Here is a 144,179-nt window from a genome sequence, read left to right as displayed (position 1 = left end):
GCGCATGAGCCGTGGCGCGGCCCTCAGCCGTGCTGCGATAAGGCTTTCGCCAGCGGGGAGAGGGGCTACCGCGAGCGGGATCGCTGCGCTCATCAGGGAGAGGGGCTACCGCGAGCGGGATCGCTGCGCTCATCAACAACCCTCCGTGCAGTGATGGGCAGTAGCTAGCTACAAGTAGCGACGCTACATAGCTTAACTACATTTCTCAGTAGCGTGATGGTAGCGTCGCTACTTTTGAATCATGTAGCGTTTTCTGTAGCGCAGCTATTTATAGAACGAAGTAGTGAGTAGCGACGATGAAACGCTACAACGGCGACAACGCTACTATATCCAATAGTCTGGAAGCATCTCACTATATCGGGAAAAACAGTCTAGACTATAAGGAGAAAAAAAAACTCCCCGTAGAAAACCCACTATGATTGGTTGGTTTGTTTAGATATGAGTATGACGACTCACGATTGGGTATGGTTAGGCAAAAACATTACGGGTAGGCCAATCAGAGGCAGGATAGGGCGGGACTCCAACCGCAAATCAGGAAGTGAAAATCAAAACAGACCACTGATGAATGAACAAGTCCGCGTGAAATGGCAGAGGGATTCGATGTTTCCAGGGCTTGTGATGGCATTGATGAAGATGATGTCAATAACAACAATGTCTCTCCATGGAATGAATGAATGGAAAAGATGAAGTTGTGGGATGCAGGCGCGGCGTATCTAAGGTAAGGGATAATAATGTTGTTAAACTGCCTCCGTGCACTGCAGCATTGGGCTGTGTTGGTTGATTGATTGATTGATTGATTGAAAACTTTATTAACAGATTGCAGAATGGGTACAGTACAGTACAGCTCAATACATACAATTGTTAAGGGGATGCAGACCAGAGAAAGACTTTCGTCTTGTTTACATCAGGGTCCCCCATTTTCAATTCATCGTAACATATATGACATACATGACATACAGATAGACAGTACTGCTACATCTATACATTTATGACATACCAGATTTGCAAATACAGTACTGTTTGTGATACAAAAAGAGTCCAGAAAAAAGAGTATATACATTTGACGTAGAAACTGTACATTGGATTGGGTAGGTGGGGGGGGACTGTACATTGGAGGTGGTTGGGTGGGTGGGGGGGGGGGGGGGTTGGGTAGGAGTGGGGGGGAGGTTGGGTAGGAGGGGTGGGTGGGGGACACTGTACAACTGTACAAACAAAACTGTACATTGGATTCTTAATAGAACTAGTTGTTAAAGATCCCTAAATATTCAGCACAACAATTGAATGAGGTTGGAGTGGGGTGGAATTTAGCAATGATCACGTGATGATCACCAGTACGACACATCTTCAGTTGTGTTCCCCGACCTCATTGGGTGTTTCGGCCATTTATCACAATACACCCTCTGCCGAGGTTGGCTCACCACAGGCTGATCAGGCCTGGGTGTGTGTCGCACGGTGGCACCACGTGTTCATTTAGCAGCCCATGATGCATCTCTACGTTTCAGCCACAACCAGTGACTGCTCCGTTCTGCTGCAGTGGCAAGTTCTTTGATTGCCTTTCGTTGGGCCTGTCCTCTGATCCCTACTTCCTTCAGGAGCCTTGTGGTGGAACTGGCTACAAAGCCTCTGCAGCCCACCTCCACTGGCCACACCTTCACGTTCCAGCCCCGCCCCTCTGCTTCAGCTGCTAAGTTGGCATATCGCAGCCTCTTCCGTTCAAATGCCTCATCGATGGCTTCCTCCCATGGGACCATCAGCTCAACGATGAAGACACGCCGGCAAGATTTGGACCAGAGGACCAGGTCTGGGCGCAGGTTGGTCGCTGCAATTTCAGATGGGAAGGTAAGCCTCTGGCTGAGGTCTACCCGCATTTCCCAATCCCGGGCTGCGTTCAGTGGGCCTGAGTTCGGAGGTGACGGCTTGGTCCGCCGTTTCTCCCCTTCCCGGATGAAGGTTGTTTTCCGTGGGAAGGTAGTTTGGGCATTTAGAGGCATGGCGTTGGTGGTTACTCTCTTGTTCTCAAGTTCGGCAGCCAAGCACTTCAGTACCTGGTTATGGCGCCAGGTGTATCTTCCTTGAGTTAGACTGGTCTTGCAACCCACTAAGATGTGTTTGAGGGTTGCTGGGGCTGCACACTGGAGACAGGCTGGGTCCTCTCCATACCAGAGATGTAGGTTGGTTGGTGAGGGCAGGACATCATATGTGGCTCTGATGATGAAGCTTAGCCTATTAGACTCCATGCTCCACAGTTCGTTCCACGTGATTTTCCTCCTCTCCACGCCCTCCCACTTCATCCACCGGCCTTGCTGGGCTTGAGAGACTGCCTTGGCACACCTGGCTGCTTCCTCCTGGTGGCGCACTTCCTCCACCACCATGTGCCACCGTTCGGTTGGAGTAGCCTTTTGCCATGTGGGTGTAGTTGCTTCCAATCCAAGGCCCCCTCTGCCATGTTGGACATGCCCCACTATATCCCGGTGTCTGAGGGCGGTCTTTGCCACTGCAACTGCTGCAGATGGCTTCCATTTCCTCCCCGTTCCTAGGGTTGGAGCAGCACCTCTGACGAATGGATCCCGGGATTCTGTGAGAGTCATTTCCAGCCTTGATTTGGCACATTTGTACTCCTCCACCAGGCTTGAGATTGGTAGGGAGAGGGCTCCGTTGCCATACAGGCCTATGCTGCTAAGGCCTCTCGGCAGTCCAAGCCACTTCCTCACATGTGCATTCACCAGTCTCTCCAGCCGATTGGCATGGGATAGAGTGACCTCATAGATGGCAATTGGTCACATGAGACGGGGCAGCAGTCCAAACTGAAAGCACCACAGCTTCAGCTTCCCAGGGAGAGCAGTGTTGTTGATCTGCTTGAGGCCACTGATTGTATCCTGCCTGAGTTGTTCCACCTGCTTCGAGTCTTTGAGTTCTGCGCTATACCAGCGGCCAAGGCTTTTGATAGGCTTTTCCAGAACAGTTGGTATTGGCTCGTTGTTAACATGGAACCTCTCATTGGCGAGCTTGCCTTTGACAATGGAGATACTGCGGGATTTGCTTGGTTTAATCTCTATTCGTGCCCATTTGATGTTTTCCTGGAGTTTATCCAGCAGGCGTTTGATGCATGCCTTTGTTGTTGTTATTGTCGTCATGTCATCCATGTACGCCCTGATTGGAGGAAGACGCAGCCCGCTCTTCAACCGTTCCCCTCCAACCACCCATCGGGATGCTCGAATAATGAGCTCCATTGCCATGGTAAACGCCAGTGGAGAGATGGTGCAGCCCGCCATTATGCCTATCTCGAGGTGCTGCCAGGCAGTTGTACTGGCCTGTGCTGTAACACAAAACTGGAGGTCTTGGAAGTAGGCTTTGACCAGCCTTGTGATGCCCTCTGGGACTTGGAAGAAGTTGAACGCTGTCCACAAAATCTCATGAGGCACTGATCCGAAGGCATTGGCAAGATCTAAGAAAACCACATGCAGGTCTTTCTTCTCCTTCTTGGCCGTCTGCACCTGGTGCCAGATGACACTTGTGTGTTCCAGGCATCCTGAGAAACCACTTATCCCTGCCTTCTGCACTGAGGTGTCGACAAAATATTGACAAGACCATACTTGGTAATTTACTGTACATTGGAGGGGGTTGTGTTCGGACATTTACAGGGGCCAGTTTCGAGTTGCAGTCTCCCTTAGGTGTTTTTGAAAGTGGCACTTTCTTCGTCTGTTAACTTACCATGGTGATTGATCTGATCTGTGGTCTGGGGTCCCCACATGATTTTGGGGCCATGGAATGTTTTGTGAGTTACATATTTAAATACATTTGGTCATTTAGCTGACGCTTTCATTCAAAGCAACTTACAAATTGTGTACAACAAGTCAGCATGAGTGGTACATATCTAGCAGACAAGGATAAATAGTATTGTTTGTCTAGCAGTGTCAAGCTTGAGTGTTATACTCTGAGTACATACTATACTGTAGTAGTATAGACATATTAGCATAGTTGGTGGTAGTATAGACATGGTAGCATAATAGTAAAATGCAGTAAGACAGTTATTATTAGTTAAAATTCAGATATTGAAGAAGTGTGTTTTTGGTTGATAAAGTGGGCAGGTTTCAGCTAGGAGAGGGTATCAGGCAGCCAGAAGATGCAGAGTTTAGGGATAAATAATACATAAAGATAGAATAGAAAAGAAACTGAGATTTTTTTTGCCTGTTTGGTGGAAACTTGATAATGAAGTAAAAAAAATTAAAATAAAAAGTAGTGCAGATGTAGCTAGCTATTTTTGCCATGTTCTTGTAGTGTAGCTTGCTACATTTATCTGGGGATCGCTTCCATTGTAGTTGAGCTATATTTAATCGAGAGTAACTTGTAGTGTAGCTTGCTACATTTTCTAAGTAGCTTGCCCATCACTGCCTCCGTGCTCCGGCTTTCAACAGCGGGGAGAGTATTATGGGGCTTATGCCGCGAAGCAGTAACACACATAGTTGCAATGCATCTGTCAGTCGTACTTAACTATGTGTTCACTGTTGTGTTACTGCTTCGCGGCATAAGCCCCATAATACTCTCCCCGCTGTCGAAAGCCGGAGCACGGAGGGTCGTTGATGAGCGCAGCGATGCCGCTCACGGCGCCCCTCTCCCCGCTGGCGAAAGCCTTATCGCAGCACGGCTGAGGGGCGGCGATGAAGCCCGAGTCGCACGATTTTTTATTGGTTTGTCATGACAAACCAATTACATAATCCAACATATGTGTAAAGAAACAACATATTCCAGTTAACGGTATATTTTTTTAATGATTGACTCGGGGTTCATCGCCGCCCCTCAGCCGTGCTGCGATAAGGCTTTCGCCAGTGGGGAGAGGGGCGCCGTGAGCGGCTTCGCTGCGCTCATCAACGACCCTCCGTGCTCCGGCTTTCGACAGCGGGGAGAGTATTATGGGGCTTATGCCGCAAAGCAGTAACACAACAGTGAACACATAGTTAAGTACGACTGACAGATGCATTGCAACTATGTGTGTTACTGCTTCGCGGCATAAGCCCCATAATACTCTCCCCGCTGTTGAAAGCCGGAGCACGGAGGGTCGTTGATGAGCGCAGCGATCCCACTCGCGGTAGCCCCTCTCCCCGCTGGCGAAAGCCTTATCGCAGCACGGCTGAGGGCATACGTGCATACGCGCGCTCTGCCAATCAGAGTGCAACACGGAAACCGAACAGCGTTGTAGAAGGCATATACGCGTCCCGGAGTGTTGACCAGAGTGTCGGACGTCCCGTGATGAAGACCGGGAGGATGTGACCCTCTCTGCGTGCCCTCCTGTCTCCCTGTCTCCGACTGTCTCGCAGTGATGACCGGAGTGCTGGACGTCCCACGATGATGTCGGGGAGGTCCCGTGATTAAGACGGGGCGGACGCGACCCTCTTTGCACCGCCCCTGTGCCTCAAATAGATTCGCTATCAGCTCTATCTTTAATCTTTCAAAATGTTCAGTTGCCATCGCTATCAGCTCTATCTTTAATTTTTCAAAATGTTCAGTTGCTATTGCATGCACTCATCTGTGTTTCACTACACACATGAGTGCATGCTTACCAACTGTCAGTCTGCAACCAGGGCCGCCTGGGAGAAATGCGAGGCCCTGTGCGAGATTTAAACGCGAGGCCCCCCCCCCCCCCTAAAAGGTAAAAAAAAAAAATATCTTTTTTCATACAGTCAACATATTCTTAAATAATAGCGCTGCCCGAGGCTAGGCATGATACAGTCAACATATAGCACGAGAGAGAGCGAGAGAGAGCTCCCGTTCTACAGTCAATATACAGTGTTATCGCTGCACAGACCCGGCAATGCCCCTGACCCTCCACCAGAGCAAGGCCAGAGAGAGAGAGAGAGAGAGAGACACATTGGAAAGAAACAACCCAAAACAAATTGAAATGCTATTTGGCCCTAAACAGAGAGTACACAGTGGCAGAATACCTGAGCACTGTGACTGACCCAATACTAAGAAGATCCTTGACTAGGTACAGACTCAGCGAGCACAGCCTAGCCATCGAGAAAGGCCGCCATAGGCAGACCTGGCTCCCAAGCGAAGACAAACCCACTGCACACAAGATGAGGTGGAAACCGAACTCCACTTCTTAACAACCTGCCCACTATACCAAGACATACTTCCCACAAATTGCAAACACCCAAAGAGACTTTGAAAACATCGACAATAACTCAAAACTCCCATACCTACTGGGAGAAATACAAGAATGTGAAATAAAGCCCATTTGAATTGAAGAGAGAGAGATAGATAGAGCATGTCTGTGTGTGTTAGAAAGAGAGAGATAGAGAGAGAGCATGTCTGTTTGTGTGTGTGTTAGAGAGAGAGCATGTATATGTGTGTTAGAAAGAGAGAGAAATATATAGAGAGAGAACATGTCATTGTGTGTGTTAGAGAGAGATATAGAGCATGTCTGTGTGTGTTAGAAAGAGAGAGATAGAGAGAGAGCATGTCTGTTTGTGTGTGTTAGAGAGAGAGCATGTATATGTGTGTTAGAAAGAGAGAGAAATATATAGAGAGAGAGCATGTGTGTTTGTGTGTTAGAGAGAGAGAGCATGTCTGTGTGTGTGTGTTAGAGAGAGAGCATGTATGAGAAAGATAAGCAAAGATGAGCCCCTAAAGGATATTCAACTTTTAATGGAAGAACAAAACAGAAGGAAAAGATAACTTCACAAAGGCAACATGAATATACATAGATCCAAAAGGACAAAGATCAACACTTAAATCCAAAGAGAAGAGGGTCTATATCAGAGAAAACAAAGTAGCAAGGAGTCAATGGCCGACATCAGCTAAATAGGCTAACTGCAAATAGAGTAGCCAGGTACTGACATCAGGCCACACACCGTTAGCTACTACAACAGCTAGCCGGCCCGTTTGCCTAAATATTAAAGGCAACCAACTTGTGTCTAACCACGCCCAACTTGCGTCTAGCCACGCCCCCGCGGCGACGCGGCAGCAGCAGAGCGTAGCGGCTGAGCGGAGCTCGGCCGCGGAGCTCCGTCGCGGCAGCATTATATGCCAGTAACCGCCCCTTATTCAGTATCCAGAAATAGCTCAATTGGCAACGCTGCATGGCTGTGGATCCTACGGCTCGTTGCTGGCTAGTTCGATTCCCTTCAATTTTTTTATTTTTTTTTAACGTGCATTCGCATTCTTTCGCCGTTAAGTTTAGGCATAACTTTAAGCATTGTTTCGGAGTTGGTTAAGGTTAGGCATTGTTTCGGAGTTGCTTAATGTTAGAAGGGTTAAGTTTAGGCGCTGTTAAGGAGCTGGTTAAGGTTAGAGTTTGACTTAGAGAATGGCAATATTTTTTAACGTGCATTCATTTCGCCGGTTAAGTTTAGGCATTGTTTCGGAGTTGGTTAAGGTTAGGCATTGTTTCGGAGTTGCTTAAGGTTAGAAGGGTTAAGTTTAGGCGCTGTTAAGGAGCTGGTTAAGGTTAGAGTTTGACTTAGAGAATGGCAATAGACAGCCTATTTCCGCGCTGCAGCGCGAGGCAATAGACAGTCTATTTCCGCGCTGCCGCTCTCTCGCGCTGCCGTGGTCACATGGGCGTATTGGCCAATCAGAGAAACGCTAAACACAAGTTGGTTGCCTAAAATATTCACGCGGCTCGTTTGGCTCAATATAACGTTAGCTAGCCGGCCCGCTTTGGCTCAATATAACATTAGCTACAACAGCTAGCCGGCCCGTTTGGCTCCCGAGAGAGAGAGAGAGAGAGAGAGAGAGAGATATATCCACGGCGGGAATAGAATAGAGTGCATTAAAAACTCACCAAACGTCCAAGAGGATGGAGACAAGCGCGTGGAGTTGACGAAGTTCATCTGCCGAATGACCGTCCTCTTCTTCTTGGCATAACAATGCTGCACACGCTCTCTCTAGGTTAGCTAACGCTAGTTAGCCTTTAGCTAAGCTAGCTACTAGCCGACATCATCATGGCTATCCCGACTGAACCACTCATTAGCACTCGATATTATAACGTAGCTAAAGCTAACTAGCTGTCCCTGCCTTTAGCTAAGCCGACATGGCTAGCTCGACTGAACTGTCTAACATGCAACAACTTTCATCTTCAGTCCATCTGCCGAATGACTGTCCTCTTCCTCTTGGCTGGCATAACTAAGCATAACCTCCAAAGCTGCACGCGCAAAATAGTCAAACGCAGCTGACGCACGCCGGTGTACACATGATGTAACCCCTCCCTTCGTTGAAACCAATAGTATGTCTGCTGCAGAGCCCCAGAGCTCCAATAGTGAGTATGTCTGCTGCAGAGCCGCAGAGCCAGGAACAAGTCACACACATTCTACAAACGTGTCTAATGTGAAATATATAAGCATATAAGCAAAACTAGATTTTAGGTCTGTGATGAAAAAGGGCCTCGCGGGAGGGGGGGCATCGGGGAAAAAAAATTGTGCGAGGCCCCCCTTCCCGCAAGGCCCTGTGCGACCGCACTGCTCGCACACCCCCTGAGGCGGCCCTGTCTGCAACACTACTATCACCGACATCTAAGAAGGGAGATCCCCCCTTGATTGGTTTCTCTCCTCCACACTGCCAGTGGTTCATTTTTTTCCTATTGTTAGGTTTTAGTGAGTTTTTCCTTACCTTCGCGTGGGGTATGTCTGGGAGTGTTTGCATTCATTCATTTATTTTGCATTTATTTTAAATTTGTTGGACCTTATGGTGTTCTTGTTTTGTTCTTGACTTATTGTTAAGTTTCTTCTTGACTTGTTTATAGAAGACGTGTCCGGCCCATGGGGACATTAACGTGTGTTGTCAGGCCTTACAAATAAATTTGATTTGATTGGATTTGATTACTATAGTATGGAACTTCGCTGACTTTCAACTGTAATCCTATCATTCTCCTGTGAGGAGGACATCTGCTAATCATGTAAATCACCAATGTGTTCTGTGTCAAGAGCTCAGACCTCTAGAGACCTACGGACAAAAGAAATGCTATCTATTTTCGACTGGGGTAGAGCCCAACTCGAGGAAAATTGAAGAAACGGTTGAGGAAACAGTGTCTGCGGGTCACTGGAGGCTCTCCTCCTCCGGGAGTTTCTCAGGACGCCGGTGCAGTGGAGCTCGCGAGACACAGAACATGGTGATGAACTCCATGTCTGACTATCACATCATCACATCATCACATCATCACAACATCACATCATCACATCATCACATCATCACATCATCACAACATCAAAACAGCACAACATCACATCATCACATCATCACATCATCACATCATCACAACATCAAAACATCACAACATCACATCATCACATCATCACATCATCACATCATCACCACACCATCACATCCTCACATCATCACATCATCACATCATCACATCATCACATCATCACAACATCACATCATCACATCATCACATCATCACATCATCACAACATCAAAACAGCACAACATCACATAATCACATCATCACATCATCACAACATCAAAACATCACAACATCACATCATCACAGCATCACATCATCACATCATCACCACACCATCACATCCTCACATCCTCACATCATCACATCATCACATCATCACAACATCACATCATCACATCATCACAACTCACATCATCACATCCTTTCTAGAAACAGAAGGAAAATTCCTCACCAAACCAGTTGAGATTGCTAATCATATTAACAATTATTTTATTGGAAAAGTAGATAATTTAAGGAATAATATGCAAACAATAGATAATGAAAAATCTTATTTATTAATAAAGAATAAAATAATGAAAGATAAAAATTGTCAATTTAATTTTGATAGCGTGACTATAAGTAATGTAGAACATATGTTAAGTACCACTAAAAACAAACCACCAGGTGTTGACGGTCTTGACGGGAAACTTCTGAAATTGGTCCCTGATTTAATTGCCCCTGCTATCTGTCATATTATAAATCAATCCTTTAGTGAATGTTTGTATCCGCAACAGTGGAAAACTGCCAAAGTAATACCACTGCCAAAAAATTTGAAATTGCCATTCTCAGGATCTAATAGTCGTCCCATAAGTTTACTGCCAGTTTTGAGTAAACTGATGGAAAGAATAGTAAGTGAACAGATTAAAAGCTACTTTTCTTTTAACACATTGACCACTGATTTTCAACATGCATATCGTGAAGGACATTCAACAGCGACTGCTTTAACCCAAATGACGGATGATTGGCTGAAAGAGATAGATAAAAAGAAAATGGTTGGAGCTGTCTTGCTTGATTTTACTGCAGCATTCGACATCATAGATCACAAATTCTTACTTAAAAAACTTGAATGTTACGGTTTCTCCTCATCTGCACTATCTTGGATGCAAACTTATTTAGCAAACCGGAAACAAAGTTTTTTTTAATGGGAGTTACTCAGAAGTTAAAACGGTAAGGTGTGGAGTACCCCAAGGAAGTTGCCTTGGGCCTTTGCTCTACACCATATTTACAAATGACATGCCTCTTGTCCTAAATAAGTCCTATATTTCTATGTATGCGGATGATTCAACGATTTACACATCAGCCTCAACAGCCAATGAATTAAATACGGTCCTAAAGGCAGAGTTGCAATCAGTGATGGAATGGATAAAGAATAACAAACTAGTTCTAAACATATCAAAGACAAGTAGCATCATTTTCGGTTCAAACCATACTCTAAGAACGAACCCAGTCTTGAAACTTTTGATAAGTGATGTGGTAATTAATCAAGTCCAGGAGACTAAACTCCTAGGGGTAACATTAGACAGTAAATTGTCATGGTCACACCATATAAACAATATAGTAGTGAAAATGGGAAGAGGGATTTCTGTTGTTAAAAGATGTGCTCATTTGTTACCACTAAATTCTATCAAACAGGTCATTCAAGCTCTGGTTTTGTCAAATATTGACTATTGTCCTGCAGTATGGTCGAATGTAACGACGAGTAAACTGAAAAAATTACAAATGGTACAAAACAAAGCAGCACGTATAGCGCTTCGCTGTGAGTACAGAACTAATGTTGCAGCGATGCACAGTTGTTTAACTTGGTCAAACATAAATTACTCTGCTCACTCCTTGTATTCACTAGGAATATTTTTGTTACAAAGATCCCCTCAATTTTATATAACAATTTATCAATAAGTCTTGACAGACACAACCATTCCACCAGACATGCTTCTGCACGAGGTTTTACACTTCCAAAAGTGAGGTCGAATGCAATGAAGCGAACTGTCATGTTCCGTGGTATGCAGGAATGGAACTCTCTTCCCAGACATGTTAAGCAGGAGAATAGTAAATGCCGTTTCAAAATCGTGGTAAAACAACATTTTCAACCAAAGAAATTGACATTCCCTAATAGATAGTGTGTACGTAAATTAAAATGTATGTGTCTGATAAAGAGATAGGTATATATGGATGAAAAGGCATGTGTCTGATAGGGATATATTATTAAAATATTGTATAATTTTGTATTTTTATATTGTATTATGAATTTGATTAGGGTTTTTATTGTTGTTTTAATGGTCTGTATGTCATGTAAATGTTATGAGTGTATAAGGGTTTTTATTGTTGTTTTAATTGTCTGTATGACATGTAAATGTTGTGAGTCTATAAGGGTTTTTATTGTTGTTTTAATGGTCTGTATGTCATGTAAATGTTATGAGTGTATAAGGGTTTTTATTGTTGTTTTAATTGTCTGTATGACATGTAAATGTTGTGAGTGTATACGTCTGTAACTGTATTTTATGTGTTATGGACCCCAGGAAGAATAGCCCCAGCACTGCTGTGGCTAATGGGGATCCAAATAAACTTAAACTTAAACATCATCACATCATCACATCATCACATCATTACAACTCACAACATCACATAATCACATCAGCACAGCATCACAACTCACATCATCACATCATCACATCAGCACATCATCACATCATCACAACTCACAACATCACATCCTCACATCATCACATCATCACATCATCATATCATCACAACTCACAGCATCACATCATCACATCATCACAACTCACAACATCACATCATCACATCATCACATCATCATATCATCACAACTCACATCATCACATCATCACATCATCACATCATCATATCATCACATCCTCACATCATCACATCATCACATCATCACATCATCACATCACCACATCATCACAACATCACAACATCACATCCTCACATCATAACATCCGCACATCATCACATCATCACATCATCACAACGCACATCATCACAACATCACATCATCGCATCATCACATCATCACATCATCACATCATCACATCCTCACATCCTCACATCATCACAGCAGCACATCATCACATCATCCCAACTCACATCATCACATCATCACAACTCACATCATCACATCCTCACAGCATCACATCATCATATCATCACAACTCACATCATCACATCAGCACATCATCACATCATCACATCATCACATCATCATATCATCACAACTCACATCATCACATCATCACATCATCACAACTCACAACATCACATCATCACATCATCATATCATCATAACTCACATCATCATATCATCACATCCTCACATCATCACATCATCACATCCTCACATCATCACATCATCATATCATCACAACTCACAACATCACATCATCACATCATCACATCACCACATCACCACATCATCACAACATCACAACATCACATCCTCACATCATCACATCCTCACAGCATCACATCATCACAGCATCACATCATCACAACGCACATCATCACAACATCACATCCTCACATCATCACATCCTCACAGCATCACATCATCACAGCATCACATCATCACAACTCACATCAGCACATCATCACATCATCACATCATCACATCACCACAGCATCACATCCTCACATCATCACAACGCACATCATCACATCATCACATCATCACATCACCACATCATCACAGCCTCACATCATCACATCATCACATCATCACATCATCACAACTCAGATCATCACAACATCACATCATCACATCATCATATCATCACATCCTCACATCATCACATCATCATATCATCACAACGCACATCATCACATCATCACATCATCACAACTCACAACATCACATCCTCACATCATCACATCACCACATCATCACATCATCACATCATCATATCATCACAACTCACATCATCACATCATCACAACTCACAACATCACATCATCACATCATCACATCATCATATCATCATAAGTCACATCATCATATCATCACATCCTCACATCATCACATCAGCACATCATCACATCATCACAACTCACAACATCACATCATCACATCATCACATCATCACATCATCACAACATCACATCATCACATCATCACATCATCACATCATCACAACTCACATCATCACATCATCACAACTCACATCATCACATCATCACATCATCACAACTCACAACAGAACAAGAGGATTCAGGTGAACCCTTTCACTACCACACTACCAAAGCGTTAACCCTTTCACTACCAAACTACCAAAGGGTTAACCCTTTCACTGTGACAATACAGAAGGTTAACCCTTTCACTGCCTCATGACAAAGGGTTAACCCTTCCACAAGCACACTACAGAAGGTTAACCCTTTCACTACCACACTACAGATGGTTAAAAAAGGTTAACCTTCTGCAGTGTTTTATTTATTTTTTGTCTAGCAGCAGCATGCAATTTTTGGCTACAAGCCATCCAAATGTTTTATTGTGATTCTGGACTCTTTTAAATACTTTTTTCAAAGCATACAAAGCTATTTTTATCATATTTTATATATATACATATATATATATATACATATATAGAGAAGAGTTGCTGAAGTGTGGATGACTAACACCGAAAGAGATTTTTGATGGATTAATAATCCGGGCCTACTGTTCTACCACCATCCAACCTACCTGACTGTCTTCTATCCATTGTCAAAATCCACATACCAACTTCTACAGAGGGTAAGCATGTCCCCTCGCAAGATCAAAACAAGACAAAACATCTCTATTCAAGATGAGGACTATGTCTCTATGGAAAATGTGAAAGAAATTATGGATCAACAGAAATTATTCTATGTGGAAATGCTTAACAGGCAAGAGTCAAACTTCATGTCCTTTACCAAGCTGATCATGGAATCTACAACCACTAGAATTGATGGCATTATGAAAGAGGTACATGAGGTCAGGTCCAGCCTTCAGTTCTCTCAAGCCCAAATTGATGACTTGAGAGTGATGGAGAAGAAACTTGGCTCATTTGAATCACAGCTCCAGTCATTCCAGTCCCTGCCCACTCAGGGTATGACCCCGGAAAGCAAAGACATCATATCCAAAATGGACTATCTGGAAAATCAGAGTCGAAGAAACAATGTAATTATTGATGGTCTGACTCATGAAAATGTGTATGAGTCCTGGTCAGATACTGAGCAGATGGTCAGAGAATTCCTAAAAAACAAACTGAAAATTGATCCAAAGTCCATCGAAATCGAAAGAGCCCACCGCACTGGGAGTGTGAAACAGAACACTGATAAAGCAAGACCAATTGTTGTGAAACTCCTGAGGTTCAAGGATAAAGACCTCATACTTGCCAAGGCGAGAGCTCACCTCAAGAACACCTTCATTTATGTAAATGAGGACTTCTCTGACTTGTTAAGGAAGAAGAGAGCTGACCTCATTCCAGCAATGAAACAGGCAAGGGATGAAGGAAAGTATGCCGTCATTAACTATGACAGACTGGTGATCAAACCACGAGAGCCTCAGGGGGTGATTCCAACCACACAACACGAGTGAAAGTCAGTGGGAACCTACCATGCTATGATGACCCCTTTTAATGATCTTTTCTCCACCTATCTATCATGTCATCTTCCTCACACAACCAACTTGGCGCTCATCTCCAAACCTTCCCTACATCTGTCTCTGGTTCATTACATGTAAACTCCAACTCCAACCCATATGATCAAGTAAATTAACTTTTGAAGGACCCGCCCACTACGTTGCTTCAGTCAGAAAGTGAATCTCGGGACTCATCAACATCAAACCTTTTATTCAATAATGACCCTGACACACATTGTTTTGCTCAAATGAAAAAAGTCTCTGGAATATCTGATTACTTCAGTGTGAACTAATTCAATTCCACTGTTGACCCTCAAAATACTAGGAGTGACTTTTCCCTCATGCATATCGATGTCCGCAGCCTGCCAAAAAACGATGATACTTTATGCCTTTGTTTGACTAACCTTGACGTCTCTTTTAGTGTAATAGGGCTTACTGAAACATGGCTGTCTAAAGACAATGCTGATTTGTATGAATTCAATAACTATAAGCATATTCATAGATGCAGAGAAGGCCAAAAGGGTGGGGGTGTTTCTCTATATCTCAATCCGAACATGGTGTATAAAGAAAGGCATGCCATTGAAAAGTATTTAACCCTTTCTGCTGAGGCTGTGTTTGTTGAAACCCACCAGGCCATTATTGCATGTATTTATAGACCTCCCAGCTTTAGCTTGTCTGCATTCAATGCTGATCTAACAAATGTTCTGGATGTCATTTCCAAAGAAGGGAAAAAATGCTATTTAATGGGTGACCTAAATATCAATTTTATAAACCATAAGAATGATAACTCAACTAAGGAGTTTATTGACACAATGTATTCCTACTACTTTCATCCTATGATTGCAGTACCAACCAGAGTGACAGAGACATCTGCCACTCTGATTGACAATATCTTTACTAATGTGTTTGATAAGCGCATGAAATCAGGAGTTCTGTGCATGGATATTGCTGATCATTGCCCAATCTTTCTCATATTATATAGGGAACAGGATAAGTCTCCATCTATGCTATATCCTAAATATAAGAGAAGCTTTAATGAAGCTAGTTTGACCAGGTTTGGACTAGTGGTCGGCGAGTATCCATGGACAGATATCCTCCACTCTGTTGATGCAAAAAAGTATTTTACTTTGTTTTCTGAACGTATCTCCCAGGCCTATGACCTATGTTTTCCCCTTGTACAGACATCTCCCAAGCCTCATCATAAACTGATCAAACCATGGATAACCCCAGCTATTATCAAATCCCTAAATACTAAACGTAGATTGTATAAAAAATATCTTCTCAATCCCACTCCATTTTATCTTGCTCAATTTAGGAACTATAGAAATAAATTAAACCACATTATCAGAGGAGCTAAAAAGCATTACTACAATATGGAATTATCTAAAAACAAAAATAACATGACTCTCTTATGGAGAACAATTAACTCAAAAAAAATAAACGTAATCAGTTGCCTAATGAATTTAAGGTTGATGGGGATATTATCACTGACCCGCAATTAATTGCCAATAACTTTAATAACTTTTTCTCAGAAGTTGGTCCAACACTGGCTGCAAAGATTCCATTTAGTAACCATAGTCCCCTTCAGTTTATGAATCCTCCAATCAATGACAGTTTTAATTTCTTGCCGGTTACAGAGGATGAGGTTCGGGAGATCTTGATCAACCTGGGGGACTCTTCTCCGGGTTATGATGGTATTGGAGGCAGATTACTGATATCCATTCAAGAATCCATTGTGAAGCCATTATTTCATATTTTTAATACATCACTGGAGAAGGGAATCGTCCCACTGGAACTTAAAATAGCTAAGATCATCCCTATTTATAAAGATGATGACCCAGCCGTCTTCAACCATTACAGACCTATATCCATCCTTCCTACCTTGTCAAAAATACTTGAAAAGCTTGTCTATAAAAGATTAATTGAACATCTTAATAAGCACAATTATATTTACACTCACCAGTACGGGTTCAGAAAGAAACATGCAACATATATGGCAATAACACATCTAATTAATGAAATATACAAAGCTAAAGACAGAAAGGAAAACACTATAGGTATTTTTTTAGACTTATCAAAGGCATTTGATACAGTCAATCACAATATCCTCCTGCAGAAGCTCTCACATCTTGGAATAAAAAACAATGCACTGCTATGGTTCACCAGTTACCTTAAAGATAGACATCAGTCTGTATCCTATAATGGGATAAATTCTCCTTTTCTTCCTTTACTTTGCGGTCTGCCCCAAGGTTCAATTATTGGGCCTTTGTTATTTTTGTTATATATCAATGACCTCCCTAACGTCTCAGACAGGCTGTCGAAAATTGTATTTGCAGATGACACGAGTGTATTCTATTCACATAAAGATCCTGATACCATCATTAGGGTCATAAATGAAGAACTTAACAAACTATCAATTTGGTTTAAATGCAACAAATTATCACTAAACATTAAAAAAACTAATTTCATTTATTTTTTGGTCTCAAATCTGTGATTTTTAACTCCTCATCTAAAGTAGTGATCAATGACATCCCGATAGCTAGAGTGTGTTCTACACGATTCCTTGGTGTTCTGCTTGATGAATCCCTATCATGGAAACCTCATATCACAGCCATAACTACAAAAATGGCCAAGAGTATTGGTATTCTTGGAAAAACACGTCACTTGCTGAGCACCGAGGTTGCCACAATGTTATATTACTCTATGGTTTACCCATATATCAATTACTGTAATTTAGTTTGGGGTAGTAGTAGTACTCATCAGACCAAACTTGAGCCCATATACCGTCTGCAGAAACGAGCTCTAAAAATAATCAGCTGTGTTCAACGAAGTCATTCTTCTCAGCCTCTATTCCATAAGTTAGGTATACTCAGTGTTTATCAAGTGAATCATCTTCAGACTGGTTTATTTGTGCATAGTTCTTTAAACGGAGCCCTTCCCCCTTTTTTTCATGACATGTTTGCCCACAATCACCAAATTCATAATTACCCCACACGTAGTTCCTGTTTGCTTAGACCACCCTTTTCCCGCAATTCCCAATCTCAGTTTTGTTTGCTCTACTGAGGGTCAAAGTTGTGGAACTCTTTGCCTCCACATATTTTGGAATTATCTTAAATTCAAAAGAGCACTGAAATCTCATCTCCTAGATCACCAATACTTCCCATATGGACTTCCTTTACAAACTGTGGTCTGATGGCTTGTTGTATTTTGTTATTGCATTTTCGTTTTATTATATATTCTTCCTGTCATTAATTGTTTTCTCTACCAGAAATCGTATGGCATGGGTGCCTGCTTCGGTGTCTATGTAGGCCTGCTTGTGTGTGTTTGTTTGTTTGGGGGGGGGGGGGGGGGGTATATTTTATCTTGATATAATGTAATTTTGCTTCCTGGTGAATGCCACATGCAAGCCCCTTGAGGGTTTTTAGGCAATTCTCCTACACATCCCTTGTGGATTATATTGTATTATATATGTAATTGTTTTTATATGTGTAAATAAACAAACAAACAAACAAACAAACATCATCACATCATCACAACTCACATCATCACATCATCACATCATCACAACTCACAACAGAACAAGAGGATTCAGGTGAACCCTTTCACTACCACACTACCAAAGCGTTAACCCTTTCACTACCAAACTACCAAAGGGTTAACCCTTTCACTGTGACAATACAGAAGGTTAACCCTTTCACTGCCTCATGACAAAGGGTTAACCCTTCCACAAGCACACTACAGAAGGTTAACCCTTTCACTACCACACTACAGATGGTTAAAAAAGGTTAACCTTCTGCAGTGTTTTAATTTTTTTTTTAAGATGAATTTTTTGCATTTTTACAGCTTATCATGGTCACAGGACCGACAGAGGAGAGGGAGAACGGGAGAAGATGTGGGGGAGGACATGCGATAAATCCGTCCGGGAGCTGGAGGAGAATCCGGGTAGACTGCGTAGGTCTGCATTGCCACTGGGCCGCCCCTTCTGCAGTGTTTTTAACCCTTTCACTGCCACACTACAGAAGGTTAACCCTTTCACTACCACACTACAGAAGGGTAACCCTTTCACTGCCACACTACAGACGGTTAACGGTTAAGAAAGGTTAACCTTCTGTAGTGTTTTGAACCCTTTCACTACCGCACTACAGAAGGTTAACCCTTTCACTACCACACTACCAAAGGGTTATATTATCGTACTTGACCATCGCGTCCCGCTCTTAAGCCTATCGAGATATACCTCATCTCATGTACCTATTGTACTCCATAAACGAAAAAAACAAGTACACCTACACCTGCCGGGTCCCGCCCCTATGGAGGCGTAGCCTATAAGACAGTAGGCATGGTCACCAAACACTCTTCCTCTATTTTCGTTTCCATCATAACGGTTGCAGTGCACCTTATGTAAACTAGTTTTTATGAAAAGATTATGATAAATTGCGTAATGTTGAAAGTTACCGGAGGTGTGCTTACCCCTGGAATCTTCGGGGCATGTTTCAGCGACACGTCGGGCCTATTCTGATGTTTCCTCGTCTGGTGACAGCAGATCCAGGAGCAGCGTGCAAGGTTGGCTATCGAGCCGGCTTGTACACAGGTAGGCCCTGTGTCATCAGGCATGGGTATTAGTGTTAGTAATGCTGGGTTGTTTTGTTACACAACCATGTTGTGTGTCGGCGCCAGGGGCGGGATGGTTTGGTGGACGTTTCACTGCAGTGAACGGGTTCCAAACGGTCCTGGAAGCGTGCTGTTAAACAACTAATGAAGCTACATGCTAATGCTACATGCTAACACTACTGCTACGCTGTTCTAATGTCTCCGCCGTGGGATGTTGTCGCTTTTCTCTCCTCTTGCCCGGTTCATCAATGAAGGTCAGTCGGTAGCTGATGTGGGGGTTTTGCTTTGTGGGTAAATGGGTTGACAACAGGGTAGGCCGTGGCTAGGTAGCCTAGCCAGGTAGCGTTACTCCTGTGTCCCGGCGGGGTTTGTTAAACGGTGTTCCCACCTGGGAGCCGATGCTTGAGGCTCGGCGGGTAGCAGTAGAGCTATACTAATGCAGGATGGGACTTAACGGCGGCCCGTGTTGTGGCTCAGCTGACTGTTTCTGTCCATAGTAGCGTTGAACGCTATGCTATAGTAGTGTAGTGGGCTACTGTTTTGTTCTGTCTCTCTGCTATGAGAAGGTCTGTCTATGCTACAGCTTTCTCTTCTCTCAACCATTCATGCTGACGGTCAATCGGTGTCTATTGGGGGAGTAGTGCGGGGGGGCTTTGTTTACCTTTTTGGTAAAATTAATGGGCTAAGCTAGGGCTGGTGTGCTGTTGTGAATATTTTGAATGAATGCGGGACTGGTTCTCTCTGGTCCGCCTCCCCTTAACGTTGTGTATATGGGCTTGCTCATTCTACAGTATTTTGTGGTGTTAGTTCTTTTATTCATTTAACCCCTTCATGGTGCACACCACAGTGGAGGTTGCTGTTTGCAACCAGCAATGGTGCTCCGTGGTAACATCAATCCTTTGCTTTTGACATATTGAAACAGTGCCCCGCCCGGCCGACGCCATGGGTGGGTCGGCCTGGCGAGTGGCTGGTGGGCTGCTAAAGCCTGTACCGCCACGGTATGGAATTGGCAGCAATTAGAACTGTGTTCAAATTGCTGTTTTTTCTATCAAAAAAATGGTGTCTGGTGGCGGGGCCTTGAGGGCCAGCCGACGTCGACACCTCGCGCGAGGTTGTTGACGTTATTAGCTTTGACCTAGCCGCAAGCTATAACCGCTCAGGGTTCCCCTCTCCGCAGGGGATTTTGGTCTTCTGCTGGAGCGCGGGCGGTATTGTCCTAGGCCCCACACCGCCTCACACCGCGCTGCCAGAAGAAGAGAGAGCACGGCCAGGCGATGACGAGGCCCTCGACAGGCGGCCATGTTTTCCCCCCGCCAGAGGTATACTGGGCGTTGAATCGACAGGTGTCCACAAGGCCGACAGCCTTGGCGGCCGAGGGATCGGCCATGTTGGATGGGCTCGGCTTGAACAACAAGCCGTCACCATCCTGCCGCGAGCAGCCCGCTCTCCGATCACTCCCTCCCCCAACACCAGCGGAAAAAGGGGGCTCTGATTGTTTCCTTTGGCTGCGGGCCGCGTGCCTTCGTTGAAGCGCGGGCGGCCCCACTTTTCGCTTCTCATGGGGACAGGGGCTGACACCCAGTTGATGGCTGAGCCTGGGTCTGTCCGTGAGAATGTTGTGCTGTCAAGCGGCTCCCACACCGTAGCTGTGTTGGTTGAGTCTGGTGTTACGTCTGTCAACTATAAGTGTTGTCAGCAGGGGGGCTCGAAACCTTTTAAGGCACACAGTGCAGGCCAGGTATCATGTTGGTACCTCCCACTCCCGCGAGATCGGCAGTGGTCTGAAATGAAGAGTTGCGCGTGATTTAGGTGGTACACAACCCCGTCCGTTACAGACCCTATTGTCAGGGTCACCAGCAGTGACAGCTCTGGTCAACGAGATCCAATCTCTGTGGATGAAGCAAGCCATCGTCGTGGCGTTCTCCTCCCGGTGTTCTCTGGTGCCTGAGAAATCGGGAGGGGGAGGGGTGTCAGACCCATGCTGGACCTGTCCCATGGGAAGGTTCAGCATTTTTTGGATCATCTCCTACCTGTTGAACACTGTCAGGTGGGGGTCTGGTTCTCCTCCATAGACCTGTAGGATGCATATTCGCATCTCCGATCTTCCATCCTAGGGCTTACCTACGCTTCCTTTGCAGGGTTAGCGTATGAGTACCAGAGGCTGCCGTTCGGTTTTTTCTCTGGCTCCCCGCATCTTCACCAAGTGCGTGGAGGCCGCACTGGGGCCTCTGCGTCGTCAGGGGTTACGAAGTGTATTCTGCCCTGACGACGTTCTGGTCCTTCGCGGTCAATGTGGATCGTCGGATCTCGTACCAGGCAGGTCCCTACCAGCCTGGGGTTTGCTGTAGACTGGAAGTAGAGTACTCCTCTTCCCAGTCAACGGTTGGAGGGCTATGGGCATCCCTCTCAGAGCGTGTTGTCGACACGCTCAGGAGGTTCCGTCCTGGGACGGTTACGGCGCTGTCTCACGTCACGTTTTTCACAGACGCCTCCCTCGCTGTTGACGCGTCGGGCCAACGCAGTAGGGGGCAGCTGGCAAACCATGCTGCCCGGTCTGCGCTACGTTCAATGTGTTGGTATTGAAAGCGGTCCTTCTGGTCCTTAATCGGTGTTGATCAGGACGGACAATACGACGTCAGTGTCGTATATCGACAGACAGACAGGAGTACGCTCCCCCCGTCTGCACCAGGCGGCGGGCGGCTGGCTATGGGCGTCATCCATCTGCGCGGCCTGAGGGCTCCTCACATCCCCGGCAGGGTAAATGTGGGTACAGGTGTACTGTCGCGGGGCGGTCCTCATCCTGACGGGTGGGGATTACGTCCGGACATAGCCAGGCAGGTCTGGGACCGATGCCGTGCCGCCTGGGATTCTTTCCCCCATACATCTGTTAGGCAGTTGTTGGGGCGGGTACGCCACTGTCGCACTTACGCGGGCAGATGGCGTATGTTCCAAGAGTGGTGTAAGCCGGGGGGCCGGGACCCAGTCTCCTGCCCCCTGGATGCTGTCCTTAGTTACCTCCAGTCTCTCCTTGATAGACTGTCGGCTTCGACGGTGAGGGTATATGCAGCAGCTATATTCTCCTATCATGAGGGATTTGAGGGGGATGTCTTGTTCAGCCACCCTCTTGTGAAGCGTTTCCTGCTTGGCGCTCGACGTGTTAAGCCGGTGCAACGCTCTTTGGCTCCGAGTTGGGATCTTCAATTGGTCCTCGTCGGTTGTCCTTGGCCCCGTTTGAGCCTCTTGAGCAAGCGCCGTTGGAACAGCTGTCGTTCAAGACCGCGTTCTTGCTGGCCGTCACCTCCGCTGAACGCGTGGGTGTGCTTTGTGCTCTCTCGGTACGACCAGAGTGCCTGTCTTTCGTTCCGATTGCGGTGCCACTCTGCGGCCTAATCCTGCCTTCGTGTCTGTAAATATCCGGAGTTCTTCCGCTCCAGGGATATTGTGGTTCAGGCGTTTCATCCGCCTCCTTCACCTGTCATGTCCGGTCCGTGCTTTGGGAATGACCTCAGCCGTACTCAGGACCTCGGGGTCACCGATCAGCTTTTTGTCTGTCACGGTGGTTCTCATGCCGGTAAGGCACTATCGAACAACGCCTGTCCCATTGGTTGTGCGAGGGCATTGCCCTCTGCTACACGTTGGCCGGGCTGGATCCCCCTGGGGGCGTCAGGGCGCACTCCACTCGTGGGGTGGCTGCCTCTGCCGCTCTGCTGGGTGGGGCCTCGGTGGAGGACATCTGTGCTGCAGCTTCATGATCCTCCCCGGGCCCCTTTGTAAGGTTTTACCTCATGGACATGACCGGGGGTTCTGTCTCCCAGGCGGTTCTGGGGTCTGTGGCCTTTCCTGCTTCCCGTCCTTTGGTAGGGTAGCAGGAGTGTGTGGGTATGGGCCACAGTGTGTTAGGTCACACGTGGTTCCGCCTGTGCTGTGTGTTCAAGGGGTTCTAGTTCCCTCTTGCTCGCACTCAGGTGGAGTTGACTGCGCCCCCCCTTCATTAGGAAGGATGGGGTGACGGGGCTCCCCAAACCCCTTGATGTGGGCTTACGGGTCCTCAGGGGGTGCATCTGTCGGGCCTCACGTCCGCTCTAACCCATATCTCGATAGGCTTAAGAGCGGGACGCGATGGCCAAGTACGATAATATAACGTAAGGTTATGTATATAACCTAGTTATATGAGTACTGGCTAAGCGTCCCGCACTTAAGCGGCCCTGAGTTCCCTTTTGAGGGATCTTTTACTGGAAACGGGATTTTTGGCGAGGAAGAATGTTTGGTGACCATGCCTACTGTCTTATAGGCTACGCCTCCATAGGGGCGGGACCCGGCAGGTGTAGGTGTACTTGTTTTTTTCATTGATGGAGTACAATAGTTACATGAGATGAGGTATATCTCGATAGGCTTAAGAGCGGGACGCTTAGCCAGTACTCATATAACTTATGCGTTAACCTTTTCACTAACACACTACAGACGGTTAATGGTTAAGAAAGGTTAACCTTCTGTAGTGTTTTGAACCCTTTCACTATCACACTACAGAAGGTTAACCATTTCACCGTTAACCTTCTGTAGTGTGGTAGTGAAAAGTTAACCTTCTGTAGTGTGGTAGTGAAAGGATTAACCTTCTGTAGTGTGGTAGTGAAAGGGTTCAAAATCGACCAAATGTCCCTAAAGGTGTGTTGTCCCTGCCGACGGACACGTCTGCCAGTCATCCTCCTCATGCCCACGCAGCAGCACAGTAACCCAGTAACCTGTTGGCCAGCTGACTGATAGATGAGAATATACACAGCTCCACGATGATCTTCCAGGGGAACATCACAAGGCATGAAGCCTCTCTCTCTCTCTCGCTCTCTCTCTCTCTCTCTCTCTCTCTCTCTCTCTCTCTCTCTCTCTCTCTCTCTCTCTCTCTCTCTCTCCTCCTATTCAATGTTAAAACAAAAACCTCTCCTTTAAGATGCAAATAAAGTCACTGTGAAATACTGTAGCCCCCCTTTTATGATGCTCTCTCATTGGGTCCCCTGGGGGGCTCCGTTTACATAGTGTGTGCGTGTGTGTGTGTGTGTGTGTGTGTGTGTGTGTGTGTGTGTGTGTGTGTGCGTGCGTGTGTGCGTGCGTGCGTGCGTGCGTGCGTGCGTGCGTGTGTTATCCCTTCCACGCCGTCTTCTTCGTGTGTTTGCATTTTAATAGTCCTCCTGGCGCCACTCCATTATTGAATGCTTTTCCCCCCCGTTTTCTTTTCTTTTTTAAACATATTTTCCGATCACTCACACAATCCGGAGCCCTCCTCCGAGGCTGACGTAACAAGTTGTGATTCAAAATAATAAAATAAAAAGGAGGGTATTTTTCATGCCTTGTTGTTGGATGCATTGTGTAGCCTGTGTGAGATATAGCACTACGGGCCTAAGGACCGAGTGGGTCGGAGGGGCGAGAAAGAAGCGAACTCATTTGTATTTCGGTTATCGCCTCCTTATTATCGCATGCTTAAAGACTCTGCTGCCTTTGTAGACACATCCGCAGGAGCCGCGCACTCTACTATATAGCTCAGCACCGCCGCCGCACAGCCCCCCCCCCCCCCCCCCCCCGCCCCGCCACCCCGGGGGATGGCGAGGACAATCAAAGCGTGTCACAGAGTTAACACAACCGCTGTCTCTGGGGCTGTCGAGTACAAAGCGCGACACCCAGGGAATCCAAATCTGTGAGTGAAGATTGAGAAGGGGTGTGGGGGGCGGGGGGGGGGGGGGGGGGGGGGTTGGGGGGGCGTTTTACTTTAGAAGATTTTTTTTTGTTGAGCACCAGCACCGTACAGTTTGGCTTTTCCAAATAGGTGCACTGTTGTGGCAGAATTATTGCATATTGCATGTGGCAGTGATAACGACTCACTGCATATTGGGATTATATTGCCGTATGAAGTCTGTTGCCACCCGCATATTAAATATGCATGAATATTTGAAAAGATTCAAATATTGTGTGTGTGTAGGGGGGGGGGGGTATCGCCGCTCTCTCTCTCTCTTTTCCATTCCCTCTCGTTGTCAAACTATATAACCATATTCCTGTCAATTAAAATACGGATGAATAATTTAAACGTATGACAACAGCGTGCTGAGAGGGGTTATTTTCGAGGGGGCTGGCAGACAAGGTCGCTGTTTTGATGAGAGCGTGGCACCATCATGCTAAATTGACACCGCTGTAGAAACAACCCTTGAAAAGATTCCCTTTGTGAAGTCGCATTGCCACACTTCAACATTGTGACACAAAAACATGATGGCAGACATTAAAGATTCAACAAGGTTACTGTAGGGCCACAGCATGGTGTAGAAACCATCTGGAGTTTAGGCCTGTACTGTACCCCTGCTTAACCCGCTCTGTACACTATCTGTTCCAAACTAGAGGGAGCTGGTATAAAATAAAATAAAGTGTCTTCAATATGACAAAGGCAAGGACAAACATAAAAAGTAGATGTATATCTGTTAACACTTTGGTTGCCTTGGGTTAAATTAATGATATACCATAGATTGCCAGCGCTATTTGTCTATGGAGAAAGTCCCCTTCTTTGCAGGGCTATAACTTTTTTAATTCTATTGCTACATTGCCATTATTAGGGCCCATTCAAAGTCCTATATGTATTGTTCATTGTGTAGCAACGTTAAACTTTTTCATTCACATATTCATAGTAAAGTATGGTCTAATGTATAAGTATGTTTTCATCTCTTTCTGCAACTTTCTCCAGAACGTGATATATAGCCCCAAATGCATTATATTGATGATGAAATACAGTTTGATGGCAATCAGCGCGATATAAAAAATTCCAACTAGACGTACTTCTAGAAGTTACTACACGTCATCTGATGTTGACCGGATGGGCGAGGGGGCGTTTATAATTCCGTGGGCAGCGTTATACCAATCATCTAATGTGGGTCAAATGTTGATAAAAGCAGTTAGTATCGAAGATGGTAACGTTACACGCTGAAACTCACCCCAGTCTCCGCGCGCCGTTGGGCGATCATCGTCGAGTAGAAATTTTATCATTATGGGATATATTATTACCCGGTCCATCTCCAGCTTGTATAATGGTATATACGTCCAAATCATGTTGTTTATCGAGTTATTGGCAATCGATCGCTATGTAGAGTGACGAGCTAGAATGCCGGAACCAATACCGAGTGCCCGGAAGTAATAGGGCCGACCAGCAAAACCTCTACTGCGCTTCCTGTTAAGCGGTTGCGCCGATCGGCCACCAGATGGCGCTCCTGAACCGCCAGAGAGCTCAGTGGGTCCTGCTGGTGGACCTCAGGCCAGCGGAGGGGGAATATGAATCCGATTCCAGATTTTTGAAATATTGATATAAGGACGCTGTACAGCGTCCCCCGGCAACTTTAGCATGGCCAGCAATGACGCTGTAAAGCATTTTTAGGCAGTCAAAGTGTTAAAAAGGTAAAACTATGGAATAACGGTGACAACGAATAAAACATTTGTAGTTCGATGCATACATTTAAGAAATTATTCAAATATAACGTGATACATAAATATAAAACCTTATTATGGAAATTTGAAGAAGAGAATAGGAGTTACGATGAAGGAGCTACATTGACATTATATCTTTGTTTTCTCTCTCACTATTTTTTGAGGAAATACAGCGATAATGTCTTCGCCACTGGGGTGTCTAGAAGATGATGATCATTCTGACCTCCACCGTTTTTTTCGTATTAGGGGCTCGCGTCGCTGGCCTAATCCCCACCTGCATTCCTCCAAAGCTGCAGCTGGACAGGTATTACCTCCGCTGCTGCAGTTGGACTTTGTTGAGAGGCTCGGCTGTTGTGAGAGCTAGCTGCCTCTCTAGGTGAGTGATGGTTTTGATATGCGAGCGCCAGTTGTGTTGTTATGAGGGGAATAGCTACACAATTTACGAAAGCCAGCCCCAGGCTGGTACCCTTTTTTCTGCCTCTTAAACGGCGGGGAGAGGGGTTCTGGTTTGATGCCCACACTATATGAGCTCCTCTTCGGGAGCTCTACTTGCTGGGCACTGTGACCAAATCTGCGGTTCAAACCCCCGGATCTTTTGGACGAACGGATTTCTCTCTGTCACCGTGCATGGCCCCATCTTTCAAGATGAAAGTTACCCAGCGTGAGGGAAGTGGGTTTGGTGTTTCGTTATCGAAATTTCTCCACGCCCAAGTCGGCTGCAGCCCATGGGGAATTGTGCCGGCACCGCTGTATATCTGTTAATCACCGTTCTGAAAACTGTGTTAACTTCTTTTTCTCTTCTCTCTTAGGATGAGGAGGGGGACAGACGGCGGCTGTCTGAAGTGTTGGCCTATATTGTGTTCTCTCGTTGTGCAGTTCGGGCTGACTGTATTGTCGCATCCCTAGTACCCTTTACATATACTTCTTTCTTTTACTTGGGTTGTTATGGCAGCCTTGGTGACAGAGGAAGGATGATAACACTGGGATGAATGATCAAAGTTGATTTGTCCACTGACCACCCACGGCTATCGTAGATGGCAGCTCCACTGTCTGCATTTATTCAAACTCTCACTGGTTGTCACTCTCTAGCTGGGTGAGCTACCTGTTAGCCAGTTAGCCTCGCTAGGCTAGGAACATTAGCTTGATGCTACCAGTTGGCCTGGAGTTGGCTGTTAGCTTACGCTACACTGTTGAACATTAGCCATGAGAATAGCAGGCCATAACACTTTGACTACGACGTCATCTTTGACAGAGGATGTAGTCGACCCTGTACTATGATCGGCTGTTGGAGGGGGGCGTTTCGCCGGCCTTGAAGAGCTTCTTTGCCCCGCCAGCAAGGGCCTTCGTCAATGTAAGGAGGCCAGCCTGTTGCGGTCCTCTCAGCCTGCGTTCATTGGTGCAGGTAAGGGTCCGTTGGACACTTAACGCCTCTTCCTTCCTTTCCCTTCTAAATGTTTTGTAATAACGATGTTTTTTTCCAAAACGTATGTTGCTTCACTACATTGGGGATGCGACATGTGTTGTGTGTGAATTGTCTTGTCGCTGGTATAGCTTTCTCTCTACCTAGAAAATCTGCGTTGTTTTTTACGTGAGTAAAAATGAACTGGTTTGTTGTATGATGAGAAATTGTGTGTTCATGTAACGTTAGGCAACGTAGTTGAGCTCACAACTAGCTGGGTTAATAACCCTGCAAAGCTATGCATAGTGACATGTGATCGAGGGGTGAGTCCTTCTTTCAGCCTGTGATGACAATAAACAGGTGGCGTATTCACATATTAACAGGGCTGTACCTGTCCAACCGAGTCGTATCAGGGGTAAGGTGGTGAGGGGTGGTCCCCCCGGTTTTTCCCCTGGGCCCCCCCCCCCCCCCCCCCCCCTCCCCTCAAACATGATTTTGTTTACAATATATTGTTTCACTGTGTTTGTGAGGATACGGTGTAACCCTCAGCTTCTGCTGGGGTTGTGCTCCTGCTTGGAGAAGCAATTTATTTTTTTCTAGAAAAAATGTGTTTGGTCGCTGTCATGTGGACTTAGCAAGGCCTGTGGCCAGTACTTAATCGAGGACTTGTGTCTTCTCTCGTTATGAAAAACGGCGTTCCTCTTACGGTAGTGAGAGTGTACTTTTGCCTTTTTTGTTGTGATGGAGGGTTGTGTGTGTCGTTAAGATCCACAACTGGGTTAGGTGTTGGCCTACAGAAGTCACATGTGTAAGCTCTTGTACCGGGGCCCTTAAAGGGGCCCTCTCTTGGTCTGTGTTTTTCTTCCTTTGAAAAATTCAGATGGCAGGTTCACACATGAGTCTATGTGAAGCTGTTAACGCTTCATGTAGCATGCTATGACTGGTGTCATGGCTCTGCTTTGTCATTACATCGTATCAGGGGTGAGGGGTCATGGTAACTGGTAAAACCTTCCTCCCCTTTTTCTGATTGGTCAGGGGTTAAAACCCCCTGTCCTCCGGGCTTCCTGTCACATTGCTGGATCAGCGCATCACAGGGTAGGGGGGGGGGGGTTTCCTGGTCCCACGCCATATTGGGCGGTGGACCACGGAAATCCCTCCGCCATAGAGTACGTCACTGGGCGTGTTTCTATTGGTTAGACTTCCGTGAGTTATTCAGGCTCCATGTTATGGACCTCTGTTACAGGGAGTTTCAGAGCCTCCTGCTCAGGGAGTTTCGAGCCTCCTGTGAGTTCAGACTAGGGCTGGGCGATATGACCAAAAACGTTATCGCGATAAAATTATAAAATTATTTTCATATAATTCGATATCGATAATTATCGTCGATATAATGTCCGTCAAGTTTAATTAACTTCTTATGCTGCTGCGAATGTCTCAAGTCGAGTTGATGTCGTCATCAGTCCGCGCACGGTAGTAGTTAGCCGACAAGCGGAGTATCTCATGACAATAAATATGACACTAAAATACTCTCTTCCGCCACAATATATTGAAACGAACTGTATACCCCACACTACTATAAACGTGGCCTCAGAATTCAAAACACACACATACTCGGCACGTAAATATATAAAACATCGCCGTGCAAGCTAATTAGCCTAGCAAGCCTGTAGTATCTAAGCGGTGTATTCCATGACAATGTGCTAAATATTACACTAAAATACTCTCTTCCGCCACAATATATTGAAACGACGTCCACTGTATATCCCCACTACTATAAACGTGGCCTCAGAATTCACGTCACACACATACTCGGCACGTAAATATATAAAACATCGCCGTGCAAGCTAATTAGCCTAGCAAGCCTTGTTGTTGAGTGAGTCCTACCTCCTTCCGGGTATATTTCGCTCTCGGCCATCTCCTTCACTGATTGGTTGTTAGCTGTTGTGCGTAAACACGTCATCACGTAACGTTGGTTGTTGTTAGTGAGTGAGCTGAGCCGAGGCTGAACGGAGCCAAGCTTGGAAAATCGATATATCGAAACTTTGCGACCACGTTTCATGTTTATTTCGAGGAAATAATTTATCGCGATAGTTATCGTTATCGTTTTATCGCCCAGCCCTAGTTCAGACCCTCCCCCTCAGTGAGGTAGCCTCCTCAGAGTTTCACAGCCTCCTCCTCGGAGAGTCCTAGTCCAATTATTACATAGCTCAATGTTGCAATATGTCTTTTCAACCTATTGCTCACGTGGGAAGTCTCTCTGGGGGTTCCCCGTCCCCTCCTTTATGGAGCAGGTTGATGGGGTATTGTTTAGGGAGTTCCCTGACTCCTCGTCGGTAATGGTCTGTTGAGTCATGGGTTTCCCCCCGTCATAGGGTACGTCGCTCCCCGTCCCCTCTTTTATGGAGCATGGTTGACGGGGTGTTGTTTTCCCTCAGCCGCGTCGTATGGGACCCATGTCTGTATTCCTTTCTGTGAAAAAAACGGCTTCTTGTCGTTCTCCCATGCGGCTTGGAGAAACTGTATCTGGGTTCTTGTTAGAATGTCCATTGATATGTTTTGGGTCTCGACGTGTACATAGTGCTGGCCCTGGGTGCTTCTGATAGGAACCACACATGGGCTTGCGCGCCTTGGTTGCTCATCATTGAAACAGCGTTTTTATGGGGCAACTGGGATGGAGTTTGTCTCTTCCGAACGCCAGTGTACTAGGCTTGTCTCAACGAATTCTGATTCATATCTGGGGGATGTTAACAGAATAGATCAAAGCATAGGTAGAGGGGTCTCACGCCCTTGTGGTGGGCCACCGGGAGTCAGCTGAAAACAGCCCCCCCGGCGGAAGGGGCGTATGCTGGCGTTGTTGATCACCATGACAAAAGCCTCCATCAAAAAAAACCCACCCAGAGGGGTTGAGGCAGAGAAGGCTGACATGATTGGCAGACGTCATGAACGTGCCGGGGCACACTCAACCGGGTAACCCGGGAGTTGACTCTGCTCCAGCACACCAGGGAACCAACCACCTTGTCGTTACCCTATGCGGTGGTTGTTCCTATAACCCCTCAAGAAAAAACTCCAAAACACACCTGCGGGCATACACTGGCTATACCGCAGTACAAGTGTTTCAGTTTTCAAAAAAGGGTTATCCCAGGCCTACGGTATCAACGAAACTTTACTTCGGACCGGGCCCGGCGGCTCGGGAAGTACACAGGGTTACCAGAGGAGGTCCAGAAGACCACCCCAACAGCCCTCTCTTCGCCATGCGTGAGAGAGGAGCGAAGAAAAAAGAACCAGCCCTAAGCCCACCGCACTTGGTATTCCCAGGCGGTCTCCCAACCAAGTACTAACCAGGACCGAACCTGCGTAGCGTCCGAGATCGAACGAGATCGGGCATGTACAGGTTGGCATGGCCGTAAGCCATTACGATAGTGCAGAGTACAACATGTACCCAACAAAGGGTCTCCATAACGCCTAACCCTGTGACACCCGGACCGACCTGGCATTTTTCCCCCCGAAAAAAGCACAAGTCCCTCAGGGTATCAGAACAGCAGATCTGCATCCCCGGCGGACAACGGGTTAACTGACCTGGACCAGCGTGACCAGACCAGTCCTGTGTCCTAACCACGCCGACATGCCCACTCCAGAAGAGGGGGTAGGTATGCGTGTCGATCTAAAACATGAAAAGAGGGCGCCACCCAAACGGTCCCATTTGGACCGTGCTCAGTGGCCCACCCCAAGGGTGTGAGACCCCTCTACATATGTTCTGATCTATTCTGTTAACATCCCCCAGATATGAACGAGAATTCATCGAGACAACCTAGTAAACTGGCGCTCGGAAGAGACAAAACGCCATCCCAGTTGCCCTATAAAAACGCTGTTTTAACAAGCAACCAAGGCGCACTTAGCCCCTGTGTGATTCTGTAACAGAACAGAAACACACCGAGCCAGCACTATGTATGCGTCGAGACCCAAACACATCAATGGATAGTCTAACAAGACAACAAACATTGTTCCTCCAAGTCGCCTGGGAGAACGACACGGAGCCGTCGTGCTTCATGTACCTTCCTCTTTTTATTCAAAAAAGAAAGAACACAGACTGACATGAATCCCTTGTGACGCCACTGGGGGTAAAAATTGTTTACATGTTTACATCCCACCACCCTCCCATAGGGAGGAGACGGAAATCCCCAGAGAGACTTCCCACGCGAGCTGTATAGATTGAAAAGAATATATTGCAACATTGAGCTATGTAATATTTGAGTTAGGGCTCTCCGAGGAGGAGGCACTGAACCAATACACACTCAATACTCGAATTGAATCGAATACACACACAATAGAGCAGGACTCCTTTTTTAAGTTCTACTCACCTTGACAATCTGAGGAGGAGGCTCTGAACTCTGAGGAGGCTCCCTCACAGGGAAGGAGAGTCCTAACTCACAGAAGGCCCGAGTAGGCGCTTCGTGAGGAGGAGCCCTGACCACTCCCTGAAACAGATCCATCATATGGACCTGAACAGCTCACGGAAGTCTTACCAACAGAGACGCGTACAGTGACGTACTCTATGGCGGGGGAATTTCTGTGGTGCACACGCCCAATATTCCAGGGCGTGGGACCAGGAAACTCCCCCCCCCCCCTCTTACCCTGTAACGTGCCGAACAGCAACGTGACAGGAACCTTGAAGGACAGGAGGTTGTAACCCCTGCCCATCAAAAGGGGAGGAGAGGATTACCAGTTCACCCCTTTACGACCCCACACCCATGATACGATGTAATGACAAAAAAGAGCATGACACAGTCACAGTCAGGAAAAAACACAGAATAGAGAGGGCCCCCTTAAGAGCCCCGGTACCAGACATACACATGTGCTTCTGTGGCCAACCTAACCCAGTTGTAGATCACAAGACACACACAACCCTTTATCACCACAAAAAATGGCAATACACTCTACAGAGGAACGCCGTTTTTCATAATGAGAGAATACACAATTCTCGATTAGTATCGGCCACAGGCCTTGCTAAGCACACACGAAAAGTGACCAAACAATCTTTTCTTTAGGAAAATATAGTTTCTCAAGCGGTTTTAGCACAACCCCAGCAACTAAGCTAAGGGTTACATCGTATCCCACAACACAGTGACACAATATATTGTAAATAACATGTCTGAGAGGAGGGTGGGGAAGTCCCCAGGGAACCGGGGGGAACACCTCTCCTACCTTACCCTTGATACGGCCAGTTGAACAGGTAAACCTGTTAATATGTGAACACACTGTTCATTGTCATTACAGGCTGAGAAAAGAATTCATTCTTCACTCATATGTCACTAAGCATAGCTTTATAGGTTAATTTAACCCCCTTAGTTGTGAGTACACGGTACATGAACACACATGATGTTTCTCAACACAACAAACCAGATCATTTTTACATATGTAACAAACAACCCGATTTGCATGGAGAAGCTAATACCAGTGACAAGACAATTCACACACAACTCGCGTCGTATCCTAAATGTATTGCAGCAACACCCGTTTTGGAAAACATCGTTATTACAAAACATTAGAAGGGAAGGAAGAAGACGCGTTTTAAGGTCTGGTCAGGACCTTTCCTACCGTGAGCGCAGATCAAGCGAACTGCAGTCTGCTAACAGGGCACCGATAGTAAACACAGCATCCTGTGTTGACGACACGGGCAGCGTCGCTGCTCCCCGCCGCTACGGTTCTCCTTGTTGATGCAGTCCTCGCCGGCCGGCTCCGGGTAGGTTCGACTAACATCCTCTGTCAAAGATGACGTCGTAGTCAGAGTGTTTAAGGCATGTTACAGTCACAGAAAACGTTCAACATTGTAGCATTAAGCTAACAGCCGTTCGGCTGATAGCAGCAAGCTAACGTGTACTAGCCTGGTAAACACAGCGAGCTAACGCCGCAGCTAACAGCTGCGCAGCTAACAGCTGACTGGCTAACACAGTAGGCCACAACTAGCACGCAAGCTAAGCAGCTATCTGACTGATAGCAACGAGCTAACGCTACTAGCCTGGTAACACAGCGGGCTAGCGCCGCAGCTAACCGCTGACTGGCTAACACAGTAGGTCACAACTAGCACGTAAGCTAAGCAGCTATCTGACTGATAGCAACGAGCTAACGCTACTAGCCTGGTAACACAGCGGGCTAGCGCCGCAGCTAACCGCTGACTGGCTAACACAGTAGTCCACAACTAGCACGCCAGCTAAGCAGCTACCACCTGAACTGTATACACTGACATAACAAGTCACACTCCAGACAGGCCACTGTCCCAATCCCTTCCCTACCAGGGAAAAGAAAAAGAAATGTCAGAACACAGTTGTCAACGGTGATCCAGACACACACGGGGCCCTTTGAGCATGGAACTTCCGATAAAGAAGATCTTATGCCCACATTTCCTTGTTAGGGTAAACTTTCATTTGTATATGAAAGATGGGGCCTATACGGGACAGAGAAGCATCGCTCGTCCAGAGAAACCTGGGATCACCAGTTCCTGGTCGCGGCCCACTAGTTGACTATAATGGGCGTCAGGCCAAGATCCACCGACCGCCGTTTTAAGCCAAGCAGAGGACCCTGGCCTGGGGTCGGCGTTTCGTAAATTGTTAGCTAACCCCCATAGCATCAACAACAACCAGAGCTCGCCATCAAAACAGTACATACCCAACCTGGAACCCACCGCTTCTCACAACAGTCGGTGTGTCCTACAGTCCAGCTGTGTTGCTGGAGGGTCTTACCCCATCCAGCCGCAGCAAGTAGGATTGCAGTTGGGAAGCATGTCAGCGGAGTGAGCTCCTAATACGAAAAAGCCTGTGGAGGTGTAGAATGATCATCATCTTCCAGACACTCCAGTAAAGAAGACAATATCGCCGTATTTTCTCGAAAATAGTGAGAGAGAAAATAAAGATATGATGTCAACGTATTTCTTGTTTTCCAACTTTCTTCTACTAACAACCTCGTCAAGTGGGGATCTACCGAAGGCACTTCCTTGTGGTGAAAGCGAAGAAGGAGGCGAGTAGGTGGCCACACACCTGCTTATGAAGGTAAGCTGATAGGGGTGTGGTCAGACGAATGTTGGGATGTAAAGGTACATTGTGGAATTTTTTATTCAGTGCGCGTGCACGAGCGAGGTATAGTGCAGTAGTGACGCCGAGCGAGAGCCATACGACACAGAACTGGGCTCGTTGACTTATTTTATACCAGGCTAGTTGACTTATTTAACTGGGCTGGTTGACTTATTTTATACCAGGCTAGTTGACTTATTTAACTGGGCTGGTTGACTTATTTTATACCAGGCTAGTTGACTTATTTAACTGGGCTGGTTGACTTATTTTATACCAGGCTAGTTGACTTATTTAAGTTAATAATATATATCTTATATAAACAAATAAGAAATACAGTGAAATGCAATTGAGTGTATTATTACTAATATACAAAAATAAGCATATAAATTGTAAACGTAAATAACAATATTAACCAACTGTTAACCATAGCTGCAGTTACACTACCTGTGGAACTAATTACCTGCCGTCGTCAGGGGTGCCTGCTCTGTCAAAGCTTTTAAATCCCTGCTTAACACTTTGATGACCAGCCATGCGGTGCACCTTACCCCCGTTGAATGCCACCACCCACTTCAATGATAGCGTTGTGAATGCATAATCTCTGTTTTAAATTATGGCTATGTGTCTAATCTGGCCGTCGCTTATCAATGACTTGTTTGCAGTAAACATTGTCGAAACGGATTGTTTTTTAATCGGTTCATTTCCGTTTTATACCATTTTGAAAAACCCTAGTTTTCTTGAAAGTTTCAGGAAAATATAAAGATTGTGTGATAAACGGCCTTTACTGGAATATTCTGGAATACACAAAAAACTTTGTAATTTTTCGGCCTATTTATGAATAATTTTCAAATAAACGCTAGATTATCGATAGTATATGTGTACTTATGCACGCTAGAGAAGTGAGCTGAAAAATCGATTCTCTCATTTCCTGATCAGCGCACACACACACACACACACACACACACACACACACACACACACACACACACACACACACACACACACACACACACACACACACACACACACATATGGCACACGCTGATATCTCTGTGAAAACATCTCTGATTATCCTAAGACTGGTAAAATAGATTCCTTACCTCAGATCAGATGTTCTCCAAAAAGATTATTCCAATTCCTGATCGCCATTACAAATATCGATCGCGTTTATTGATTCAGCGCTGGGTACTGGAAATATGTATTTCACGCTGCGGCTCGGCAATGACTTGGATCTCTTCAGATGGCTTGCCGGAGAAGTAAAATGAGGAAACTGGATTCACCCCCCATGTTTTTCATTCAGTCTAATCCAATGGGGTGCAGTACAACAGGGAGAGACGATAGGGGGCGGTATTTTCCCAATGGAGCTCAGAGAGAGTTTGCAGCACTAACGTGAGACTAGATTGATGAAATATGAATTCAAATCGCTAATAATAATAAAAAAAACTACAAAAAAACGCTATTTGTCGTCCCTGGCACTCAACGGTCGGCATGAACTAACGACATAGTTGGCACTCAAAGTGTTAAGACCCATCTTTTCTCTCTCTCCTTCAACCTACCCTGATCTCACCTGGTCGGGGACTGACCCTTAGATTAATCTGTCTAGTTTAGTTAGGATGTCCATTTGCTCCCTTGTCTGCTTTTCTGCAGACATAGGAGAACCTTTTAACCTCTGTCTCTATCTTCACAATTTTCTATATACTATGATTCTACTGTCACCATGTATGCATATGCTCACTACATGTATTGCTCCATCTCCGCCCACTACAAACATGGGAACTCTCTAACCCCCTCCTATTGCTAGGTTTTAGTGAGTTTTTCCTTACCTTCATGTGGGAGTGTTGCATTTATTTATGTTGCATTTATTTTAAAAATGTTGGACCTTATGGTGTTCTTGTTTTGTTCTTGACTTATTGTGATGTTTCTTCTTGACTTGTTTAAAGAAGAAGTGTACGGCCCATGGGGACATTAACGTGTGTTGTCGGGCCTTACAAATAAATTTGATTTGATTTGATTTAGTGTGTTAGTGAAAGGGTTAATCGTCTGTAGTGTGGTAGTGAAAGGGTTAACCGTCTGTAGTGTGGTAATGAAAGGGTTAAACTCAACCTTGTGATGTCATCAGGTATAGAGTGTGAAGCTGCTCTATAGTTGATGAATGGGGAAAGAGGGGACACTGAGACTGAGAGACACCCAGGGGAAGGTTCTATACATGGCCACATGTTCTGTTTCAGAACGGAGAACACTGCTATAAAATAAAGCTGATTGCTAATTGAGTCCACAAAATCAGTCCCCCATTCAGCTGCAGACTTTATACCTGATGACATCACAAGTTGGAGTCTCTCTTCTCTGGCTTCTGGCTTTGGGAGAAGAGAGCGGCCCATGTTCACAGATACTGATTGAACATTCCTATAGGCCGTGGAAAAAACATGTTGGAATTCTTCATTTGGGTGGTGTTACCCTTTAAAGACAGCTTCATCCATCAGGCTGTCAGGAAGCTGAACTCTCTCCCAGCTCTCCCCCCTCTCTTACTCTGCCCCCACAGACTCTGGACTAGGACCCCCCCCCCCCCCACACACACACACACACACACACACACACACACACACACACACACACACACACACACACACACACACACACACACACACACACACACACACACACACACACACACACACACACACACACACACACACACACACACACACACACACACACATCCCACAGACACACACTGCCACTTTACTAACTCACTGCCACTTTATATTTTATTGTTCTATGTACTACTGCTGCTAGGATATTTGCACTAAGATCTCTTTTACCTCTTATTAAATTCACTCATTCATAATTTTTTTTGCTACTGTTTATATTGTATATAGGCGTGTCCTATATGTTACTTTTGTGTTTATATTGTCTAGATCTTTTTATATACACCGTGGGAAGGGGGAACATAATAAAAATCTTCTGTATGTCTTGCACAAATGGGAAAATGACAATAAAGTTGACTTTGACTTCGACTTTGACTGACACAGTGACAGCACGCCAGGTGAGCTCCTCACTGTACAGTCTAGGTAGCAGGGCAAACCCGGACCGTATATATTTTTCCAAATTATGTTTTTGGTCGATTTTTTTATTTGTTTGTACTACCGGGCAGTCCGGTAGAGAGAGAGAGAGAGAGGAAGAACGAGGGACAGAGCGGGGGGAAGACATTCGGCAAAGGACGCCGGGTCCGGGAATCGAACCTGGGTCGGCCGCTTCGCGATGCAGCGTGTTACATGGGTCGCCTCTTGGGTGCCCCCGGACCGTATATATTAATGATAAAGAACAGAAATATAACAGGACATGTATAGGCTACCTAATGAATAGATAATTAATAATTAATTAATTACATTTATATAGCGCTTTTCTAGACACTCAAAGCGCTCCCCACAATGTAGGGTGGAAATTGCCTCCTTCACCACCACTAGGTAGCACCCAACCTTGGGCTACGCAGGCTCAATGGCTGCTATACACTGGCACCCAGCACACATCACACTACACAATGGCTGAACGGCTCAGGAGACAGGGATTGATATCAGCCAATTAAGGGGAAGGGGTAATTAGGTGGCCTTGATGTCAGAAACTTGATTGGGAATTTGGCGAGGAATGTCGGGGAACCCCCTACTCTTTGCGATAGGCATCCTGGGTTCTATAACGACCAAGATTCAGTCAGAACCTCGGTTTAGCGTCTAATTCGAAGGACGGCACTCCAGATAAGACACAACACGTAAGGTGAGCTCAACACTGTACAGTCTGTGAGCTCTGAATAGAAGCGGGAATACCCTTGTTAGCCACGGCCCACAAGTTATGTGTAGCACAAGGATGCCTAAGACACGTAAGACCAGCGGAATGCAAGCAAGCTATTGGAGATTTGGTTCCAGTACGTTCCATGGGTCTGACATGTGAGGCTAAGTTATATGGTACACCTTGCTAGGTCCATAGCTGACTATACAGTAAATAAAGACCAAATCCACACTATTATGTGGACAACAGCAAAACACCTCATAGCAGCATGCTCTTAAGCCCGACGGGTCCGATACCGGACACAAAATGACATCACGTCATAAATCAATGTCTACAGGCTGTATGAATATAAGTAGCGTTTTTTTTCCAAATGTATCTAAGAGTAAAGACCCTAGCCATGTCACAACAGTCATGATATTTTCAGCAATACGTTTGTTTACCAATAGGTTAAAGTGTTATTAGTAGGGGTGTAACGGTACACAGAAGCCACGGTTCGGTACGTACCTCGGTTTTGGCGTCACGGTTCGGTACGATTTCGGTACACAGGAAAACAATATTTATGATTATTATATATTTATAATAATTATAATAATAATAATTATTATATATAATTAATTTTTATTAAGTTATACTTAGTTCCACCTAGGCTTGCTGCAGTAGTCAGTCAGTGATAACGGTGTCATTCTGTGTTCAGGAATCCACTTGAGTAAATTAATTGCCTAGTGCCCCCTCCCCCCACCGTTGTATAGTTTCACTTTCACTTCTAGACTAGATTTTACTTCATGTGACGCAGAGAAAGACTAGAGAAAAGATGCCATGTTACACAACAATGAGAGGATTTATCAATGTTTGGATTTAAACACCATAGCAGCTCGACTGGAGAGGAGCTCAAAGGACCAGTCCAGATCAGCAAAAGTACGTTTGCGTGTTTTTTTTTCTTTTTTTTCTCGGATCAGCTGGAAAGTAGCGCAGAAGAAAGTTGGTGTGTGTGTGCGCGTGTGTGTCTTTCCATTGGTTAACATTATTAGGTGAACAAGAAAACGATGAACATTTTCAGCCTATTGTATATGCTGTGTTACAAACATACTGTATCATTCATGGTTGGTTTTGTTTCAGTGACACCTGTAGGTAAGGGGAGGGGAGGAGGGGAGGAGAGGAGGGGAGAAACGGCCGAGTGCAGAGTGCGCGTTAATTTGTTCTGTCGGCTTGTTCATGCCTTTACAAGCTTCAACGTTTTATTCATCATCTAAATGTGGCAATCCAAGCTTGATATGCAACGTTAAATGAATGACCTTCTGTGTTAAGACTGTTAGTAAGCCAGTGTAAAGTAAAGATATTGAGCATAGATTTGTAAAATGTTCACCTAGTGGCAGGGCCGCCTGGGAGAAATGCGAGGCCCTGTGCGATATTTTTTATTTTTTTTTCATACAGTCAACATATTCTTAAATAATAGCGCCGCCCGAGGCTGGGCATGATACAGTCAACATATAGCAAGAGAGAGAGCACGAGAGAGCTCCCGTTCTACAGTCAATATACAGTGTTATCGCTGCACAGACCCGGCAATGCCCCTGACCCTCCACCAGAGCAAGGCCAGAGAGAGAGAGATAGAGAGAGAGCATGTCTGTGTGTGTGTGTGTGTGTTAGAGAGAGAGCATGTATATGTGTGTTAGAGAGAGATATAGAGCATGTCTGTGTGTTAGAAAGAGAGAGAGAGAGAGCATGTGTGTTTGTGTGTTAGAGAGAGAGAGCATGTCTGTGTGTGTGTGTGTGTGTTAGAGAGAGCATGTATGAGAGAGATAAGCAAAGATGAGCCCCTAAAGGATATTCAACTTTTAATGGAAGAACAAAACAGAAGGAAAAGATAACTTCACAAAGGCAACATGAATATACATAGATCCAAAATGACAAAGATCAACACTTAAATCCAAAGAGAAGAGGGTCTATACCAGAGAAAACAAAGTAGCAAGGAGCCAATGGCCGACATCAGCTAAATAGGCTAACTGCAAATAGAGTAGCCATGTACTGACACCAGGCCACACACAGCTTTGGCCAACGCTACCCAAGCTACACAATCGACCAAGACAATTCACACACAGCACATGTCGTATCTCCAAATGTTGTGAAGTAACATATGTTTTGCCTGGAAAAAAACATCGTTATTAACAAAACATTCGGGAGGGGAAGGAAGAGTGGGGTAATGTCCAATGGACATCTTACCTGCACCAAGGAACGCAGGGCGAAAGGCCGCAACACAGGTCTCCACGTTGACGAAAGGCCTCTCGCTGGCGGGACAAAAAGAAGCTATGGCCGGAGCCTTGTCATGGTGCAGGCCCGACTACATCTTCTGTCAAAGATGATGTCGTAGTCAGAGTGCCAGGGCCTGCTATTCTCACGGCTAATGTCAATGGTCGTAGCACAAGCTAACAGCTAACTCTAGGCTAACTGATAGCATCAAGCTAACGTTCCCAGCCGAGCGAAAACGAGCAGCTAACGTCGTAGCTAAACAGCTAACTGGCTAACAGTTAGCTCAACCCGGCTATCGCTAACCAATAGCTAACGCAGAAGCAAGCTATGCGGCTACCACTGAAAAACTGTACAACGTGAGAAAAGCAATACAGGCCAACACTTCAGACAGCCGCTGTGTTTTCTTCTTCTCATCCGAAGAGGGAAGGGAAAAAGAAGGCAATACACGTCCCACTACAGAGTGGTGTTTACCATAGCGGTGCCGGCAACAAGTCCCTCGCGGACTATAGCCGACTTGAGCATGGAGATATTCTCATAATGAAACACCAAGCTCACCTCCCTCGCACCAGGTGCTGACACCAGGCCACACACCGTTAGCTACTACAACAGCTAGCCGGCCCGTTTGGCTCCCGAGAGAGAGAGAGAGAGATATCCACGGCGGGAATAGAATAGAGTGCATTAAAAACTCACCAAACGTCCAAGAGGATGGAGACAACCGCGTGGAGTTGACGAAGTTCATCTGCCGAATGACCGTCCTCTTCGTTTTGGCTGGCATAACTAAGCATAACCTCCAAAGCTGCACGCGCGAAATAGTCAAACGCAGCTGACGCACGCCGGCGTACACATGATGTAACCCCTCCCTTCTTGAAACCAATAGTATGTCTGCTGCTGCTGCAGAGCCCCAGAGCTCCAATAGAGAATAGTGCAGAGCCGCAGAGCCAGGAACATTCTACAAACGTGTCTAATGTGAAATATATAAGCATATAAGCAAAACTAGATTTTAGGTCTGTGATGAAAAAGGGCCTCGCGGGAAGGGGGGCCTCGCAAAAAAAAAAAAAAAAAAAAAAAAAAATTGTGCGAGGCCCCCCTTCCCGCGAGGCCCTGTGCGACCGCACTGCTCGCACACCCCCTGAGGCGGCCCTGCCTAGTGGTATGTATGAGACGTATTTGTCGTATGGCTGCACGTACCGCGAGCCATGTACCGTAAATTCGCGGGACGAATACACGTACCGCTACACCCCTAGTTATTAGTGAGATTTTAGTTTATGGAATGTCTTCATAATTTAGCGAATATCCGCCATTTTGAATTCACGTTGCGTTTCAGAATGTAGACATATGAGGGGAAGGCATCCAGAGCTCTCAATGAGCGTTGAAATTTCGAAAAACTACATTACCCAGCTGATTCTAGCTTCCTGCAAGCAAATTACTTTTGTATGAATTTTCTTTATTTATCTTATTTCTTGGGATTATCCATCACAAAACTGAACGTTATTGGCATTGATTGGAGTGCAGTTAGTGTCTCTACCTTCTGTGAATGTTTAGCAACAATCCCCGTTGCAATCTGATCCAAAATGGCAGAGCCATATTCATTATAAGAATGGAACTGTACATACAGTAGATTTCATTCACGGTTCTTGCTGCACGCCTGGAGATACTAAATCCAAATTGAACTCTGGCATTTGAAAGAGGAGATTTGGCCCGATCCATAGATGTGCGAGTTGGCAATAATAAGGTCATTTATAGGCCTGGTATTCTATATTCTATAATAATATTTCAAATTGCATGTGTCCGGATGGCAGAATTCAGTACTGTATCTACAAAACATTCTGTTTAATCATCTTCCCTTTATTCATTTGCTTAGACTGTCTGTACACATGATCTCAAGAAGGTGCTGAACGAGCTCAGTGGCAGTTTTTCATGTCTGGTCATTTTTAGCATGGTGTTATTCACTGTCAAAGATGCAAAGAAAAATCATAATTTATATTCTCCTTTGTTTCATCACAATTTACTCAAGCCTAGTAACAGACACAATATTTCTGACAATGGGAATACATTCCCTGAGATCCATAGATACCAAGAACATGCAAATGGACCTTGTAGAAGTGGAGCAATCTTCCATTTACTTAGGTATGTATTTTTAGGCGGATTCTCAGATAATAGGGCTTAACAGGTTAATACAGTAGCAAACGGATACAAAACTAACCCTGTTACGCAACCTTATCAAATGATGCACTATTTAAGAATTTGATTGGTTGAAACATAATAAGACAGTGTGAATTTACTGCATTTAGTTATTTGACAATGTTGTAAACATTGAAATGCCAATTTCAGTTGTCCACAGTGTAGTGTTACAAAATAGAGTCTAGGGGTATTCGGTTTATTGATCCGAGTTCCAGCCCTAACATTAGCCTAAGTGTAGTATTGAGGAAAATATGAGGAAACAGAACAAAGGGTCTGGCTTTCAGTGAACAGAGAAATAACAAATGGGTTCACTCACCAGAATCTGTACACAAGGTCTGCGGCCTGCAGGGCGAGTGTGGCCTGAGAACACCAGCTGCTTGACGGAGGTGACTAGTTACGATTCCCAGTGCCATAATTTCCGTCAATTAAAACCAGTTTAGACAAAAAGTGATTCAAAAGAAATAAGTAGAGAAACCCCCTTATATTTCTCTCATTCCTAACAATAACATCAAAGAGTTGACCACTCGTCCATCTGTGCTAGCTGCTGCTGACGGCAAATTAGCATTCTTTTTTTTTCAGGATGAAATGAAATAACAGATCTTCATTCCAGAAAATATGACAAAGTTAGCAGGTTTGTTATGGATCCACCTACACAATCCCCTCTGTCTCCGTCACACAACTCTGTGTCTGTCTCTAACCCTGTGTCTGTCCCATTCACTCCCTGCACTTCGGCGCGCTCGTCAAGCTGATGGATGGAGACTCCGCACCTGCCTGCTAATCACCACACCACCCTACAAGAAGACCAGGATATCCATGCATCAGCGTCAGATCTTCAAGATGGCCTGGCAAGTATCTTTGACATTCCTCCCACTGAATATGTTTTTCGTCGTTTCTATGTTAACCTTACTCCTGTTGTGTTTTCGTGCATCCACCCGTTCCCGTCTCATGTTTTTTTTCGTGTTTTGGTATAGTGTTTTTTCCGTGTGCTTCCCCTCGTTTGTGCTGTGAAGACTTATTTTGTTTTTCTCCCTCTGTGTCTTCACAGCTCCACTCCCGTGCTCCCCACCGGTCACGGTCATCCACCCGCCAGGCTCAAGAGGCACACACACACCGCACTGGTGTTCATTCATTTTTGCAACGTATTATTAAATGCCCTTCGGGGTTGAACATTCTTCTGTCTCCCGTGTTGTTGTGCATTTGAGCATACCTGTTACCGCGGTTCCAACAAGGTTAGCCACAGATCTTGGGAGGTGATAGTTTAAAATCCCATGCATTCCCCGATGACTTTTCCAACCTGCTAAGCAATTGGACCCGACACTGGTTCAAGTATGACCATGACTTCGACTCACTTAGCTGGTCTATTGTTTCAAGCATACAATCAATAATCTCTAACGGGTAAAAAAAAGTTAATATTGTTCCCAACCCGTCCCGTTTGAGGAGCATTATTACAATTCAAAATGAGCACAGCCACAGAGGCTATATACTCACAACAGTGTGGCCCATTATCAGACACCAAACAGCTCAATACTACTAAACCCACACACCACCTGAACAAGAGAATTCATAGCCAATAATGTTTTGAGCCGAATGGCCTCACGTGTTATCGACCTACCCCTGTCCTTAGTCTCAAACTCTCAATCACATGAGTGCATGGCGCGCTCCTCACCCGCGCCCCCCTCGCTCCGCACCCCTAGCTATGAATTGAAAATGGGGGACCCTGATGGAAACAAGACAAACGTCTTTCTCAGGTCTGCATCCCCTTAACAATTGTATGTATTGAGCCGTACTGTATTGTACCCATTCTGCAATCTGTTAAATAAAGTTTTCATTCATTCATTCAGCTCTCCGCTCCTCTCCCCACGCCCCCCACGCCCCCCTCGCTCCGCGCTCTGCGCACAGCGCGCAGATTGCTATATTGCGCCGCGGCAGTATCTTCACGCCCCGAACTCACTGCTCACGAACGAATTTCACGTGCGGCTCCCTCGTGAGATCGCGCGCCTGGTCAGGCACACTGGACCTACGACTTGAGCGTGCGGAAGCGCACCGAGGAAGGCATATTTACATTGGGACAGCTGTAAATGCCTAGTCTATATGCGAAGTCAGTCATTTTAGAATGATGATCAGTGTGACTGTACTCCTGAAAGAGCAGCGTGTAGCCCCAGCAGCAGCAAGAGCTTATTATTATTATTATTATTATTATTATTATTATTATTATTATTATTATGCAACATTGTAATAGTTATAGGTATAAACAAACATACAGACAAACATTCAAGGCGTTTATTTGCAGATACAGACACAGCTGGTTGAACAACATCTATATCTGTGGTAATAATGCAGATATTCAATTGTATTTCTGTGACAATGCGCGTGGCGCGCCGCCTCAAATAGGATCGAGGCGAAAAAATAGCTTGCCACTCGGGAGGCGCGCTCCCGCTCGCGGCCAGTGTGCCTACTATCGTCCGTTAACATGGGAGCGGAAGTGAAGAGGCAGCCGCCCGTCCGTCCGTCCGTGTTCGTTCGTGAGCAGTGAGTTCGGGCCGTTACTCTGCGGCCCAAATAAAAGCGCTGAGCACCCGAGGCTATTTGTCACAGAAGAGCCACCTGAGGCCCGCGCTGCGTGGCCGTCCTGCCCCGAGGAGGAGAGATATCTGTCCAGATAACGGTCACTCCTGAATCAACTTGTATTTTACTGCACAAACACTGTGTGTGTGTGTGTGTGTGTGTGTGTGTGTGTGTGTGTGTGTGTGTGTGTGTGTGTGTGTGTGTGTGTGTGTGTGTGCACGTGCATCTATGTGCATGCAGCGACAAGGGAGGGGGGGTTGTACTCTGTGTGTGTGTGTGTGTGTGTGTGTGTGTGTGTGTGTGTGTGTGTGTATAAATATTACATTGCATTTACATTTAGTCATTTAGTTGACGCTTTTATCCAAAGCGACTTTCAAGTTCTGTACGACAAGTCATCAGGAAGGGTACAACTCTATCAGCTGAGCAACAATGTTCATCAAAGTGTTGAGTGCTACAGTGTAGGTTAGTTTATTAGGACAAGTGCATGACATCTGCTCATCTACACTGACCTGCTTTCAGCCCATCAGTCTACTCACCCTCACAGAGATAGTTTCCTCTATGAAACCTGCAACCTGCCCCCTTGACACTGTTCCCACTGCTCTCCTGAAACAGGTTTTTCACACAACCGGTCCCAGCATCCTCTCCATTATTAACAGCTCCCTGGCAACTGGTACTGTTCCATCCTGCTTTAAACATGCAGTAGTCCAGCCCCTATTGAAAAAACCAAACCTTGACCCCACCCTGCACAGTAATTACAGGCCCATTTCCAAGCTTCCTTTTCTGTCAAAAATACTTGAAAAGGTTGTTCTGTGCCAATTGTCTCCCTACCTGCACCAGAACAGCATCCTGGAGACATTTCAGTCAGGGTTCAGGACTGGCCATAGCACAGAATCAGCCCTCCTTAAAGTGTCAAATGACCTACTCCTCGCCGCTGACAACCGTGACTGCTCTATTTTAATGCTGCTTGACCTCAGTGCAGCCTTCGACACTGTTGATCACACCATTTTATTAGATCGTCTCCAACATGGGGTTGGTGTCAGTGACACTGCGTTAGCATGGTTTTCCTCCTATCTCACAAATAGAAGCTTTGCTGTCAACATCGCCAACTGCTCCTCCCCCTCAACCTCCCTCTCCTGTGGGGTCCCACAAGGGTCCATCCTTGGCCCGATCCTGTTCTCCCTTTACATGCTACCCCTTGGTCCAATCATTCAGAAGCACAACATCTCTTTTCACTGTTATGCTGACGACACACAGCTTTATGTTTCCCTGAAACCCAACAACCAGTCTCTACTTAACAGTCTCATATCCTGCCTGGATGATGTTAAATGTTGGATGGCACAAAACTCTCTACAACTAAATCAAAACAAATCCGAAATAATCCTCTTCGGTCCCCCAGACGCTGTCACCACCCTTACCAACAGCCTTGGCAACCTGTCCTCCCTGGTCAAGCCGTATGTCAAGAACCTAGGGGTCATTTTTGATCCACAATTTAAATTTGACAGACAAGTAAACTCAGTGGTAAAGGCATGTTTTTTCCAACTACGCACCATTGCCAAACTCAAAGCCCTTCTCTCCCCTGCAGACCTTCAGAGAGTCATCCACGCCTTCATTTCATCTAGATTAGACTACTGCAACTCCCTCTATATAGGCATTAACCAGTCTTCCCTGTCCCGCTTACAACTGGTACAAAACGCTGCTGCCAGACTGTTGACCGGAACCCGCAAGAGAGACCACATCACCCCTGTCCTTGCCTCCCTTCATTGGCTCCCAGTACGCTACAGGATAGATTTTAAGGTTCTCCTATTTGTTTTTAAAGCCCTTAATGGTCACACACCCTCCTACATCTCAGACCTCCTATCCCCCTATTCCAACACCAGGTCCCTCAGGTCAGCCGATCAGAGGCTCCTGACAGTCCGGAGGTCTAACCTCAAGCTCAGGGGGGGCCGTGCCTTTGCTATCGCAGCCCCTGAACTGTGGAACAGCATCCCCACCTCCATTAGGCTCGCCCCCTCGATAGATGCCTTCAAATCGAGGCTCAAAACCCACTTCTACCTACTAGCCTTTCCCGTTCACTGACTCATGCCCTGTTTTTCTATGTGTTTGCCTGTGTGCCCTCCCATAAAACGGAGTGTGATTGTTGTCTATATGTATCTTGTGTATTTACCCTCTGTACAGCACTTTGGTTGACACGCGTCATGTGAAATGTGCTTTATAAATAAATTTGATTGATTGATTGATTGACAGTACGGTTAGTTAGGGTTAGATATTTATTTTCTTTTTTTAATTCAGATAATGGTTGAAGAGGTGCGTCTTTAGTCGACGGCGAAAGATAGGACGTGTTTCGGCTGTCCTAACTGGGGTGGGCAGTTCATTCCACCATTGTGGGGCAAGGACTGAGAATAGGCGACTTCTCTTTGATGACCCTCCCGGAGCTTGGATAGTTTTCATTCAATCAATCACTGTGCAGATTGATTCATTGAATGAAAATTGTATTAACAGATTGCAGAATGGGTAATACAGTACGGCTCAATACACACAATTGTTAAGGGGATGCAGACTAGAGAAAGACTTTCGTCTTGTTTACATCAGGGTCCCCCATTTTCAATTCATAATGAATTTTAAGTAAGGGTGCAACTTGCTCCGTGCAATCCATTCTTTGTGGATTTAGCATTTGCTCATTGATTAGTTGATTTTAAAGATTTATTTTTTTGGCGTTTTATCGCTTTATTCTACTGGGCAGTCCAGTAGGGAGAGACAGTGGAGAAATGGGAGACAGAGTGGGGGGAAGACATTCGGGAAATAACGACGGATTCGGGAATCGAACCCGAGTCGCCCTTGTCGCGGCTGAGCGCGCTATGTGGTTCGCCACTGGGGCGCCCCCGATTAGTTGATTTTAATGATTTTTTTCCCCTTCCATAAATTAATTATTCCCTGAAAGGTTATCTCTTGTAAGTACATTTAAAGAGGTGCTTTAGCATTACTGCACCTGGGAAACTATAACTTTACAGATCTGTCAATGAAATCAACTAATCGATTAGTTGACTATATATGCATTTCTTTAGTCAGTGGAAGACAGCGCTAGTGTGTGTAGATTTATTCATATACGTGTCAAGTAAGATAAAATCCACAAGAAAATTGGAGCCTGCTGTGATCCTACTTGCAGGGGTTGGTTAATCTGTGTGCACGTGTGTGTGCGTGTTTGTGTGTGCATGTGTGTGTGTGTGTGTGTGTGTGTGTGTGTGTGTGTGTGTGTGTGTGTGTGTGTGTGTGTGTGTGTGTGTGTGCAACTTCAATGGGCCTCTTTTTCCAACAAAATACACCAAAACAATATGTACAGAGATTTTTTAATATACCCTATTAAACACATTTCCACTTCAAATTAAATGATAACCAGAATCTTTGGAAACAGTAAGTAGTTTTCAGTACGTTTATCCGATTTTGTGTTTTAAAGGTGCTATGCATTATAAATGTCATTTTTCAGTCTCTAGCATTGTATTATAGTAATAGGAGTTCGTATCAATGTGTTTTTGGGCCTAAATACTATATTGGCGAATTCCTCAGCTACAGCCCATCCCCTCTTTGCCTCTAGTAAATCAGGTCATGTTGATTTGACGACCTGGTGCACGTCACAGGGCGCTGTTTATAGCGCACGGTGATGTGATTGGCTCTGTGGTTTTAGTAATGCCCGCCTCCATTCTTGCTACCTGCAGGGTGGAAGGCTTGTCCAGAAGATCACTAATCAGCTGAAGCCTGATGCGGTTCCCTCGGTCTTCGACAGACAGACCGGCGTTAGCTCTCGGGACTCGGGAGCGATCGCTAGCTACTTAGCACCAGCCGGGGCCGGCGTTAGCAACCGGGAGCGTCGTTGAGCATTCAGCCTGCTGGCTACCTAGATCCACTTCAACCAGCGTCGCGGAGCATTCAGCCTGCTGGCTACACAGCTTGTCGGTGTGCTAATAGCCTCTGCAAGCTAACGGTAGCTGGCTCCAGGCTATTAGCACATCGACAAGCTGCTGGAGCTCCCGACGCTCGGCTGGTTGAAGTGGATCTAGGTAGCCAGCAGGCTGAATGCTCCGCGACGCTCCCGGTTGCTATCATGTGCAGGTCCTCTTCTCAGACCTGTGTGGCAAAGCACTGCACACGCATCATGCAAGCTACACATCGCTGCATGTTGATCAATGGTGGCCCACTCGGTGCATCACAGTGGGCTACTATTGTGCTAACAACAACCGCGGTGTCCGGCTTGTCGGCCGGCATGAGTGCTCGATTTGGGGTGGTTCTCTCCTCCTTGTGTGCCCCCGTTCTCGCGGGTGTCCTGCCGGGGAGCTTGTGGACGCGACAACAGCGGCGGCCGTAGCGTTAGTTAGCTCATAGCTATTGTGTACCACTAGCGTTACGGCGGGCTCGAGCACCCTACGGCTGCCGCCGTTGTCGCGTCCATGGGCTCCCCGGCAGGGTACCCGTGGGGACGGGGGTGTACAGAGAGGAGAGAACCATTTTGTGTCGGGCGTGCATGCCGGCCAGCGAGCCGGACGTCGGGATATGTTGTTAGCACAATAGCTACCAAGCTAAGCTATGTTAGCTTCTAACGGTGTATACACAATATGTACAACGACACAATGATTTACATTATTACAAATATGGTAACGTGGTTGTGGCTTTTACAAATAGTGGTAACATATATATAGATAGACAGTACTGCTACATCTCTATATTTATGACATACCATATTTGTATGTAACCTGAAACCTAATCTCTGACGGGGAGATGGGCGGAGCTATTTGGTGGGTGGCTGTCACTCAAAGCATTCTGCTAGTATGGTTGGAGCCAAGCCAATAATAGCCTGCTTTCATGAGGCTGAAAAATGCTGGTTTTGAGTACAAGATTAGAAATATAAAACAATGATTATTTTTGGAATAAAAATTACAGATGTGTTACATAGACTCACAGGAAGTGTGTAAAGTTGCCCAAATAGTGCTAGGAATAGCAGTGCATAACCCCTTTAAGTCAACTGTGGCACAGTATCTGATCAACTTTCAACCTTTCTATACATACGAAATATTGATATATGAGGCCCATATACTACTGCATGCATCAGCGCACATCTCAGCGCAGGTTGTCGCTCTCTCTCTCTCTCTCTCTCTCTCTCTCTCTCTCTCTCTCTCTCTCTCTCTCTCTCTCTCTCTCTCTCTCTCTCTCTCTCTCCCTCTCTCTCGCTCTCTCTCTCTCACTCTCTCGCTCTCTCTCTCTCTCTTTCCAGTGTCAATACATACGTTGGCTACAAATGCAAAAACCTGTGAGATCAAAGGGATATATGGTCCTGCTGCTAATTCAACTTTCAGATCTGAGACTGAGCACGAGATCTTCAAATGAAGCATGGGGGGGGGGGGGGGGGGGGGGGGGGTTGAAGTAAACGCTGTTTTACCACTGCATGCGTTCCACCGCCTAATTGGCCCCAGAGGTGAGAGGTGTCAAGACGTTGACATTTGGGGAAGAAAATCCACTGATGGGTTCAAATTCTCTAAACAACTTTTTCTGTTTATATTGTGTGTCTATATATATATATATATATATATATATATATATATATATATATATATATATATATATATATATATATATATGTGACGGATCATACTGGGTCTGCGTTGTGTTTGATGTTAAATGAGAATGTCCCGAGGGGGAGTCGAACAGGGGGCTCCCGCATCCGCGGGCGACGACACAGGCCGCTGCACTAAGAAGTGAATTCACTCCTAACTACCGTCCCTATGCGTCTGTTAACCCTGTTATGAGGAAGTGAGTTTAATTTAATATAATATAATTAGGTAATGTATAGAAAGCATGCTTGTTACAAAGTGCAAACATACTGTATAAAGGCGGAACTGGAAGCGACAAGGAAAGCTCGTCGTTGTGAGGAACAACATAATTCAGAACACATCCCTCTTGCTCATCATTTACTGCACGTTGCTTATAAATGGCTGGAGTGTTTCATTCTGGTCATCGATAAGTTCATTCTGGTCATCGATAGGTTCATTCTGGTCATTGATAGGTTCATTCTGGTCATCAATAGGTTCATTCATAGGTTAATTCTGGTCATCGATAGGTTCATTCTGGTCATTGATAGGTTCATTCTGGTAATCGATATGTTCGTTCTGGTCATTGATAGGCCCTGGCTACATTGATCCATCACAAAACGGAGAGGTATAGCTGTCCATTACGTTTGCTTTTAACATAGTTGTGTGTTCGCGGAAACAGCTGCTCTGCTAACGGAGGGTGACGGTATCCGTCAATTACAAAACGTTCATCCTCTCCCAAATTCTCTGTCCGTCAAAACGGACACAAATCTGGCAGAGACGACGAACCCAGCACTCTATAAACCTGCAGGGGTTCCATTCCCGGTGTAGCTCAGTGGGTAGAGCAAGGCAGTAAGACTGCTGGGGTTAGGGGTTCCATTTCCCTGTGTAGCTCAGTGGGTAGAGCTAGGCAGTAAGACTGCCGAGGTTAGGGGTTCCATTTCCCTGTGTAGCTCAGTGGGTAGAGCAAGGCAGTAAGACTGCCGGGGTTAGGGGTTCCATTTCCTGTGTAGCTCAGTGGGGTCGAGCAAGGCACTAACACTGCCCGGGGTTAGAGGTTCCATTCCCATTGTAGCCCATTGAGTAGAGCAAGGCACTAACATTGCCAGGAGTTAGAGGTTCCATTCCCTAGTTACAGCCTCATAAGTTGGCGTGAGCTTTTTCTAAACAAAAAATGTGTTGGGGATAAGGGTTCCGCACGGACAATTATGTTTGTTACTTTCCTGTCTGCAAACGAGTTCCTGTTAGCTACTGTAGCAAGTTCAAGTTCAAGTTCAAGTCAAGTTCTTTAATAGTTGTCATACAGAAGTACAGAATACTTTCATACAAAATGCTTCTTACTGTTACGCTCCAGAGACTGTGCTAGACAAGATAGTATCAAATAACATAATATAGCATGTAATTTAGAAGAAGAAAATGAGGTCACAGTGTTCGGTATAGACATATGTACAATGTTCTGAGTTACCATATAATATACAATACTATGCAGTGTACTAATGTACAGTACTATCTAGTGCAAAGCAGAAATGGGATGAGGTACAATTTTAGGTACAATTTACAGTAAGGTGTACGAGTTGTAGTGCAATCCTTCATCAATAAATATAAAGTGTGGGGAGTGGGTGCTACAGTGTGTTTGTTTAAAGTGGGTGTGTGCTATAAAGTGTGTGGAGTGGGTGCTACAGTGTGTTTGTTTAAAGTGAGTGTGTGCGTGTGGATGTGTGTGCTATGTGCGTTTGGTGGTTGTTGTTGTGTAGTGTTCATTCATTGTTCGTTTAGCAGCCTGATGGCCTGGGGATAGAAGCTTCTTCTGAGTCTTTCTGTGCTCGCCTTGAGACTCCGGTATCGCTTGCCTGACCGCAGCAGTTCAAAGAGGCAGTTGTTCGGGTGACTGGAGTCTTTAATGATTCTCTTAGCCTTGCCCGTGCAACGCTTGTTGTAAATGTTCTGGAGGGTGGGGAGCCCCCCTCCAATTGTGCGTTCGGCTGAACGTGTCACTCTTTGTAGTCTGCTTCGGTCTTGTGCAGTGCTATTCCCAAACCAGGAGGTGATGTTGCCGGTCAAGATGCTCTCTATTGTACATGAGTAGAAGTTCTTAAGGATCTTCTGACTGACTTGGAACTTCCTTAGGCGCCTGAGGAAGTAGAGGCGTTGTCGTGCCTTCTTCACAACACTGTCAATGTGTGTGGTCCATGTCAAGTCCTCGGATATGTAGGCTCCGAGGTACTTAAAGCTGTTGACTCTCTCAACCGGTGCCCCGTCGATGCTGAGGGGGCTGTAGTCCTTGACCCCCGACCTCCTGAAGTCCACAATCATCTCCTTTGTTTTGCTGACGTTCAGGGAGAGGCTGTTTTCCTGGCACCATCCCGCCAGGACCTTGACCTCTTCCAGGTAGGCCCTCTCGTCGTTGGCAGAGATCAGGCCCACCACCACTGTGTCGTCAGCAAATTTGATGATTGTATTGCTACTCCGCTGAGCCACACAGTCGTGTGTGTACAGGGAGTAGAGGAGGGGACTCAGAACACAGCCCTGGGGGGCCCCTATGTTGAGGGTGATGGATGAGGAGGTGCAGTTGCCTGCTCTCACCACCTGGGGTCTGCCAGTCAGGAAGTCCAAGACCCACTGGCAGAGGTCATAGCCCAAGCCCAGGTCCCTGAGCTTGGCTATGAGTATGGAGGGGACTATGGTATTGAATGCCGAGCTGTTCAAGTTCAAGTTCAAGTTCAAGTTCTTTAATAGTTGTCATACAGAAGTACAGAATACTTTCATACAAAATGCTTCTTACTGTTACGCTCCAGAGACTGTGCTAGACAAGATAGTATCAAATAACATAATAACATAATATAGCATGAATTTAGAAGAAGAAAAATGAGGTCACAGTGTTCGGTATAGACATATGTACAATGTTCTGAGTTACCATATAATATACAATACACAATACTATGCAGTGTACTAATGTACAGTACTATCTAGTGCAAAGCAGAAATGGGATGAGGTACAATTTTAGGTACAATTTACAGTAAGGTGTACGAGTTGTAGTGCAATCCTTCATCCATAAATATAAAGTGTGGGGAGTGGGTGCTACAGTGTGTTTGTTTAAAGTGGGTGTGTGCTATAAAGTGTGTGGAGTGGGTGCTACAGTGTGTTTGTTTAAAGTGAGTGTGTGCGTGTGGATGTGTGTGCTATGTGCGTTTGGTGGTTGTTGTTGTGTAGTGTTCATTCATTGTTCGTTTAGCAGCCTGATGGCCTGGGGATAGAAGCTTCTTCTGAGTCTTTCTGTGCTCGCCTTGAGACTCCGGTATCGTTTGCCTGACCGCAGCAGTTCAAAGAGGCAGTTGTTCGGGTGACTGGAGTCTTTAATGATTCTCTTAGCCTTGCCCTTGCAACGCTTGTAGTAAATGTTCTGGAGGGTGGGGAGCCCCCCTCCAATTGTGCGTTCGGCTGAACGTGTCACTCTTTGTAGTCTGCTTCGGTCTTGTGCAGTGCTATTCCCAAACCAGGAGGTGATGTTGCCGGTCAAGATGCTCTCTATTGTACATGAGTAGAAGTTCTTAAGGATCTTCTGGCTGACTTGGAACTTCCTTAGGCGCCTGAGGAAGTAGAGGCGTTGTCGTGCCTTCTTCACAACACTGTCAATGTGTGTGGTCCATGTCAAGTCCTCGGATATGTAGGCTCCGAGGTACTTAAAGCTGTTGACTCTCTCAACCGGTGCCCCGTCGATGCTGAGGGGGCTGTAGTCCTTGACCCCCGACCTCCTGAAGTCCACAATCATCTCCTTTGTTTTGCTGACGTTCAGGGAGAGGCTGTTTTCCTGGCACCATCCCGCCAGGACCTTGACCTCTTCCAGGTAGGCCCTCTCGTCGTTGGCAGAGATCAGGCCCACCACCACTGTGTCGTCAGCAAATTTGACGATTGTATTGCTACTCCGCTGAGCCACACAGTCGTGTGTGTACAGGGAGTAGAGGAGGGGACTCAGAACACAGCCCTGGGGGGCCCCTATGTTGAGGGTGATGGATGAGGAGGTGCAGTTGCCTGCTCTCACCACCTGGGGTCTGCCAGTCAGGAAGTCCAAGACCCACTGGCAGAGGTCATAGCCCAAGCCCAGGTCCCTGAGCTTGGCTATGAGTATGGAGGGGACTATGGTATTGAATGCCGAGCTGTAGTCGATGAATAGCATTCTCACATAGTTCCCCTGCCTCTTGTCCAGGTGTGATGCTGCTGTGTGCAGCACATGGGATATGGCGTCCTCCGTGGACCTGTTGGGGCGGTATGCAAATTGCAGGGGGTCCATGTTGATGGGGAGGGAGGAGCAGATGTAGCCCTTTACTAGCTTCTCAAAGCACTTCATGGCTATGGAGGTGAGAGCTACAGGGCGGTAGTCGTTGAGGCAAGCAGGCTTGGATTTTTTGGGTACAGGGATAATAGTGGACTTCTTCAGGCAGGTGGGGATGACAGCCTGTTCTAAGGACAGGTTAAATATGTCAGTGAATACTGGGGCCAGTTGGTCGGCACAGACTTTTAGGACGCGGCCGGGGATGCCGTCCGGACCTGCTGCCTTCCTGATATTCACTTTTTTAAAGGTCCGCCTCACCTCATGCTCTGTTACCCTGAACACTGCGCCTCCATCAGCAGCCGACCCCCCCCCCCCCCATTGCCGAGGCTTGTGAGCTGGTGTTGTTATTACCAGCATCAAACCTCGCATAGAAGGTATTGAGGTCATTTGCTAAGGAGATGTCACTGTTCAGTTTGAGGGAGGCGCCTTTGTAGTCTGTCATCGTTTTGAGCCCCTGCCACATAGCTCTAGAGTCAGCTTGTTCAAACTGGAGTTCAATTTTATCCCTGTAGCACCGTTTGGCCTCTGACACTGTCCTCCATACGTTGTATCGCGCCACCTTGTGGTCATTCATGTTGCCTGCCACTAGGCCGTCGTTGTATGCTTTGGTGCGCTCTCTCAGAGCTTCACGGACGGATTTGTCTACCCAGGGTTTTTGATTTGGGTAAACTTTCATTTTGGTAGTGGGGATTGTTTCTTTCACCCTAGTACAAACATAGTCCAGCACTGTCTCCGTGTAGACATTAATGTTATCTGTGTCGCGGAACACATTCCAGTCTGTGTAGTGAAACACTGACCGGATCGTCTCCTCTGACGTCAAATCCCATTTCTGCACCTCTCGCAAGACTACGGGAGTACTTTTAATTCTCTGTTTGTACTTTGGTGAAAGAAAAATGGACGCGTGATCTGATTTACCAAAGCCACTATCAGAATGAGCCTTGTAGCCACCTTTAAATTGCGTGTAACAGTAATCTAGGATGTTACCGCCTCTGGTGTTGCAAGTCACATGCTGATAGAAGTCAGGCAATACCTTTCTCAGATTGGCGCTATTGAAATCTCCCAGCACTAAAATGGCGGCGTTAACGTTCGCCACTTGTATTCTATTTACCTCGTCGTGTAGTCTGGAGAGCGCAACCTTGTTGCTGGCTTGCGGTGGAATATACACTCCGATCAGGACGATCGCCGTTAACTCCCTCGGGAGGAAGAAAGGACGACACTTGATGGTTATATATTCCAGTTCTGGGGAGCAGTGGTTGGATAATTCCTTCACGTTAGTTGGATCGCTCCAATTTTTGTTAAACATGAAGGCAATACCTCCTCCACGTTGTTTACCGGACTCTGATGACCGATCCTTGCGATGGATAAAGAAGTGATCCGCTGGTTGAATTGCGTGGTCTGGAACCTCCGGTGTGAGCCATGTTTCGGTGAAGCAGAGGACGTTGCAGTCCCTAACGTCTCTTTGATATTGAATCCTTGCTCGGATGTCATCCAGTTTATTGTCAATTGATTGTACATTGGCTAGCAATATACTGGGCAGTGGTGTACGGTGGCGTCTGGATCTCAGCCTGTTACGGATCCCAGCCCTCTTTCCTCGTCGTCTTTTCCTGGGCTCTGGGAACAAAGGATCTGGTCCTAATCTCCGGAGAATTTCTTCAGGCCATTGATGCGGTTCGGAAAGCTGGTCCAGTGAGTAATCCAGTTGGTAAGTTTCCCGTAATCCAATGTCTATGAGTGACTGACGGTCATATACATTAAATGCACCAACAGTTGGTACGAACAAAACTCTAAAAACTATAAATATTAACTAAAGTAAACACAGTCTAGACGGAGCAAACAGAAAGGCAGCCGGTCGGAGCAGCGCCATCTCTCTGTAGTCGATGAATAGCATTCTCACATAGTTCCCCTGCCTCTTGTCCAGGTGTGATGCTGCTGTGTGCAGCACATGGGCTATGGCGTCCTCCGTGGACCTGTTGGGGCGGTATGCAAATTGCAGGGGGTCCATGTTGATGGGGAGGGAGGAGCAGATGTAGCCCTTTACTAGCTTCTCAAAGCACTTCATGGCTATGGAGGTGAGAGCTACAGGGCGGTAGTCGTTGAGGCAAGCAGGCTTGGATTTTTTGGGTACAGGGATAATAGTGGACTTCTTCAGGCAGGTGGGGATGACAGCCTGTTCTAAGGACAGGTTAAATATGTCAGTGAATACTGGGGCCAGTTGGTCGGCACAGACTTTTAGGACGCGGCCGGGGATGCCGTCCGGACCTGCTGCCTTCCTGATATTCACTTTTTTAAAGGTCCGCCTCACCTCATGCTCTGTTACCCTGAACACTGCGCCTCCATCAGCAGCCGACCCCCCCCCCCCCATTGCCGTGGCTTGTGAGCTGGTGTTGTTATTACCAGCATCAAACCTCGCATAGAAGGTATTGAGGTCATTTGCTAAGGAGATGTCACTGTTCAGTTTGAGGGAGGCGCCTTTGTAGTCTGTCATCGTTTTGAGCCCCTGCCACATAGCTCTAGAGTCAGCTTGTTCAAACTGGAGTTCAATTTTATCCCTGTAGCGCCGTTTGGCCTCTGACACTGTCCTCCTTACGTTGTATCGCGCCACCTTGTGGTCATTCATGTTGCCTGCCACTAGGCCGTCATTGTATGCTTTGGTGCGCTCTCTCAGAGCTTCACGGACGGATTTGTCTACCCAGGGTTTTTGATTTGGGTAAACTCTCATTGTGGTAGTGGGGATTGTTTCTTCCACCCTAGTACAAACATAGTCCAGCACTGTCTCCGTGTAGACATTAATGTTATCTGTGTCGCGGAACACATTCCAGTCTGTGCAGTGAAACAGTAGCAAGTAAACAGAGTGTTGACGTTGAAGTTGATGTTGAATAAACATTTAGTGTTGTCTTTCGACACCCCGCCTCCGACTCCTATTCTTCGGCGCTACACTATGTTATTATTGATGCTGACGTTATTAGGTGGAGTTGCGCGCCCGCTTGGGGTTTTGTTCTGGGGAAGAGTGTGCAGTTACTGCTATCTAGAATGCTGGCTAAGAACAAATATTTCGGGTAAGGAAATGAATCAAAGCGCTTGCGCTGCACACATAGGAAACGGAAATGCTGCAATAATAATAACATGAATTATTCAAAAAGTTATAATTATTTTGTCTCGTCTTAAAATGAAGACAGATTGGGGAGCTCCAGTAGCTCACCGCGTACCTCGAACGCTATTTCGGCGTCGGGGACAACCGTGCGCGTCACGGATCTGGGGTAGCGAGTTCGACTCCCGGACAAGCCGTACTTTCTCAGAGTGTCTTTCCCCCCATCTGTACCCCCATTCAACCTGTTTCTGTCGGTCATCCTTGACCAGAGAAAAAGCGATAAACGCAAAAAGAACCAGCTGACTGGTCAAAGTTTAAAAAAATAAAATGAAGACAGATTTCGGCAAGATTTTATTTTGTAAACTACGTTTTGTGTCATCGTTTTTAGTCAACGACATTGCATGTATCATTTAGTCACATTGGTGTCACATGATTTCCATTAACGTGACGTCTCGTCTTGTTGTCAGGGGCAAAGCTTCATTGACGGCCATATTTAGTCATCATTTTCGTTGACTAAATTAACACTGGTTAGAGGTTCCATTCCCATTGTAGCCCATTGGGTAGGGCAAGGCACTAACATTGCCAGGAGTTAGAGGTTCCATTCCCTGTGTAGCCCATTGGGTAGAGCAAGGCACTAACACTGCCAGGGTTAGAGGTTCCATTCCCTGTGTAGCTCAATGAGTAGAGCAAGACAGTAAGACTGCCGGGGTTAGGGGTTCCATTCCCATTGTAGCCCATTGAGTAGAGCAAGGCAATAACATTGCCAGGAGTTAGAGGTTCCATTCCCTGTGTAGCCCATTGGGTAGAGCAAGGCACTAACATTTCCAGAGTTAGAGGTTCCATTTCTGTGTAGCTCAATGAGTAGAGCAAGGCAGTAAGACTGTCGGGGTTAGGGGTTCCATTTCCTGTGTAGCTCAATGAGTCGAGCAAGGCACTAACACTGCCCGGGTTTAGGGGTTCCATTCCCATTGTAGCCCATTGAGTAGAGCAAGGCACTAACATTGCCAGGAGTTAGAGGTTCCATTCCCTGTGTACCTCAATGAGTAGAGCAAGGCAGTAAGATTGCCAGGGTTAGGGGTTCTATTCCCTGTGTAGCTCAATGAGTAGAGCAAGGCACTAACACTGCCAAGGTTAGGGGTTACATTTCCTGTTTAGCAAGGCCTTTCGTCCCCATTCCTGCAGGCCTCCATTTGTAAACACAAAGACACAAGCAGAGTCCTTGTAAGTGCTTTAGTAGAGTAGCTCACGGTCTGAACATAAAGTCCTTGTAAGTGCTTTAGTACAGTAGCTCACGGCTGAACATAAAGTCCTTGTAAGTGCTTTAGTACAGTAGCTCACGGTCTGAACATAAAGTCCTTGTAAGTGCTTTAGTACAGTAGCTCACGGTCAGAACATAAAGTCCTTGTAAGTGCTTTAGTACAGTAGCTCACGGCTGAACATAAAGTCCTTGTAAGTGCTTTAGTAGAGTAGCTCACGGTCAGAACATAAAGTCCTTGTAAGTGCTTTAGTAGAGTAGCTCACGGTCTGAACATAAAGTCCTTGTAAGTGCTTTAGTACAGTAGCTCACGGCTGAACATAAAGTCCTTGTAAGTGCTTTAGTACAGTAGCTCACGGTCTGAACATAAAGTCCTTGTAAGTGCTTTAGTACAGTAGCTCACGGTCAGAACATAAAGTCCTTGTAAGTGCTTTAGTACAGTAGCTCACGGCTGAACATAAAGTCCTTGTAAGTGCTTTAGTAGAGTAGCTCACGGTCAGAACATAAAGTCCTTGTAAGTGCTTTAGTAGAGTAGCTCACGGCTGAACATAAAGTCCTTGTAAGTGCTTTAGTAGAGTAGCTCACGGCTGAACATAAAGTCCTTGTAAGTGCTTTAGTAGAGTAGCTCACGGCTGAACATAAAGTCCTTGTAAGTGCTTTAGTACAGTAGCTCACGGTCTGAACATAAAGTCCTTGTAAGTGCTTTAGTACAGTAGCTCACGGCTGAACATAAAGTCCTTGTAAGTGCTTTAGTAGAGTAGCTCACGGCTGAACATAAAGTCCTTGTAAGTGCTTTAGTAGAGTAGCTCACGGCTGAACATAAAGTCCTTGTAAGTGCTTTAGTACAGTAGCTCACGGTCTGAACATAAAGTCCTTGTAAGTGCTTTAGTAGAGTAGCTCACGGTCAGAACATAAAGTCCTTGTAAGTGCTTTAGTAGAGTAGCTCACGGCTGAACATAAAGTCCTTGTAAGTGCTTTAGTACAGTAGCTCACGGTCTGAACATAAAGTCCTTGTAAGTGCTTTAGTACAGTAGCTCACGGCTGAACATAAAGTCCTTGTAAGTGCTTTAGTACAGTAGCTCACGGTCAGAACATAAAGTCCTTGTAAGTGCTTTAGTACAGTAGCTCACGGTCTGAACATAAAGTCCTTGTAAGTGCTTTAGTACAGTAGCTCACGGTCTGAACATAAAGTCCTTGTAAGTGCTTTAGTACAGTAGCTCACGGCTGAACATAAAGTCCTTGTAAGTGCTTTAGTACAGTAGCTCACGGTCTGAACATAAAGTCCTTGTAAGTGCTTTAGTAGAGTAGCTCACGGTCTGAACATAAAGTCCTTGTAAGTGCTTTAGTACAGTAGCTCACGGTCAGAACATAAAGTCCTTGTAAGTGCTTTAGTACAGTAGCTCACGGTCTGAACATAAAGTCCTTGTAAGTGCTTTAGTACAGTAGCTCACGGCTGAACATAAAGTCCTTGTAAGTGCTTTAGTAGAGTAGCTCACGGTCTGAACATAAAGTCCTTGTAAGTGCTTTAGTACAGTAGCTCACGGTCAGAACATAAAGTCCTTGTAAGTGCTTTAGTACAGTAGCTCACGGTCTGAACATAAAGTCCTTGTAAGTGCTTTAGTACAGTAGCTCACGGTCTGAACATAAAGTCCTTGTAAGTGCTTTAGTACAGTAGCTCACGGTCAGAACATAAAGTCCTTGTAAGTGCTTTAGTAGAGTAGCTCACGGTCAGAACATAAAGTCCTTGTAAGTGCTTTAGTACAGTAGCTCATGGTCTGAACACAAGCACTGACATAAGCAGCATTCCAGGGAAAACTCCACGTTAGAGAAAACCCCTAATAAGGGGGCGAACATTCCTCCTTGATATCCATAGTCAATCACTGACTGTTATATTTCCCTAATAATAGCCCTGTGAAGCGATTCACTCGGTACAGCAGCAGAGTTTCACAAGACCTGGAGACATAGTGTCTTCAGGCCTGCAGCTCAAAGACGGAAGATAAATAAATAAATAAATAAAAATACAAACCAGCCTGTGAAGCTGGGGCTTTATATCCTATCCAGGTCTGACAGATAGGCTAAGCCACTACGAGCTGTTGTCTAGACAGCGAGGGCCCGGTGTCTAACACCGCTTCTACCAGCAGAGAGAGCAGAGGGAGCCCTCTCTACTTCTTATTTTGGACTCCACATTGACACACAGCCGGTTGATAAATAATCACATCTATTTTAAATCAAATCAATTCAAATTCATTTGTAAAGCCCGCAATCACAAGTTGATGTCCCCATGGTCATTTTACCATCATTCCTCTTTCCTGCAGATATAGAATAGAATAGAAGTATTTTATTGATCCCGAGGGAAATTCAGCACCACAGATCGCTCAGAATAAACATTTAGGTAGTCAAAAATCAAAAGGTAAAAAGTCATAAGTCAAAAAGTCCATATGCCAGAGTTTGTACTGTCATTCTGTGCTCAGTGAGGCACAGTGATGCGTTATATAGTCTCTCTCTCTCTTATATATATAAACAAGGTTTTATTCACATGTATGGGAACTTAGAACGTGATAGAACACGCATCATTGGCCTTCTCACCATGCAGATTGTTGTTAACGTTTCAGAAATGCTACTTTACTGACACAGAGTGGGCCCTTCAAATGCCTCCGTGCCATTCAAGGTCTGACTGTCCTCTCTGCTTTCTGTGATCAAGGTTGTCTGTGACAATGGACATCTGACAGACTGAAGTCAGGCCAAGTCATATCTGCATGTTCCTTGTAGTTGCCTCAAAAGATATTCACAGTCAATTACAAGTGCACTACTAATATAGATCGGTATAAGATAAGATAAAGGCAGAGACTCAATAAGATGATAAGATATTCCTTTATTGATCCCCTTGGGGAAATTCAGGAATCATAGCAGCAACGTCAGAAGGATCCGCCCCTTCCTGACAAAAGAAGCCACCCAACTCCTCGTCCAATCAACAGTCATCTCCCGCCTCGACTACTGCAACGCACTCCTTGCTGGCCTCCCGGCCACTGCCACTAAGCCTCTTCAACTCATTCAGAACGCAGCGGCCCGCCTGATCTCAAACGTACCGAAGTCGGCCCATGTCACCCCACTTCTTAGGGACCTGCACTGGCTCCCCATTGCTGCACGAATCCGCTTCAAGGCCCTCTACCTGGCATACCGTGTGGCAAAGGGAACCGCTCCCGCCTACCTCCGGTCAATGGTCTCTAACTACACACCCTCAAGACCCCTACGCTCTGCATCTTCTGGCTGCCTCAGACCTACTCCTATCCAAGCTCCGGGAGGGTCATCAAAGAGAAGTCGCCTATTCTCAGTCCTTGCCCCACAATGGTGGAATGAACTGCCCACCACAGTTAGGACAGCCGAAACCCGTCCAATCTTTTGCCGTCGACTAAAGACGCACTTCTTCAACCACTATCTGAAATAAAAAATAAAAAATTAATCTAACCCTAACTAACCTTACTGTCATGCACTTGTCCTAATAAACTAACCTACACTGTTAGCACTCAACATTTTGATGAACATTGTTACTCAGCTGATAAGAGTTGTGCCCTTCAATTTGCACATTTCTCATTGCACATCACACAACGCACTTTTTTTTGGAACTGTACATAGCCATTTTGTTACTTACATTTTATTAAAATATATACATCCTGATCTGCAATGCACACTTTTTTAGAACTGTAGTAATCCTTATTTTAGTCATCTTATTTTATTCTATGCCAAATTTATTGTATTGCACTGCACACTTTTTAGAACTGTATAGTAATCTTTATTTTAGTCATCTTATTTTATTCTATGCTAAATGTATTGTATTTTTATTATTGGAAGCTGCTATGGTTGAGGGACCACAATAAATAGATGTTCACTCTTCTTGCTGTGAAGTACTGAAATAAGTTACAGTAATCTGAATCTTTTAGGTGGGAGTCAGACACACAGGTATAGGCCTACACATAGTATTACTAAATGTACTGGTTTAACAAACCAGTCGGTTATTATGTATTTATTTTGTTTCCCCCCTAAGGGTGCTACTTTACCTAGATGTTGCCTATCTAAAACACATTATATCATAGAGGCTAAACTTTAGGCATATTTCAATACTATAGAACATTTCAGTCTAATGAACGATCTCCTTTCACGGTGGGTTCGGATGAACGAGGTTATACTGTACTACAAATACAATGCTACCCGACCAAGGTACCCATGTACATGTCAAAATACTTCCCAAAGGTCAGTGAATACCACGATCACAACACCAGAGGGAGCTCCACAAATCATGTTAAACCCAGATTCGGCTCAAACAAGGGACTAAACACATTTCGCAATTATGCCACATCAATGTGGAACGCCCTACCCAAAGCTGTAAAGGAATGTGAATCACTACCCACTTTCAAAACCACTCTCAAGGAACACCTACGGGAGACTGCAATTCGAAACTGGCCCCTGTAAATGTCCTAACCCAACCCCCTCCAATGTACAGTAATTTACCTAGTATGGTTTTGTCAATATTCCAATGTACAGTTTTGCCTGTTTGTACAGTGTCCCCCCCCCCCAAATGTACAGTTCTGCTTGTTTGTACAGTGTCCCCCCCCAACCCCCTCCAATGTAAATTACCTAGTATGATTGTCAATATCCCAATGTACAGCTTTACTTGTACAGTTGTACAGTGTTTCAAATGTATATACTCCCTTTTCTGGACTCTCTTTGTATCACAAACAGTACTGTATTTGCAAATCTGGTATGTCATAAATGTATAGATGTAGCAGTACTGTCTATCTGTATGTCATGTATGTCATATATGTCCTGATTAATTGAAAATGGGGGACCCTGATGTAAACAAGATGAAAGTCTTTCTCTGGTCTGCATCCCCTTAACAATTGTTTGTATTGAGCTGTACTGTATTGTACCCATTCTGCAATCTGTTAATAAAGTTTTCGATCAATCAATCAATCAATCAATCAATCAATCAATCAATCAAAACCCTGTACACAGTATTCTGATCTACATCAAGCAGGCTACATTCTATAAAATAAACATGGTATTATAGTGCCCTCTGCTGGTCAGAAGGATCAATTACATCGACTTTCAAAACGAGGTAAAAAAACAAAATAATACAAAAATAATAATGCTATAGTAGGTATACTGTGAAAATGAATCGGTATTAAAAATATACCCCCCCCCCCCCCCCCCCCCGGAATTGAACTTCATTCTGTTAAAATGTTATCTTGTGTCCTTCGGAAATTCTCAGCGCTTGTCACCATAGTCACGGCTGCGTGATTATGAAATATAGCCGCATTTCTCGGAGACGCTCTCTGATTTGCCCAATCCGTGACGAGCTGTGTCTTTGCCCATTTCCACGTCAAACAGCCTGCAAACTACCTGGCGTTCTATCGCCATGCTCTAAGACAAACTCTAACCTTAACCAACTTCGAAAGAGTGCCTAAGCTTAACCGGCGAAAGAACTTGCCGTCACGCTCTAAGACAAACTCTAACCTTAACCAACTTCGAAGAGTGCCTAAGCTTAACCAGTGTAGAAACAGGCGTCGGCGTCGGCCAATCAGAGAGCGTCTCCGAGAAATGCGGCTAGGTTTCGTAATCACGCGTCACGGCTTGGTAACATTGGTAAATATTGCGATTGACCAACCATGTCTGCTGTTCTTCCTCAGGACGACCAATCGAACACAAGGATGTTAGCAGGTTCACGTTTACTCACGGCTGCCGAGGACTGCCCACTTGGCTTCCACAGATCTCCAATCCAAGTTTGAGGGATATTTTGCCAGTGCTTCGCTGCACGATCTGCGAAATGCGCAGGTGCTGCGTCGTTTTCATGCCTGCTGTCGGTCCAATGTGTCAAGTACAACCAATTCTGAACTCGTGAGAGGACATGGACAGAAGATGCTCAGTGATCTTTCAGCGATCTTTCAGCTTATTATTGAAAAATAACCCAATGTGATCATTGTAATTATAAAAATTTATGGATGAACTTGAAACCGCAATAGTTACAATTTTCCAGTCAATGTAAAACATGTTTCGGCAAACTAAAACAGTGCTTCGCAAACTTCGATATCTAAGGTGAGCAGGTCAGCTAACGTTACGTTAGGTTAGCTGGTTAAATTATCCAATGATTTTTCCTTTAGTTTTGACCTTTACATCATGCTGGTCACACGCACTGTCTTGCCTTTGGATGTGTAGTAGACCTTGCAATGTAACCAAGCAACAATCTCTCGTGTAGGCCTACCTCCAGTCCCTGTAATGGACAGTATTCGTGGAGGTGGAACAGCAGCTCAGCGAGGCAGAGGGCACTGCAGTATCAACCTGGACAGAAGATCCATGGCTTCACAGTCAAAGAGGTAAAACGGTGCACCTTTTATTTGTTTGGCTCAATGGGTAGAGCAAGGCGCTAACACTTCCAGTTCCAGGGTTAGGGGTTCTATTCCCTGCATAGCTCAGGGCTAGGGGTTCCATTCCCAGTGTAGTTCAGTGGGTAGAGCATGGCACTAACACTGCCAGGGGTAGGTGCTCTACTACCTGTGCAGCTCAGTGGGTAGAGCAAGGCAGCCATCAACACTGCCAGGGTTAGGGGTTCGATTCCAACTGGGGCCATTGCCATCCATACTGTGAGCATTATAGTCACTTTGAATTAACGTGTGTCCACTGACATAGACTACTATATTCTAAACTTGTCTAAGGCACATTGACAGGGCACTAAACGGCATACTATATTATAAACATGTTTAAGGCACATTGACAAGGCACTAAACAGCATACTACATTTTAAACATGTTTAAGGCACACTGACCAACATAGACCACTTTTTTTTTTTTTTTTTTATCCTTTATTTATCCAGGAATGTCCCATTGACAAGATCTCTTCTTCCAGGGAGTCCTGACCAACACGGCACACAACAAGTTTCAACATAAAACAGGGCATTAAACAAAAAACATACAATTCAAATATAAATACAGAGGGTCATTTGTGCAGTGGCAAGGAGCATAATCACATCAACAATAGCATCAGGTAAAACAGTTACATGTTTCATAAAGGGCCAATCGTAGCATACCTTTAAAAGCATTCACAGTAGGAAGTGCCTGTAGACAAAGTTTTACTTGCAACGTATTCCATAAAAAGGGAGCATAGTTGGAGAAAGCAGCTTTACCAAGCTCTGACTGCATCAAAGGAACATTTAATAGCATCCCATTTGCTGCTCGTCTGGTATTAAAAAAGCAAGTATAAAAGGACAGAAGTCTGGAGATATATAAGGGCAGCTTACCTAGCAATGAGTTAAGGATAAAAATCAACATGTGTGATTGTCTTCTTTGGTACAGAGAGGACCATCCTAATGACTGATACAAAGTGCAGTGGTGGGTGCGAGAGCCTGCCCCCGTTACAAAACGTATGGCAGTATGGTACGCAGAATCCAGCTTTTTAAGCAGGGAGGAAGGAGCATGCATATAGATTACATCGCCATAGTCTAATACAGGCAGAAAGGAACTCTGCACAATTCTCTTCCTGGCTTCAGACGGGAAACATTTCTTTAAAGGAACACTCCAACATTTTGGGAAATTAGCTTATTTGCCATCTACCCTGGAGTTAGACAAGAAGATACATACCTTTTTTCTTCTCTGTGCATGCAGTAGGAGTAGGACGCGCACCGTTAGCCTAGCTTAGCGTCAGTCACTGGAAGTAGGTTCCTCCATTAGCCTAGTTCCCAACGTCTTCCTACTGCATGCACAGAGAAGAAAAAGGTACGTATCTTCTTGTCCAACTCCAGGGTAGATGGCAAATAAGCTAATTTCCCAAAATGTTGGAGTGTTCCTTTAACCGGAAGAAAAAGCCCAGTTTAGGTCTAAGTTTTCTCAGTAGGTTCCCAATATGAACATCAAAGGCCATCTTTTCATCAATCCATATGCCCAGATATTTATAGGATGCTACTTTGTCAAGGCATGTCCCTTCCAGTGTCAGAATCGGAGGGACAGCTGTATTAGCTCGAGAGCGAGAGAAGGTCATGTACTTGGTCTTTTTTGCATTAAGGACCAGTCTTAGCCTTAGCAAGGAGTGTTGTAGTGTATTAAAAGCATCCTGTAGAAGCTCTATGGCCTGAGTTAAAGAGGAAGCCACTGTGTAAACAACTGTATCATCGGCGTATAAATGAAAACGTGCTGGGTTTATCCCATTTCCTAGTTCATTTATAAAGATGGAAAATAAGACTGGCCCGGGGGCCAAAATAGAACCTTGTGGAACACCTTTGTTTACAGTAAGAGCAGCTGAGGTATAATCTTCTACTGAAACGCACTGAGTTCTTTCAGATAGATAGTTTTTAAACCAGCTCAAAGCCATTTTACCAAGACCTATGCAGCCAAGCCTTTGCAGTAGCAATGCATGATCCACAGAATCAAAAGCTTTAGACGGATCAACAAACTATTTCTTGTCCAGTGCTTCAATTATGTCATTTGAGACTAGCATAGTCGCTGAAGTAAGTCAAGTCAAGTCAAGAGTTTTATTTGTCACGGCATACGAGTATACAATGAAATGCGGGTGGTCTTGCCCGCAACAATGTGCAATACAGTGGGTACAACATATAATAGAATCCAATACAAAATGTTTTTTTTGCAATAACGGGTAACAGTTAACATGGTGTGACATCAAAATCGGTATCTGTACATAGTTATTTACAGAGCATATAGGACATGCTAGGTAGCTTTGGTAGTGCAATACACTGTTACTGTTGCTAATACTGATTTAAAGTGGCCTTTCCTTTTGGCAATACGTGTGAGTGTGTGCGCATGAGTGTGTGCCCGCTCATGTTGAAGTGTTAAAGTGGCTGCCAGTGTGTGAGCGTGCACAGCGTGTGTGTCGTGTGTGTGCTTATGTGTGGATAGTTCAGTGTTCTGTGGTACTCAATGTTCATTGTTCAGGACTCTGATGGCCTGGGGGAAGAAGCTAAGCCTCTCTGTCCTAGTGGCTGGGGTTCGCAGGCGTCTGCCTGACCTCAGCAGCTGAAACAGGCTGTTATTGGAGTGGTGGGGGTCTTTCATTATTCTGCAGGCTCTGGATTTGCATCTCTTGTTGTATAGAACCTGCAGGGGAGGTAGTGCAATACCCGTGGTACGCTCGGCTGAGCGCACCACTCTCTGTAGGGCCTTCTTGTCCTGTGCCATGCTGTTTCCATACCAGGCAGTGATGTTTCCGGTCAGGATGCTCTCTACAGCTCCGGAGTAGAAGGACTGGAGTATCTTCCCCGATACTCTGAACTTCCTTAACTGTCTCAGGTGGTAGAGGCGCTGTTTCGCCTTCTTTACTACTGTGTCTATGTGTGTTGACCATGTCAGGTCCTCTGAGATGTGGACCCCCAGGTACTTAAAGCTGCTCACCCTGTCCACGGTAGCCCCGTTGATCATCAGTGGTGTGTGCGTCTCCTGCTGTCCTCTCCTATAATCCACGATCAGCTCCTTGGTTTTACCAATGTTCCGGAGCAGGCTGTTGTCCTGGCACCAGCGTTCCAGTACCTCAACCTCCTCCCGGTAGGCCTTCTCGTCGTTGTCCGAGATCTGCCCCACCACCACGTGTCGTCTGCGAACTTCACTATGGAGTTGGAGCTGAACTTGGCCACACAATCATGTGTGTAGAGTGAGTACAGCAGGGGGCTCAGAACACAGCCCTGGGGGGACCCGATGCTCAGGGTGATGGTGTTGGAGGTCTGACCCCCCACCCTGACCGCCTGGGGTATTTCGCTCAGAAATTCCAGTACCCAGGCGCTCAGGGCGGAGCTCAGACCTAGCTCGATCAGCTTGTCCACCAGTCTGTTGGGGACTATGGTGTTGAACGCTGAGCTGTAGTCAATGAACAACAGTCTCACATAGCCCCCCTTCTGACGGTCAAGGTGCGAGAGGGTGCTGTGCAGTACCTGGGAGACCGCGTCGTCGGTGGACCTGTTTGTCCTGTATGCAAATTGCATAGGGTCCATATCACTGGGGAGGGAGGCACAAATGTGGTCCTTGACCAGCCTCTCGAAACATTTCATGACCACAGAGGTGAGTGCCCCCGGTCTGTAGTCATTTGGACATGTTGGGGAGGGTTTCTTCGGTACAGGGATGATGGTAGACATCTTGAAGCAGGCAGGGACCACTGACTCCGCCAGGGATTGATTAAATATGGCGGTGAACACTGGGGCCAGCTGGTTGGCACAGGACTTGAGTATGCGTCCTGTTATGCCATCTGGGCCAGCAGCCTTCCTGGTGTTCACCTGCATAAATGCTCTTCTTACACTGTGTTCCGACAACGAGAGAGCGTCCCCGCCCCCCCCCCCCCCCCCGCGGTTGCCCCCCCCCCCCCTCCACAACAGCCGGCGCGCCAGTGACGTCACTAGCCGGAGAGCCAGCAGCGCCACTGTCTACACCAAACCGAGCGTAGAAGGTGTTGAGCTTGTCCGCGAGGGAGGCGTCGTCGCTCCCCATTGAGGGGGCGCTGACTTTATAGTCAGTTATTGTCTTCAGTCCCTGCCATAATACTCTTGTGTCGTTTTGTGCCATTTGTGTCTCCAGTTTGTCAGCATATGTCCTCTTAGCAAGTTTAACAGCCTTGCGTAGAGTATAGACTGAAGCCTTATACTCCTCCATGTTTCCTGACTCTCTACCCAGGTTGTAGGCGGTGGTGCGAGAGTTCAGAGCTGCTCTAATAGTGCTGTCCACCCACTGTTTCTGGTTTGGGAAAACCCGCACCATTTTCGTGAGGACAATACCATCAGCTATTGTTGTTATGTAGCTCACCACTGTGTCTGCGAGCTCGCTCGTAGTACTATGGCCTGATCTGAAGCCTGACTGAGACTCGTTAAGAATATTATGGTCAGTTAGAAACGTTTTCAGTTGTTCGTTTACAAGAGATTCAAAGACTTTGGCCATTACAGACAGTCTGGAAATAGGGCGATAATTATTTAGGTCAGAGGAGTCTCCGCCCTTTAACAAGGGGAGAACCATGGCCGACTTCCATGAGCTAGGTAATTCACCAGCACAAAGACTGAGATTCAAAATGGAGGTTATGGGTTCTGCAATCAGACCTGCAGCAACTTTGAAGAAGAACGGCTCTATCTTGTCTGGGCCTGAAGATTTCTTTACATCTAGGCTCATTAAAGCTTTGTGAACCTGAGAGGTCAAGATGGGGGCAAAGGTGAACAGTTGATCAGGGTCAAGTGGCGGAGGACCTGGCTCTCCTTCTGCAGCGATCATCCCTGATTTGCTAGAATCAAAGATTGAGCCAGCAGAAATAAAATGATTATTAAAGCTGTCTGCAATATCCATTTTGCCCTTGATTTCACTCTGATTTACCCTTAAGAGATCAGGAAGGCTGTTTGGAGTGATAGAACCTGAGGAGGATTTAACAAGTTTCCAAAACTTTGCAGGGTTATTCAAATTGTCATGAATTGCATTAAGATAGTACTAGGCACATTTAGAGTTTTTAATCAGCTTAGTGCATTTGTTTCTTAGTGTCCTATACAGATTCCAATCTAATGGAATATTCGATTTCTTTGCTTTAGCCCAGGCAGTGTCTCTCTGTCGAATGAGAGAGGACATAGAATCATTAAACCAGGGGTTGTCTTTACCGCTTATCCTAGATGTCCTAAAAGGAGCATGCTTGTCACATAATAGCCAAGAAGGTGGATTTAAAATAATTCCATTCTAACTCAACATCGGTCATAAGTGAAACAATGTGTAAATCACTATTAAAAACATCATGTAGAAACGCTTGCTCATCGAAATGTTTGAATCGTCTCTTATGAATGAAACGTGGCTTTCCTTTAGGGACCTTACAGGTTCTCACACAAGCAATTGCGCAGTGGTCGCTTATATCATTACAAAACGTGCCTACTGCGGAGAAACGGTGAGGTGCATTTGTAAGAATAACATCAATCAAAGTGGACTTCTCTAAATCTTTTTGGTTTAACCGAGTTGGCGAGTTAACTAGTTGCACCAAGCAGAGAGAGTCACAAGTGTCCTTGAAAGAGTTTTGTAAATCCGTTTGCCAGTCCCAGTTTAGGTCTCCGAGTAGAACCATCTCGGATTTAGTCCAGTTATGGAGAAGATTGGAGAGTATGTTCGTGGCTTCGCTTGTGGCAGCGGGCGGGCGGTAGCATCCGACCACTATAATGTCTGAACCATTTGGGAGCGATAGTTTAATTACAGAGAGTTCAAAGCATTTCGGTTTTGTTAGGGATTCGATGCAGGTGCAGTCTAAATGGTTTTTAACATAAATCGCAACCCCGCCCCCTTTCCCCACACGGTCTGTTCTAAAGACATTGTAATCTTTTATATTTATCATATAATTTGTAATCGACTTTTTGAGCCACGTCTCAGAAAGGACAATGATATCAGTCAGTCGAATCGGCCCATATTCTGATGGGAGTCCATCTTATTAATCATGCTGCGAACATTAAGGTGAAAAAGACGTAATCCGTCTTTCGTTCTAAACTCCTCTGGCGTTTGCAGCTGACACAGTTCTGGGCCTGGATTCGGTTTCACGTTACCCGACATCAGGAGTAGGAGAATTAGGAGCCATGTCTTCCTCGCTGGGCTGGTCGGCTTGCCGTCGCAAGTGCGCGCTGCATAGGGGGAAAGTCTCCCATTTCCCTGGGCCCATAGACAGCGTATTCCTCGCGGCAGAACCCCGGGTAGATGAGACGTCCATGAGAGAAGGTCCTCCGCGAGCAGCGGGGTTGTCATCATGGCAAAAACTCTTTCTGAATCCGGGGAAGCCATGGTGCCTGGGGTAGGCCACACATCAACACATCTATATTCTAATCATGTCTCTAAGGCATATTGACAAAAGGCACTTGACCACAAAGTCATGTATAAAGGGATGTGGGAACGCATGAACGATCCATGTCATTTAAAATATAAATGCCTGTTCTTTTCTCTCTCTAGGTGGTTGCTGTTCCCGACCTGTTCCTCACAGCCGTGAAGCTGAACCACGACAACACAGGAGCTCAGTACCTGCATGTCGCCAGGGATGATTCCAACAACCTCTTCAGGTCTGTCCAAACAGTTACTACCTGACTGACAGGCAGCCATGCTGATGTGCTAAAATGACGTCCAGCCATTTTGGTTTGAAAGGATTTCTTCTTCTCGGGGCATTGCCGTGGTTTCTCCATAGAGGTCCCTTTATACTTTATCACAAACCAATCCTAACAGGAGGCTGCGTACAATTTTCCCAAAACAAATACATGTTTTGAATGTCCAGAAAGTAGACTTGTGTTGTGATCAAGGTCTCTAAACGTAGGCTTGTGTTGTGATCAATGTCTCTACCAATCATAATCCACCCTAAAACATAATCTACATTGTGATCTTGGGCATTTCAGTTAATATCTATAAACACAGAACTGTTTCCATAAGCTGGAATTTGTGATGGCATCAAGTGATTTTCCATTTAACTTTTGTGTGTGGGCTTTGAACTGAATTGAATATGACATTCTAGGGATACACAATACATCTCACTAGCTATGCTGAACTGAAGTGAATATGACATCTATGGATATATACAGTATCTCACTAGATATGCTGAACTGAAGTGAATATGACATCTATGGATACACATCTCACTAGCTATGCTGAACTGAAGTGAATATGACATCTATGGATATATACAGTATCTCACTAGATATGCTGAACTGAAGTGAATATGACATCTATGGATATATATCTCACTAGCTATGGTGAACTGAAGTGAATATGACAGCTAGGGATATATATCTCACTAGTTGGTATGGTTTTTATTCTTAATCCCTGAGGGGAAACAATGGTTTGCCACCAGAGCGAGTACAAATACACAAACAAGAAACAATAACATACAGTACAAGTTACATAACATAGTAAAAAGAAGAGAAGAAGAGAGCCTCAACACAGAGATATGGTTATGGTGAAGATAGGGGGCTGTTACTAATGTTTCCTATACGTGTTCCAACCGGTGTAGTGTCCAGCTCAGGACCACTCCCTTGGACAGTACAGGGGTTCCACACGTCCTGGAACACACAGTACTGTGTGGCTCAGAGAAGTTCCCCTGTAGAGACCCCTTCTTCAAGATGCTCAACAGGTCCCTCTCCACCTTCATGAATGCCTTCACAGGTTAGCGTGTTTGTGTGTTGCGCGTGTGTTTCAAGTTTGCTTTTATTTGTCATGTTTAAAGTACATGTACATTACAGTGAAATGCTTGATTCTTTATGAGCCCCTGAGAATGTGCTTCATACAGTAAAGAAAAGTAAGTAAAAGTGGAATAAAGCCCCAACACACTATACAAATATACAAACTAAAGCACAACCTAAGTACAAACTAAAGTACAACCTAAGTACAAGGAAATCCCTGTCTCACAGGGAATGGTGTTAATTGACCTTCAATGTAATCAATTGAAAAATGTAAACAACAAAGATTGGTTGGTATTCCATCAACCTTTATTTATACTCAAAGACAATTGAGGTCACCCTCATTTTCAATCTCGTCAAGACTTTACAGATGACATTTCAATGCACACATTTCTACAATATAACTATAATAAATATGAATAACAATCTATATAGTATCAAATTAACATAGGCATAAAATCAGCACACATATTGACAATAAAAAACAATGCATAAATTGCAGACATAAGAATATGTATAAAAGACAATAAAAGTAGTGCAATGTAAACGTAAAATTTACATAGGTGTGATGAGACAACCATTTCATGCCAAAATATCAAGGGATTTACCAGAGAAAATCCACTCCCTTAATTGATTGGATCAAATTGAAAGTGTAATGTATTGACCCCAATTCCAATGCGTGTGTGTGTGCGTGCGTTCTGTAGTATTCCTAATGCTCCTCTTCATCCCCAGCCAGTGACTACACCATGTATCCTTTCTCCACCCAAAACCCCAAGGACTTCCAGAACCTCCTGTCAGTCTACCTGGACGCTGTCTTCTTTCCTTGTTTACGAGAGCAGGATTTCTGGTCAGATTCAATGAGTTTTTACATCAATAAATAAAACATCAAACGCGGTGAACTGCTTATGATTATTACTCCCATTCACATAATATCCACATGGCACTGTTTCACAAACATGTTTACACGTTATTTGTATTAAAATTCAATCCCTATTTCTCTCATCTACATAATTTCATTAACTCTCAATAACTGTCAAAACTAATTGAATGTGTACAAAACTGCTCAAGCTTTGGGTTACCTGTGATATTGTGTGAAAAGCTAATTTCCCAAAATGTTGACGTGTTCCTTTAAAGAGTATTCTATCTGTTTCCAGGCAAGAAGGCTGGAGACTAGAAAATGAGATCCCCACAGACCCCAGCTCCCCTCTGATGTTCAAAGGGGTGGTCTTCAACGAGATGAAGGGGGCTTTTGTAAGATTACTTTATTTCAAATGGCTGTAATTAGGCCTGCATACATACCGGTATATAGACCACCACAACACTTCCGGTATTCTGAAATCATGGGGGGGGAGAAAATGAATGAATGTGGATGAGAGCCTTGACATTAAGTGGTTGTAGCTACAGCTGTGGGGGGGGGGTGCTGGAGACATGATCCAATAGATTTGTATACACCTGAACACGTTCCCGAATTTCGCATGCGCAGATTGCCCACAGAGTCTCTCTGGATTGTCCAGAGATCTAGGTTTATCAATCTGCGCATGCAGAGTTCGGGAGTAGGTGCAGAAAAGTGACAATAGCTCGGCAGAGAATGTGCAGATCGACTTGGGACTGTTCTCTCTGTGTTCAGGAGACTGGCGTATACAAGTCTATTGGACCATGTCGCCAGTACCCCCACAGCTGTAGCTGTAATGTCGAGGCTCTCATCCACATTAATTCATTTTCTCTGCCCGCTCTCTCCTCCATGAGCTCAATGTAACGCGGAAGTGCCGTCATCTATACCTTTAGAACTACCTGTAGTGTTAACCAGGTGTCAGTGGATGGGGAAGATAAGGAGATGGATTTGTTGTGTTATGTTTTATTAAATATAGTTTTTGTTGTAAAAACAAGATATCCACCATTTTATATAAAAAAAACAATATGAATATGATATATAAAAATGTATTGAACATTCTTGCTGGCATGAATGTAGAACTGCATTATGGAATATTAAAGTTATGAGCTACCTAAAGATATTGGCCTACAAATTAAAGGAATAGTTCAGAATTCTATAACCGTAGCCTAGTTTTCCTACAATGATGATGTTGATTGACAGAATCCTTTCCTTCATACTGGTGATGTTTACTGAAGTGTTCTCTTGTGCGCTCGCAGTCGGACAACGAGCGTGTTTACGCCCAGCACCTGCAGAACAAGCTGTACCCGGACCACACCTACTCTGTGGTGTCTGGAGGAGAGCCCCTGGCCATCCCCGATCTGACCTGGGAACAGCTCAGACACTTCCATGCCAAGCACTACCACCCCAGTAACGCTAGGTATAGACACACAATCTGACCTGGGAACAGGTCAGACACTAGGTATAGACACACATCAAGACCATCACACCCCACAACAAAACACAGACCAAACCAGACCAAATTTGCAAACACAGACCATCCCACTCCAGCAATGCAAGAACATTTGTAACAGTTGTCATTTAAAAACACACGCACTACTAATGCTGTGTTTAGATAATGGTGATTTAAAGGCACACACTACTAATGCTGTGTTTAGATCAGACCTGGGCATTGTACGGCCCGCAGGATGATTCTGACCGGCCCGCGAAAGATTACACTATTTTTTTATTTTTTTTTTATACTTTTTTTTTTTCATGTCAACGTTCACACGCACAATATACGCTTACCTAGGATTTGACTTGATTCAACAACAAAGCAGTCGGGGCAAGCCGAAAACGGTCGAAAGTGTGGTTATTTGAAGTTTGGATTTCTTTTTTCACAACTGAGGTAGGTAGATTACATTTTTGGAGACTAAAGTACAGAAAAAGGGTACCGTTGGGTACCGGTATCGATTCACAGGTACCGGTACCGTATCGGTTAAAATGTGAACGGTACCCATCCCTACTGAACACACAACTGCAGGGCAAGGGCATTTTTGCTCATGAAATGCATAGCCATGTGAAAGCCTTCATGACAAAGTTGCAATTAATTTCAAGGCAACTAGGCAGCAACAATCTCAAACACATGAAAACCCTGAAAGAAGTCAAACCATCAGCTGATCACCGGCACAGGTACTCATCCATGTTGGGAGCACTGCATGATGAATTTTCAAGGCGTTTTCAAGATTTAAAAAAGGTTGAGGATGAAATGCAGCTGGTTTCCTCTCCCTTTACCTGCAGTGTTGATAGTGCACCCACTGATGTTCAGCTTGAACTCATTGACCTGCAGTCTGATTCACTACTGAAAGAGCACTTTAAGTCAGCATCACTGCTAGAGTTCTACTCTGCTCTCAAGGAGGAGAACTTTCCAAACATGAGAAGACATGCTCAGAAGATGTTGGTTCTCTTTGGATCCACCTATATGTGAACAGACATTCTCAGTCATGACGTTCACCAAGTCCAGGTACAGATCCTCTCTCACTGATGAACATCTGGCAGCTGTGCTTTGCATCTCCACCTCAGACATGCAACCTGACTTTGATGGACTTGTTAAAGCTCAACAGAGACTGGATTTATCACACTGAATGAAAAAGAAAAGAGCTGAATAACACTAAAATGTGGAAATATAACAAGTGAAATGGGACACTTGGTATTTTTTTTCTTTTTTTTGCACAGTTCTGAAAACATTAAATGTTTAATATAGGCATGTAAAGTATAAAAGGCTACTGGGACACTTTTCTTTACACAGTTCAGTGACATGTCTTGTTTATTTTGGCTATAAGATGATGTGATGTCTTTAGAAAGCTAAGAAAATCCTTGTTTCAATAGTATATGAAACTCAAAATAATAACTTTATTTGTATAGCACTTTTTCATACATGCCCTTTGTTATTAATGTTTCACATTTTGTTTATCATTTTGGAAATAAATTCTATTTGAATAAATGATATTTTTGAAAGCTAACCTCACCTTTTAATTGCCAAATAATAACATACATTATTACCAGGGGTAAAAAAAAAATTCCATTTACTGCTTTTTATATAGAAATAAAATGTATATTATGCATAATTGAGTTTGGAATTTTGGCCCGGCCCTCCAACATATTTTCAGTTGCTCATTCGGCCCCCCGGGAAAAATAATTGCCCACCCCTGGTTTAGATAGTGGTGATTTAAAGGCACACACTACTAATGCTGTGTTTAGATAGTGGTGATTTAAAAACACACACTACTAATGCTGTGTTTAGATCAGGGGTGGGCAACTTTGTATATGGTGAGGGCCACAAAATGTCCACAATCAATCTGGGGGGCCGCATTGTTTATCGGCAGTCCCGCCAGTAGTACCCCATCACTCAAATAGCCCATAATAGTCACAGATGTGATAAATAAGGTATATAAACAATTATAATTTGTAACTTTGTTTTTATTCCATTTCAAATGCATTTAGTAATGCAATTTCAACTTTATGAATTTATAAACAGCTGAATTTAAAAGTATTGCTGTAACCCCAAATATATACAAAAATGATCAATTATAATTAAGGCTTCTAATAAAATAAATGTATGAACTTAAAGCCCACTGCTCAACAAACACAAAGCAGCATTCCTGCTGCATTTCACTACAACAGTAAATCAAAAGTGCAATAATAAATGATTTTGTTAAATGTATAAACTTTTATCCTGCTACTAAACAAAACATTATAACACTGAAATGCATGTTATGGATATGAAGCACTCAGGAATGTTTTGTTTAGTAGCAGGATACAAGTTTATACATTTAACAAAATCATTTATTATTGTACTTTTGATTTACTGTTGTAGTGAAATGCAGCAGGAATGCTGCTTTGTGTTTGTGTTATTAGTGTTATCTGAACACTACAAAAGTAAACAAGTAAAGTGCAAGTAAAGTAAAGTGCAATACTACATACCTCCCATTGACCCTTTATCAAACTGGCATGACATTCACCCTCGCCCCACAGTGGGTCAATAATGGTTATAATAATAATAATGGTCCCCTCTCTACACCTCTCCATCATCTCCCCCCCCCTCTCTACACCTCTTCATCATCTCTCCCCCCCTCTCTACACCTCTTCATCATCTCCTTCCCCCCCTCTACACCTCTTCATCATCTCCTCCCCCCCCTGTCTTTAATGAGACACTTGTGGTCTCTCCATTTGGCGCACAATAGCAGGAATGTAAACTTCAATGTTTGTGCATGCAATCTGTATCAGATAAAATAATGTTTCATCCGACAGCCTGTTTCTCTCCTTTGACTTGATGTGCTTCATGTTTGAGAAATTGCTCTCACGTATGTATGTGCTCCCAAACATACTGGCCATAGAGAGGGCAAAGTCCCTGAGGAGTGGGAAGCGGGGCTCAGGTAGCAGTTTCCAAAACTAAATTCCCCTCTCATTTCTCTTTGCTTGAAAAAAAGGATCTGACTGTAGCTCGCACAGTTCAAGCTGCAACGGTGGGGGCTGCTCTGACACCGTAGCGGTGAGGGGGCCGGCAAACAGCGCTATCCGTGACTGCATGCCGTTGAAATCTTCAAACCGATCATTGAATTGCATTTGCAGTGTTTCAATGTCGCTCCTGTACTTTCCGACGGCTCAGCCATCGGATTTCTGTGTGTAGCTGCAAGTCGCCATAATCAGTGTCCATCTCTTCCAAAAAGGAGACAAACTTTCTATGGTTTAGTGACCTGTTGCCTCCACGAATTAGATTGGTAACCTTGGTAACCAAATCCATAACATGGCTGTATTCAAGCACAGAGAGCCTCCTATATCAGATAAAAAAAAAGAAAAACGATTTAACGACTCTCGCATATAATTTGACTACACTCGACTCGCATTGGTCATTATAGTGACGCACAATAGATGGAAATTATGTTAGCGAACTTACCTGATACCTATACCTATACCTGATACCTATAATGCAGTGCAGCATTGGACACTCAACGCCACTCTGCCTTAGAAGCCCGGCGAATCCATCGGTAACAACAGCCGACAGTTTATCAAAACCCCCATATTGCTGCACGGCACTTTCAACAGCGTTGAATATGTGCACACTAGGGCTGACCCCTATTAGTCAAATAGTCGACTAATCGATCGAAAGGAGCCATAGTTGACTGCCAACTCTTCTTAGTCGAATACAATACAAAAAAATTTAAAAAATTAAAAAATATTATAATTTTTTTTTTTTTTTTTTAATATTGGCCTGGGGCCGCATGGAACGTTGGTGAGGGCCGCATGCGGCCCGCGGGCCGCCAGTTGCCCCTCCCTGGTTTAGATAGTTCGTGATTTAAAGGCACACGCTACTAATGCTGTGTTTAGATAGTGGTGATTTAAAAACACACTACTAATGCTGTGATTTAAAAACCCTATACTATAGGGGTGTAACGGTACTAGGGCTGACCTTCGAAGCTTTTTTTGGCAATCGAAGCTTCAGGGCCGAGCTTCGATTTTTTATTCGAAGCTTTGGAGAAAAAAATAAAAATAAAAAAGTATTATAATATTTTTTTTTATTTTTTTTTTTTTATCTTATGTTGTGGGACTTGTACAGCACTTTGGTAAACTTTGTTGTTTTTAAATGTGCTCTATAAATAAAGTGGATTGGATTGATTAATTAATTAAGTAGCCCCTTTTGTGACTGACGCAGCCAACAAGGTTTCACTCGGCTGCGCTGCCTGAGTGCAGTGGGGCTGCTCTCACAGCCAACGACATGACATTACATAATTATGTTGCAACCTTCGTCTATCAAGCAAACAATTATATTATATTTAATTTATAATTTATAATTAATTATCAGACAATGCACCTACAAAAGCAGATGATTACAATTAAATTAGCCAACTTGGTAACACATTAGTCATAGCAGCATAGGCATAGCCTTATTAATGTTTTGTGTGGCGTCGCCGTCATGTACAACGATACTTACGTTTTTTAGGTGATTTGACAAAGTTGTTGTAGAGTTGTGATATGCCATTTTCTTCTGGCATATCTGGCACTCGTGTAACCACACGTTTGATGACTTCTTCGTCGACATGTCTGCTGCACATGTCCTTGTTGTTTTCAACACAGATAATCTCCACGTGCTTGTTGTAGAGAGGTGGAGTCGAGCCGCCTCTTACTTTCGTTTAATTGGAATGGAGGTGCAAGATTTGAGGCAAAAATATATATATATTTTTTAAATGTTCTTTTTTTTTTACTTCGATTTTTTTTTATGTTCGAAGCTTGTGCCATCGAACGAAGCTTCGAAGTATTTAAGACAGCCCTAAACGGTACACATATTCGTACTGAACCATTTTGGTACAGGACCTTCAGTTCAGTACACGCTGTGTACCAGGTATGGAGGGGGAGGGAGAGAGAGAGATAATGATTTGCTGCTTGCTGTCTGCATGTAAATGAAGCATAACAGTATCACCATCTTTCCCTTCAGGTTCTTCACCTATGGAGACCTGCCCTTGGAGCAACATCTGAAGCAGATCCACCAGGACGCGCTGTCCAGGTTTGAACGCACAGAGCCCAACACGCAGGTCCCCTCCCAGACGCACTGGAGCGCCCCGGTGAGTCCTGTAGTAGTTGATCCTGTACATCAGTCTACATTGTTTTTATTATGTGTGTGCTGAACAGAACGGAACTGAACATGGTACTGGGGTATGTTTTGGGTTTCACTCAGAGAGAAGACCATGTGACGTGCGGCCCGGATGCCATGGCCCCAGACCCAGCCAAGCAGAACACGCTGTGTATGAGTTACCTGCTGGGAGAGTGAGTTTGAGCCTTTTCCATCCTCCTCTTGATCAATATAGTATAACATTCGTTTTCGGTCATGAGAGAAACTATTTGAGAAAATAATCCCCAATTTTGTTGTATTGTAGTGGTGTATTGTATTGTAGTGAAGTGTATTGTATTGTGTTGTTTGTTGGTATAGTAGCACTTACAATAAGGTATACTGGGATGTATACCATCAGAACAAGCTGATAAGGTATGCATGTTTACAGTATACATATTTTTTGTACATTGCAGCAACAGTATTATAAATAATTTGTGATGGGCATTTGATGAAAAAATACCATTTGAATAAGCAACAAGGTAATTGCATTAAAAGATAAAGACATAAAAAGATGATATCAGATTGTAATTTTGGACTGGAAAACTAAATACTGTTATACCCGCAGAACTAAGAAAAACATTGTGATATGACATTTTGGCCCCTTCGCCCATCCTGAGTAGCTCTAATCCTTGTGAATCCAAGTACTATTTACCACAAGTTACTACAGTGGGATATTTTACAGTGGGATATTTGTGGGGGGTATGTTGTCACCTCCTGTATGTCTTCTGCCTCCAGCATCACAGATACGTTTGAAGGCTTATATGTTTCTATGTCTCCAGCATCACAGATACGTTTGAAGGCTTATATGTTTCTATGTCTCCAGTATCACAGATACGTTTGAAGGCTTATATGTTTCTATGTCTCCAGTATCACAGATACGTTTGAAGGCTTCACTCTCAGCCTGCTGTCGTCTCTAATGATATCTGGACCCAACTCTCCCTTCTACAAGGCCCTCATCGAACCCAAGATAGGCACAGACTTCTCCTCCGTCGTCGGGTACGGTCTCGTAACCACAACCTAGCATTCAGATAATGACACACAAAGCAGTCAAATTGTGTATTTATAGGTACACAATTATGTGCTGTGAATGAATGGCTCTTCCTTTATAAACTATGAGAAGGGGTGCTTTTATTGTTATTGTTTTTCTTTTTTTAACACTTTAATCGCCGGAGACGCTGTTCAGCGTCTTTCCCGCCATGCTTATTCTGCCGAAGACGCTTATACTTTGATATCAATATTTCAAAAATCTGTGATCGAAATCATATTTCTCCCCCGGAGACATTATATGTACTGGTGAGCCCCTCTCAATTCTCCAACGGTTCAAGAGCGCCATCTGGTGGCCGATCGGCCGCTCGCCCAAACAGGAAGTGATGCGGATGAAGTGGTGCTCACCCATATTTCGTCCGGGCACTCGCTATCATTAGCAGGACTCCATCTTGACACAATGGATGTCGATCGGTTGCAAATAACTCGATAAACAACATGATTTGGACGTATATACTATTATACAACCTGGAAATGGATCGGGTATTTCTACTAGAGCCATATGAAATCCGCGTTCACGGAATCGCGGACGGAATCGCGGAATTAACCAATAAAAATGGAATCAACTGCAAAACGTGGAATATTGCAGAATTTGGCCTAATCTGGACTGAAATTTCGTTTTTGGGTGGAACGTTTGGTGTACACGCGACCGGGGAGGCGGGGACGCTACAGCGTGTTACACACAACACAGCCGCGGTGCTCAAGCGTCTGGCTGCTTGTGTTAACATCGTCAAGAAGCTAAACTATTCCACAATAAGCCCTCAATTCAGAGCAGAACAGTATCCTAATGACTTTTATGCCTCCGGTGATAAGGTGTTTTGCTAATTCTGTCAACGTTCCGTGGACTGGACCCGCAAAAACACTTGCGACACTATTGTGATTAAATAGCTATAACGTTAGGACGTTTAGCTTCTAGCTAAATCTAGTGCACCCATCCATTTGTTTAATGCAAACGATTGTCATTATACACTGCCCTTTATAATCTAAATAAATTTAAATAGCTATGAAACGTTACATTACATAAGACTATAGATGGAAATGATAGCTTCTTGCTAAATCTAGTGCACCCATCCATTTGTTTAATGCAAACTATTGTCATTATACACTGCCCTTTATAATCTAAATAAATTTAAATAGCTATGAAACGTTACAGTACATAGGACTATAGATGGAAATGATAGCTTCTTGCTAAATCTGGTGCACTCATCCATTTGTTTAATGCAAACGTTTGCCATTATACACTGTCCTTTATAAACGAAATAAAGTAAACTAAAGGTGCCTAAATTATGCATTACTATATTTCATCACAATATAATAGATATAGCTAGGTTACTGACATTGTCATTGTGATAATGTCAGTAGTAGCTAGCTGTATCTATTGTTTACACTTGAAATATGTATTTTTATTTTGTCACAATATTAATTGAAACATATTGTGTAAAATTGAACTGTATTTCTGAGTTGAAGCACTTAAAAACATTAAATGGACTGTTATATCTTATTCAATTGTGGACATTTATTCATTCCCACTTATTAGACACTATTTCTGATGGTAAAATGAGCATAAAAGGCAAAATACAGAATTCTGAAATATTAAAACGGAAAAAATGGAATTTGGGAAAAAATAAAATGGAATTTGGAAAATAATAAAACGGATTTCATATGGCTCTAATTTCTACATCCCATAATAGGAATATCTCTGCTCCACGCTCATCGCCCAACGCTATGAGGAAGCTACGGTAAGATTCAGCGTTTTATTTTAACGTGTTCCATATAAACTGCTCTGATGATCATATCACCCACACTAGATGAATGATATAACGTTGCCCACGGAATTATAAACGACCCCCTGCCCATCCGGTCAACATCAGATCATACGTAGTAACTCCTAGAAGCACGTCCAGTTGACATTTTTTATCTCGCACAGATTCCTACCAAACTGTATTTGATCATCAATATAATGCATTTAGGGCTATAAATCAAGTTCTGGAGAAAGCTGCAGAAAACGATAAAAACATACTTATACTTTAGACCGTATTTTAGTATGAATATGTGAATGAAAAAGTATAACGTTGCTACACCCTGAACAATAGATATAGGACGTTGAATGGGCCATAGTAATGTCAATTTAGCAATACAATTTAAAAAGTTATAGCCCTGCAAAGAAGGGGAACTTCTCCATGTTAAATAGGGCTGGCGAGGGATGGTAAATTATGAATTTAACCCCGGTGATCAAAGTGTTGAGGTGATGTTTCGGTCATGAGGGAGGCAGCCTCATCACACATAATATGGCAAACGATGGGTGGAGTTGTTCAACGTAATACATGGAGTCACATACAGTCGATCAATTAATCAATCAATCAATCAATCAATCAATAAGTTAATCAACTTGGCAAGAAGCAACAACAGCCAATATTAGAATGACCACTAAATCCAAACAGGAAATGGTGATGAGAACAAGGAATAGCACTTAACCTCTTAAAGCCAATCGGCTCCGAGATTTATTTCACGTCACAAACATATCAATACAGTCCATATTAAGTGATGTTGTTTATTTTTCATGTAACCAAGAGAAAATACCCTACCCTATCAAAGCAGCAGTTAAGAGGTTAAAGTGTATATTTTCAGCACTATGTTTGTTTAGCAATGATTTTAATTGTTATTAGCTAAATTAGTTACCGGTATTACTAATTAGAACCAGTAAGCGGAATCCAAACATTTTATTTGACACCATCGCCAATATTGTCATCCCCGCTCCCCCGGTTGTACCCATATTCTCGAACAAGGATTGTAGTGATTTCCTCCTTCTTTGTGAGCAAGGTTGAATATGTTAGGGCCAACATCATCCCCTCCCTCACCTTCCCTCAAACCACCCCCTCCCGCCCATCAATTCTTAATGATTTCCTTCCCATCTCCCTGTCGGACCTTATAAAACTAGTGGGATCTATGAAAACCTCCTCATACCGACATGCATGCTAAAAAATTAAGATGTACTCACCTCCATTGCTCCATGTCTGGTTGCCATTATAAACTGCTCACTTCAAACTGGTTGTGTCCCAGTATATTTTAAACAAGCAGTTGTTCAGCCTCTCTTAACACTTTCAGTGCCAACGACGAGAGATATATATTTTTTTAAATGATTATTAGCGATTTGAATTCATATTTCATCAATCTGCAAACTCTCTGAGCTCCATTGAGAAAATACCGCCCCCTATAGTCTCTCCCTGTTGTACTGCACCCCTTTGGAATGGATTGAATGAAACGCATGGTAAAAAAAAAAATCCTGCTTCCTCATTTTACTTCTCGGGCAAGTCACCCGAGAGGATCGGATTCATTGTGGACCATCACAACAGCGTGGAATACATATTTCCAGTACCCAGCGTTGGATCAATAAACACGATCGATATTTGGAATGGCGATCAGGAATTGGAATAATCTTTTTGGAGAACATCTGATCTGAGGTAAGGAATCTATTTTACCAGTCTTAGGATAATCAGACCTTTTTTCACAGAGATATCAACGTGTGCCCTGTGTGTGTGCTGATCAGGAAATGAGAATCAATTTTTCAGCTCTCTTCTATAGCGTGCATACGTACACATATACTATCGATAATCTAACGTTTATTTGAAAACAATTCATAAATAGGCCAAAAAATTACAACGTTTTTTGTGTATTCCAGAATATTCCAGTAAAGGGCGATTATCACAGAATCTTTATATTTTCCTGAAACTTAAAAAAACAAGCGTTTTTCAAAATGGTATAAAACGGAAATTAACTGATAAAAAAAAAACTATCCATTTCGACAATGTTGACTGCAAACAAGTCATTGATAAGCGACGGCCAGGTTAGACACATAGCCATAATTTAAGACATAGTTTATGCGTTTGCAAATATGAGAGCTCTATCATTGAAGTGGGTGGTGGCATTCAAGGGGGGGTAAGGCGCACCGCATGGCTGGCAATGAAAGTGTTAAAGAAGATAAACCTTGATCCGCCCCTCCCCAAAAATTATAGGCCCATATCAAAATTGTCGTTTATCTAAAAAATCTCTGAAAAGGTTGTTGCCAGTCAACTCACTGCTGCCTTAAATGCACACTCTATTTTCGACAAATTCCAATCTGGTTTCAGTCAGAAGCACTCTACCGAAACAGCCTTCCTCAGAGTCTCAAATGACATCATGAGATCATCTGACGAGGGGAAATGATCTGTGCTGGTGCTATTGGACTTAACTGCAGCCTTTGATAGTGTCGACCACTGCATTGATTCTGATCTAAATACTTAGGCAGTGGGCTGGCATCACTGGGAGTGTGCTGGACTTGTTCTCCTCCTATCTGTAAGATAGGAGTTTTTCTGTGTCTACTGGCACTTTCACATCCGAAACTGCTCCATTGTCCTGTGGCGTGCCCCAGGGTTCTGTGCTGGCTCCTACTCTGTTTGCACTTTACATGCTCCCCCTGGGAGTAATCATTAGTCAATTCAAAGAGGTCTCTTATCATTTCTACGCTGATGATATCCAATTATATGTCTCTTTCAAGCCCGAACAATCTGACAAATTATCTGCCCTCTTTGACTGTCTGACTGCTGTCAAGGATTGGATGGCAAACAACTTCCTTCAGTTAAACGCAGAAAAAACTGAGGTTCTTATTATAGGCTCAGAAAAAGTCACCTCAGAAGTTGCCACATGCATGGGGACCCTCAACAACTCTGAGGCCCAAGCTCAGAAACCTTGGTGTGATCTTTGACCAGCAGATGCACTTTGATCACCACATTAGATCTCTGACACGTAACTGTTTTTTCCATTTACGAAATATCGCCAAACTTCTATCTGTTGTGTCCCAGGTAGAGCTGGAAATGATTATTCATGCTTTTGTTTCATCCCGCCTGGATTCTTGTAACTCCCTTTTCACCTGCCTCGATGCATCCTTTTTGGGCCGGCTACAAATGGTCCAAAACGCAGCCGCAAGGCTGCTGACTAGGTCTAGAAAATATTGCCACATCACTCCCATCTTAGTTTCCCTGCACTGGCTCCCCATCAAATTCAGAATTCACTTTAAGGTTCTGGTCATCACATATAGAGCACTCCATGGTCAGGCACCTGTCTACATCTGCGACCTACTGCGTCCATACACCACAAACGGATCGCTCAGGTCGTCTGATCAGGGCTTGCTGGCTGTCCCCCGGTCTAGATTGAAAAAAAAAAAAAGGGGGACCGAGCATTCGAAACCGTGGCCCCCAGGCTATGGAATGCTCTGCCCTTGGACCTTAGATCTGTGGTCTCTGTAAACACTTAAAACGCAGCTAAAGACTGTGCTGTTTAAACAGGCGTTTGGCGAATTATGCTCCGTGTAAATCTTTTATGTCTTTTTTATCTGTTTTGGTTTTGCTGATCTTTCATGTTTTTTATTATTTTCTTTTACCATGCTGCTATCTTTTTGCATTTTATTGATGTTTTTGCTATGTGAAGCACTTTGTGACCCTGGTCTGTGAAAGGTGCTATATAAATAAACTTTACTTACTAAATATGAGCTTATAAAAATCCTGCATCGGAAATCGGAGGATTTAGACAGGAGGCCGTCATGAAATAGTTGTAGTCCTAAGAAAGAGGAGACCCAGGGCTTTTCCTAAAACTACACTACCCAGCTCACACCAGCCACAGACAACGGAAGATCTTAAAGGGGACATGCGTTGCTATTCCTAGCACTATTTGGGCAACTTTACACAATTCCTGTGAGTCTATTGAAGACATCTGTAAGGTTTTTTTTCAAAAAAATTCATTGTTTTATATTTCTAATCAAGTACTCAAAACCATCATTTTTCAGCTTCAAGATTTCAGGCTGTTAAGGCCTGGCTCCGCCCATAAGCACTTTGAGTGACAAGTCAGTCCACACAGTCTGCAACTGGTAGACAGAGAGAGAGAGAGAGAGAGAGAGAGGGGGGGGGGGGTGTGTGCCGCGCGCGGCAGGTCCCCCCCCCCCCCCCCCCCAAGTGCTCCCGAATGCTCTCTATCTCTCTCTCGCTCTCTCTCTCTCCGCAGTATGAGGAAGTGGTTTCCACTCGCTGTGTATTCAGTCTAGGTAGATTGTGGGCGGGCATTAGCTACAACCACAGAGCCAATCACATCACTGTCTGCTACCCAGAGCCTGAGTAACGTCACTCGGGTCTTCAAATCAGGATGGCCTAATTTACTGGAGCAGGAAATGATCTGAGCTGAATCAGAGCAATCCGCCAATATGGTATTTAGACACTAAAACACATTGATACTAACTCCTATTACTATAATACAATGCTAGATAAATGACATTTATAATGCATGTCACCTTTAAAAATATTGACGTGATTGTCGTGTTTATATCTCACGGTTCGAACAAACCTCAACGCCATTGCCATAAAATACAACTTATATTGTTTATTTACCTTTCTGTGAATGTCTAGGAAAAATATGCGTCTCAATCCGCTGAAAAGTAGCGGCACTATGGACAAGTAACTGTACTAACAGTAGATTATAGGCGTAATTCAATTTACTCTGATTCTATTTTAATTCTATCGTGTATTTCATGTAGCGCTGAATGTTCTTATTCACCAGGTATGACGGCAGCACCAAAGAGGCGTCGTTCAGCATCGGCCTGCAGGGGATGTCTGAAGAGGACATAGAGATGGTCAAACGCATCATCAACCAAACCATCGACGACATCATTGAGTACGTTTTTTTTTAACTGTCCCGTGAGTCGTTCAATCTTGTGAAATGTTGTCTGTTAAATATAATCTAAAGAAACAATTTTTCTGGAGACTATTTACTTTATTCTTTGTATTTGCACCTTCAGCATATATGCCTGATATACTTTCTATGATATCGTGATAATAATGAACACGTCTCCCCACCTGCTCACACAGTAAAGGCTTTGAAGAAGAGAGAATCGAGGCTCTTCTCCATAAGATCGAGATCCAGATGAAACACCAATCCACCGGCTTTGGCCTCAACCTGGCCTCTGTGAGTTTAACAACTGTGTGTTCTCTCCCTGGCCTCTGTGAGTTTAACAACTGTGTGTTCTCTCCCTGGCCTCTGTGAGTTTAACCACTGTGTCTTCTCTCCCTGGCCTTGGTGAGTTTAACCACTGTGTGTTCTGCACTAGAAGGTCAGCCTTCATTGTCTCTCTTGTAGCTTAATTTCAGCCCTTAAAGGAACACGCCAACATTTGGGGAAATTAGCTTACAGTCTTCTCCAGAGAGAGACAAGAAGATAGATACCAGTTTCCTCTCTGTGCGTTCAGTAGGAAGCTATCTGGCTGCACGTTAGCCTAGCTTAGCACAATGAATGGAAGCGGACAGTGCCGGTTACCCTTCGGGAGAGGTATTAGTTCGACAATGCCTAGGCTAACCGGCACTGTCCGCTTCCATTCATTGTGCTAAGCTAGGCAGAAACGAACCTCTGCAGATTAGTGAGACATTCGTGGAGAATATGATGCTCTGCCTTACCTAGTCAGTGTCCACCGGCCTGCTAACCAAGCTAGTCAGTGTCCACCGGCCTGCTAACCAAGCTAGTCAGTGTCCACCGGCCTGCTAACCAAGCTAGTCAGTGTCCACCAGCTCGCTAACCAAGCTAGTCAGTGTCCTCCGGCTCGCTAACCAAGCTAGTCAGTGTCCACCAGCTCGCTAACCAAGCTAGTCAGTGTCCACAGGCCTGCTAACCAAGCTAGTCAGTGTCCACAGGCCTGCTAACCAAGGTAGTCAGTGTCCACAGGCCTGCTAACCAAGCTAGTCAGTGTCCAAAGGCCTGCTAACCAAGCTAGTCAGTGTCCACAGGCCTGCTAACCAAGCTAGTCAGTGTCCAAAGGCCTGCTAACCAAGCTAGTCAGTGTCCACAGGCCTGCTAACCAAGCTAGTCAGTGTCCAAAGGCCTGCTAACCAAGCTAGTCAGTGTCCAGTGTCTACAGGCCTGCTAACCAAGCTAGTCAGTGTCCACAAGCCTGCTAACCAAGCTAGTCAGTGTCCAAAGGCCTGCTAACCAAGCTAGTCAGTGTCCACAGGCCTGCTAACCAAGCTAGTCAGTGTCCAAAGGCCTGCTAACCAAGCTAGTCAGTGTCCAAAGGCCTGCTAACCAAGCTAGTCAGTGTCCACAGGCCTGCTAACCAAGCTAGTCAGTGTCCAAAGGCCTGCTAACCAAGCTAGTCAGTGTCCAGTGTCCACAGGCCTGCTAACCAAGCTAGTCAGTGTCCACAAGTTTGCTAACCAAGCTAGTCAGTGTCCACAAGCCTGCTAACCAAGCTAGTCAGTGTCCACAGGCCTGCTAACCAAGCTAGTCAGTGTCCACAGGCCTGCTAACCAAGCTAGTCAGTGTCCTCCGGCTTGCTAACCAAGCTAGTCAGTGTCCACTGGGTCAAAACTGTTCCCTTTTTGAGTCTTGGCCATACATCCCTGGTCCTGTTGTGACTATTTAGTGCAGGGGTGTCCAACCTTTTTTGAACCAAGATCTACTTTTTAATTTACCACCTAGCCGAGAGCTATCAGCCAAAATTGTATATTGTAAGCCGTCATTTGAGGCTTTATAAAAGCAGCATAATGAACACAAATCTGTCAGTGCCGAGTCCGACCTCATCTTAAATAACAAACAGCATTGCTTGTTGTAGTTAACAAGGAGAGGCAGAGTTGATTTTGCACAAAAAAATTTATTTTTATAATCTAATTTTATTAATCGAGATCTACTTGAAATCAGCCCGCAATCTACCTGTCGATCGCGATCGACTGGTTGGGCACCACTGATTTAGTGTATTTATTGTATTGCATTTACTTTGTATTTGTCTTCTTTATACTCTAAAGCATTTTGGTGCAACTTTGGTTGATTTTAAATGTCCTATATAGTATTATGTTTTCTCTGTATATCTAGTACACAGCATCATGTTTTCTCTGTATATCTAGTACATAGCATCATGCTGGAACCATGACGGGGATCCTGTGGAGCTGCTGCAGATAAGCAACAGTGTAGCAGAGTTCAGACAAGCCCTGAAGGACAACCCCCGCTTCCTCCAGGACAAAGTGCAGCTCTACTTCAAGGTGAGTGAATGACGACCAGAGGATTTTAATGGCTGGTGGACATACTGTAGCTAATGCTATCATATATCGTCAAAAATAACAAATAAAATAAATGAAAAGATATTTTGATGTAGGGCTGGGAGGTATACTGAATATGAAGGTATACCGTCATGAATCCATACAAAGGTATAGATCTTTAAGTTGCAGGGAGATATTGGTCCAAATATTGAACATTGTTACTCAGCTTGTAAGTCGCTTTGGATAAAAGCGTCAGCTAAATGACTAAATGTAAAATGTAAATATGAAAACAAATAATAAATCAATAAACAAAAGTAAATTAGAATTGGCAAAGATATAACACTATGTCCAGGCAAACTATTGTCTATGTAGGCTTTAGAGGGTTAACTATGAATTAACACACTTTGTGGGGCGGTCCATGTGTGAAAGGTGCTATATAGATAGCGTTATTATTAAATTATAAAAAATGTATGCATTTTAGGTGCAGCCGGGTAGCGCAGCGGACTAAGCGTCTGTCTACCACCGCAGAGACACTGGTATCGAATCCAGCTGTCAGCGGTGCCTCCGGCTTGGCCGGTCATCATACTGACACAATTGGCAGTGTCAGCGGGAGGGAAGCCGGTGGGTGGTAATCTGGCTGTTGTAAACAGCGACTCCTACAGGTCGGTCAGGGCGCCTGCACAGCGAGGGATCTGGGTGAGGTAGAGTGGCTTCCCACGCCAATGAGAGTCCTCGCTGCCAGCTGAAAAGAGGCTGCTGGCTGTCTCCTATGTATCGGAGGAAGCATGTGATAGACTTCAGGGCTCCCTAGACCGGCAAGTAGGGGGCAAATGTGCGCAACGACCGGGAAGGGGGAATTGGCATAACGACTAAATTGGGATGGGAGGAAAATACAAGAAAAATAGGATAAAAAAAAGTTGATAAAAAAAATGTATGCATTGAAAAGTCTCGACGACATTGAAAATGAGGGTGAACTCGATTGTCGTTTCAAGAATAAATAAAGGTTTGGATTAATGAGATTTGGCCATATCCATAGATGTTTATAGGCCTGATATTCTATATTCATATTTCAAATTGCATGTGTCCGCATCAGGCCATGTGAGCGGCGCGGGGAGCGGAGCGGGCGGTTTTGACGTGAGTGACGGAGTGGGTTTTAAAATGGGTCGGCGTGACGTCCGGAGCGAGAGTTCTCTTCCGCTCCAATCCGCTCCGGGCCGCTCACAGTGGTTTAACACTGATGTAATATACATGTAGTACAATGCCAAAGCAACAGGTGACGATGTACAAACATGAAGGCCATTTTCAACCAATGAGAAGTGTAACTGAGGGGTACAATTCCCTGACTGTATTGATAAGTATGGTATCATTAAACCACTACCGCTTTATGTACTTTAATTACTGGCCATACAGTACATGATATATAAATATGATGAACACCTCACACAATGAATCGGTTCCACACAAAGTGCTAATTAAGTATTTATTGCAGCAAAAGGTACATAATATACTTCTCTGTATTTTACTTTGGATGCGCTTATAAGGCAAAGGAATGTGCGTAGGCAAATCAATAATGAATGTCCATTCTCTGGTTACGCAGGAGGTAATTATACAACCTGAATCTTAGGGAATTATATCTATGGTACACTAGTAATATATAGCGGGAGATACTGGAAGGGTCCCCCCGGTTGTAAGCCAGCAGGGGTAGAGGATCTGTCGGTAGTAGAGAGTCTGGTCAACGATGACTAAGGAGACTCCAAGTACAGGAGACGGTGCAATAGCCTCTTGATCCACAGACGAATACAGCTGTTCTCCGTAGACTGTAGCTCCACAGTGAAGAAAGCTAGCCGGCCTCAGGCTCTCTGAGGCGCCGACTCGACTGGTCTCCTCACAGGGTAAATCCAACACGTGTAGGCGTCGGCGATTCTCCGCTCCATAAATCACAGGACCAAAACAAATATAATCCAGCCGCAAAGGGCTATGTAGTCGTCGGGTAGATTAATCCAGTGTACATGTCCACACGGTTCTCGTCTAGGTCTCCTCGGGTGAAAGCGCCATGAAAGCAGCCCAGCCTGGATAAGCACTCTAGCTGGTACGAGGAAGCGTTGGTGATGCTGGTCACTGTAGAACTTTAGCCGCACGATACACTATACACAAATAGACTATTACTGACTTAATAGAAATATGTCGCACTCGACGGTATAGCGCCAAACTCTGACAATTCAGTTATCAATTCGCACGCGGTCTCAATGCTCTATTTGGGGCCAAACAGGCCATACTTCACCGCACGGAGTATCGTGGGTGAGGCTTCAACTTATTGGGTAACTCTTGACTTCTGACTAAGTGCTTCTGTATTCACCTGCGCCATATTTATATGCACGGCGAACAAACTAGTGCCAACCTCATCTCTGTCTCGTATCCCTGGGCAAGGCCGGGCATGCACAGACATGTCTTGATGGTGACTTTGAACCTGACTCCGGAGGCATGGCTCTGGCGCCTGTGGACCGCTGTCCAATAGGAGAATGAAATATTATGGTCTGTACTAGGCTAAAGGGACATTCCGTGTATATGTACAAGGAATATACAAGGGATATCAAACGATATACAAATACTATGCAATATATATCAATCAATAAATATATATATTCGGTTTAATCTGATCCTTTGTAACAGCCGCCCCCTAATTAGTCCCACCTAATTAGCTAAGCAGAGACAGATTAACCGCACTGTCCACTACTCAATGTCTGTTGTGAGGGGTCGGGCAGTTCACAAAGTCATGGGGTCATGGTCGTCATCGATAGTATCGGGGAGCCTTGGCAGTTCTATTAGCCTCGCCACGGGTCGGGTGTAGATCCGTCCTTGGACGAGCACTTCGGCTGCTCGGACCTTTCCGTCGGCACCGGTGATCACTTTGCTTACGCGGCCAGCCGGCCACATAGCTCGGGGTAGTGACTGGTCGATAATCATGACGACTGTCCCTTCTGTCAAATTGTCTCTCTCTTTCACCCATTTCTGGCGGGTCTGTAGAGACGGTAGATAGTGGAGTAGGAAGCTGTTCCAAAACTTGTCAGCCAATACTTGACTGTACCTCCACATTCTTCGGCCGTTCGCTTCTTCAGGCCTGTACATTGTCTGTGGTAGCGCGGGGTCCAGCCGCCCCATCAAGAGTGTGTTGGGGGTGGCTGGGTCGACATCTGCTACATCACTTGAGACGTAACCGAGGGGCTTTGAGTTCAATACTCCCTCGATCTCCGTGAGGACTGTCATTAGGACTTCTTCCGCCACGGTCTGGGCCCCAAGCACGGCGTACAGGGCTGTCTTTATTGAACGTACTTCTCGTTCCCAAGTTCCACCGAAGTGAGGTGCGTTCGGGGGATTAAACTGGAAGTCAATCTGGGATGGAGCGAGGTGGGTCTTAAGTTCTGGGCCCATAGCTTGGAAGCTCTCTCTCAGCTCTCTTTCTCCGCCTTTGAAGTTTGTCCCGTGATCAGACAATAATATAGACGGTTTGCCTTTCCGCGATGTGAATCTTCGGAAGGCCATAAGGAATGAGTCTGTGCTCATGGTTGGAAGGAGTTCTATATGCATCGCTCGGGTGGTCATGCATTTGAATACAATACCCCACCGCTTCTCGGTTCCTCTTCCTTTCTTTATATACAGCGGGCCGAAACAGTCCATACCGGTGGAGTGAAAAGGCTTGTCGCCGAGTCGGAGGCGACAGGGAGGTAGGTCAGCCATCCGGGGTATACTGGGCTGCGCTCGTCACTTACGACAGTCTAGACAGGTTCGCTGGAAGCGCCGCACTGCTTCTCTCCCTTGCAGTATCCAATAACGATGTCTGATCTCCGCGAAGACTCTCTCTGCCCCGGCGTGATGCACATCCTCGTCGTATTTCTTTATGATCAGCTCTGTGACCTTGTGTCGGCTGTTTAAGACTATCGGGTACTTGACGTCATCCGGTAAGTCTGGAGCTCTCCGCAGACGACCACCCACTCTGATGAGACCATGGGCGTCGCTCTCGGGGGCTAGGTGGAGCAGTCTGCTGTCTGATGGGACGGGCTTTGCTCCCTGTAGACAGTCTAGCTCATCGGGGAACGAGTCTCTCTGGGCTCGTTGTAGTAGAAGAAGTTCTGCTTCTTCGTAGTCGGCTGCTGTAATGCCAGTAGTGAGCTGAACCTCTGGGTGGTGCCACAGGAATGTCTTTAGCTGCGCACTCTCTAGGGTGAGGCAATCGTCTATGTCGGGGTCTGTGGAGACGAGTGTGTTCAATCCACAGAACATAGATTTCTTGTTTTCGGCCTCCTCTTTACTCGCTTCCCGTGGGGTGGGTGTAGGCCACTCTTCTTCCGGGAGCTTGAGGAACTCTGGCCCGTCACTGTATAGGTTGTGACGGGTGAGGTCATCCAGGGACATTCCCCGGGTGATGACGTCAGCTGGGTTGTGTTTTGTGTCCACATACCTCCAGCTTGCTACTTCTGTTAAATCTTGAATCTCTGTGACTCTGACTCCCACGAAGACCTTGTATCTGCACGAATCAGACCGGATCCATGTGAGTACTGTCGTGGAGTCTGACCACAAGATTGTTCTTTGCACCGGAATGGTGAGTTCACGTTGGATTAACGTGGCGAGTTGCGCTCCTGCTAGGGCTGCGCAGAGCTCTAGACGCGGGATAGATTGTTGCTTTCGTGGGGCTATTCTTGAGCGAGCCAGGATGAAAGCAGTATGTATTTCTCCTCCCTCCTCTCGGGCACGCAAGTAGGCCACCGAACCGTAGGCTACTTCGGAGGCGTCGCTGAAGACGTGCAGGTCCATCTGGCACGTCTCCGGCCTCACTGTGGGTGGGAAGTAGCTGCGGCGTATGTTGACACCTGGGAGTGAGCTGAGTTCCGTCTCCCACTCTCTCCATGTGGATGCAAGGTGTTCGGGTATGGGGTCGTCCCAGCCCTGGTCCTTGTCCCATAAAGCTCTTACAATCATCTTTGCCCTGGTGGTGTAAGGTAGAATACATCCCAACGGGTCATATTGTCTGGCGAGTGTTCTGTATACACTCCGTCTGGTGGTCGGTAGTGCAGTCGACCTTCCCTGCTCCTTGGTCAGGGGTGTGTGTTTATAATGGAGCGAGTCTGTTTTGAAGCGCCAGACTAGTCCTAATGTCATTTCTTGGGCTTCTCCTGGGATGGTCGCCATCCAGGTCTCGCTGCTTGCTGCCTTGTCCTCGGGGGAGAGGCTGCGCAATACTTGCGGGTCGCTGCTGGCCCACTGCCTGAGATCAAAGCCGCCTTTGATCAGGGAGGCGCGGAGCTTGAGTAGAAGGGCCTCGGCTTCTTCTGGCGTCGAGACGCTTTGCAGACAGTTGTCCACGTAGAAACTATTTCCTACACTTTGTCGGACCTCTTCATCAGCTGCTGGGTCCTCTGCGACGTGTTTTTGCAGTGCAAACGTAGCACAGCATGGGCTGCATGTGGTTCCGAAAGGGAGGACTTCCCATTGATAGATGGCTGGTTGCTCATCCCCGATCCTCTCTCTCCATAGGAACCGCAGCAGGGGCTTGTCCTCCTCCACTAGTCTCACCTGCAGGAACATCCCTTTGATGTCGCCGCTGATGGCCACCTTGTCTTGGCGGAAACGTAGTAACACGCCTAGTAGAGAGGGGCCGTGTGTTGGGCCGGGCAAGAGCTCTTTATTCAGATTTTGTGATCCGATCTGGTAGCTGCAGTTGAACACAATACGATCCTTGCCGTTGTGGTGGACTTTGTGGTGCGGCACGTACCATGATTCGGTCGTCTGATCGGCCTCTTTAATGTCAATTTTCTTTATGTGTCCCGCTGTGATTAGCTTGTTAATCTCAGCGCGGTACACCGTCTCTTGAGCGGGGTCTCTGGCTAGGCGCCGCTCTGTGTTCAATAGATACCGCTCCGTCGCTTCTTTTGGGGCGTGGAAGGTAGGCATACCCTCTCGCCTCAGGAGTGGAGTTGCGTATCTCATCACTCCGTTGACTTTGACTCTCTTTGTCCCTTGCTCGAGGAGGGCTATAGCGTAAATGTCTTCCTTGGAACGAATGTCTTTCTTTTCGTTCTTAAAGGGCATTGTCTCTAGTGTCCATAGCCTCTCGACATGCTGTAGGAGGGTGGTGTCTTCTTCTGTCACTCTGGAGTGGAGGCAGTTAGTGGCTGCTGTTCGGTTAAGAGACTTAGCGAGGGGGCCTTGTAATGTCCATCCTAGGCGGGTCTCGACTGCTGCAGGACAGCCTCTGGGCCCTGTGTGGACCCGGTCTATCGGGACGATGAGGTCTGCATGGTCGGAGCCTATCAGCAGGGTCGGGGTGGCACCGTCTATGAGCGGTATAGGTAGTTGACGCAGGTGCACATATTTATCCATCAGCTTGGCGATGGGGTAGGTGTACTGCGACAGGCCTATTTCTTGGCTGGGGAAAGCATTAGTAATCCTATACGTCTCTCTGGCTGCCCGCTTGCTGCGATAGTGAAGGAGACATTCTCGCCCTTTATCGTCTTTAGATCTCTTCTTATTGTCCGAATCGTCATCTGGTTTTCGCTCCCCCGCAGCCCCAGCTGGGCCGCAGCGGACGCGAGGAGAAGGGTCTTCTCTGACCCGTCGTCAAGGACGGCGTAAGTGTCCATGACCTTGTCTTGGTAACTCAGTGTTACGCGGACCACCTTTAAGAGCACCCGGGCGCCCCCGCTGCTGGCGGGGTCAATGTACATAACACTTGCCTTTGTGCTGCTTGAGGGTGCAGGCTTTCTTCTGTTACTGTCGTGTAGGACATCTAGGTGGGCTCCGTCACACCGATTACACCTCTTCTTTAAGCGGCAATCGGCTGCCATGTGACTGCGCGCACATCGGTAACGCGTCGGTTGGACTTTATCCATTGACTCACCTCGTCGGCGGTCATCTTCTTGAACGTGTCACATTGTGACAACCAGTGTTCCTTTTCGCAGTACGGGCACACCATCTTCCACTTCTCTTTCATCGAGGGGGTACTGTGGTTCTTGCTGCTCGGTACTGATTCTGATTGGTGCATGACGGTCACCAATCTTCGGCCATCGTTTGCTCTCCTAGGTCCCTCTCTGGAGCTTGGGGTGCTCCGCATGAACGTATCCAACCGTAGGCTGTTGACTTCTCTCGCCAGGAAGTCGGCTAGGTCTAGGAGGGATGGCTCGGGACCGTTAGGATCACGGTGGTCTCTTTGCCGCCTGAAGCGCTCTTGTCGGGCGGGCGGAAGCTTCTCTAAAATCCTCTCGACATTAGAGTTCGCGTACAGTTCGTGCCCCCAGCATCCCTACCAGGGATTGTACCTTGATAGACAGGTCATCTAGTGAGCGATTGTCTGTGGCTGGGGGTAGGCGGTCAATATGCCTTATCTCTTGTATTACGTAGTCCCATATGCGTCCATATCTTTGGTCGAGTGCTGCTAGAGCCGCTGTGTATGGGGTAGTAGAGGTGGCATAGGCCAGCGCTATATTGTGCGCTCGGGGCACCTTGAGGTGCTTCAGTAGGATAGCATACTTGTACGGTTCATCAGCTACATCGGACATCATTGTCTCTAAGCACATTCGTAGCTCCGTGTACTGTGCTCTGTTCTCGTGGGTGAAGTCCGGAAACGTCGGTGTGCCAATGTATGATGCCATGGATGGCTGGCACATCGGTGAGCGTTGGAAGAGAGGCCTCCTAGGCGAGTCTCCTCTTACGCCTCTTGGTGGGCTGGTACCTGCTGGGTACCATGGCCCGCGTATCCAGGTGCTGTTCCTCGGGGCTGGTCGTGCGTCAAGCTCACCCGTGAATTGAGTCGGGGGTCTGTAGCGCAGAGCCGCGGGGGTAGAGCCTGGGCTGTACTGGACCTCCTGGTCCTGTGGAGTACTGTGCTGCTGTCGGGCTTGACTCTCCTCCTCTCCCTCTTCTTCTTCCTCTGGCAGGTCCTCTAGATCCTGTAGTCGTCTATTTAGCCTCTCCGCGGTGTAGACCGTTTCTTCCTTGTAGCTGGGTCTCACTTGGACCGGTCGGGGAAGGGGTTCGGAGGGGGGTATAGGCTCTCTCTGGTGGTCGGGCTCAGGGTCGCTTGATCGGGTAGGGGAGGGTGCCCTTGACCCTTGTCTTGACGAGGCCCTGGAACCCCGTGCGGAGGGAGGGGGTGTTGCCCTGGTGATCAGCTGCTCCATTATCGCGCTTGTAATCGGTCGCGCTCGGCTTCGCGCTTGGTGAGAGCGAGGTCGCGCTCTGCTTCTCTTTGGGCACCGGCAGCGGCGCGCTGGGCTTCGGCGGCGGCGCGCTGGGCTTCGGCGGCGGCGCGCTGGGCTTCGGCCCGGTCCCTTACCATATTCTCTTCCGTCTGAAGGCGTCTAATCTCTAGACGTATACGATCTTCGTCGCTCCGTTGCTGCGCTTGAAGGCGTTCTCTTTCCATGGAAGAATGTTCGCGCTCACTAAGCGTCTGTGCTTGGAGTCGATCGCGCTCTGTTGAGGCTGCTAGGCTGGCGAGGAATGCCTGTGCCAGCATCTTGTCCGCCTCGCTGGGGGAAGACGCTGGTTGAGGTGATCCGCTCCTGGCAGTACTCGTTGGAGATCTGTTCTCCTGTGGCGAGTCCTGGAGATCCATCTCCGGGGAGCTCTCCTCTTCTTGTAGCGGGTAGAGTTCCATCCCTGGAGGGCTGTCTTTATCCTGGAGCTCTCCGGGGACTACTTCTTCGGTCTTGGCGGGGGGTAAAGTCATGTCGGGTCCCTCCTGGTCCCTACCGTGAGCTTGGTCAGTTACGTTAGAACCCACTAGGGCCTCTATTGGCGGGGTAGCCTGGTCGATAGGGTCGGACATAATTTTACTATCTACTTTTTCCGCGTTTACCGTCTGTAGAAAGCTAGGTAGTATATTGGCAACGTAATCCTCTAAGTACTGAGGTGTCTGCCGTCTACGCTGCGGGCGATCTACTTTAGGAGAACCGTTTTGTGGAGTGTTCATCATAGGCCATGTCAATATTAATACCACTATATTAATATTACGCTAGTTACCCTCCGGCTCGAAGGACCAATTGTAACTGAGGGGTACAATTCCATGACTGTATTGATAAGTATGGTATCATTAAACCACTACCGCTTTATGTACTTTAATTACTGGCCATACAGTACATGATATATAAATATGATGAACACCTCACACAATGAATCGGTTCCACACAAAGTGCTAATTAAGTATTTATTGCAGCAAAAGGTACATAATATACTTCTCTGTATTTTACTTTGGATGCGCTTATAAGGCAAAGGAATGTGCGTAGGCAAATCAATAATGAATGTCCATTCTCTGGTTACGCAGGAGGTAATTATACAACCTGAATCTTAGGGAATTATATCTATGGTACACTAGTAATATATAGCGGGAGATACTGGAAGGGTCCCCCCGGTTGTAAGCCAGCAGGGGTAGAGGATCTGTCGGTAGTAGAGAGTCTGGTCAACGATGACTAAGGAGACTCCAAGTACAGGAGACGGTGCAATAGCCTCTTGATCCACAGACGAATACAGCTGTTCTCCGTAGACTGTAGCTCCACAGTGAAGAAAGCTAGCCGGCCTCAGGCTCTCTGAGGCGCCGACTCGACTGGTCTCCTCACAGGGTAAATCCAACACGTGTAGGCGTCGGCGATTCTCCGCTCCATAAATCACAGGACCAAAACAAATATAATCCAGCCGCAAAGGGCTATGTAGTCGTCGGGTAGATTAATCCAGTGTACATGTCCACACGGTTCTCGTCTAGGTCTCCTCGGGTGAAAGCGCCATGAAAGCAGCCCAGCCTGGATAAGCACTCTAGCTGGTACGAGGAAGCGTTGGTGATGCTGGTCACTGTAGAACTTTAGCCGCACGATACACTATACACAAATAGACTATTACTGACTTAATAGAAATATGTCGCACTCGACGGTATAGCGCCAAACTCTGACAATTCAGTTATCAATTCGCACGCGGTCTCAATGCTCTATTTGGGGCCAAACAGGCCATACTTCACCGCACGGAGTATCGTGGGTGAGGCTTCAACTTATTGGGTAACTCTTGACTTCTGACTAAGTGCTTCTGTATTCACCTGCGCCATATTTATATGCACGGCGAACAAACTAGTGCCAACCTCATCTCTGTCTCGTATCCCTGGGCAAGGCCTGGCATGCACAGACATGTCTTGACGGTGACTTTGAACCTGACTCCGGAGGCATGGCTCTGGCGCCTGTGGACCGCTGTCCAATAGGAGAATGAAATATTATGGTCTGTACTAGGCTAAAGGGACATTCCGTGTATATGTACAAGGAATATACAAGGGATATCAAACGATATACAAATACTATGCAATATATATCAATCAATAAATATATATATTCGGTTTAATCTGATCCTTTGTAACAAGAAGGGTGAACCGTCAATCACATCGTGTTAGACAAAAGTATATGCCGCCATTGTTGTTGTCGTTAGATTACATGCTAACGTGAATGGCAGCGACCATAACATTGTGGCTAGGCTAGCTATCATCGCTTAGTAGAGCTAGTGAATGGATAAACAACGTTATTTAACATTGCAGAATGGGTACAATTACAATATGGCTCAATACAAACAATTGTTAAGGGGCCCAGGGGGTGTAGACTGTTGTAGTTTGAGCTAATTTACACCATGCTCCAAAAAAATATATATATCTGCCGAGCGATGTGGAGCGGGGAGCGCTCGATTCAAGGTGAGCGGAGAGCGACTTGGGGGCGGGATCAACATGAGCGATTAGCGGAGCGGAACAAGCCGTCTAACGCGAAGAGCGGATTTCTCGCCCGCGCCGATCCGCTCACATGGCCTGGTCCGCATGGAAAAATTCAGTACTGTATCTACAAAACTCCCTGTAAATCATCTCCCCTTTATTCATTTGCTTAGGTTTCTTGTACATTTGATCTTAACACTTTAACTGCCGGAAGACGTGTTTAGGCGTCCTTCCCCGCCATGCTCAAGTTGCCGAAGACGCCGTAACTCGTCTTTGATATCAATATTTCAAAAATCTGTGATCGGATTCATATTTCCCATCCGCTGGCCTGAGACCCACCAAAAAGCCCCACTGAACCCTCTAGCGGTTCAAGAGCGCCATCTGGTGGCCGATCGGCGCAATCGCCTAACAGGAAGTTACTTGGACGATGTGCTGTTCTCCCATATTACTTCCGGGCACTCGGTAAAGGTCCCGGCACTCTAGCTCGTCACAATACATAGCGATCCGTTGCCAATAACTCGATAAACAACATGATTTGGACGTATATACCATTATACAACCTGGAAATGGACCGGGTATTCCAACATCCCATAATAGGAAAATGTATACTCCACGCTCATCGCCCAACGGCGCGAGGAAGATACGGTAAGATTCAGCGTTATTTTTCAATGTCTTCTATACTAACTGATCTGATGAACATTTGACCCACATTAGATGAATGGTATAACGCTGCCCACGGAATTATAAACGCCCCCTTGCCCATCCGGTCAACATCAGATGACGTGTAGTAACTTCCAGAAGTCCGTCCAGTTGGATTTTTTTATATCGCGCCGATTGCTATCAAACTGTATTTGATCATCAATATAATGCATTTGGGGCTATAAATCACGTTCTGGAGAAAGCTGCAGAAAGAGATGAAAACATACTTATACTTTAGATCATATTTTAGTATGAATATGTGAATGAAAAAGTTTAACGTTCATACACCCTGAACAATACATATAGGACATTGAATGGGCCCTAATAATGGCAATTTAGCAATAGAATTTAAAAAGTTATAGCCCTGCAAAGAAGGGGAATTTCTCCATAGACAAATAGAGCTGGCAACCTATGGTATATCATGAATTTAGCCTTAGGCAATCAAAGTGTTAAGAAGGTGCTGATTGCTGAATGAGCTCAGTGGCAATTCTTCACGTCTGGTCAATGTTAGCATGGTGTTATTCACCGTCAAAGATGATATTTTTTTTATTATAATCATTTATATTCTCCTTTGGTTTATTACAATTTACTCAAGCATAGTATCCGCCACAATATATCTGAGGAACTGGGAACAAATTCCCTGAGGTCCATAGATGTCCCTAGATACCAAGAACATGCAAATGGACCTTGTAGAAGTGGAGCAATCTTCCATTTACTTGGTTATGTACTTTTAGGGCGAAGTCTCTCTTCCACCCGTGCAGTCCATCGGCGGATCACAAATGACATCACGTCATAAATCAATCTGTCTAGACTGTCTGACAAAAGTATTGTTTTATTTTTCCAACGTATTCAAGTATAAACATCATAACCGTGTCACAACAGCAGTTATAATGTATATTATCATCAATATGTTAGCTTACCAATAGGTTAAAGTGTTATTAAAGTGCTGCACACGCCCACACTTATGGCCACTAAGGAAAGGTCACTTTAAGAATAGTATAGTATAACTGAGATTGTATAATATAGCATGTACAGAAAGACCCAGTGCCTCATCCGTAGCTAACAGTGTATTGCACTACCACAGGACCTAGCATGTCCTACCATGCTCTGTAAATAACTTATGTACATATACCGATATGCCCTACTCTGTTTACTTGTTTTATTGCACAATGTCGTTCTATTGGATTCTATTATATGTTATTACTAGTAGGGATGCTCGATATTGGCTTTTTTACCTATACCGATATTGTCCAACTCTTAATTTCCGATACCGATATCAACAGATATCACATTTTAATGCCGATATCGGCCAATAATATCGGACATAATTTATATAGAAATGTAAAAAAAAAAATTTAAAACCGATACAGATATTTTCCGATATCACATTTTAATGCCGATATCGGCCGATAATATCGGTAGGCCTAGGGAGGCCTAGGTACTAGGGATGTCCGATATTATCGGCCGATATCGGCATTAAAATGTGATATCGGAAAATATCGTTTTTTTTTTTTTTTTTTTTTATATACATTTCTATAACCTTTATTTACCCAGGCAAGCAAGTAAGAACAAATTCAGATTACATTTATTGTCAAAAGTATGCATAATGTTGTGTTAATTCCACAACAAGAGATATGTAATGTTAATTACCTGAAATTATTCCGTTTTTGGGGGGGGGGGGGGGGGGGGGGCCTGCATATATCGGTATCGGTTGATATCGGTATCGGAAATTAAGAGTTGGACAATACCGGTATATCGGTATCAAGCAATATCGAGCATCCCTAGTTATTGCTATTGTATTATGCACATCGTTGCGGGCAAGACCACCCGCATTTCATTGTATACTCGTATGCCGTGACAAATTAAAAAAACTCTTGACTCTTGACTATTAGATAGATTTTAGTTTGAGTTTTTCTATTGTTTTGGTCGCGAAAGTCGACCATTTTGGAAAAACTGAACGTCGGGAATTGTAGTTTTCTTGACGCCATTTTGAAGACGACACCGAGAGCTTTCGATGAGCGTTGGAATTTTTCCGAACGACACTTCCCAAATGCCTCTATGGGGCTTCAAGCTAATTACTTCTGTATGCATAATTTTTTAAAGGGGAACTATCTTACTATTCCTTTCACTATTTGGGCAATTTTACACAATTCCTGCGAGTCTATGGAACACATCTGTAAGGTTTCTTAAAAAAAAAATTCATTGTTTTGTATTTCTAATCAAGTAGCCTACTCTAAGGGCATGCGTCCACCTAGCTCACATTTCCAGCTGAAAAACGCTGGCAGTACGCCGGTAGTTTTGGGATGAAGCGCATCTTGTAGCGAGATGACAGAGAGAAAGAAATCTAGCGACAGCTATCTTTTTATCGTATTTTACTGCCGCGGTTTTGCACATATAGCATATTTTAATACACTTTATTGTATATTAATTATATATATAGTTATTGCCTGACACCACAGTTCGCCCTTTGCTTTTTATTTGCTTTTTATTAGTGTATTTGTGCCCTCATACTGCTCCTGTCTCTTGTGGGTAGACAGGCAGGCAACTCCGGTGTCGGGTTACAAACAGAGTGGTAGATATGATTGGCTGTGATTGGTTGTCTGAAAATGCGCTCAGCGCATCGCTCTGAAAAGTTCAGAAAGTTTCAACCTCTAAACGCCGGGTGCGGCCGCACAAAAAAACTGAAAGGCGCTGAAAAAAGAAGCCGACTGCAGCGCATTTCCTATAGGCGGCAGCATGTGGCCGCATACGCTCTGTCCTCATTGGGAACAATTGACAAAAGACGCTTGCGCCCAGAAATATGCGGCAGGTGGATCCAAGCCCTTAAGCAGCATTCACTTCAAGATTTCAAGCTGTTTTGGGCTGGGCTCCACCCATAAGCGTTTTGAGTGACAGTCACCCACAGTCTGCAATGGCAGACAGAGAGAGATATAGAGAGATTGAGGGGGATACAGTGATATGCGAGTGGAGAAGCTCCTGCCCTGTGCGCATGGTCGGGAGGTTGTGTGTAAATGCGTGTGTGTTTCCCCCGAGAGAGCGAAGCTCCTGCCCCGCGAGCGGTCGGGAGGTTGTGTGTAAATGCGTGTGTGTTTCCCCGAGAGAGAGAGAAGCTCCTTCCTCGTGCGCGGTCAGGAGGTTGTGTGTAAATGTTCCGTGTCCCCCTCTCTATCTCTCTCTCTCTATATTTCTCTCTCCCCCTCTATCTCTCTCTCTTGCTCGCTCGTTCTCTGCTGTCTCTGTTGGCACCCGCGCACGTCAACCCGTTTGAGGAAGTGTCTGTATTTCCACTCGCTCTGTTGTTGAGTGAATGGTTGTGCTACAACCATAGAGGGGGAGTTATTATGCAGATGAGTGTTGTTGGACGTCCAAGATACGCTAAGTTTCAGATGACTCAGTTCAGTGAGGGAGAATATTTTGAGATGTGAATTGGAAGAATGCGCCAAAATATGAATTGGAGACATAGACCCCATTAATATAAACCCACATAGCTAGAAAACAATGCTAAACACTGGAAAAGGCCATTTATAAGATAGTTCCCCTTTAATATCTCTTATTACTCTGGATAATAAACCACAAAACCTAACGTTATTGGCATATATGGGAGCGCAGTTAGTTTGTCTCCCCTATTTCTAGCATGTACGGTAGCAACAATCGGATTTGAAATTAGTTTCAAAATGGTGGCACCCTGGCAAAAATAAAAAAGCTTTAGATTTCATTATCTGTTCTTATGCACGCCTGGTGATACTAAATCCAAATTGAACTCGGGCATTTGAAATATAAGATTTGGCACAATCCATATACCGAATTGGCTATAATAAGGTAATTTATAAGCTTGCTATTCTATATTCTATAATAATATTTCAAATTGCATTGGTCCGGATGGGAGAATTCAGTACTGTATCTACAAAACCTTGTGTTTAATCATCTTCCCTTTATTCATTTCCTTAGATTTTGTGTACACATGATCTCAAGAAGGTACTGAACGAGATTAGTGGCAGTTTTCCATGTCTGGTCATTTTTAGCATGGTGTTATTCACTGTCAAAGATGCAAAGAAAAATCATAATTCATATTCTCCTTTGTTTCATCACAATTTAAGCAAGCCTAGTAATAGACACAATATTTCTGACACTGGGAATACATTCACTGAGGTCCATAGATGTCCCTAGATACCAATAATATGCAAATGGCCCTTGTAGAAGTGGAGAAATATTCCATTTACTTAGGTATGTATTTTAGGTGGATTTTCAGAAAATAGGGCTCCAGGCTTAAGAGTTTAAGAGGTTAACTCCTCCCCTACATGTGTGTGCCCCCAGGAGAACACACACAGGCTGACCCTGTCCATGGGTCCGGACGACACCTACCTGGAGAAGCAGGCCCAGGCGGAGGAGGAGAAGCTGCAGCAGAAGATCCAGGCTCTCTCTGACAGCGACAAGAAGGACATCTACGAGAAAGGTCTGTGAACGGTGGCCCGTCTTAAAGCCTGTGCACCCCACTGTCCGGTTTAATTCATTGTGCTAAGCTAGGCTAATGTGCAGCCAGATAGCTTTCTACTTAACGCACAGAGAGGAAACTGGTATCTATCTTCTTGTCTCTCTCTGGAGAAATTTCCCAAAATGTTGCCGTGTTCCTTTTAACACTTTGAGCGCCAGCTATTATCCTCATCCTGTTGTCAATGGACCACGCTAAAAGATAGGCATTATCACTGTGACTGTGTGTCACAATGTTTGCAGAGCTATATCTATATTCTATATTATAGCTATGGAGACAATACTATGGCTTATTTGACAGTCAATATCTCTCGTCCAACATGTAAAAAGGAGTACATTTTCTTCATGTATACGTTTGCGTGTTATCCCGTGGTGAATATTGTATAGTTTCAGAGTGATCCAGACTAATTCCTGAAAGCTGAGTTATGGAGCGCTATGTGAATTTTGCTAAAGTCGTTCACGTTGCTCGCCTGGAAACGTTACTATTTCAAAATCAAAGGTATATTCATTCGTTTTTTGATGCTCTGATCGTCAGCAAAGGCATACGTTTTGAATACTACATACATTGATCGTTGCGATCGATGTGAAATCATTGTTGGATCAAAGTAGGATTGATGTCATATAGTCCTTACCTTTACTAGGAGGTATCCCAAAATGAATATTCCAATTGTCTGATCGTGATTTCCAGTATTGATGTCCATCGGGTCCCTGACATGAAATGGCACAAAATATGCATCAAGTGTGTTCCAAGCGTTCCAAGTTGCTCGAATGAACCGTTTCACTTGCCCGAATCCAAATTCTCCGCCCGGATCATATAAAATGTAACACACAGTGTGAAATAAGGTTTCAAAGGGTAGGCGATACTGCCACCTAGCAGGATTCGGCCGGCATTGTACTCTCGAGGTCTCAGAATGAGTTCCAATGGTAACACAGAGGTCCGTGAGAGTGTATAGGATATTAAAATCGAAAAAAAACAATCGAAAAACTTAATATTACATTTTTGGCACTCAACGGTTGGCAAGCAAACACGTAATATTACGTGATTGGCGCTGAAAGTGTTAAAGGAAGTGAGATATTCAGGGAGCGGCTAGGTGGTGCAGTGGGCAAGGCACTCACCAATGCTGGAGATGCTGGGTTCGAGCCCAGCTCTCCACATTGTTTTCAGTTTGGCTGGTCGTCCGTACTAATACAATTTGCAGTGGGGGAGGGAAAACTGAGGGGTGGGGATCGGACGTTGTGGACAGCGACTCCTACAGGTCGGTTGGTGCACCTGCGCAGTAGAATCAAGAAGCGATGGGGGCGGCGCCCCTCCAAAGCGCAGACCCCTGACGCTGAAAGATCGCGCCGCGCAGGTGAAAAGATGCGACGGCTGCTACCTCGAGTATCGGAGGGGACTCGTGCTATGTATGGCTTCGTCCACATTGCAGCCGGCTTGTGGGAGGCAAGAAACGGCGTTCGTGACAGGGAAGGGTTGAATTGGACGATACGAAATTGGGATGGGAGAAAAATAGAAAATGGGAGAAAAAGTGGATCAAAAAAAAAAGGAAGTGAGATATTCAGAAAGACAAGACGGCTCCTGATTTACTCTGTTTCCAATTAAATGGAAATTTAATTGGATTAAGATGAAAGTGACAGGAGGAGGATGATGTGACCCGGAGGAGAGCAGACCTCTAGTGAACCGCAGATTCTATTTTCTCAACTATTTTCAACTGTAGTAGTAGAGGTAAGAGTTGAGGAAACGGTGTCTGGAGGTCTGCTCTCCGCCAGGTGACTCAACCGGCTGATCTCTCGAGACAAGGAACATGTAGGTAAGTCTTGTGTCTGATTTATTACATCCTCTTCACTGCAGAACGATAGGATTCTGGTTAAAGATCAACAAAATAAAACACTAACCCTCTTACTGTCTTATACTATCATGCACTCTTCCTAATATACTTATGTCTTTACTACTATGCACTCAACACTGCAGCACCCAAGTTTAAGCACTGTTTGATGAACATTGTTATTGTTATTACTCAGCTGTAAGAGTTGTACCCTTCCTGCTGACTTGTCATACAGAACTTGTAAGTCGCTTTGGATAAAAGAATCGGCTAAATGACTCAATTTAAATGTAAAAATGCCCCCTTTTAGGATACTTATTCATTTTAGGATACTTATTCCAGGATGAGTTTTCTTTCTAACAGCAGCATGAACAGCCCTCTTAACTTTCATATTTGTACTACATCACTTAGCTTTACTTGAGGTGTTTTTCATACTAATGGACAGTGTTTTTCCGTAGGTTTAGAGTTGCTGAAAGCTCAGAGTGAGATTCAGGATGCCTCCTGTCTCCCTGCTCTCAAGGTGTCCGACATCCAACCCAAGATAGCAGCCACACCGGTTGAGATGGGCAGTGCAGGTACGGTATAGTGTATGAACATCATCACACTACCAGCTACCAGGCCAAATGCACCAGCTACCAGGCCCAAATGCTGGGACATTTTGGCTGTGGCTGGCAAGTCTATAATGTACTACTGTATATCCTGTTTTGGTATTTAATCAATTGTATCGATTTTAGGAATCACTTTAGCTGCTGAGAAATTAAACTGGTCCACTAGCGACTGTGGCCATGTCAAAAAATAATTTGTTTCACTCTCTTAGTTGTAGAATTAAAAGATTGGAGAAAGAATAAGAAAAAAGTATTTTAATTAGTCAAAGGGCACATTTTCTTAAAAGGTTTTAGTTAGCATGTTACGTTGTTGAGTTGCTAAGACTTGTGTGTGTGTAGGATGTGTACCTGTACAGTACTGTGAGCAGCCCACCAACGGCATGGTGTACTTCAGAGCCATGTGCAGCCTGAACACACTGCCAGAGGACCTCAAGCTCTACGTCCCTCTGTTCTGCACCCTCATCACCAAGTGAGTCGCTCTGAGAGGTGGAGGGGTGTGTGTGTCCGTGTTTTCCTATCCTTGTGGGGACCAAATGTCCTAACATAAAGGGTAAAGAAATTATATTTCGGTCCTTTTGAAGACTTTGGTCAGACCTCAGAAGGACAAGGGGCTATTTTGGGTTAGGTTAAGATAAGGGTTCAAGTTAAGCATGTACTTAATCTACCATCATGCACTCTTCCTAATATATTAATATATGTCTATTACTATGCACTCAACACTGCAACACCCAAGTTTCAACACTTTCATGAACATTGTTACTCAGCTCAGCTGTAAGAGTTGTACCCTTCCTGCTGACTTGTCGTACAGAACTTGTAAGTCGCTTTGGATAAAAGCGTTCAGCTAAATGACTAAATGTGTGTGTGTGTGTGTGTGTGTGTGTGTGTGTGTGTGTGTGTGTGTGTGTGTGTGTGTGTGTGTGTGTGTGTGTGTGTGTGTGTGTGTGTGTGTGTGTGTGTGTGTGTGTGTGTGAACCAGGATGGGCTGTGGGGCTCTAGATTTCAGGCAGCAGTCCCAGCAGATGGAGCTTAAGACGGGAGGCATGTCTGTCTCCCCCCAAATCATCACTGACTCCGCCCACATGGACACATACGAACAGGTCAGGACCGCCAAAATCCTTTTCTTCAAAGTAACTAGTAACTGATTGGTTCAGATAAATGTAGTTGAGTAAAAAGTACAATATTTCCCTTGAGATGTAGTGGAGTAAAAGTATAAAGTTCCCCAAAATAAAAATACTCTCAAAGTACAATTAGCTCACAATTGTACTTAAGTACAGTACTTGAATAAAAAGAATTAAGTTAGTTACTTTCCACCACCGATTATGCTACTATGAAAACAGAACAAGTCTTTATTTTAAATTTTTAATTTTTTTCACTCTGCCACCATCTTGATAACGGATAAGACCTGAGCCCTATCTCCATATCTCAGAATCTGTCTTAATATTTGTCTTAAGTCACTGGTACATTTACTGATGTTACGGAATTGTTAATTTGGTCAAAAAGGACAATCTTCCACTTATACCAGCTTCTACACAGGCGCCAGTCAGCCGGGGCTTGAATAACGTAGCTACCAGGGCAACAACACTAACGTTAGCTCCGCGGTCAGCCAGGGCTTGACAACATCCACAGTTGGTGCTGTAAGGCCAGGCATCATGACATGTAGCCATTGAAAACGATGGGGGGTTTGGAGCTAAACTCAATTGGAAATCATTAGGACACATTTTAAAGACATTTTGAAAACTCATATTTGAGGTCAAAATACAGCAAATTAACATTTTACCCAACATAAAATCACATCAGGTAGTTTTGTTGTTGCTTCAAAACGACCACAGAGATCAGTCTCCTCCTTTTATATAGACTGTCTCTGATAATGAAGTTCACGTCTTAATATGTGTATCTTAACACATTGACCGCCAGCAGCAGGGGGCGCTGATCCTCCTTCAGCGCCAGGTCTTTATTCAATGGATATAGTTTTAGAATGCCAAACTTGCGAGTCCTAAAACTATATTTTATATTATAGCTATGGATCTAATAACGCCGTCGAATGTCTGTGAGTTGCTTCTGGTCAACATGCAAAAAACAGATTGTTTCCGTACATTTCCGTTTCATACCATTTTGAATATGAGTATAGTTTGAGTGATTCTGAGTAATTCCAGGAAAAGACGAGAAAAAGGCATTTTAGTGTAATCCAGTCATCATCACGTTTGTAATTTTTCGGCTGATTATCTAATCATCCTGAAATCAACGCTAGATTATCATTATGTCTCCTCGTTAGGGCTGCCGCGGTATTGATTTTGTCCTTACAGCATAAATTTGCGAAGCCATTCAAACCGCTGCGGTAACCGCAATAATTATTTTTCTTTTAAATGTAATGTTAAAATAATTGGTTCCTAAATAAACTTTTCGAATGCATTTATTTCTGTAGTAGTCTATTCTTTATAGCCTCTAGTCTAACATTACATGTCTATCTTTATTCCAGTGTTGTCATTAAAGAGGACGACTTGCAGCAGGAATATTGGTTGAAAACAGCTGGCTGTTCTTGAAACTGCTGGTCGCGACTCGCAGTAGCTAACGTTAACCAAAACGCTTGGTTCAATAACTAACTAGGAATTAATTGACTGTTCTATCTATCTGCATAACAGATAATAACATCATGGAATCGTTTGTTCAACCCAGTGGCCAGCGAATTAACACCAGCTAAAGCTAGTGATGGATCCGGTTATTACATGGGACTTACTCAAGAGTTAAACTGCTCACTGAGCCCTATCGTTACATTAGATAGCCAACAGTTTAATCCCTAACGTTATGTGTAGCTGGCTATCTTTCAACACATACCATAACAGGATGTACCCAGCCAGAGTGCATTTTAGCTTATTCTACCAGGTGCCGCTTTCTACTTAAAACCAGATTCTCAAACATAAACATAAAGACGGACAACACACTCATCACAGACAAGCTAGATGTAGCCAATTACTTAAACATTTTCTTCACAAACATAGCCACAACACTGGTAAACAAACTACCCTCCCACTCAGGGCATTATGGGGTAGAACACATAGTAGCTTACTACAAAAACCTAGGGGTCCGCAAAGACGACTTCAAACTGGAAATGGTAACAACAGATGAGGTACTCAAAAAACTGAGCGCCCTCCAACCTAACAAGGCCACTGGCCATGACAACATCCCCTCCAAATTCCTCAGAGACTCAGCAGCCGCCATCACCCCAGTCATCACACACATAATAAACCTCTCCATAAAACAGGGACACGTCCCCAAGGACTTCAAAATTGCGAGAGTGACCCCATTGCACAAAAAGGGCAGTAAATTAGACCCAGGCAACTACCGCCCTGTTTCTATTCTTACCTCCATCTCGAAAGTCATGGAAAAAATAGTCTACGAACAGATTGAAAAGTACCTAGCGGAAAAAAATCGAATCTACGAATTCCAATCTGGCTTCAGAACATCCCACTCCACTGACTCATGCCTTCTCTATTTGAACGACCACATCAAACAAGAGGTGAACGCGGGCAAATACTGCGGCATGGTCATGCTGGACCTACAAAAAGCCTTCGACACTGTCAATCACTCCATTCTGATTGACAAGCTAAAAGCAATGGGTTTTGATAGTCTATCAGTGAGATGGATGCAATTCTACCTAGAGGGGAGAGAACAGATGGTGGAGGTAAACGGTACCCTATCCCCCCCCCCCTCACAGTGAGCTGTGGTGTTCCACAAGGAAGCATACTAGGACCGCTACTGTTCCTAATTTATGCAAATGACATGTCGTCAGCTTGTGACTGCAACTTGTTCTTGTTTGCAGACGACTCAGCCCTGCTGGTCTCTGACAAGAACAAGTTACAGGTTGAAAAAAACCTCAGCTCGGAACTAGGCTAAATCTGCATATGGCTCGCTGATAACAAACTATCATTACACATGGGATACACATGGGAAAAACAGAGTCCATTCTCTTCGGTTCAAATATCAAACTCAGCAAGACCGACGGCTTCTCAGTTACAGTGGGTGACAATATTGTCACAAGGAAAGATGAAATTACCTACCTGGGCTCCATCCTAGAGGCTAATCTTTCCTGTGACAAAATGGCATCCAATGTAATAAAAAAAGTCAACCAACGAACTCGATTCTTGTACCGGGTCTCCTCTGGTAAACAAGAACACCCTGAAGACTCTGGCAGGAGCACTCATACAAGGGTACTACGACTATGCTTGCACCTCATGGTACCAAAGCACCTCAAATGCGCTAAAAACTAAATTACAAACATCTCAAAACAAACTGGTCAGACTACTGCTTGACCTTACTCCTAGAACCCACCTCACCCCTGCCCACTTTGACAACCTAGGATGGCTTAGAGTAGACGACAAGAGTACAGCAACTTGCAATGGGCCTGGTCTACAAGATACACTACACGACCAAGGTACCCATGTACATGTCAAAATACTTCCCAAAGGTCAGTGAATACCACGATCACAACACCAGAGGGAGCTCCACAAATCATGTTAAACCCAGATTCGGCTCAAACAAGGGACTAAACACGTTTCGCAATTGTGCCACATCAATGTGGAACGCCCTACCCAACGCTGTAAAGGAATGTGAATCACTACCCACTTTCAAAAACACTCTCAAAGAACACCTATGGGAGACTGCAATTCGAAACTGGCCCATGTAAATGTCTTAACCCAACCCCCTCCAATGTACAGTAAATGACCAAGTATGGTTGTCAATATTCCAATGTACAGTTTTGCTTGTACAGTGTGTGTGTCCCCCCCCCCCCCCCCCACCCACCGAACCACCTCCAATGTACAGCCCCCCCACCCACCCCACCTACCCAACCTCCCCCAATGTACAGTTTTTACGTCAAATGTATATACTCTTTTCTGGACTCTTTTTGTATCACAAACAGTACTGTATTTGCAAATCTGGTATGTCATAAATGTATAGATGTAGCAGTACTGTATATCTGTATGTCATATATGTCCTGATGAATTGAAAATGGGGGACCCTGATGTAAACAAGACGAAAGTCTTTCTCTGGTCTGCATCCCCTTAACAATTGTGTGTATTGAGCTGTACTGTATTGTACCCATTCTGCAATCTGTTAATAAAGTTTTCAATCAATCAACCAACCTGTTACATAGCACAGAGCCAACTTGCTAACGTTAACTTGGGCAACTGCGCTCAGCACACACACACACACACACGCACACAATATGGCATAACGTTACTGCTCCAGAACAGAACCAGAACTTACCTGTCCTCGCTAACCGTGACCACTCAGTCTTTCGGGATCAAAACGGCAGCATTTACGGCATCCGAATGCCCTTCGATTGGGTTTCGCTACAAGATCCATGTTTTTAGCAGATTCAAAGAGAAAACTTTCCTTAGCAGCAAAACACGTTCTGGGGTTCGATCAGAATGTTAACTGCGCAACTGCGAGTGGAACGCATGGCGTGAAGAAAATATGCTTTACACAACTATAATTATTATTATTATAAAAAAATTTAAATAACAGCCGGTGATGCGGTAATCAGCTTGACTCTGCAGTGGGCGTGACGTGATGGTGACACCGCGATAATGCCGTGACCGCGGCAGCCCTACTTGTGCATACATGAAATGGCCCTCGTAGCGGGCCCCCCCCCCCCCCCCCCCCCGAGTGTTCTTACCTTGTCTCTGATGTAATGCAAAAAAATAATCCAATTATCTGATCGCCATTCCAGTTATCCACAGCGATCCTTTCCCCAACATTAGAGTGTTACACATGAACGGGCGGGCGGGGTTAGTGTTCCATGCCATCGTTGTAAAGGCCTGCCTCGCCTGAGTATTTAAACCCCGCCCCCACGGCTCAGATCGGCTCAGAAAACACACCAGACCGTTTCCAATGAAGTGGAATAGCTCCGCAAGGCAGTAGAGGGCGGTGTTGACCGTCTGCCAGCTCAGACACATTCATCAGGGTCTGCAGAGGCTGCAGCCATGAATTATGAATAGATATAGCGAATAAAAGAAATAACTCATAAAAACGAGTTAACTCGTTTTTGGCGATATTCGCATGGCGGGCAATAACGAGTTAACTAGTTTTTGGCAATTAATGTGTTAAAGGGGACATGTCTTGCTATTCCTTTCACTATTTGGGCAACTTTAAACAATTCCTGTGAGTCTATGGAACACATCTGTAAAGTTTTTTTCAACAAAAATTCATTGTTTTGTATTTCTACTGAGGGGGATACTAATAAATTTCGCCACGGGGGGGCATGATCCCATGGGACAATGCATTGGTAACTTGTTTCAAATGACAATATATACCCCTGTGAATATTATTGCATGGATCGAAATACGGGCGCGCGTGTGGGAGTCAAAGATATTTTGACAGTGATATGCGAGTGGAGAAGCCCCATCCCTGCGCGCCGGTCGGGAGGTTGTGTGTGTAAATGCGTGTGTTTCCCCCGAGAGAGAGAAGCTCCTGCTCCGTGTCTCTCTCTATCTCTCTCCCTTTCTTTCCCCCTCTCTATCTCTCTCGCTCGTTCTCTGCTGTCGGCACCCGCTTCTTGAGACGGAATTCCGTCCATTTGATTCAGAGTTCCGTCCATTTGATTCGGAGTCTGACGGATTTCCCGTCAATTGGCTACCTGGTATAATATGATTTGTAGATGGATACAGATTGAAACTAAATTGAGCCAATCAGGCGTCAAATATCATGAAAAAGGGAATCTTTTTTTTCTACCGCGGCCACGCCAAGCAGTCATGGCGAGCAATAATGGCAGGACGCACGCAGCGACTCGAGAAACAGGATTACGCTAATAGTAGAAAAAGTTTCAGTCAAGCGACCTGCACAACCCCGCCCCCACACACACACCCGCTACTGCATCAAAGTTACTTATGATTAACAAAGGCATTCGTTTTGTGGCATTAACGTTATAGTTACACGTTCAATAACATCAGCGTATTTACCCGAACATATAGCATTGTTGTTGGTCATTCATAGCTCAGTTCCTTCCTTTGCTCAGAGCCCGTACTGAATTGTACCCATTCTGCAATGTGTTAATAAAGTTTTCAATCAGACAAATGTATAGAAAAGCTTTTATTATAACATTCGTTGCAGTAAAATCATCATGCCTCGTTTGGTCATCCTGCAGAGCGCTGGTAGTCTACTCCGGTAAGTTTGTTATTGATTCTCTCGTCTAAATCAATGGCGGACTTCCCGGAAGTAAAAAACGAATAAGGGCTTGCCGATTGGTGGTAAGAACAGCAGAGGCGGGTGCAAGCGGTGTGACGTAATTGGCAGAATCGACTGTCAATCAAAATTGTTCACGAGATAAAGCTGGGAACGAGGTTACCATCTACCTGCATTGCTTTGGTTGGTTGGAAGAGATAGTGCTCTCTTATTAAAACTCATAAACAAGTCTTGAGCAAGACAAGTTAGTCTGTTAGGTTATGAAAGCCAGTGAGTATTGTATGACTCAGACTTCAGCAATAATCATGACTCATGAGCATTATAAAATAAAAACACACATGGCATGGTGGAATACCATAAAGTACCATAAGTAAGTAAAGAGGCCTATGTTCATATCGGTGAGCACAATTTGTAACACAAAAAGAGAGACGTGTAGCCTATTTATTTATTTAATATTTTATTTATTCATTTTATTATTATTATTTTATTTGTTGCCATGCCTAAAATAATAGTCAAGCATAGGGCTAAAACTTGTTCATAAACAATAATAAAAAAAATTGTTATATGGTTATAATAAAAGCTTTTCTATAAATTTGTCTGATTGATTGATTGAAAACTTAACAGATTGCAGAATGGTTACAGTACAGTATGGCTCAATACACACAATTGTTAAGGGGATGCAGACCAGAGAAAGACTTCTTGTTTACATCAGGGTCCCCCATTTTCAATTCATCATAACATATATGACACGCATGACATACAGATAGACAATACTGCTACATCTTTACAATACAGTATTGTTTGTGATACAATAAGAGTCTAAAAAAGAGAATATACATTTGATGAAGAAACTACATTGGAGGAGGTTGGGTGGAGGGGGGAGGACTGTACATTGGAGGTGGTTGGGTGGGGGGGGGTTAACTGTACATTGGATTATCGACTAAACCGAAACAAGTAGGCACCCTTAAAACGCTAACGCTATTAAAAAAAATACAGTGGAGGTTAAAATAAGAATATGACTTGACCTGAAAAATCAGTCAGGAGATTTTTTTTTGCTTTAATCCCTGGCTACAACCATAGAGGGGGCGTTACTGCAGATCAGCTCCATGCTACGTAGGATAGCGAGTCAAATCAGAATAGCTTAGTTCACTGGGGGAGGATATTGTCTCAACTGAATTGGAGCAATCCGCCAAAATGATAATTAGAGACACAGACCCCATTGATACAAACCCCCATTGCTAGGAAACAATGCTAAATACCGGAAAAGGCCATTTATAAGACACAGGACCTTTAAATGTGTGTTAACACTGCCGTTTACTAAGTAATACACACTGCATGTTTTCTATAAACTCTCTCAACAATGTAAACATTTTATGAAAATGATCAACACTTATTTTACTATTGCACTTAATGTTACATTTGCACTCTGGTTGGATGTCAAACCTCTTTTTGTTGTACTGTACTTGTGCTGTATAATGACAATACATTTTAATCTAATCTAATCAAATGTAATGTGGCAATTACTTCTTCTGTTTTGTTTTTTAACCCACCAGAAAAACCTGTTGAACTATTGGGGACTTTTTTATTTTTATTTTTTACTTCTCTTAAATTATTATTATTAGACTTTTAGTTCTCTTTCCTATTCTACTTTTTTGGGGGGATGTGTTGTACAGTATAAACAGGGTGGTGACAACATAACAAACAAATACACACAGCCATTACACTCACAGTACATGCATACTTATGAAAAACAAACAAAAGAAAACAAACAAACTAAAATAGGAGGTGCATACAACACTGTAACAATTATCAGACCCATACGACTTGTATCTAACCATAATAGTCACCCAAACACATTTGGCTTATCCGTGACAGCAGGCCGAGACTAGAGATACGAGGTGAAGCATTAGCATTAGCAATTCATGACAGACTTATTTAGGCTTCTCTCGGATTACTTAAAAATGTAAAATAAGTAGACCTTATCTCACCCCTCAGATTCAATAAACTTCTCCCATCTTTCCAGTGTTAGATCTTTCCAGTGTTAGATTTCTATCACAATCAGCCAGTATCACCACCTCTTCATCTGTTGGCTCGTGTGGTTTCTGCGTTGTTTATCTCTTGATCTTCTCATACCAGCTGTACATCGTGGTCATTCCCCTTTAATGCAATCCATAATCATAATAATTCACCACCGTCAGACGTGTTACCTTTCTTGGAAAACGTTTATTACATAAACAAAGCCTCTGTAATCAGATGGAAACCAATTCTGTAATTGTCCTTGAAAAGTCTTTGAAAGGAAAACTAAATTCATTATTCTATCGTCTCTTCTGCTTTTAGTCCAATGGTGGTTGAGGCCTTGTTGTTAGCCAAAACTCTTCTTTGTTAGCCGAAGCTAGCCTCCTCGAGGCAGGGGTGGCCAACCCGCGGCTCGCGAGCCGCATGCGGCTCTTTGCCCGTCAATGTGCGGCTCTTCCATCCATAAAAAAAAAAAGTATAATAATTTGTTTTTGTAATTTTTTTTTTATGTCACTCATTCCATAAGGACATAGAATAAACATTTAATTTTTTTTTTTAATTTGCATGTTCTTGGTATCTGAATCTAGGGACATATATGGATCAGTATCAGAAATAGTGTGTCTGTTACTAGGCTTGAGTAAATTGTAATGAACTAAAGGCGAATATCAATTCTATTTAAAAAAATATATACATCTTTGACTGTGAATAACACCATGCTAAAATTTACCAGACCTGAAAAATCTAAGCAAATGAATAAAGGGAAGATGATTAAACAGAAGGTTTTGTAGATACAGTACTGAATTCTGCCATCTTTTTTATAATGTAAATTTCTCCACCATTTTTCATCGTATTGCAACACAGTTTCTCTACCTTTCTGTGAACGTCTTGCAAAAAATACTAACTACGTTCTGTTTTATGGCAATAACGTTCAGGTTTGTGGGAGATAATCCCAAAAAATAAGAGAAATAAAAAAGTAAATCCAGAAGTCAGATGATTGACAGGGGCTGGTGTGAGCTGGGTAGGGTAGTTTTTTCGAAATTCGAAAGCCCTGAGTCTCTTCCTTCAAAAGACTACACTCATTTTTGGCTGTGCCACTTCCTCCTGTCAATATGCGCCGGTTTCCGACTCGATGCCCTTAGATTTCTATAATCTTATATGTCACTAATAACAGTTAAAATAATTGGTAAACAAACGTAATGCTGAAAATATACACTTTTACTGTATATCTCGGGCTTAAGAGGTTAACCCTGTGAGGCCTAAATTAAAAAGACATTAGCAACTTCAGAGGGTGGGACATATAAACACATTTACTATCAAATAGCATTGTGAGGCTGAACAACAGGACCAATAATGACTATACATGTGCTTAACATTTTTTAAATAAACATAATTTTTTTTAAATGGCTAAAAGTGATTTTGTAATTTTGCAACCGTGGGTCTCACAGGGTACTTTTAACCCTGTGAGGCCCAAATAAAAAAGACATTAGCAACTTCAGAGGCCAGAGGGTGAGACCTATAAACACATGAAGGGTGCCGTGACTGAAAAAAAAGTTGAGAAATGCTGGTATATGGTGTGGCTCTTTGTGGTACCACAGTCATTTTTGTGGCTCTTAGTCTCTGACTGGTTGGCCACCCCTGCTCTCGTTAGTGCTCGGTCTCTCTGTCCACATCTGCTCGTATCAGCCTTGCGTCCTGTTCTAACTTACACCCGGAAGGAACTCCACATTATAATATTCTCGGCATAGCAACGACAGGCCCGGCCTCTCTTCTCGTTGCTATGTGACATGCTGTCATGGCAACTGCTATTCACCTTTAACACACATTAAACGTCTGTCCTATTGATGTCAAACTCTCTCTGACCATTCTGCCTGTTCTCAGTCCTTATCAGTTGTTATGTGCTGAACGACCTCGACATGCACACACCCTGCCTGCTGCTACCACACTGACTCTCTCTGACCGCCTCCTCCACCACCTCTACCTCTCTGACCTGGCTATAAGTAGATGCTGTCATCCACCAATATTTAACACTATATACACCTTGAAAAACCTATATTTCCTTCACCAGTTAACTTTGATTGTCAGTATTATTGTTCCTTCCAAAATATAACGGTGTGGCACTGACTTTGTGGAGTTGGATTCTCACGTCCTTAATGAGGGTTATTAGTTTGTAATTTCACCAGATGTTTTATTTTTGCTACAGGGGGTCCTCCTCCATTCGTCGTGTCTTGAAAGGAACCTTCCGGACATGTTTCACCTGTGGGGCGACATATTCAACAGGTACAACATCTGCCAGGAAGGGACGTCGAGAAGACTCATAGTGGTCACATTGTATTTGAAGGGGGGTGTTCATAACTCTGGCATAACACTGTCATAAACATCAAATTTGCCGTGGATGTTCATGAATGTTGATGTCGATGTCAAAGTTGTCATGACAACGACATCCAGGACATTGTCAACTTTGCGTTGAAAATTACAGGATTAACCAAATGACACCTAACGGCAACAGTCAGTCTGTCAGACGTCATGTCATGTTTATGACAGTGTTATGCCAGTTATTTGGGGACGAGGGACAATATCTACTATTTTCTACTAGGCATGTGTTTTTCGTGAGGCTTCTTAAACGATCCCTTCTTAGATTATTAGGAAATTGGAGAAGTTATCATCCATTGAACGTTGGACCATTTGTGCTCTTCCCCAGCCCCCACTTCGATGACATGGAACGCCTGAGGGTGCTGGTGATGATGTGCGCTCAGGAGCTAGCCAATGGGATCTCTTACTCTGGTCACATGTACGCTATGACTCGGGCGGCCCGGAGCCTGAGCCCATCGGCAGACCTTCAGGAGATGTTTGGCGGGATGGACCAGGTACATTAGTAAAGTTTCAAGTTCTTTATTTGTCAAATACACAACAATATAGGGGGCATTGCAGGTAATGACATTCTTGTGTTTCGAGCTCAAACTCAACAGTGCAGAATTAGAAACATCAATGAATACAAGAAGGGTAACAATAGGTAGTAGTAGTAACATCAAATAAAATATAAGAGGTACGATAAAATAGTAAATTATTTACAGAGCGTTGAGGGAAATCGGTGGTTTTTCAATGTATGTGATGTATAGATTGGGGGGAGATGACCACGTCTAACGGTGCCGGGTCAGAGAGATCGAAATGTGCATGGTTTGCCTTAGAAGAGGGTGATGGAACGGTGGTTCAGAGCGAGCAGGAGTCACTGAATAGCAGCACACTGAGCAGGGGATGTTGACATTCCAATCTGGAACACAGTGATAAGAGCGAGTGTGGGCCCAGAGAGCAGGGCGGAGAGAGGTTCATCTTAATGAAAACAGTAATGAAACGTTTTGAAATGTGTGAAAGGTTATTAGCAGTTGTGATGACAGCGCGGCACATGACAACCAGAAAGGGGTGGGCTATCGTTGCTATGACGAAGATCCTATAAAGCTGACAGTGTTTCCGGGTGTAAGCCAGACCAAGAGCGGCTAAGGGCAGACTACAATCTGACTAGAGACTCTCTCCTCATCACGGGGAAGGATGCCACATCATTATTAGCTTCGGCTACCACGAGGATGGTCTTGGCTAACGGCCAGGCCTGACCACCATTGGACTGAATAGCAGAAGGACGATGGACTGAACACACCGAAAGATCATTAGAATAGATTTTACAAGGACAATACGAATTGGTTCCCATCTGATTATGATGTCTCTGTTTATGTAAATAAACACTGCTTCTCCTTGTAAGGTATTACGCTGTGTCAAAGTGTCGAATTCTTACGAAGGTGGAGAATTATTATGGTTTGCGGATCGCACTAACGGGGAGAGATAAGGATTGTATCAGCCAGTATATGAGACGTCGGCACCATTAAAATTAGGAGGAGTGGATGGAGAGCCAAACAGACGAAGACGGGATACTGGCCAGATTGATCAGAATCTAACAGCGTGTAGTGCATGTCATGATACAGTGCAGTGCAGTGTCTGTCCAATAACAATACCGTAAGTAGTAGTACAGCCTTTGGTGACTTGTAGACGATGACAGAAAGGCAGCCTTTGGTAACTTGTAGAAGATGACAGAAGGGCAGTCTTTGGTAACTTGTAGAAGAGGACAGAAAGGCAGTATTTGATAACTTGTAGAAGATGACAGAAAGGCAGCCTTTGGTAACTTGTAGAAGATGACAGAAAGGCAGTCTTTGTTAACTTGTAGAAGATGACAGAAAGGCAGTCTTTGGTAGCTTGTAGAAGATGACAGAAATGCAATCTTTGGTAACTTGTAGAAGATGACAGAAAGGTAGCCTTTGGTAACTTGTAGAAGATGACAGAAAGGCAGTCTTTGGTAACTTGTAGAAGATGACCGAAAGGCAGTCTTTGGTAACTTGTAGAAGATGACAGAAAGGTAGCCTTTGGTAGAGAAGAAAGGTAAAACAAATTCAGACGTCATCATATAATCTTCTCAAATCAATGAGTAATTGTGTTTTAATAATCGTTATTTCAATATCAATCAAAATTATTGTGATTGTGATTTTTGCCAAAATCAGTAACTATTAAATCACTATTTATAGACCATTTCTATGTCTGTCTGGTTGTCTCTCAGGTGAAGTTCATGAAGAGGATAGCTGAGATGTCAGACCTCACCCAGGTCCTCCGCACACTGCCCAGGATCAAGAGACACCTCCTAAACCCGGAGAACATGAGGTGATGGATACATGTCATGTAGACTAATATGTAGGCTGCCCATAAGAGTTTGTTGTACAGTTTAATCTAATTTAATAGCTTTATAGAGCAGAAAATGTTTAAGCATGATACTTATGAGCATAGGAAACAAATCTTTCCTGCAAATTCAAATTGGCCTGTGTTCAAGATTTTGTTTCTAAATCTAATGAATTATTCATACATAAGAATGATAAACAGCCTGATTATGAAATGTGCAAGCTGTTTTGCATAAGGAGGAATGAGGAGCATATAGCGCTCTAGACGTTACAACTAATCACTGAAGGTTATAGATATGTAGGCGTTAAGATCTGGAACGCTCGTCTGCTTTACCAATATCTATGTTTGGACGAATAACGAATTAAAATTACCATTTTACCCAAGTTCTTGTATTACTTTCAAATGCTCCCATTACCACTATCGAACATGTTTTATGACAAACTTGACAGATTGTTTTCAATGTTCATATGGAATGATATCGCGCCTAAAGTTGTTATATCTACCATATGAGAGACTTCAACTTCCTAACCTCAGATGGTATTATATGGCCGCCCAGCTGACCACAGAATCAACACCTCCAGCCTGGATGAACATCGAACAGGAGTCAGTTCCAGATCTACCATTAGATTTATAATTATACTCTTCAGACATTAGAACATTGAAGAAACATACTAAAAATCCTTTTCTTAAAAATACAATATTAAAAAAGATATTGTGGTAAAAAACATTGGATCGACGGGATCGTTTAGGGTTCGTTTTATTTCTTTGCAGGACGCTACTGTAAGGGCAGGCATTTATTTAAAAAAAAATATATTAAAGGGATGCTATTATTAGTCTATGAAAATCTATAACCACTGGTCGACTTCCTTCCTTTAGTTGGGCGACAGTCCTGTGATGACACTGTACGTAATGAATATCTTGTGTTTACACTTCATGTGATCTAACTCGATGCCATTTCTCATCCATATAGGTGTGCGGTCAACACCACTCCCCAGAAGATGTCTGACGCCGCTGGACAGTTGGACACTTTTATGAAAGACATCAGCGGCAACAGGAAGGAACGCAAACCTGTCAGACCTCACGTCATGGAGGTATGGGCTGTGATGTGTTAGTACTAGACATTAGGCCTGTCAGACCTCACGTCATGGAGGTATGGGCTGTGATGTGTTAGTACTAGACATTAGGCCTGTCAGACCTCACGTCATGGAGGTATGGGCTGTGATGTGTTAGTACTAGACATTAGGCCTGTCAGACCTCACGTCATGGAGGTATGGGCTGTGATGTGTTAGTACTAGACATTAGGCCTGTCAGACCTCACGTCATGGAGGTATGGGCTGTGATGTGTTAGTACTAGACATTAGGCCTGTCCCTGACGCGTGTATGCCTTCTACAACAGAACTGCGTTTCCGCGTTCGAGTATTGCGCTCTGATTGGCCAGGTCATGCGACATGTGCGCCAATCGTGGGACAGCAAGTTCTGCGCCTATTTCCGGGTCTAACAGCCTGCAAACTACCTGGCGTTCTATCGCCATGCTCTAAGACAAACTCTAACCTTAACCAACTTCGAAAGAGCGCCTAAGCTTAACCAGTGTAGAAACTTGCGGTCCCACGATTGGGCGTACATGTCACATGACCAGAAATGACCTGGCCAATCAGAGACGCGGAAACGCAGTTCTGTTGTAGAAGGCATTCAGGCGTCCCTGACTTGTATATATTGTATTCTCCACTTGCACAACCTGAAAGTAGACACTTCCGGCTGACTTCCGGTTGCGAATGGTACTTCCTGTCCCATTCAAATAGTTTTTAGCTACTTTTCTCCCGTTATTTAAACAACTTTGTCGTCACAGAGAGGCAATGAAACGTTTGTATTATTATAGTATAGAATGTATTTATATATGTATGTATTTATATATGTATGTATAAGCAAACAATTGTCAGCAGGGTTTTTGGGCTGTATTTCATGTAAAAACTTTTACTGTTAGTTTACTTGCTCACGCTAATTAAGGCTAATGCTGGCTAACAGAAGCTAGCGCAAGAAACGACGCCGCAAAGTATTGTTTATAGTGCATTTCTTGCCACCTTATAGCATTTGTACATTTGTATGACAGTCTATAATGCTCCTGTGAGGTTTTTCCGGACGTTTTGGTAATGATTTTCACTATAAAATCATATTTCTAAATGACAGGAAGTTGATAAACTGGCCGGAATAGCTTTGAGCTAACGATCTTTGCCGATGCATTCCATTCTAAACGTAACGTTAGTTGTTCAAAACATTACCCGTCTATATAATTTGTTCCTCAACGTTATATAGACGGGTAATCTTTTGTAAACTAACTGCAGCCTGCTACAGTTAGAAGCTAACGTTAGCCAGCAAGCTGCAGCCTGCTACAGTTAGAAGCTAACGTTAGCCAGCAAGCTGCAGCCTGCTACAGTTAGAAGCTAACGTTAGCCAGCAAGCTGCAGCCTGCTACAGTTAGAAGCTAACGTTAGCCAGCAAGCTGCAGTCTGCTACAGTTAGAATCTAATGTTGAGGAACAAATTATATAGACAGGTAATGTTTTGAACAACTAACGTTACGTTTAGAATGGAATGCATCGGCAAAGATCGTTAGCTCAAAGCTATTCCGGCCAGTTTATCAACTTCCTGTCATTTAGAAATATGATTTTATAGTGAAAATCATTACCAAAACGTCCGGAAAAACCTCACAGGAGCATTATAGACTGTCATACAAATGTACAAATGCTATAAGGTGGCAAGAAATGCACTATAAACAATACTTTGCGGCGTCGTTTCTAGCGCTAGCTTCTGTTAGCCAGCATTAGCCTTAATTAGCGTGAGCAAGTAAACTAACAGTAAACGTCTTTACATGAAATACAGCCCAAAAACCCTGCTGACAAACGTTTGCTTATTAAATACATTCTATACTATAATAATACAAATGTTTCATTGCCTCTCTGTGACGACAAAGTTGTTTAAATAATGGGAGAAAAGTAGCTAAAAACAATGTATTTGGATGGGACAGGAAGTACCATTCACAACCGGAAGTCAGCCGGAAGTGCCTACTTTCAGGTTGTGCAAGTGGAGAATAGGATTTGTATAGTCGACTTTGATTGGCCCAAATTTGACGATAGTCGACTGGTAGTCGACTACCCCCCTGAATGCAAAGAGAATACAAAAATGTATTAAAAAAAAGAAATGAATAAATTGTATTACATTTTCTTTTAATTTCATTTTTTTTATCATTCCATTTGTGCTGTGGGGGTGCTTATCAAGTTCGCTGACGACACCACCGTGGTGGGCTGCATCACAAAAGGTGACGAGACCGCGTATCGCGATGAAATAGAGCAGCCGTCAGCCCTGTGCAAGGATAACAACCTACAGCTGAACAAGCTAAAGACCCAGGAGATGATCGTGGACTACAGGAGGAAGAAGACCGACATACAGCCCCTGTATATCGACGGGGGATGTGTGGAGAGAGTCTCGGTCATCAAGTTCCTGGGTGTCCACCTGGAGGATGACCTGACCTGGAGAATCAACACCACGGCGATAGTAAAAAAGGCACAGCAGAGACTCTACTTCCTGAGAGTACTGAGAAACTACCACCTCAGACAAGACCTGCTTGTGTCTTTTTACCGCTGCTCCGTGGAAAGCATCCTCACCTACTGCATAAATGTGTGGTTCCTCAGCTGCACAGCCGCAGAGAGGAGGGCGCTCCAGAGGGTCGTCAACTCGGCCCAGAAGATCATCGGCTGCCCCCTCCCCTCACTGGAGGGACTATACAACTCCCGCTGCCTCAAAAAAGCAGTAAAAATACTGAAGGACCCACACCACCCGGGCAACAAGCACCTCGTGCGGCTGCGCTCGGGCAGGCGTTTCAGCGTCATGCCCACCCGGACTAACAGACTGAAGTTTAGTTTTTATCCCAGGGCCATATGTGCACTAAACTCAGCTAAATTTTAAAACAACAGTCTCCTTGCACCCCCCCACGCACACGCACACACAACATTAGGGATAGTGCAATTATCTTTTACACCCCCCTGTTTATATTAATGTTATTTATGCCCCACCCCTGTTTTTATATTTAATACTGTGTTTAGGACTGGTTTTATTTTTTTTACTAGCACCTAGGGTTGCATTTTTTTATTTCGTTGTAACAACTGTAACAATGACAATAAAGATCTATTCTTCTTTTGAAGGATTCTTGTCCTCTGCGAAAGCATGCAATTGGTCCACTGATGGATACATCTTGATATTTGTCTAGTGTGTTCATTAGACGGGTGAAATCCTCTTTCTGTGCCTCTGTGCCCGTTTTCTTAGGCAGTTGACCTCGCTGGTATGTGCGCCATTAGCGTGGCTAATTCTAGGCCTTTTTGTTTTTGCTTTTGGAAAGAATGATATATTATACTTTTTTATTTAATTTTTTTGCATTCAACTAAGAGGTTGGCAGTCGAATACGGTGCCTTTCAATCGATTAGTCGACTATTCGACTAGTCGAGGTCAGCCCTACTAGACATACACTAGTACCAATACAAGTAGAAAGTCACATATTTCTATTAGAGAATGTCTCTCGTGATAAAAGGCAAGGTCTAACAGAGACATTCGACTTTCTGGTTTTGTGTTGTTCAGTTGTAATGTCAGAATAATAACTAGTCTGTTGTGTTCATTCAGCTACTTTACTGACTTCCTGGCTTGTTCTTCCTCAGAGACCTCTTGACCCTCTGGCTGCTCCTGGATCTGGTCCCAGTAGAAAACTAATCTCTGTAAGTACATACAGAGCCATCAGTGGGTGCCATCCTTTCATTCTGGATGGATGGATGGATAGATGGATAGATAGATAGATAGATAGATAGATAGATAGATAGATAGATAGATAGATAGATAGATAGATGGATACTGTATTGCCATTTCAACACATGGTTGATTGGGATAGGTCTCGGTGCAATGCTCATTTCAGCATAAAACAGTGGAAAAAACATACAGTAGAAAAAACATACAAGAATACATACAATGCAGTCCCTGAAGTAGAAGAAATATTTCACAAACATTTCATACGAGTGAGTTCCTAAACATTTTAATCTGTTTGTTATTTTGTTATTGTATGTTATGGTTATTGTAGTGTATGTTATGGTCTGTAGATAATATATCTATATTATCTGTACATATCCCTTGCCTACTCTTACTAGTTACGCTGCTGGCCAGTATGTCTTTACCATATTGTCTTTATACCTGTATCACTGTACATATTAATATTACAATTCTGTACATACATCTGATTAGCACAACACTCGGTAGTACTAATGTATATATTTTATACCCAGTTTAATCGCCTGTACATTGTATATTACTATTGCACTTTACTGTTACATTTGCACTCTGGTTGGATGAAGTTATTTGGCATCCAATAATAACTTATATATTATTATATATTATAATGACAATACATTTGAATCTAATCTTGTGGTTATTGTGTTGTGCTCTTCTCCTCAGGAGTCCAACTTCAAGCCGTGTCAGATGAAGACCTTCTACCCGATGCCCTTCCCTGTCAACTTCATCAGCGAGTGTGTTCGTACAGTTCCCTTCGCCCACGAGGACTACGCCAGGTGACCATACACACACTCTGACACTGGTGGCACTGGGTGGCTTTTAGGGGCGACGGTGGCTCGGGAGGTAGAGCAGTCGTCTGGTAAACCGGAGGTTCCCGGTTCCATTCCCACTCCTCCCGGGCAGTGTGTCAAAGTGGCCTTGAGCAAGACACATAACCTCTAATTGATCCCGATGTGCAGGTTGGCATCTTGCATGGTTGCCTCCGCTGTCGGTGTGTGAATGTGTGAGTGAATGGGTCAAATGTGAGGAACAAATTGTAAAGCTCTTTGGATAAAAGAGATATATAAATGTAGGGCATTTTACTGGATGACATTTCAGTAGGGCATTTCATTAGATGACCTTTCAGTAGGGCATTTTACTGGATGACCTTTCAGTAGGGCATTTCATTAGATGACCCTTCAGTAGAGCATTTCATTAGATGGCCTTTCAGTAGGGCATTTCACTGGATTACCGTTCAATAGGGCATTTTACTAGATGACTTTTCAGAATTGCATTTCACTACTTTTGGTTGTAGTGCAGATTTAACTGTTAGTTTACAGAATAATATGAACATTACCGTGGAAACTGAAACACAGGCCGCAAAACCCAAACAGTAAACTGGGTAAAGATGTTTACATACCTTAGTATCGGAGCTAATATCTGCATGTCCCAGCAATCATATGTGGGTTTCTTGGAGTCAACACATTAGGTATATGAGCTTATCTCAGCTATTGCAAATGGGGTATGCTGTTTACATATGCGCCAACTCAAAGATGGAATACTAGTATATCCCGAATGATATTGGAATATACATTTGTGGAAACACACTCAATTATCTCCTTTCTCTCTCTCTCTTGCTCTCTCTCTCTCACTCTCTCTCTCTATCAGTCTGTGTATTCTGGCGAGGTTGATGACTTCCAAGTTCCTCCACGGAGAGATCAGAGAGAAGGGAGGAGCCTATGGGGGCGGAGCCAGGATTGGAGGTGGTCTCTTCTCCTTCTACTCGTACAGGTGAGTCCAATCAGCTCTGAGCAGCTGGTCCTGCTCTTCCTCTAGTCCAGGGGTCGGCAACCTGCGGCCTCGAGGCCGCATGCGGCTCTTTAGCCAATCAGCTGTGGCTCCCTAGCCCATTTTTTTTTTTTTTTTTTTTTTTTTTTTTAAACTCCCCCCCCCCTCCCCCCCCTTATTTTGGAGATCGATGTCATACTGTGACACTGAAATGAAAAAAATATTTCATCAAATAAGATATTTAGTCAACAAAAGGCTTACCTGTATGCCTGATATGTGGTGCGAAATTTGCGAACAACGAAAAATTTACTTTTTATTTTATAGATTTTCCACAAATAAGGGAAGGACTCTAATAGAGCTGCATAGTTCAGGGTTTTATTTCAAAGTAGGTCTACAGATGCCAGTGTTTTTTCTCCTTTTCTGTGTTTCATTTCAAAGTAGGTCTACACATGGTAGTCTTTTTTCAAAGTGGACTACTTTTTATTTTATAAATGTTCCACAAATAAGGGAAGGACTCAAATATACCTGAATAGTTCAGGGTTTTATTTCAAAGTCGGTCTACAGACACCAGTGTTTTGTCTCCTCTTCTGTGTTTTATTTAAAAATAGGTCTACACAGCCAGTACTTTTTTCTCCTCTTCATAAGAGTTTGAGGTTTTCCTTTGTTATAACAGGTAAAAACAGCAATAAAAAGTCCAACATTTTCTTTTTGTTGCTTTATAATCCCATTAATGCAACAAACTGTGTGCTATAAGTATAAAGTATAATAAATCGCAAATTACTTTGGGTATGCAATTGTCAGGCGTTTTATGCTAAATGTGGGGTATGCTTGGGGATATATAAAACGTTATACACTGTGTTATCTTCATTTTAAGGGTAAATAGGTTGTGCGGCTCCCTGAGCATTTTATTTTGTGGGACGGGTGAAAAGTGGCTCTTTTGATGGTAAAGGTTGCTGACCCCTGCTCTAGTCCAAGACATTTATTTGAAGGATAAACCCCTTGAGATATGCTATCTCGTTTTCGAGGGGGTCCTTAACATAGGATACAAAACATACAATACAATACATAACAAAACAAAAAACAAGACAACAAATGCACTTATACACTGACAGACGCTCTCCCAAGCTCACTCCCACAATCCACACTGATTCCTCCCAAGAGGATCACCAATATATATATATATATATATATATATGTTCCCTTATAAAACACAAACAAAATTATAATTTGATCTGAAAACGACATTTAAGCCCTAACACAGTAAATCAATAACAAGTGCAAGTAGTCTGTAGATGAGTGAACAAAGATATCTTGAATAACCTGTAAGAGATCTGAGTGAACTAGGCAGTTTGTTCCAATCAGCTGGTGCTTTATATTTAAAGGCAAGTCGACCGATAGCTTTGATGGTTCGAGGTATACTAAAGAAAGGAAGATCCGTGTGTCTTAAATTATAAGTTGAACTATATGGTGTTAAGAACTGCTTTAGATAAGGGGGATAGTTAAAGTAAATACATTTGTAAACAAAAAGCAACCAATGAAAATGTCTTCTGAATTGGGGAGAAAGCCAGTTTAACAACTCAAACATAAGACAGTGATGGGTTCTATAAGGACACCTCAATATAAATCTGCAAACACTATTATAAGTAACATTTAAAGGACGGAGATTTGTTAGTGTGGTGTTTTGATAGACTATGTCTGCGTAATCCATTATTGGAAGTACCAGCTGTATAATGATTATTTTCCTAACCTGAAGAGAAAAACAGTTAATAGAACGATACAATATTCTCAGGCTACAATTTGTTTTCTTCATCACAGCATCAATATGTGACTTGAAGGTGAGTTGAGAATCAAGCCAAAGACCCAGATACTTATATTCATCGACATTTTCAAGAGGAGCATCATCTAAAAACTTAATCGACAACTGATTTGTTATTTGCACCAGATTTGATCTAGTACCAAACAGCATACTATAGGACTTCTTCTTATTTAATAAAAGTTTGTTAATAGATAACCATTTCTGGACAGCATCAAAATGAGTCTGTAAATAGTACTGAATTTGTTGAATATCAGACTTAGAAGAATAAATCACTGTATCGTCAGCATACAATTGAGTAAGACAGTCAGATGGTATCAGGGTGAGATCATTAACAAATATAGAAAATAATAATGGTCCTAAAGATGATCCTTGAGGAACACCTTTATCCATAATCAAAAAATCAGACTGTTTACCCTGATATGATACACACTGACGTCTCTGGTGGAGATAGGAATTGAACCAAAGTAAAGAATTATTAGAGACACCAATAGCACACAGTTTGTCAAGAAGAAGATAATGATCAACCAAATCAAAAGCCTTTGTGAGATCTATAAATATTGCACCAGTAACCATGTTATTGTCCATTGCTGAGTGAACATCATTGGTCAACTTCAGAAGGGCTGTAGTTAGGCCTGCCACGATAACACATTTTGCTGGGCGATTAATTGCCCCCGAAAATATCGCGATAAGCGATATTATTGCGACCGGTTAGAGAATTTTTTTTGAGAAATTTATTTCCCAAAACTTTTATTTTGAAGCCCACCGCTCCGTCTTTTCCGGTGTTTGACTTTTATTTTGAAGCCCACCGACCGGACCGGAAGTATTGTTGTTATTATATTATCCTAAGCAGAAACTATGAGCCGACAACATGCCTCGTCCGGTTCTGTTTTTGAGCTAATGATAAAACAAATTGTTGGTGAACAACTACCTTTCGGTTAGTTTTAACGTTAGCTACTAACGTTAGATGCAGCTACTACAGGCAATCAACGATGAGGAGGAAGCGTCAAAGCAGTAATAGAATAGCTGTGGTGCGTAAGCACTGCAGCACGACTCGAAACTACCGGAGTGTTATAATAAATGAATTCATGTTTAACTTGTCCCCGTGTCCAGTCCTTTGACTAGCCCCACCCGTTCATTGTAAACAATGATGCATGTAATTGTATTAACGTTATTCTGTGTTGTACTTGTAGCTATGCTATACGTTGTATTTCGTTTGTTAGATATTTAGCTAATGTTGTTAGCATGGAATGAGAATCAAAGCTCTATCTTTCACCTTTATTTAGCAGTCCAGTTTCTCCGGGCAGTAGCGAGTAACTACTTGGGTCTAAAAATAGCTAACGTTACACTACAAATAATGCTACTTGGTTAAAAGGAGCAACACTATTGAGAAATGTCTATGTGGCGTTGCCCCACGGAGCTCCCGTGCTGTACTCTAGTAACGTCAGCGGCCCGCCTCCCAACACGGACAGTGACTGAAGGGGCACTGGTTCCGCCTCATTAAAACAAACGCGCAAATAGCAATTAATCGCGCCCGTCAAAATCATTGCATTCATTTTAATTACCGCAGCAATTAATCGATTTATTGCTTATCGCGGCAGGCCTAGCTGTAGTTGTGGAGTAGTTTGGCCTGAAACCAGATTGGCATGGTGATAAAATATGAGAATCATTAACATAATGGGATAATTGATTAAAAATTAGTTTTTCAAATACTTTTGCTATACTATTAATAATTGAAATTGGTCTATAATTATTGAGATCAGAAGGATCACCACCTTTATGCAATGGAATGACTTTTGCACATTTCCAGCTTAATGGAGTTTCATTAGTTGTTAAAGATAAATTAAATAAATCAGACAAAGGATATGATAATACATGAGATGCAAGTTTGATGAATTTGATCTCCATCCCATCTGAACCACAGCTAGTACCCAATCTTAATTCATCAATGACCTTCTGAACATCGAGCGGACGGATACTTCTAAAGGAAAAAGAGCTGTTGCATCTGGTGTTATTAAGAGGCACATCGGAATATGAGGAGTCATTAAATTTGAGTCTGCAGACAGAATTAAAGTGCTGATTAAAGGCAAGTGCAATTGAGGAGGGATCATTGACAACTTCATTATTAATTCTAATATGAGTGGGATTTATAGATGACTTCTTAGTAATGCTGTTGATTCTCTTCCAAAACTGTTTTGGATTGCTAAATTCATTGCTTAAACAATCTTTGAAATAGTTGGATTTAGCATTTCTTGTTTTAGTTGTACATAAGTTCCGTATTTGTTTATATGCAATGAAGTCGGCAGAATCCTTTGTCAGACGATGCTTTTCCCAAGCCTTATCTCTTTGTTTATACAGATTTATAAGTTCACTATTAATCCAGGGCAAGTGTCTACCCTTTACTTTGAGCATCTTCCAGGGAGCATGATGGTCAATAACATTAGTAAGCTCAGTGTAGAAGAAATTCCATGCATCTTCAACAAATGGAATCAATTTAAACCTGTCCCAATTTATAGATGTTATATCTTGAATAAAGTGCTCAATATTCAAATTCCTACATTGTCTTATCCTGATAAATGTTGGTGGTAGACGTGGTAACTTTATCTTCCAAATGCAGAAGATGATAGAATGGTCGCTGAAACTATCAGGTAACACACCAGAGTTTGAAATTCTGTCCGGGTGTGAGACGAGAATCCAATCTAGCAGGGACTTGGATCTAGTATCAACTCTAGTAGGCTCACTAATGAGTTGAGTTAAATTGACACTGCCAAATAGGTTTCGAGCATTACTAGATGATCGATCTAGCCAGTTGATGTTAAAGTCACCCAAGATAATAATTTCATTTGGACGATCTAAAGAGTTAATGGTGGATAATATATCATTTGTAGATTCAGAGGGAGAATCAGGAGGTCTATAAATATTTCCTATGGTCAACTGCTTATTTTCATGAAAAGAAATTTTTATAAAAAGACACTCAAAGTTTATAGGGTTTACCCTTGGCCTGAGGAGCTCAGATGTCAGATTTGATTTGACATATGTAGCCACTCCTCCACCTCTAGTACCCCTATCAGCTCTGTACAGAACATAGTTGTCAAGTTCAACTTCATTGTCAGAGATTGCACTATGCAACCATGTCTCAGACACAGTAATTACACTGGGATTATTGTAGACAAGCCAAGCTCTAAGTAGATCGATTTTGGGGTACAGACTCCTTATATTCGGGTGAATAACATTTAAACCTTTAGAAGTATTCATCATACCAGAGTTGTATTAAAAGAAAAAGAAACAAAAACAACGGGATATATAATCATGTGCAAGGAGGAACAATGGATAATGAGCAGGGAGCAGGAGAGCGACATACATTCAAGTACACACACACAACATAACATAAATACATAACACAAAACTAAATCCCAGCATGTCCCAGCAGTACCTGGCATGTCTATGGGAATTCACTATAAACTCAAAGCTCTGTCTGTATTCTTAGAGAAAGAAAAAGAAAAGAAAGTTTGTAGCCTGAAATCTACAGGCGGCATCAAAGACTTTAAATCTTTCATTCTGATAAATCTCTACTATGAATTAGTCACGATATTAACGTGACGTACGCATATAGGCACTACCGGAAGTGACGCATTTACACTACGGCATTCAGAATGTAAACACAACAGCATGTAACATTAATGAAGCCAGAAAGAAAAAGAAGAAAAGAAAATTTGTAGCCTGATATTTACAGGCGGCATCAAAGACTTTAAATCTTTCATTCTGATAAATCTCTACTATGAATTAGTCACGGTATTAACGTGACGTAAGCACGTAGGCGCTACCGGAAGTGACGCATTTACGCTACGACATTCAGAATGTAAACACAACAGCATGTACCAATAATGAAGCCATGTAGTAGGCTCACGCTAACATTGAGCACATATTTCCAAATCATAAACATGGCACAAATAGAACAAAACTCATAATGCAGAGGCATCACTTCATATGAAGGAACAAAGGAGAATTAAGAAGAAGAGAGGACACGGTCAATTAATTAATACGCCGGCTCGGACCATAAGAAGAGTTACCGAGCACTATCTCAGTCATAATAAACATCATCATTCGTACCGCATATCTTCTGGAGAGTTCGGTAAAGATATCAAGGCATTTTCAGCAAGCTTGGGACAGTTAAATCTTTCTTCTTTGCCATCAATGGTGACACACAATGTACATGGATAGCGAACAAAGTACTTGATCTTACGTTCGCGGAGCTTGCGTTTGATGGTGGCGAAGCTCTTGTGACGCCTCGCCAAGTCTGCGCTGAGGTCTGGGTTGAAGTAGACACGAGACCCGTTGAATTCCACTCTCTTACTCTCTCTGGCAAGTCGAAGGATTTTCACCTTGTCCTGGAAGTAGAGCAACTTTATGATGATGGGCCTAGGCGTAATAAGAGAGACTTATTATTATTCATTATTACATCCCCTGTGGTCTCTTCTAGAGACTAGTCCCTGTCTACATCCCCTGTGGTCTCTCCTAGAGACTAGTCCCTGTCTACACAGTACATCCTCTGTGAAAATCCCACCTTTATGTATTAGAGCTCTTATCCGGATAGTTTTGGCCAGATTATCCCTGGTTTGGAGATACGGGCTGTACAGATGTCTGCAGTCAGCCCAATACAATGAAACTGAATGGGTATTCTTCTTTAGTGGCACTCAAAAGCACCACAAAATGACACAAAACTCAACAGCAATGTCTCTCTCCAGAAACCATGACAGTTCCTCAGTTCCACAGTTTCATCGGGAACTCGTTTTCCCTGCGTCTGTCCTCCTTTAGGGATCCTAACTCGCTGCAGACCCTGGCAGCATTCCGGCGGGGGGTGGACTGGGCCCGGTCAGGCCAGTTCACCCAGCAGGACCTGGACGAGGCCAAGCTGTCCGTCTTCTCAGCGGTGGACTCTCCCGTAGCCCCCGCAGACAAAGGTGAGCCGGCCCAACCAGACCTTTCACTACCACACTACAGAAGGTTAAGCTTTCACGACCACACTACAGAAGGTTAACCTTTCACGACCACACTACAGAAGGTTAACCTTTCACTACCACACTACAGAAGGTTAAGCTTTCACTACCACACTACATAAGGTTAACCCTTTCACTACCACACTACAGACGGTTAACCCTTTGAATGAATGAATGAAAACTTTATTTAACAGATTGCAGAATGGGTACAATACAGTACGGCTCAATACACACAATTGTTAAGGGGATGCAGACCAGAGAAAGACGTTTGTCTTGTTTACATCAGGGTCCCCCGTTTTCAAATATTGACATTTATGACATACACAACATACATGACATTTATGGCATAGGGACATACAGGTATTTAGTACTGATACATTTGTGACATAAACGGTATTCAAATATACAGTACTGTTATCCATAGATCCTGACAGAGTATATACATTATGATGGGGAGGGGACTGTACATTAGGAGGGGGTGGGTGGGTGGGAGAGAAATATACATACGGTGGGGAGAGAATATATACATGCGGTGGGGAGGAGACTGTCTATTAGGAGGGGGTGGGGGGTTTGGACATTTACGGTGGCCAGTTTCGAATTGCAGCCTCCCGTAGGTGCTCTTTAAGAGCGGTTTTGAATGTGGGTAGGGATTCACATTCCTTTACAGCTTTGGGCGTTCCACATTGATGTGGCATAATTGCGAAATGTGTTTAGTCCCTTGTTTGAGCCACACTACAGACGGTTAACCTTTCACTACCACACTACAGACGGTTGACCCTTTCACTACCACACTACAGAAGGTTAAGCTTTCACTACCACACTACAGAAGGTTAACCCTTTCAATACCACACTACAGAAGGTTAAACGTCTGTAGTGTGTTAGTGAAAGGTTAACTGTCTGTAGTGTGGTAGTGAAAGGGTTTAACCGTCTGTAGTGTGGTAGTGAAATGGTTAACCGTCTAGTGTCATTGTGAAAGGGTTAACCATTTGGTAGTGAAAGGGTTAATCAAGTTGTTTACATAGCCCATAAATGGTATATAAAAGGTACTAGTTTGATATAGGTGATATGATGATATATAAGTAAAAGTCCTCCATTAAAATTATACTTAAGTAAAAGTAGAGAAGTATTTGTTATTGAATTTACTTAAGTATCTAAAGTAAAAGTACGCATTCTACATGACGTTTGTGTATCCCAGTGCTTGGGAGCATTCACTCCTCGATCCATTGACCTATAGGTTATGTTAAAGGTATGTCGTCCAGTTATGCTGCTCTGATTATGTCCTCTGTGAAAGTATATAATCTTCATCCATTTTTGCCATGTTTTCTATGCAAAATCCTTTTCTTCAAAGTAACTAGTAACTGCTGGGTTCAGATAAATGTAGTGGAGTAAAAAGTACTATGTCCTTTGAAATGTAGTGGAGTAAAAGTATAAAGTACCCTAAAATGACATAAAGTACAAGTAGCTTGGAATTGTACTTAAGTACAGTACTTGAGTAAAAAATACTTACTTTACTTTCCACCACCCCCGGTAACCCTTGTCATCCTCTCCGTCTCATCGTCTCCCAGGTATGGGTCTCTTCCTGAGTGGGATGACGGACGAGATGAAGCAGGGACACAGAGAGAGACTTTTCTCCGTCACCAACAAGAGCGTGGTGGACGTGGCCGGCAGGTAGGCCTGGGAACTTTAAACATGCACTAACTTACGATTTGTTAGCATTTTTTAGATGTGGACCACGTAGAATAATAATAATAATAATAATAATAATAACTTTATTTGTATAGCACCTCTCATACAGGGGATTGCAGTTCAAAGTGCTTTACATAAGTAAGAAATAAGACATACAATCTGTGTAAAACAAGCGGCAAGAGCAAAGCATAAAGTGGGATAAAATAATGCAGATATATGAATCAAAATCATATCAGAACCTCACGTTCCAATAGGCTTCTTGAATTTCTGTAATCTGTTGCAAAACATGATAAAGGTCATAGTATGCACCCAGTGGATAGTGGGGCGTAGAAATAAAAGTAAAAATAAGTTAAATAATAGCATGGGTAAAATTAGCACAAAGTGCAGACATATATAATCACAGTTTTTCACATTAGGATCTAACATCCCAACAGGCCACTCAGAATCAACCATGCAAGGGCGAAACTTTTGTTTGAAAAGTGTGTGTGGGGGGGGCACAATTATTATGGGATGGGAAATATGTGCTCGCAATGATTTTTTTCGTTGATGATTCACATTTAATCACTTATACATTGTATATTATTAATGCACTTTACTGTTACTTTTGCTCTCTGGTTAGATGCCAACTTATTTTCGTTGTACTTGTGCTGTGCAATGACAATACATTTGGTTCTAATCTAATGTAGTTATGAAGTGCAATAGCTTTTCTGCCAGGAGACACTAGATATGCTATAGGTGACAATAATACAATTCTGTATGTAATAATAATTTAATGATCTCTAATCGAATAGCAACATTTATCGTGTGTTATGTTTGTTTATGTGTTTGTTTAAAAAATAATAAAAAAATAAAATACAAAAAAAAAGGTCAATATAGCTGTTTACTAGGGGTGGGAATCACCAGTTTCATCACGATACGATATAGATTCTTTGGACAACGATACGATATTTGCCGATATCACAAAGTCTGCCACGATACGATTCGATTCAGGTGCCTGCGATCGATATGAGGCGATATTATGTGCCCATTTAACACAATCAGTCACATTTAGATCAACAAAAAAAAGGCTACGGAAATATCAATTGTTTTTATTTTTGAGCTCTTCCAGACATTTAAATGAAAAACAATCTATTGTTTTTAATACAAATAGACCCCCTGTTCACTTTTTATATATTGAACTTTAAACTTTAAGTCAAATGTTTTGGAACTCACAACACGCAAGCTAAAACCCCTTCCTCTCCCAAACGTCCTACAATTGTTTTATGTTGCATGATGATCATGAATACATTTATTATGTATTCATGTTTAAATATCAACATTATCTGTCCATCCTCAGTAACACACACGCACACACACACACACACACACACACACACACACACACACACAGAATGCCCCTACCCCAGTCCCCCACAGAAAGGTAGACTGCCCCCGCCCCTCCTCCTTCCCCTCTGTTCTCCTGTTCTCTCTCACGGTTAGCTGCTTAGCTTAAGTTCATTTAGGTATTTAACGCGACGTGGGCATAAAGGAATGGTGACGATGCAACTCATGTTAGATGCATTTGACCCGTTGCGGGGAAAAAACTGCACAGACTTATATCAGGTCGCAAAATAGACGCTCTGTAGTGCTTTACAGCAGACGCAAACACTGCTGTAATGTCTACACGGAGTTTCACAATACTGGGCGCCGGTGGATATGACTCGTGGGATTTTCAAAATAAGAGTATCGCAATATGAATCGATCTTTGTTGTGTTAATTCCACAACAAGAGATATGTAATGTTAATTACCTGAAATTATTCAGTTTTTTGGGGGGGAAACCCTGCATATATCGGTATCGGTTGATATCGGTATCGGAAATTAAGAGTTGGACAATATCGGTATATCGGTATCGGTAAAAAAGCCAATATCGAGCATCCCTAATTTCAATACATTGTTTTATAGGGACTGCTACCTTATCATTGCATTGAGCTGTAATTAACTCATTCAGCGTTGGAGGCCTAGAGCATCTTAGTTCCTACCACGTCAACGCTCTAAAAGATAGGAATAAGTGGCAGTGTTTGCAGGGCTATATATATATTCTATAGTATAGCTATGGATACAATACTATGGCCCATTTGACATAAACTATCTATCGTTCAATATGTGAAAAATAATGCATTTTTCCATCAATACGTTTGCGTGTTATACCGTGGTGAATATAAGTATAGTTTTAGAGTGATCCTGTCTAATCCCAGAAAACGACGATATGCAGCAAAACGTGAATTTCACTAAAAGCGTTGCCGTTTCTCACCTGGACACGCTACTCTTTCCAAATCAAATGTATATAATAGGTATTATGTTTCATCATGAATGCGTGCATGTTTTTTGATGAGGTGGGGTGGGGGGTAACTACATTAGATTATCGACGAAACCTTACTTGGTCCCAAGAAGAGGGTCTCGTGTATTATTGGGTTAGGACATTTACTGTACATTGGAGGGGGTTGGGTTAGGACATTTACAGGGGCCAGTTTCGAATTGCAGTCTCGTAGGTGCTCTTTGAGTGGTTCTGAAAGTGGGTAGTGATTCACATTCCTTTACAGCTGTGGGTAGGGCATTCCACATTGATGTGGCATAATTGCTAAACGTGTTTAGTCCCTTGTTTGAGCTATCCTCGGGTCAGTTTTGGGATGTCTGTGAGATTATGTGCAAAATAAATCTGCATTGTTTTGGTGAAGTGCCCCTTTATGCTCGCCTGGTTGTTTAGAACATACAGTATGTTTCATAATGTCATAGTAAAAATGACCAGTACTTTTTCATGCATCATAGCTTGAAACAGTGGCAGAGGCATCAGTTTCCTGTAAAGTTATATCCTGCTTTTATAGGTCAACCACTCGGTATAGAATTTGAGACTGAGACTATGAATTTGCTTATGTATTAAATGCATATTAAATACTAACTTGTAGAATGCTCATTGATATTCTGTTCTCTAAGGTACCTGGGAACTGGACAGAGTACGTGTGGAGTCGCCATTCTGGGCCCAGAAAATGAGACTATCAAGAAAGACCCTTCATGGGTTGTAAAATAACACCCATCAGTACTTATTTTTGTAAGACTCAATACGCAGTGTCAGATTATTTAATAAACATGTTGATTAAAGGGGCTTTTCACCTATAATACATCATCATCATTTCTATTTATTCGTACATGGAATTGTTACAGTCCAACAGTGTCTTCAGTATACATAGTTCACTTAATATGATCCACTAAATTCCATGGCCGAAAGGAACAGGAAGAAGAACTGTTCATAGTGCAATGTTTACCAAACCAAACTAAATGTACATACTTATTTATCAGAAATGAAAACATCATCACAATGCATTAACATAAATAAATACATTTTGTGTATCTATCAGTTAAATTGCATATTTACTGAGGTTCATTCATTTATACACACACATTTATCTATATATTTAATAAAAATAGTTACATTTGTTTCGTTGTTGCTTCACCATGCATGTCTAATAATGACAACTCGCTGGGAGGCGGAGATCGGCATTGGTTTCAGCGATCACGCAACGTTGAACCACGCGATAATGTTGCCGTCTCTCTCTGCTTTCTCAATTCTTCGCTTGATATAATTAATACAAATGTCCAATATAACGGAATTCGTTAGCTCATACAAATGTGATTATAACAGACTGCTGTTTAGTGTCGGGCCGACTGCCCACAGAACGGTCTATTTTATTTCAAGTCAGCAGCAGCACGGAGTATCGAGGGACTTATTTTATTTGGAATATAATATTAATAATATATAATATTAAGATTATGAAGGCCCGGTTAACTCCGGTACGCTTCGCCACTGATATTTATAGTACACTGTTCTATTATATAATGTATTATACTTATATATACTATACTATTGTACTATATAATTGTATTATTATTTGTATTATACTATAACTAAATCATACTATTTATACTACACTATTATATTGTTATACAGTATACATACAAAAAATACATCTGAAAATTCCACCCAGGCTTGGTCAGGACCAATGGTTAGCACATCCTAAATCACAACACAATAGCAACCTTTTGGGCATATGTGTGAGGTTTTGCTCATAAAACATCAGCTTTATTTTTGGTGAATTGTCCCTTTAATATAATACTTGCCAGTTGCCATGTAATAACAAGGTTATTTTTGTTTGTTTTTTAAAGCACTTGGAATTAAGAGGCAGTGCAACGTATGCAAGCTATGTTCTAATCCTCCCTAACCTGAATATTCAATGTCCGTGTTCATAAATTGAAGAATACATTTCATTTCTTTACATAGTTTGATATTATTTGACATCAGAAAACAATATATCCTATGAATACTAGTACCTCTAAAAGGAATGTGTGCAAATGTGTACAAAAATGTCCCTTGCTTTTAGAATGACCGTATTTATGAGAAATGTGACCATTAAATTATCATGTTGAAATACAACAATGTGTCATTCATGAGCATCGCAACAAAATGCTGAATTTGACATTTTTAAATGTATTTATTGTAATGAACAATCTAGTTTTCGAGGGGGTCCTAAACGCAGAGTAACAAGAAATACAATACATAACACAATACAAGACAACGCACAATACAAGACAACGCACAATACAAGACGATACAATCATGCATATACTGACCCAAGCACAACCCACCCAGTCCAACACCCACAGATTCCTCCTGAGGAACAA

The 144,179-nt window shown here is 43.9% G+C and overlaps 1 protein-coding gene across 1 annotated transcript; it reads left to right on the top strand.

Moving 5' to 3' along the window:
• The first annotated feature begins 66,264 nt into the window (after nucleotides 1–66,264).
• Nucleotides 66,265–143,920, top strand: pitrm1 (pitrilysin metallopeptidase 1). The gene is made up of 27 exons (XM_084313076.1): nucleotides 66,265–66,457; nucleotides 66,618–66,735; nucleotides 73,300–73,406; nucleotides 74,345–74,496; nucleotides 75,243–75,357; nucleotides 75,665–75,761; nucleotides 76,659–76,819; nucleotides 81,872–81,998; nucleotides 82,112–82,200; nucleotides 82,913–83,041; nucleotides 89,672–89,785; nucleotides 89,980–90,076; nucleotides 92,002–92,136; nucleotides 107,873–108,011; nucleotides 110,325–110,441; nucleotides 110,811–110,940; nucleotides 111,448–111,568; nucleotides 121,867–121,943; nucleotides 122,365–122,530; nucleotides 124,264–124,364; nucleotides 125,350–125,470; nucleotides 129,082–129,138; nucleotides 129,866–129,978; nucleotides 130,850–130,972; nucleotides 137,598–137,743; nucleotides 139,345–139,447; nucleotides 142,437–143,920. Exons 1-27 carry the CDS (start codon nucleotides 66,411–66,413, stop codon nucleotides 142,528–142,530), a joined length of 3,096 nt encoding a protein of 1,031 aa, XP_084169202.1. The 5' UTR covers nucleotides 66,265–66,410; the 3' UTR covers nucleotides 142,531–143,920.
• The last annotated feature ends 259 nt before the right edge of the window (nucleotides 143,921–144,179 follow it).

Source organism: Notolepis coatsorum (genome assembly GCF_963971535.1).
Source record: "Notolepis coatsorum genome assembly, chromosome: 4".
Taxonomy (NCBI): Eukaryota; Metazoa; Chordata; class Actinopteri; order Aulopiformes; family Paralepididae; genus Notolepis; species Notolepis coatsorum.
The sequence above is the reverse complement of the archived record's forward strand: the minus strand, read 5'-3'. Positions and strand labels throughout refer to the sequence as shown.

What these genes read in the sequence shown, in the direction of transcription:
- pitrm1 (XM_084313076.1), top strand. Translation starts at nt 66,411, where the DNA reads ATGTTTCGGCAAACTAAAACAGTGCTTCGCAAACTTCGATATCTAAG. An exon ending in ATGAGTTACCTGCTGGGAGA is followed by an intron (nt 82,201 to 82,912) that starts GTGAGTTTGAGC and finishes CTATGTCTCCAG; the next exon opens with TATCACAGATACGTTTGAAG. An exon ending in AAGTGCAGCTCTACTTCAAG is followed by an intron (nt 92,137 to 107,872) that starts GTGAGTGAATGA and finishes GTGTGCCCCCAG; the next exon opens with GAGAACACACACAGGCTGAC.